The 144,179-nt window shown below is 37.0% G+C and overlaps 8 protein-coding genes and 1 long non-coding RNA gene across 13 annotated transcripts; 3 read left to right on the forward strand and 6 right to left on the reverse strand.

Moving 5' to 3' along the window:
- Positions 1-8,686: 8,686 nt before the first annotated feature.
- LOC134750711 (H/ACA ribonucleoprotein complex subunit 2-like protein) lies at positions 8,687-9,728 on the reverse strand. The gene is made up of 2 exons (XM_063685941.1): positions 9,393-9,728; positions 8,687-8,966 (listed from the first exon to the last, which is right to left on the reverse strand). The coding sequence occupies exons 1-2, from the start codon at positions 9,626-9,628 to the stop codon at positions 8,735-8,737; spliced, it is 468 nt and encodes a 155-aa protein (XP_063542011.1). The 5' UTR covers positions 9,629-9,728; the 3' UTR covers positions 8,687-8,734.
- Positions 9,729-11,470: 1,742 nt separating this feature from the next.
- LOC134750555 (ADP-ribosylation factor-like protein 3) lies at positions 11,471-16,521 on the forward strand. Its single transcript, XM_063685759.1, has 5 exons — positions 11,471-11,629; positions 11,702-11,962; positions 12,213-12,345; positions 12,835-12,938; positions 13,973-16,521. Exons 1-5 carry the CDS (start codon positions 11,624-11,626, stop codon positions 14,015-14,017), a joined length of 549 nt encoding a protein of 182 aa, XP_063541829.1. The 5' UTR covers positions 11,471-11,623; the 3' UTR covers positions 14,018-16,521.
- A 30-nt stretch (positions 16,522-16,551) lies between these two features.
- Positions 16,552-107,337, reverse strand: LOC134750516 (uncharacterized). 2 transcript variants are annotated; one of them, XM_063685704.1, is made up of 9 exons: positions 42,788-43,193; positions 32,590-32,790; positions 28,207-28,562; positions 27,453-27,640; positions 24,296-24,485; positions 22,252-22,465; positions 21,355-21,482; positions 17,025-18,875; positions 16,552-16,655 (listed from the first exon to the last, which is right to left on the reverse strand). In XM_063685704.1, exons 2-8 carry the CDS (start codon positions 32,783-32,785, stop codon positions 18,795-18,797), a joined length of 1,353 nt encoding a protein of 450 aa, XP_063541774.1. In that variant the 5' UTR covers positions 32,786-32,790; positions 42,788-43,193; the 3' UTR covers positions 16,552-16,655; positions 17,025-18,794. The 2 variants fall into 2 exon arrangements, with proteins under 2 accessions (XP_063541774.1, XP_063541776.1); XM_063685706.1 differs by lacking the exons at positions 32,590-32,790; positions 42,788-43,193 and adding an exon at positions 107,334-107,337.
- LOC134750674 (uncharacterized) lies at positions 48,664-50,161 on the forward strand. Its single transcript, XR_010128575.1, has 3 exons — positions 48,664-48,743; positions 49,596-49,649; positions 49,937-50,161. It is a non-coding gene; the product is annotated as an uncharacterized LOC134750674 (long non-coding RNA).
- On the reverse strand, positions 51,923-53,318 carry LOC134750786 (uncharacterized). The gene is made up of 3 exons (XM_063686029.1): positions 53,203-53,318; positions 52,658-52,732; positions 51,923-52,240 (listed from the first exon to the last, which is right to left on the reverse strand). The coding sequence occupies exons 1-3, from the start codon at positions 53,275-53,277 to the stop codon at positions 51,923-51,925; spliced, it is 468 nt and encodes a 155-aa protein (XP_063542099.1). The 5' UTR covers positions 53,278-53,318.
- Positions 62,740-64,894, reverse strand: LOC134750647 (uncharacterized). 3 transcript variants are annotated; one of them, XM_063685869.1, is made up of 3 exons: positions 64,446-64,894; positions 63,886-64,310; positions 62,740-62,853 (listed from the first exon to the last, which is right to left on the reverse strand). In XM_063685869.1, exons 1-3 carry the CDS (start codon positions 64,735-64,737, stop codon positions 62,752-62,754), a joined length of 819 nt encoding a protein of 272 aa, XP_063541939.1. In that variant the 5' UTR covers positions 64,738-64,894; the 3' UTR covers positions 62,740-62,751. The 3 variants fall into 3 exon arrangements, with proteins under 3 accessions (XP_063541939.1, XP_063541937.1, XP_063541938.1); XM_063685867.1 differs by having other exon boundaries at positions 63,886-64,894; XM_063685868.1 differs by having other exon boundaries at positions 62,760-62,853; positions 63,882-64,894.
- Positions 68,425-85,113, reverse strand: LOC134750787 (titin homolog). Its single transcript, XM_063686030.1, has 9 exons — positions 84,929-85,113; positions 82,949-83,098; positions 80,159-80,244; positions 79,427-79,490; positions 78,001-78,085; positions 73,970-74,059; positions 73,044-73,155; positions 70,885-71,002; positions 68,425-69,315 (listed from the first exon to the last, which is right to left on the reverse strand). Exons 1-9 carry the CDS (start codon positions 84,977-84,979, stop codon positions 68,425-68,427), a joined length of 1,647 nt encoding a protein of 548 aa, XP_063542100.1. The 5' UTR covers positions 84,980-85,113.
- LOC134750466 (uncharacterized) lies at positions 86,029-88,735 on the forward strand. 2 transcript variants are annotated; one of them, XM_063685626.1, is made up of 3 exons: positions 86,029-86,132; positions 87,809-87,863; positions 88,140-88,735. In XM_063685626.1, exons 1-3 carry the CDS (start codon positions 86,067-86,069, stop codon positions 88,613-88,615), a joined length of 597 nt encoding a protein of 198 aa, XP_063541696.1. In that variant the 5' UTR covers positions 86,029-86,066; the 3' UTR covers positions 88,616-88,735. The 2 variants fall into 2 exon arrangements, with proteins under 2 accessions (XP_063541696.1, XP_063541695.1); XM_063685625.1 differs by having other exon boundaries at positions 86,030-86,132; positions 87,809-87,859; positions 88,133-88,735.
- Positions 89,341-109,679, reverse strand: LOC134750532 (uncharacterized). The gene is made up of 8 exons (XM_063685727.1): positions 109,603-109,679; positions 106,500-106,666; positions 104,999-105,165; positions 100,985-101,128; positions 95,910-96,043; positions 91,046-91,189; positions 90,608-90,753; positions 89,341-89,518 (listed from the first exon to the last, which is right to left on the reverse strand). The coding sequence occupies exons 2-8, from the start codon at positions 106,647-106,649 to the stop codon at positions 89,354-89,356; spliced, it is 1,050 nt and encodes a 349-aa protein (XP_063541797.1). The 5' UTR covers positions 106,650-106,666; positions 109,603-109,679; the 3' UTR covers positions 89,341-89,353.
- Between the last annotated feature and the right edge of the window lie 34,500 nt (positions 109,680-144,179).

Consider the following 144,179-nt stretch of genomic DNA (forward strand, 5'->3'; position numbering starts at 1 on the left):
CCAGGCCGCACCAACTTACAAGGTTTCCCCGAAAAATTCAAATATATTCCAATTAATCCAGCTTTGATGATTCGTTTGAAGACATGTCACATTTCCCGAAAGTACCATTTAATTTGAATCTTAAATCGGAATGGTAAAGTTGAAAATCTATTGGCGCTTCCGTTTTTACCCTTTGGGTACAGAACCCTAATAAAGTAATAAACATGCGAGTCTGAACTCTGAAGTCATAAAATTGATAAAAATTTCCTCTTAAAGACCAACCGTGAGAACCACAATTTTTAAGGCATCCTGTATTATGACCCTACCTCTTATGTAATCATTGTATTATTTACTAATTAACAATTAATTATTATTTTACGATTATTATATGTTTCTAGAATGTACTGCACTTGTAGGCGTAGATTAAATAATAGAGTTAATATAGACAAGGGAATTAATATAAATTATATGAAGACCGCCATCTGGTAGATTAAGAAAGGACTAGAATGGTAAAATTTGTTTAAGTTAGCAATTGGAATCAATTTAATTTAAATATCACTGTATAAATGTATTTGCTGTCATCTGTCAATTATTTTTAGATGCTATTGTCACAAGTGTGTCGCTTAACTCCCAACTCGGGTAAATCCATTCGACCCTCTCACCCTCTATTTACCTTTTCATGATACCAAAATAGCATTTTCTGACAGATGGAGTTGGGCATCTTCATTTAAAAGTGTACTATCTACTTTTGGGTTATTTCTACTCAGAATCACGAGGACTATCCTTTTTAAAAGGAAAATAAAATATTATGTCCCCGAAAAATTTCAGTTTTTTAATGCATTTTCACCTACATTTTGTATAGACATGGACCGTTACAAAACTGTCACCCAAAATTTGTATGAAAAACTGGGGACACTTTTTTTCCTGTCTCATTCAACTTGTGATTTTGAGTCTAAATAACACAAATGTTGATGCTTTTTCGAAAAAAAGTAAATGGTACAATTTTTTCTGAAAACCCCCATTTACCCCATTTTTATGTGAATATGTGAATTAGTTTGGGATCCAGTGTTGAAATTGACAGATCAGCCTTAACTTAAAATGCCCTGTTCGTTATTAATTGATCTTTACATTATTTACTTGTAATTTAACATTTGTGTACGTTACGCTTTATTTGACTTGGTGGTAATCGCGAGTGTAAATATAAGACGATGTTTGCAAGTCGGAAATGTCTAACCATTATTAAAAACGTGATGCTAAGTTGTCCATTTTAGGAATTACCTACTCAAACATACCTTTTTAATATTGTCTTCGGTTACCGCGATAATTACTCATAATAAAACTATGAAAACTATGATATATATATATCTTTACTTGAAAATAATTGTAGTGTTTAACCGATACCCGACCCGAACCTACCGATACCTTATGAACCGATTTTGCATGTACAACCAGCCTTAAAGTTTATAGTCTATGATTGTTCATTATTTTTAGTATGTGGTAATTTTTGCACTTTGTAATTTTTCCTCAGTCACCCGTTGACCACGAACGCTGTAAAGGGTTCGAAACGTCGGGATGTATTATAAATTCAATATACGCGATATAATCCGTTTTCATAGTTTTATTTCATACCTTTTTAGTTTTTATTATACAAGGGAAAATGAAAATGTACTAAATATAACACAACTGCAATCATTCTAACCATATGTAAAACTGTGACATGATATACTTAAGTACTTCGCTGGAATCGCTGGCTCAGCGACCCGAAGTGGATCTTAGCCTCCGATACTAGATTTCGCCATTCGTTCCTATCCTGTGCGATCCGACGCCATTCAGCCGCTTAAATTGGACGTCACATAGGTCTTTCTGGGTGGGACGTTTTGGAAACTCAAAATCCCATACAAAATGACACTTAACGAAAACGTATACGTCACGTCACGCTATCGAACGAAATATACGTAATTTTTGTTTTATTTACACTCGCGCATATGTACTACCTTGTTTTTGTATAATCATTTGTACTCGTATATAACGTATTTATGCATTTGCATTTATTATGACGCAGTAAGCATAAGTATTACGTAGTCTGTGATAGGTTATATTTAACGAAGACTGTGATCGGTATGGTCAAACCACGCAAATGTTATGTAAATTTTGTGCAGTTCATGTTATAATTTATCGTCTTGCTAAACCAATCGTTTTTTTAATGTATGAAAAAAATCGAAATTAAACTATCGTGAGACATATTTCAAAATATTTTGATTACTACGGTTTCACTCACTATTATTTTTAGTCGCTTTTGGCGACATGTTTCGGACTCTTCGGTAGTCCTTCCTCAGGCACGAGTGTCCGCGGCGGCTCTACTCCGTGCACTGCCCGCGCCGTTCGCCTCGTCCGAAACATGTCGCCAAAAGCGACTAAAAATAATAGTGAGTGAAACCGTAGTGATCTAAATATTATGAAAAAAATAGTTTTTTTTTTACTTTTTGTTGGTTTTTTTTCTCGGAATCGTTAGCCTATTGATACCTACTTAAAATTACACACAATATCGTGTTCACGTGTTAGACTGGGAAAAATAAATATGGAATATTACGCAAAGCTCTGCGTAGGGGGCGCCACTAGCACAAACAGTAAACAAACCTTGATGCATCAATGTCATACTATTCGTAACAAATAATCTGTGAAAACTTGTCAAAAAACTGTTTACAGGATAAGATATTCTATGGTTTACGGTTTGTGCTAGTGCTGCACTCTGGCGGCAGAACATTGCAGTAATCCCTGTTATTCCTTTTTATTTTACAATAGGGACACGAAATGCTAACGATTATGAGAAAGAAAATACAAAGAAAAAACACTCGAGAGCACTAAAAATGGGTCACTTTAATGGTAATTAACTAATTACATACATAATGACCCGTTTCATTAACCTTTTCGACGCCGTGTCAAAAGCTGTCACTTGGACGTCATCGAAATGTCAAAACTGAAATTGAACTTTATGCACATGCACGTAGGTCTATGTTGCTCTATGGTCTTTGACGGATTAATCCGTCTTTGACGCTGGACCTGCGGTGCCGATATATCCGTCATTGGCCTCCATAAGGTTAAGCTTGAGTATAGAAAAAAATCTACGTACCTGCAGTTGTCATTCCTTGGTAAAGTTGCTTGTGTGAAACTGTGATTTTGCATTATAAATGCAGTTAATATCTTTTAGGAATTGAATGTTGTTATCATGCCAAAGGTGTATTAAGTGTCTTAAACAAAAGCTAAGCGAATATTGGGTAAATCGGTACGTCCTAAAAATATACTGTAAAACTAAAAACCCTATTTGTGAACAACCTGTATAATGTGAACTGTGCATAATGAATTGATGGGTTACACACTTTTGAAGATGTTTCGTATTTAGTTGTAAAACGCACCAGTTAGCGGGACAAGATGGCTTTCCACCAGATAAGGGTCCTTATCCTCCATAGCTCCATGTGCATAAGGACCCTTCTCTGATGGAAAGCCACAAATTATTGTAAGTAGCCATTTGTCAGTCCGGGCATTTTTTTCTGTAGTGATTCGCTGGACTTTTTTTTAGGATATGTAAATTTAACGTTATTTGTGACCAGAATCATGAGCTGATTCCATGCTCCTAGGAAAGATACACAGTCCCAAATTTTTCATACATTTTACGTACTTTCCATTTTGTAACCGCCGTACTCGGCCGTGCAAAGTGTTTGAAAAATGGTAAAGGAATGGAAAAATAAAACTTGGGACGCTTTTTTCCTGCTAGTAGGAACGAAGGAGGTCGTGATTCTGAGTAGGAAAAACATTAAATTTACCTATTTTGAAAAAAAAGTCCACTGCATCACTACAGAAAAAAATGGCCGTCCAGTACAGTCAGTCGCCTGCAAAAATATTTATGGACGTAGAAATAAAATTGTGTCAGATTATTTTTGTGCCCTTTTTGCGATAACATTCCATGAATAAGATGCGACAGTGTGGTACCTTTTACTTGAGAATGACACAAATATTTTTTTAATGGAAAATACGGTGTAGGTACAATAACAAGTTTAATTGTACGGCTTATTCTAAATAAAATCGCATCGCATTATAAAGTTTGGCCAGGGACTCTCATTTCAAACATAGAGAGATTATAAGTATAGCTTTTTTCTTCTTATTTATTGACAAATTTGGTTTGCTACACTATTATTTGGTTTGGTGCGTTGTGTTGCAAGCAAATATCCTATTTATTATCATGTTTGGCTGTAATGGAATGCACCTTCATAGGCCTTGAATAGTGCTTTTAAATCAAATTTTAGACTGTAGGGTGAAGTATTAAAGTTCAGATTGGAATAGGCTGGTAAGGTGCGTTGGGGTAAGATTGAACGGGTTTTTCATAAATAAATATTATAGGACATTTTTACACAAATTGACTAAGCCCCACGGTAAGCTCAAGAAGGCTTGTGTTGTGGGTACTCAGACAATGATATATATAATATATAAATAGTTAAATACATAGAAAACAACCATGACTCAGGAACAAAATATCTGTGCTCATCACACAAATAAATGCCCTTACCGGGATTCGAACCCAGGACCATCGGCTTCACAGGCAGGGTCACTACCCACTAGGCCAGACCGGTCGTCAAAAGACAGGGGATAAGGGGTAAGACAAAAAATCGTCCGTATGCCGAAGCTTTACGGGCGACTTTTCATCTTACCCCGCATGAAAAACCCGTTCAATCTTATCCCAACGCACCTTACAATATTTTAATATCTATAGAAATGAATTTGATTATACAGTGCATATAAAAATATGATTTTGTAAATTGAAAATGAACTCTGAGCTTGACCTTTGAACTCGATATTTTTTATGGAGTTTTCAGAAAACGGTCCATAGTGCAAGAGACAATAAAATTAATATACCTATACATGATACTTGACGTGTACGCCGTCGCCGATTGCACTAAGGGCCCTTTTCTCGGCAGCTACACATTTATTGAATCTTATATTTTATTTTAGTAATGGATAATAGTTTTCTTAGCGTCGTTTGGGTCGCTTTAAAAGGTTTAATAAATTTGAAGTACAAAGTGTCATAATCATTGTCTCGTCAACGTATTTTAATGATAAATGTTAAATAACGTGTCTGTTTGAAAGTTTTTATAGCTATTCATGTTTATTTTTAGTCATAATTTCGGTTTATGGTACCCTTAGCAGAGGCATTTACCCCAGGAAACCCTCCGTCTTAGCCACATTGACATGAATTGCAGCCCGAAAATGTATGAATTCATTCGCCATCAAGCATGCACTCTAACGCCTTGAGAATAGAGATCAGTTCTATCTGATATTTGTGAGCACCTGCGCCATATATCAGAGGGCTACCACAAACACCGATGATCGCAAATTGCGGGCATCTTTCCCTGTCACTCTAATTACGCCTTCATTGGTGTACAAGAGAAAGATGGTAGGCCCTCTAAAAGGCAACAGTAAGTTTGACATTTAAAAATGTTTACCACTTGTAACTACGGTGCTGGTACCCATACAATTCTATTGAACGTTTAAAATCTTTCAAACAGACTAGCATCTAATTAAAACGCTTCAAATTCCTATAACATCGTCACATTCGAAGACATTGAAACAGATCTGTATTTTCTTACTACATTAGGACATTAAATGTGTCTTTCTCTGGGAAAAGGACCCTTAAAACCCTTGTTAGCTTCGAAAAGTGTCCATGTGTACCTTACCATAAGGTCTAGTTTTCTAATCTGGTCGCAAGGACCCTTTTTCTGGAGAAAGATGTTAAGTATTTTAACTATGATCTCAGCATTCATTCTAAAGCAGGGTTACCTACTGTAAATGTGACATTTTCAACCAAAAGGTACCACATTGTCGCTTGTCAATAAGGTTGATTTTCAATTGAAGCTACTTATATGGAAATAGCGCCTTATTGACAACCGACAATAAGTACCCTTATGATTGAGAATGTCACAAATGTTGATAATTGCTTCAATTACTAGTATGTACTAGAGGTTTATAGGTTTCAGTAAATCCGTATCTTGCACATGTAAGAAACAACAGCAAAAAATCACGTTGTATGGGAGCCCCACTTAAATAGTTATTTTGTTTTGTTTTTAGTATTTGTTGTTAAAGCGGCAACAGAAATACATCATCTGTGAAAATTTCAACTGTCTAGCTATCACGGTTCAGGAGATTCAGCCTGGTGACAGACAGAAAACGGGACCCTATTACTAAGACTCCACTGTCCATCTGTCCGTCTGTCACCAGGCTGTATCTCATGAACCGTGATAACTAGACAGTTGAAACTTTCACAGATGATGTATTTCTGTTGCTGCTAATATAACAACAAATACTAAAAAGTACGGAACCATCGGTGGGTGAGTCCAACTCGCACTTGTCCGGTTTTTTATTGTTGTACAGTCAAGTGTAAAAATATGGGTGCACTCGTCATACTCAAAAATATGTCCCATAGTTCTTATGTTAGCAAATCGAGAACTATGGGACATATTTTTGAGTAAGTTGTATGTATATATATTTTTACTCTTGACTGTACGTACCACAATAAAAAAGGAAAATATTAACATTTAAGTCTTTATTTTTTATTATTTAGGCCAGGTAGGCCATTTCACCCTACTAACTTACATACCTAATAATAAAGTGTTGTGTTCCTGCCGGTGAGTAAGGTTGCCAGAGCTTAACGAGGGTGCGGAGTGTTAGGGTCGGCAAAGCGCATGTAGCTCCTCTGGAGTTACAGCCGTACATACATGCTTGTTTGCCACCGACGTAGTATAAAAAAAAGTCTAAGCCAAGTGAACCTCCTGTACTTCTTCTGCTGTGATCACATTTATTTTTCCAAATACAATTATCTTAGTGATTTACTGAAATCTATTACCTAAGCCAATCTAGTGGATAGTTTAGGCATTCTAGTGAACTAGACTAGGGCATAACTAAAGTAATTGTATTTTGCCAATCTTCAATGTCAAGTGACAATCTGCCATTTTTTACATACCCCTAGATTTTAATAAGTGTAATAAATGTATGTCAAATAATAATTGTTTTAATGATTTTGACTACCCACTCCTCCAGCCGTCCTGACGACTGACGGCTCGATTCGAGAAATGAATCAGATTCACCAGATATGAAACAGCAAAGACATGCGACGTCCGACGGGTAAAGGTACCTTATGGCGGTTGGCGCTTACGCTATTATTAAAGCCGCTCCAATTAATATTGGATGGCGCTTTTGCCGTGGAACGCCACTCATCTTCTCTATTTCATATCTAATCTAGTGAATCTCCAATTCATTTCCCGAATCGCGCCGTTTCAAAATTTGCCAGCTTAAATTGAACTATGTCATGTATGTAGTATGTGTAGGACGCGGGTCGTCAGGAGGATAAATATAATAAGGGTCTCCTCACAGCTATCGACGCAGAACCGGCAGAAGCCGAATTTCAATTCCCGGCCGAATTCAATTTTCGGCTTTTGAGCTATATGTTTTCCCGTGTGTGTTGTATGGTTTTCCCGAGGGGCTACAGTATGGGGTTCTTCAAAAAAGGAGTGTACAGGTTTTTAAAGGGTCGGCAACGCGCGTGTAATATCTCTGGTGTTGCAGGCGTTCATAGGCTACGGCAACTGCTTACCATCAGGCGGGCCGTATGCTTGATTGCCACCGACGTGGTATAAAAAAATAAAATAAATAAATATATGTTTACGCAATAAGAGCGAAAAAGACTTCGCACGGCTCGGCCGACGCCTTACGACGAGACATCTTTTTCGTCACAGACAGAGAACATGCCACCTCTTAAAGAAATTGCCGCACAAAGTAGATTGGCCTGTGTGGACGTAATGAGGCAATATTGCTGTTTTGTGGGAGACATCTCCACACACTGAGCGGCTTCACACAGCATATTCCTTGCAAAGTGGATTATTTAGTGTGGAGCCTAACTGCCTATTATTATTATTCAGAGCCCACTGTGTCCCACTGCTGGGCAAAGGCCTCCCCCCTCTTTTTCCACTCGTCTCTGTTTAATGCTATATCCGGCCAGCCTGTCAAGAAGGAGTCCAAGTTATCCCGCCATCGCCGACGAGGTCTGCCGGATCCCCGGTTAGACTCGTGGGGCTGCCTATAGATTTCTAAAATATAATTTCTAAAATAATATGTTAAGTACTGCTACAATTTATCCTGAATTATATTATGCATTATACAGCAGAGTAACCCCCTCAGTGATGTGAGATAAATTAATAAAGACAAAACTATACACAGAAAATGCGTACTTATGGACAGGGACTGTTACCAGTATAATTAAAAATCAAAATATCTCATAGCATTCAGAATATTTCATTGATTAACTTAATTAAGTGTAAAATATACATAAACAACCGTGATACAAAACTTTGTATAAAAAATATACCAGTATTTGGTCCCTGCTATAGAATAGGCAATATTACGAAAAACTCTGCGTAGGGGGTGCCACTAGCACCAACTGTAAACAAACGTTGATGCATCAATGTTATATCTATTTGTAACAAATGAAATCTGTGAAACCTTGTCAAAAACTGTTTAAGCCTGCATACGCATAATATATAAATAATTATAAGTTACTCTATGGTTTACGGTTTGTGCTAGTGCTGCCTCTGGTGGCAGAATATTGCAGTATTACTCCCTATTGCTGCGAGAAGTTCCAGTTTGTAGTCTAATAAAAAACAAATTGTCATTAAAACATATATTTCCTTAACCTAATCTAAACTAACACTATTTATAATGGATGTCCAAGCAGTTTTATCTCACTCCTCACTTCATCATACAAATCCTTGTATTCCTCGTGTTCCTTTACGAGGACCATGATGCAGCCTCGCATGGTGCCCATGGCGGCTCCGATGTCCTTGCGGCTCGGGGTGTAGCAGTAGGGGACGTCCTTCTCTTCACAGACGGCGGGTAGGTGGCACATGATCTCGATTGGAGATATGTCACCAGCAAAGAAGACCATGCTGTAAAGATGTACGTTTTTTGAGTTTGGAAATATTTTAATGTGGGTTCAGTAGTAATACTATGCATTACATCAAAGAATGTTGTGAATGAAATTATGTCCTTTGTGTAGACTAGATTGAAACAAAGGAATGAAAAATGAAAATTAAAAATGATTTATTGGTTTCACAACAGGTTTTAACTAGAATTAAAAACAAGAGCCTTCTTATAAGTAAATTGATACTTGTTATATGGTATTAAGGAATATGTTTCTTGAAAGATTTATGCTATGCTAAACTATCAATTCATCCGTGGGCGTTGCGTAATCAATTCAATAACGTGTCTACTCAAGTTAGGCGACAGAATCATCTTAACTTTTGTAGTTATATTTTGAGGTCTAACCATGATAACATAACCTCCAAATTACAACAACAACACTATTTACTTACCCTTTTTCACCAAGACGAAGTTGCTTTTGCACAATTTTAAGGCCGTTTCTAATATAATTCTTATGCCCGCTGGATTTTTTGATGAGCTTGTATATCTTTTTGCTCAATTTCTTCGGCGCCATAGGCTTCGCAATGACGCTACAGTGGTCAACCTTATCATCGTAACTTTGAGGTTCTGCCTTCAGACTGGTGTCCATGTCCTCTTGTTCTACCGGTTCTTGTTTTACTTTGCCCATGATCACGAAAGAAAACTTTGAAGAAGCGTTTTGAATAAAAACACGTGCTTAGTTTACCAAAGCAAACGCGCCGCGGCCAAATGCGAGCATGGGGCTGAAATGAAATGTCAAATAAAATGATAGAAACAAAGCAAAACGTCAAATGAAGATTTCGTTCAGAAAATAAATTATAACTCCATAAGGCCTCATACTCACAAGCGCTTTTTCAACGCGCGTTAAAAAAGCGTTTGAATGACACAAATGGAAACATGTGTATTTATTTACACGACGGTGGTAGCGCTTTTTATCAAGCGGTGTTGGACTTACAACTTTAAGTTTGGTCTTTAAATCGAATTTATAGTTGGTCAAGCAAACCTTGTCAGTAAATAAGAGCAAAAAAAAAAAAACTACACTCATCCCCTTCTTCTGGGTGCCAGCACCAGTGCAAGACAAAGACAATATGACTTTCTCCGTCTAGGCCCGAAATGAGACAGGCCCTTGACAAACTATAGTGTTCGTGTGTAGGGTCACTAACGGGAACGTTTTAGAAAAAGCATGAATCTAGTATAACTGGATCGGTCATGAGTGGTGGGGGAAAATGACCGAACGGGATAGTCTTATGTATCTTTCAGTAGGAGTAGCAGAGAAAGCGCTATTATTGTTTGTCCTTGTCATAGTTTCACTTTTCCACCGCTGCCACAACCGAGGTTGTGGCAAACAAATAAGTACGTGACATGTCATGTTTGTTCGTTGCTTGTTTAATTATCGTTGTTTTGTATGAAATTGTGCTTTCTCTTATGAAATATAGTGATGGATAGCGTTTTGAATGCTTGAACTTTGATAAAATACTGGTGAATTGTTCTGTAATCGGCTGTAATAGCCGCTCTGAGCAAAAATATGAGATCATAACCTTTCACACGTAAGTACGGTATTTTACACCTTCCTCTTAACGCAATATGTGAGAATAACATCGTAAAATTACGTTACACTCAAAGCAATGTAGAATCAAACGATTTCAATAAAAATATCACAATTATTTACGCAAATTAACAAAACATTATTTGTAAAATTATCCGCCCAAATTACGTAGGTAGGTAGGAGTCTGAGGTCAGCCATTTTTAACTTCGTCTTAATTTAGCTGCATAACAATCATGTTAGGGATACCAGATGAAAATATCATATATTTATGGGTAATTTTGACCTCGAAGTTTTTTCGTACTTCTAATTCCAAAAAATAAATAAACAAATGTTGTGAAGATTAAATGTGGTGTACATTAATTGGTGTGATTGCGATTTGTGATTTCTTTAAATTAAAACCCATAATACATTTTATTTACTAAACATGTTTAGTTTTGTACCACCTGCGCGAATGGAGGTATTTCATTGTTCATACGCCTAAAAAGAGCGGCCCATTGACATTTTATTTAACAATTTTTAATACCGTCAAACAAGCTAACTTTGCCTCCAGGGTAATCGCCCCAACGTGATATCAAATATTGGGGTAATTTTTACCAATATGGTATCCCCACGTTTATGACGTCATCTATGTCTATCCCTTACGGGCGCACGCGTATAGCTGGTCTATGTAATGCTAGGTCTATGAGAAAAAGGCGAATTTCCGAACTAATGTTACGTTCTACGCTTGTAGAAAATAATGGATAATGGGTATACAAATAAACATTATAATTTAATGATATTGAGAACCATATACCTATTTTACTTACTTTACTCTTTGTTGAGAACTATCATAAAGTCTAGCCGATCAACTTTTCGGTATAACTTAAGTTTTAATTGAATATATCAAGTTGCAAGTTTGTAATAGGCAAATAGTATAAAGAAACGTATTAGATTTGACAACTTTGACTTTGTTGCCATGGAAACATCGATACGCCAACAATTTTTCTGTTACACACGAAGTAGTAATTCGATTAATATGTCCGAGTCCTTAAACATTTATTAATTAAGTAACAACTGTTCGTGCAATTGTGATCGTAGCTATTCTAGCACTTATTCTCTATGATGGTAAGTTGGGCTAAATACTGATATGCCGTTTGGAAAAGTATCTGTAAACTTAAACTTCCCTTTAATTCTCAGGGTCTACTGAATATACTGAAGAAGTTGCGTTCTAATCCTGAGAAAGAGCTAAGATTGCTGCTCCTAGGGCTCGATAATGCTGGTAAAACGACGCTTCTGAAGCAGTTAGCATCTGAAGACGTGACACATGTGACTCCAACTGCTGGGTTCAACATTAAATCGGTGTTGTCCAGTGGCTTCAAGCTCAATGTGTGGGACATCGGCGGGCAGAGGAAAATTAGACCTTACTGGCGGAATTATTTTGAAAATACTGATATTTTAGTAAGTATTTTTTGGACATTGCGAATAATGTATAATGCTTAGAAAGTGGTACATTTATCACTGTAAATTCTTTAAAAATGTTGCCAACATCCTTCACAAAACCATATCCCATATTACAAATTTAGCTTACAAGATTTGACCCAAACATACATACAAACATTCCAAGTTAAATAAAAGCTTGTAATAGGCAAAAAAGGTAAAAGTTAAATTATATGAGCATGAATTTTATCTGTTCTTATAACTATTTCAGATTTACGTAGTAGACTGCTCAGACCACCGAAGATTGGAGGAGACAAGTCAGGAGCTGTCAGAGTTGCTACAAGATGACAAACTCCGGAATGTCCCATTGCTGGTCTATGCTAACAAGCAGGATTTGTCTACTGGTGAGCATAAAAACCATTATAAGCCGGCCAAGTGCGAGTTGGACTCGCGCACGAAGCGTTCTGTACCATTACGCAAAAAACGGCAAAAAAATCACGTTTCTTGTATGGGATTACCACTTAATTATTTAATTTATTCTGTTTTTAGTATTTGTTTTTATAGCGGCAACAGAAATACATCATCATCAGCTATCACGGTTCATGAGATGCCTGGTGACAGACGGACAGACATACAGATAGACAGCGGAGTCTTAGTAATAGGGTCCCGTTTAAACCTTTGGGTGGGTTGGTTGATACACGGATTGCAGAGGTCGCGGGTTCAAGTCCTGCCGAAAGCGTAATTTTTTCAATTTTTCCTTTAATGTAAAATTTGTAGTATCACTTGCAGACATAACTGCTTGATAAAAAAATAATTACAAAGTAAGGTCAGGTGTGATAAAAGCCCAGGGTGAGAGTGAATAAAGGGAGCTGACAGGCTGACTCTGATTTCAGCATTACCTGCAAGTGAGGTGGCCACCCATCTCGGTCTACACCTGATCAGGGACCGCACTTGGCAAATACAGGGATGTGTGGCTACCGACGGCACCGGAGTTAAAGTAAGTTCTACCACAGAAGTCAATTATGACTCTTATCTTCTTCCTCAGCGAGTATGCTCTCACGGTTGGGCACACACCTCTCGAAATCTCCTCCCGATTTGGTGCTTCTCTCCTCCAGAGTGGGCGTGCAATCTTTTTGATGTCAGCCTCCCATCTTGTTGGAAGTCTGTGATCTGGGCTCGAATAACCCGACAGATTTTAAAGGTGTATTCTTGATTGCGTTTAGAGACTAAAATGTTATACAAAGTTTTCTGAAATCGGTCTTATTTTAGAAATAATTATAATTCTTGTGAAAATTTGTTTCTGTAATAACTCAGTGAGAAACGCCTTTTTGGCTATGATGCCACCACTATGTGACTTGGTTTAGACATACCTACTGACAGACATTAAAGTTTTAAAGGAAATTAATCTGTAAAGAAAAAAAAAACTACTTATTCGTTGTATTTTTTTTCGCCAAGATGTAAAAGGAAATAACGTGTCGTGTGCAGAAAACACACACAATTTATTTTTGCCGAATTTGACCAAAGGTCATAACATTCTTTGCCCCTTATGACCTCAGGAATGCGTGTTTAAAATTTGTCGGGTTACTCGAGCCCACGGATTAGGTTTTGTGTTCATTGGATTGTCAAACGTTTTTTTTTCCTATCTAGCTTTTACTTCCTGCAATTTTGCACAGGGTGAATTTGCCAATGTCGGTTTTCATCCTCCCAAGAATACCGAACATTCTCCTCACGTGTGAAAGTTGTCAAACGTTATACTGGCACCACACTTCGCCTTGTTTGGCAAATATTCGTGTTGCATCTCTTTCCTTTGACATACAAAACAAAAGGGATTCAACACGAATATTTGCCAAATACAGCGAAGTGTGATGCTGGCATTAGAGCTTGTAAACCAAGCAATTAAATTAGCGATATCAAATTTGGAACAATAGTTCACATTATTGCCAAATTTTGGTTCTTGTTGTGTTTAGTTTTCTACCCTTTAGTACCTACGTTCATTTTACTACAATTTTACACACTTTTTTTTTGTTTTAGGAAGGAATGGAGTGGGTGTGCAAGAACATCCCAGTTAAAAAGTAATCAAATAACTATTATCAATACTAGCTTTATCAGTTATCTGCTTTGTAATTTTCACTAAAGATAGAAAGTTGCCACATGTTTGATCTCATATCTCAATGGCTTAATATAGATAAGATATATTTTTTTGTATTAAGTTTAGTTAAATGTGGAAACTAAGATTTCAAATGATCGAAAGGAATGAAAGAATTAGACTAATATTGAGTACTAGTATTTTTACTAAAAATATAAGTTATTTGTTTCAAAGGGCCTCGATTTCCACTCTATCAATATATATCTATCAGTATAAACTGGAATCCTAAGCGTAGACGGCACGAGAGGTGGACACATTTTGCCGCCAAAAAAAAACACTGCAAGGAAAATACAAGCAATAAAATATGACAAATGTTATCTAATAATTTAGATACGAGAAGCACTTGATTGCTAACAATTTTGAAGATCGTAATTTTTGATTATCGAAACATTACATAAGTGCCTACCTACTTAGCCAACCTATTATGATTACCACGTTGGCTGCCACCGGTGGGATCACGTTATCTTCTCTGTGTAGTCATGAGCGTCACCGGTGGGATTACGTTATCTTCTCTGTGTAGCCATGAGCGTCACCGGTGGGATCACGTTATCTTCTCTGTGTAGCCATGAGCGTCAGAGCGTCACCGGTGGGATCACGTAATCTTCTCTGTGTAGCCATGAGCGTCACCGGTGGGATCACGTTATCTTCTCTGTGTAGCCATGAGCGTCAGCGGTGGGATCACGTAATCTTCTCTGTGTAGCCATGAGCGTCACCGGTGGGATCACGTTATCTGCTCTGTGTAGCCATGAGCGTCACCGGTGGGATCACGTTATCTTCTCTGTGAAGCCATGAGCGTCACCGGTGGGATCACGTTATCTTCTCTGTGTAGCCATGAGCGTCACCGGTGGGATCACGTAATCTTCTCTGTGTAGCCATGAGCGTCACCGGTGGGATCACGTTATCTTCTCTGTGTAGCCATGAGCGTCACCGGTGGGATCACGTTATCTTCTCTGTGTAGCTATGAGTGTCACCGGTGGGATTACGTAATCTTCTCTGTGTAGATTGAGCGTCACCGGTGGGATCAAAAGCTCACTTGGGCGTGGGAGCAATACTCCCACTAACTACTTTAAGGTACTAGGTAGGTAGGTTGTACTTTAAGGTAGTAATTATGGTGAGCACTGTGAGCAGCCAACGTATTAAAAATTATCATGTCTAGTCATTTTTAAATGATATTAAATAGACAAAATAAATGAAGAAATCCGTCCAAAGTAGACATTGTTTTAATTTATTTTTTTGTGTTAATCATGATTGAAAATCAAATTATCAAATATGACCAAAATGGATAATAAATTATAATAATTATATAGTACAAAATTATGTATAAGGCTGAAACATTATCAATACATACCTGAGTTGAAATGTATAAAATGTATATATTTATAGAAATTGTTTTGCACCGATAATAGTTTGGTCATGAATCTAATAATGTTTCTTCACTATTACCACTTACCTATAGGTGTTTCAAACTTTCAACTTTGCCTGACTAAACATAGGTTGACCTTACGAAAATGCTGAAAAGTTAACGGTTTCAGTTTTAGGACTAATTACAATATGAGAAACAATTTATTTATGACATTTATGACAAAACTTTACGCGAAACAAGGGGTCCCTTTGTATAGTATTTCTGAAAACGTCAAAACTTCGTGAACATAACTTTCTTCTAAACTCATTATTTCAAAAATAGAAAATTTTGATTATGTATAATGTAGGTAAATATTTGCTGGGCAAAGTTGAGTGTTATATTCTTATCCATTGACGTATTATATCTAAGGATGGGCCTTACGGGCAAACATGGGAAATAATAATGGGTTTTAACGTGATTGGTTGATGAGTTCGCATAACGCGCGCGATTGGTCGAATACACAACACGATTGGCTCAAATGCGTGAGGCACACCGCTGAACTAGCACCATTCTTAGTGCCCATAAGGCCCGTCCTCAGATATACGTCAATGTTCTTATGGCGTTATTCATAAATACATTACAAGCCTGAATTATATATGAATCGTTTATCTTTATCTGTCATTTTGACTAATGTATTTGTAAGAAAGGGATAAAACATAATTTAAATAATTTAGGCTCGTAAAGTTTTATGAATATTTATGGGTATTAGAAACTTACTTAGTTGTTAGAATATCTTCCAATCGTCAGTTACTAGCGTCACTAGCACAATCACAGGGCCTGCCGCGAAACACGAAAATCGAAAGTTCGGTTTCTGCCTCTCTATCACTTCCATATTCGATCGATAGAGAGGCAGATAACGAAATTTCGATTTTCGCGTTTCGCGGTAGGCCACCTGTAAACAAACCGCCTTGATGCATCAATGTCATAGTGAAAATTTGTCAAAAACTGTTTAAAGCATAGTACGTATAAGTTACTCTATGGTTTAGGATGTGCACTAGTGCTGCACTCTGGCGGCAGAACATTGCCGTAATAGTCCCAATTGCGTTACTGAATAAAATAACGTTTTCAGTCAATTGTTTATTTTATTCCATTTTATTTAAACTTATTATAATGTAGGACGGGATACTGATACATATTTACACGATCACAACCGCTTATAAATGAATCTAAATATTTGAGGTCTTCTTCTTCTTCTTCTTTTAAAATTATGGCTTCAGCCCAGTGGGACTATTTCGCCAGTATCAAGGTATTGAGAGGTTTACAAACGACAAAAATTGTACGGTTGTACAAGACAGTGTACGGTGATTTGTTAGCACTTGTAAATCGATAGCTAGTCTTTACAAGAAGCACGTGGACTACCGGCCGTTGACTCCAAGATGGTGGTTAAACGCGCTTCAAAATTAATTCTCCATTCACTGCACACTACCACATTAGTTTACTGTATAATAAGCTATCGATATTACACTTTAAACATTATTAATAAGCAAAAACAAAGTAATTAATCACGATGCTAACTATCAAGATGGCGCTCGAACCGGAAGTCAATTTGAGGTCAATCAACTTTGTTTTGTACGTCGTTACTATGGTTACGTCTCTTGGACAGTTGTACTCGAACAATAGGGGCCAATTGCATCAACCACAATTAGCTGACTGGCCAACGTCATTCAACAGTGAACTATGAAACTTCCCATACAATAAGATTTCGTGAACGCTTTAACCACGCTTTAACGGCTCGGCCACGACATCGCGCGGCGGCGGCAGCGGCGAGCGGCGGCCATAGATGGGAACGAGAGGTCCGGTCGCTCTGTCTCGCTCCAACCTATGGCCGCCGCCGCGCGATGTCGTGGCCGGGCCGTTACAGTAACAGACAGTTTGGTGCGCCGACCCTTAGGCCCTATGTGAAAATTTCAACCTAATAAGCAATTTTAAAGAGAGTTAGCTGTTATTTCATAATCAAGCTGTTCCCATAATTTCGATCGAACTTCACTTGGTAAGTTCGTTTGATCTTCAAATCTAATGAACAAAAGTTTGAATTAAAAGAATACCGATCTACAAAATTTACTATTTATTTTGCGCCAATTATTAGCTATATTTTGTGGGCCACATCCTATGCTTGATCATGTTAACGTACAGTCAGCAGCAATAGTTGCTGATCGGGCGAGGTGTTCAAAATGATCTTGACGCGACTTTATTGTTAAGAGAATAAAATTGTCAAGGTAATTTTGAACACCTCGCCCGCTGTATATAAATGTATTTTTTTCTAAATGTAAATACGTATTTTCTATGAGACAACGGAATAGAATAACATCAACAAAAAGTTGATTGACCATTTAATATGATAATTACTAATTAAGATTAATAAAACAGATATGAAAATCATCATCATCTTCCTCGCGTTGTCCCGGCATTTCGCCACGGCTCATGGGGGCCTGGGGTCCGCTTCGCAACTAATCCCAGGAATTGGCGTAAGCACTAGTTTTTACGAAAGCGACTGTCATCTGACCTTCCAACCCAGAGGGTAAACTAGGCCTTATCGGGATTAGTTCGGTTTCCTCACGATGTTTTCCTTTACCGAAAAGCGACTGGTAAATATGAAATGATACAGGTAAGAAAGATATGACGATAAAAAATGAGGAAGACTTATCAGAAAATGTTGGAAATGATGTGATGAAAGAAGATTTTTATTAATTGATTGAAATTACCTTAATGTTTAGTCTTTATCCAGGCTAATGCTTTAAATAAATAATATTTGAGCAGAGATATTAAAGGAGAAAAATAGGATGTGTTTTAATGAGTAAAGTTATTTCTTAAATAGGAATCAGAAAAGAAAAATATGCGATATTTGATATTTTAGCACCAATGTCCAGCAAAAACATAATTTACTCTTAAGTACTTTAAAACTAAGTACATAAATTAAATCTATTCACATAAAAAATGCTTCCGTACCTATTAAAATTAGGATTTGTAGGTAGAATGAAAACTTTCTTTAAGTAACTTATTTATCTAACCGTATGTAAAATCTAATATAAATATTACTTTACATTGAAAAACTTAAGGAAATAAAAATATGTATAGTCAACGTATCTTCATAAATACATTTTCAAAACATAATTATTATGATTTAAATTATTAAAATAATAATAAACATTATTATTATGTACCTATAGATCTCAATCTCAATTCACTGTTCCCTGTACTAAATAAAAAAAAAACTAAAACTCGCAGGCGAATATTGCCTCTTGTCATATTCAATAAGGTTTAAATTCGATAAGCATCGTCGGCGAGTGTTGCTACATAAAATTAGTTTATAATTCACTGTGGTATACTTCTGTGGTGACCTTCAGTTCGTGTTCGTGGAATGAAGCACAGTCAGCGGGGTACTTTGCCTGCAAATAAATAAAAAAAGTAAACGTAAAAGTATCCTCGTAAGAAACGGCCATTATTGCGATTTTTAATTTAGAACTTTTTTACTTATTTAGGTACCTCGAATTCAATTTGTACAAGTACAAATACGAGGGGAACTTAGAATTCTTAAAAATAATAACCTGTAAAAAAATTGCGTAGGTACCTACTAAGTAAGTAGGGGATTTTAAAGTGGTAGGGTCATTGCGCTAGTTTCCGTCCATGCTCTAGTTATCGTCCACTTGACGGATTAGCAAATAATATATTTTATTTTTAATTTGCTACTTGCGAAATATATTTTTTATGTAGATAGATATATTGTTTAGACATTAAGGATTGCAATAAGTCCAAATTTGTGCAGCAATGTTGGTTTATATGCAAATTTCGTCATCATCATCATCATCATGTCAGCCGATAGACGTCCACTGCTGGACATAGGCCTCCCCCAAGGCTCGCCACTCCGACCGATCCTGTGCCGCTCGTGGACGAAAACTACCGCAATGACCCTATGAAACAGCCAGGTTTCGAAAGAGCCAATTTCATTATTTCTATAATGCTCTAAATGAATTAAGTAGGTAGTGCTCTAGTAGCGTTCAGGTACGTGGAGTCGCTACTCCCCAGCAGTCCGCTACAAGCTGCCCTCAGTTGATTGTTTGGTAAAACCAGTGGGCGATAGGGACGTCACATCCCTACGCCTTTTATAAGGTTTTTATTTCGTTATACAGCAGTGGCTAAAATATTAAAATATTATTATGTAAATGAGGGGTTATTGGCATTCGTTTACATTATGATCTGTACGAAAATGGGTAATCTGTCACAGAATAAATCATAAGAACTACATCCGTCTGAAATCTTGGGATATCTATGAATAATGCTTTAGGTAACGTGTACCTAAAGTTAGTTATAGATTGAATCATATTAACTGAGCTAATGCACTTACCTGTTTATTCAAAGAGTCTCAAGAATAAATGCCATTGAGTGGTAAACCACAAATTAGGATAACTATCTCGTAGTAAAAGCAGATTATAACCGCCTTGAAATGTTAGTATAGATTAACGACTCTATTTTTTTAACAATAGACTACAAAATACCCTAACTAAATAATGGCTAACATAACTAACATAACTTTATTTGCATTTTACAACCGTCGACACCCAAAACGAATGCACTGTAGAAAACCATTTGTTACAACAAGTTTTTAAACCATTTTAATCCCATTCAACAAGGAATAAGGTTAAAAATTCAATACACATGCAATGCACTTCTAACTTATTTTGTAAGTAACTAATTGGTGGCTACGAGAACAAAAGCAGATAATAGTATTGTAATAATACAATGCCATTGTTAGTACAGGTAAGTGCATTAGCTCCATCTATAAGTTGTGTTCTAATCACACTAACACGCTCGGTCTTTGTGAAAATTAAACTGGTACAAGAAACTGGTATGGAAATGTTTTAATCGCAATCCGTCCCTGTCCCTTACCTGGTTCGTGCATCGTGGCGAGCGCGGGCTAGTCCAACGCTAAAAAAACCAGTGTAAGTGCGCTCTCCGATAACGCGCCTTTGTTACGCATATCGATGACACATTTTAGACTGGTTCTGTAGCGTTCGACTTGCCGGCACTCAGTAACCGCAAAGACCACACAGCTAAGGAATATGTTTTCCCATTAGTTCATTTTAAACCTTATTGCAATCTCCATAGAGTGGTAATTGAATAACCGGTTAAAACGGCCATACCATTTTTTATGCTAGTAAGTAGCACGTGCGGTTTCATTTAACAATAGACAAAGGATAAGCCGAAAGGGGACTGTTTGAAATCTACGAACCATACCAGCAAATACCTTGAACTTTACAGTAAGTATATAAAGCTCAGAAACGTTGCTATAAAGCGGCACAGTAATTAAATTCGCTCAAAGGATTAAATTACTCTCTATTAGTTTGCTCAGCCAATCTTTGAACTCCACCACTTCCGTACCCATTGCTGGGAAACTAGAGCAATCTTGGTTTTAAATGAATTTATCTGTAATTAAGGAACGGCAGTATAAATACTTAAAACATTAGATACTTTAATTGGAAATAAACGGTGTTTTTCGCATTCAATTGACAGCGTTATTTTGTAGATTTACGAGACCTCGCAAAATACCGAGATCTTGGAGAGTCGTATAGAAGTCATAGACATGTAGTTATAGATACGCCACCGAGCGACCGGGGTAAGAGAAAGAATATTCATATAATATTTGGGCAGCATAGGATTTTTTCTCTTTTACTCTTATAAATTTCGGTATTTCGCCATCGCCTTCTACCTATGATGCCACCCGGTCGGTGATAAGGACAAAGCATGGCACTATTTTCTTTTTTCTCTTATAGGAATCGCAATTAAGACTATCTTTCTCTATCAAAGTGTCAGGCCCTTGAGAAAAGTGGATACTTATGTGTACAAGGATGAACGAATTTAGTAACTCACCTCACAGTTGACATCGCTTTGGATCGCGTTGTAAAGGTCCCAGAATCCTTTTCCATTTTGGAAGCTTAGCGCGGCCGACGCCGCCATGCTGGCTACCTTTGTGAGACCCGCCTTGAAGCCGGGTAGTCCTGAAAGATTATTAGTTCGATTAGTAACTATAGTAAATATAGGTGTAATTGCGCCCGAAAATTTTGTGAAAGTGGGAAAGACATTATCCTTGCCGAGTTTGTAAGACGAAACCAACAAAAAAGTGTGCATTTTATATCGGGTAAAAAACCAATTTTTTAGGCTTTTAAAACAAAATTCTTAGTAGCTTTCTAGCGTGGCGATCTTGGTATATCCTTATTTAGGGTGATTTTCGTTGTACATGTTTGTTTTGACCATGAAGCCACCACAAAACACATCAGATGCTCTTGGCAACGCGGTGCATCAGCCATTGCTAGTAAGCTCTGTAGACACTCAGTACAGTTACGTCTGAAAATATGTGCCAAAAACCGACCAAAAAACGAATTTATTGCCCATATATTAAGGTAGTGTATACTTTAGGCACTATCCGTACCGATATTTTCAGACGTGACGTACTAGCTCGGTGATTTCCAAGTTGTGTGTGTCTTTGATCTTGGTAATTGAGCCTTTACTAAGTGAAAGGTGATTTGATAAGTACTCTCACCTTGTTTGTCAACCACTCATCAGATGCTCCTGGCAGTGCGGCGCAGCCACTGAATGCTTGTGAGCTAAGCTCTGTAGACCCTCAATACTAGCTCAATGATCTCCAAATTCAGTGTGTCACGATGTCCGCGAGAACGTTGTGCGGCTGCCGAGACTGGCGGAGGTCGCTTGAGCCATCTTCTGGGTTTATTAAGAAAAATTCTTTGACTACAATTGTATCCAACTCACCTTGCTTGTCTTGGTCGTGGCGCTTGTTAACCAGACACATCAGATGCTCTTGGCAATGCGGTGCAGTCACTGAATGCTTGTAAGCTCTGTAGACCCTCAGCACTGGCTCAATGATCTCCAAATTGAGGGTGTCTGTCACGCGGTCGGCAAGAGCGTTGTAGTCCCCGCGGCTGGCCAGCCTGGCGGAGGTCGCTTGAGCCATCTTCAAGGTTTGCTGTGGAGGGATTTTTATATTAATAATGTTGTGCTGGAGATCTTGGGGAAAGTCACAACCTTCAGGTAAAATTGACGATATCAACAGCCGCAATCAAATAGGTACAAAATGGAAGGAGACCTACATCTATAGGATTTAATAGAGCTTAGTAGAAGACGCCTATGTCAACGCCCGTTGTATCGGCCACGCGGATATTAGAAGTGCTCCGTATCCGAAACGAGGATAAACATCATTAGGTAATAGTATCTCCATTAGATCTTGCGACAAATTATAGCCACGATTGCCAGTATTTTGACTACCGAGAATGAAATTGAGAGTTTCGTCATGTATTTCTAGTTTAATCGGAGTTTAAAGAGTTGCTGATAAAGACCGAGGGGCCCGTTTCTCAAAAGCTTGTAACTTGTAAATCTTGTAATACAAGCGGATGTCACTTTTTGGCAGCTTTTGCTAGAAAGGAACTTCCACTTGTATTACAAGTTACAAGCTTTTGAGAAACGGGCCCCAGATATAGAACTCCTCTACACAAGTATTTTATGTCTAACTGTAAATTATTGTGACCGTAAATAATTTTAACGCCTTTTCGAACTGTTTTGTGAAGTAGGTTTTTTTTTTTAAAGATTATGTGCTCGATCTACTTAGCCCAAGATTTGTCAGTAGTACTTGGATGGATTTTTAGGTCCTCATAATAATACAGAACATTTATTAGCATTTCTTTTAGTTTTATCTAGTGCCAGTCTCGTTGTCGGCTTCCTACTTGAATTGTTTTTAGAATATGCCAATTTATCATGTGACCCATATTTTTTCACCATCTGAATTTAGACTGCCTTTACAATGAGGCGGAGATGAGAGGAGACGCGAGGGAATGAATCAATAGATTTGGGTTTACGAGTAATCCAGCGGAAAAAACCAATGATATTGGTTGATTCCCGCACGGAGTTGATTCCGCATGGAAATCAGATACTGCCTAAATTTTGACTGTACCAACTTGCTATGGAACCCTAGTCCCTACTTTATTAGCAGTATGATTAAGGGCAGGCTCATGTCCGAATCCGGATAAGTCCGGGTGACACTTTTTTAGGTCGAAGGACAAGGAAAGATTGAGGATAGGATTACAAATTGATTACTAAGTAGGTTTTAGGTTTAGGTGTAACGTATAATTTCTTCATGGCAACATTACGGAAACATCTAATATATTTGTACAGGAAACTACATTTAACATTTCCAAAACGCAGGTTGCCTTTGTTTTTTGTGAATTTTTCCTGAATTTTATTCATTCAAATAAAAATATACGATTATACATTACATAATTGTAAAATATTTTATCTGGACCACAGTCCTCTAGCGTATCTGTCAACATTACTTCAAGTCCCGCCTTCAGGGGCGAGGGAGAGAAATTAGGGGTGAATTAGCCGCTTACTGACACAGACCGAATTCCACGCGGGCGGAGCCGCGGGCACAGCTAGTTATACATAAAATAGTTATTGCAAACTAAAAAGTACCTAGTTTTAGGTAAGTTCTTTAAAATAAAGATGAATGCTCAATTACTTCTAGTGCTTGTACAGAAATCTGTCTCCCTCTAAAGTTTGTACGCAATTTACAGTTTTGTGACTGGGTGTACATAGTACCAACTCAACTGACCATCAAGTTATCCACGGCGGGTTTGACGTACGACGCGACAACGGCGTCGACGTTGAGGTACCGCTTGAACACGAAGTTGAGGAGTACCGTGATGGACTTCTCCGGGGCCTTCACGTTGAAGTGGGTGCTGCGCGGCAGGCCCGGCGCGTCCAGGAAGCTGTGGATGATATACATAGTACCAACTCAACTGACCATCAAGTTATCCATGGCGGGTTTGACGTACGACGCGACATCAGTGTCAACGTTGAGGTACCGCTTGAGCACAAAGTTGAGGAGCACCGTGATGGACTTCTCCGGGGCCTTTACGTTGAAGTGGGTGCTGCGCGGCAGGCCCTGCGCGTCCAGGAAGCTGTTAATGATGTATTCCGCGGCGCCGATATACCTGGAATATCAAGACAAAATAATGTTTTTTTTCTGACCACAGTATTTGCTTCATTGTTATATAAACTATGGGGGATGCGGTAACAAAAAAAATGTTCATGTTACCAGTTGACGGTGTTTCCATCGCGATACAACCAGCTGACGATTTTTATATTAACAATAACATCTAAACTATAATCTGACTAAGTCAGCTGACTTCCACGAGGGTTCATTACACGTCGCCCTTAGAGTTAGACCAAGAAAGGTGCAGAGATTTTGACAAACCACGCAGTGCCAGTGTTATTTATACATCAATTCTAACTACTTTACAAGTTATCGCCCGGGATACGATTTCCGACGGAATTTGCGGTTGGTAAATGGTCTGTCTATTGATGAAACCTTCACTAAATTACGAGTATAATGGCGGGCTGGTGTCTAGAGCCGCGAGTTCTAATCTCGCTCGAGGCGGTGTTTTTTTTTAATTATTATAAATATCTATTTTAATAATTATAACTTAATACGTGATCATTAATTGGATGAAATTTTCATGGTACTTACATCCTATAGAACACGCGTATTTACGTGGAAATTCTGTTTTATCCCATCGTAAACATTCTAAGTGCTCATAAATTATTAAAGCTTGCAATAAAGTCCTGTTTTTGCGAAATTATTTGAAGCACGAAATAAATTCCAAACTTCTTTATTTGAAATTGCTAACGGCGGAACTTATTTTAAAATACAGCGCGGTGCGCGGTGTTGCCATGAACAAAAACTTTCAAGAGTCAACTCGAAAGTTTTATACTTTAGTAACCCAAATAGACCGAATTTTGAATTTAATATTGCGAGAAAGGTGAAGACCAATTTATGTTACTTACTTAAGTTTTAGGAATATGATAGGTATAATAATTGTATTGTTCTTCTAATTGTAAATAATTTTTGAATATGACGATGTACAATTACTACAAATAAAATATATTCTATTCTATTCTATTCTATTCTATTCTATTCTATTCTATTCTATTCTATTCTATACTACGTTTGAATGTCAAAAGCTTGACCTGTACGGCAGAGCGTATTTACCCTAGGGCCAAGGGGGCCATGGCCCGAGGTGGCAGGCTGCAAAGGGCGGCAAAACAGGTTATTTATTTTTTTATATGAGAAACATTATCATAGGAAAATAAAATAGTCGTCATAATGTGACACAAAGGTAATCCCCATTATCCTTTCTGAATATCGACATTAAACTCTTAGAGTTAGACCAAGAAAAGTCTGCAGAGATTTTGACAGCACACGCGGTGCCAGGTATAGAAAGGATGCCAATCTCTTATGGCAGAATTTTTGCAAAATAGACCGCTTTTAGCTTTAAATAATAGTTCCTAATCTCTCCGGTGGCGCTAGTTAGGCTCTGGGACATGAGTATAACATGAACCAACAAATAACCCGACCAAATTACGTAGGTTGTGTTGTTTTTGGTAGTATTTCGGTGTATGGTGGCGCCGCCTAATTACTGTTTTTTGATGGACACTTTTCATACCTAGAGATTTGGCTCCTTTATATAGTCTCCATGGTGCCAGTGTTATTTATACGTCATATTTTCAAGTTTGACGTCTACAATAACACCTGCACTGCGTGTGCTGTCTAAATCTCTGCAGACTTTTCTTGGTTTAGAATTTTACATCGATTTTAACAGAACAAAGTGAGGGAGTATCACTATAAATGCCATATTTTCATAGACGTTGGACATTAGCACACTTTATCACTGCAAATGCAATGCAGGATTAGCTTGGTCCAATTCTAGAGTGCTTCACTATACATTTCATGTACAGTCGCCATCAGATATATCGGAGCGGCCGAGGTGCTCACAATATCTGAACACGCACCTAGCGCCTGGACAATAGAGGCGTGTTCAGATATTTGTGAGCACCTCGGCCGCTCCGATATATCTGATGGCGATTGTACGAGCCGTGGGCGATTCGTTTGAAGCTGTAAGCTCCCAGGCCTAGCCAATATGCCGATTGTTTATATACAACAACGAAACGCTTTCATGTCTCTCTATTACTCCTAAAAATTAGTGCTATAGAGAGACAAATAGCGTTTCGTTGTCGTAACGCAAACGATTGGCATCTTGGCTAGGCACCCTGTAATCCCAACGAAACACGGTATGTAGTAGTTTCTATGCAAGGATTACAGTTCCGAACCTACAACCGCTAGTCGTACGTAACAGAGAAATGAATAATGTAACAGCGTGAGACACGGCTTTTCAGGTACATTTTTAGGTCAACCACTAACCACTATTTATTAATATGTATGAGTGAAGTATGTAGTAGTATATTAATTGTATATATTTTAATATTTTTATTTGTGTATTGTATATATATGTAGATAGATAGATAAAACGTTTATTTGGATGCTGCAAAACACACAATTTTAGTGTAAAGTATAAGTAGGTACATTGCAGTCAGAACAAAACTTAAGTACTAAATTAAATTAACAAAAAATGTAGTTTTCTTACGTTTTTCAGTTGTTTGAGATTGTTTCAATTTTTTTTCTTGCACCATTTTTATTAATCTGTTTAGCCCTATGGTTGACTGATAGAGAATGTCTTTAGGCATTAAGTCCGCCATTTGTAATTATTTTTGTATTTTTGCAATAAAATTTAAATAAATAAACCACTGATGTTGACTACCGCGCGTAAAACCACCTCCAGTAACTAGGTACTAAAGTATTACGAATATTACGATCCACAAGTTCAGCACGTAATTTTCGAGATCTCGAACGAGATTTAAAAGATTGACGCATGAGAATTACTTTTTGTTTTGAGTAATAGTTTTGAGCTTAGATTAATGTTATTAGCCAGGTCCACACAGAGCGACCATAAGCGCGAGGCAATTTCCTCGCGCACAAAACGGCCAGTGTAGACATGCCTCGCGCAAAACTGCAACATTCAAATAATATTCACACCTACAACGTTTTTCTATTGTTAACCAACCTCTGATAAACTTCAGGCTTCGCGATCTGCATCACCAGATCGGTCAAGTATCTCGCAGCCGCCTTTATCCAGTGCCTTCTGAAGGAGTGGTTCTCGAAGCTCTTCATCATCAGCTCGAAGCTCAGGCTGCCATCGGAGCCGGTGAAGGCTTTCAGGGCCCGCTTCAGGCCTGACTTCTCCCAGATCACCTGTAAAATTAAGCTATATTATTTACCTATTGGTCTTAAAGCCTCGATCAGGTTCCTTACGATTGGCCATGCCGTTATGGTGCGTTTGTTTTCCCCAATATAATCAAGATCAAGCGCGGGTAGTTCGCGAAACCCGCGAAGCAAGAAGATTTTGACACAATTCTTAGCCAGTCTGCCTGTGACCACGAACGTAACGTCACGTTCGAAACGTCAGACCAAAAAACGCAAGTTTACGCGGTATTCGTATAAATTTATGAATAAAAGCTTTGGCTCTGTAATCCGACGTTCACCTGAGTAAACTGCGGGATTATAGAGTGGGACACCTGAATAGCTAGTTGCCAGATTACTAAGGCGTGTAGGATTGGTGAGCGCCGGAACACCGAACGCCTAATATATATCCTTAGGCAAAAAAGTCAATACAATTTGCAAAAAACCACGTCGACATTAGATCCGTGTTCAAACATCTCGCTAAGTTGATTATGGTTACTATAAAAGTAGCATGCCGTACGGCATTCTGCTTTGGGGTAATACGTATTTTGATTAAAAAAAAAGTTTAAAAAACTTACTTTTCCCAATTCAGACTCAGTGAAAAGATCCCAATAAAGATGCAGCTTCTCCAAGAAAGGTGGCAAGAAGTCAGCATGGTCCTTATGTCCATCAGCTAACTCCTTATTTTCCGGGTTCGACAGGGTATTCAGAGTATTCATGACCACTGGAAGCAGGGACGCCACATTCTTGTTTCCCAAGAGACCGGAAGCCATGCTGAGGATACTGTCCAGGTTTAATTCAGGTTTCTCGTTGTTTTGGCGTTTCTGGCGTTGCTTGGGTTCATTGGAGTTCATCTGGGCGAACATGGAGATCATAGAGCCGATCATGGCGGGATCGATTTTGCCGTCTTGCCCGCTGAGTAAGCTTCCGATTCCTGGAAAGTAGATAAAAATGCATTTGTTTCATTTTAAAAATGCAAACACGGTATAATACATAAATCAAGTACGAGTATAGACATCAATGAAAGAAGAGTTAATAAACAAGTATATTCAGAAAGTTTAAGATTTTAATAAACTATATCACTCCGCAACCAATGTTTTGCAATTTATTTTAAATTATGTTAGGTATGTTAACTAAATTATAAGAATCTGTAAACATTACAAAATAATTTGTTTAAAAAACACCTACCTATTTAAATACGTCCTTCTTTTATTTTTTGTTAAAAAGTACATTAAATATACAGACAGTGCATACTGTAGGTGGACGTGATATTCATAATCATAACAAATCCAGATAAAATTCATAATAGTAGAGAATAGTCCTGAATCTCCTGATCCTAAAGTTTTTCGTAAATCGAAAACAGTCACTACAACTACGATTTTTAAAACACGTCCTAATCCTAATCGCGTTTACTGGTTTTCTCACAAACTTTCCTAGATGTATCGGAGCCAAGGGAGCTTTGCTTTACTGCGAAAGTTATAAGCGTGTTACTAGACTTTTATACAACTCTGTTTTATTGTTTTGTATTTTGTGTTTTGGAACACAACAGAAACGTCTTAAGTGTGTGCTTTTCTACAAGACATGTGGCCTTTTGTGTGCAACGCTGGTCTGAAGTTTATTGTAGTTGGACTTGAACTAATAGTCCCCCTTCGCATTAGCCTTAAGAAAGTTAGCGCTTTGAGGTCACTGCGAGACCTATACATAATATCAGTAGCAAATGGGTCAAAAACGTTCTGGAAAACCGGCATATTTTCAGTGGACATTACAAAAGCTAACGATTTGGATACATTTTTGTAAGCCTTTCATCATACAATATGTTAGAATTATAAAAGAAATTTACTCAAACAGAACGGCTAGGATTAAACTAGAGCGAACAGGCAATGAGTTTCCTATAAAGAAAGGTGTCCAACAGGGTGACCCCTTATCAAAAATATTTACTTCCATCCTTGAAAGCGTGTTTCTAGATATGAATTGGGAACACTTTGGGCTTAATATTAAAGGCAGAAGAATCAATTCCCTACGGTTCGCAAATCTCATACTGGTAAATAGTCCAGGTTAATGAAAATGTTTACCTTGGGCCGATAATATCACCTGAAGACCAGACAGATAAGGAACTTGAGGAAAGAATCACAACGCATGGAGAATTGGTCTTTGAAAGAAGGCAAAATAAATATGTACCAACAAGGCAGAAGTTTAAAGTTTTCAATAGTTGTATAATACCAGTTATTACTTATGATTGCCAAACTTGGGAAATTACACAAAAGCAGGCCCAAAAACTTGATATTCTTAAGTCACATTTAGACGATTCAAGAACTTGCATGAATATATTGAATGTTCGATAGGTATTAAGTAGTTAGCAATCATGCAAATTTTTATCCGTCATAATGGGGCTTTAGCGTAGTCTAAACTCAATTAACTTTAAATCTAATAGATTGTCTTTCAAAATAATTGAATTTAGAATTGTAGACTTTCAAAGTAAACACCACGCTCCGACAGATAGGAATGATGACTACGCGAACCTCTGCTTAATTGGGGATGTGCCTAAGTAAATAAAAGTTGGGATTCCGAGAAATTCCGACCATACAAAGAAGCCATATTAAACTATATAACAGTAGTTTATCTAAATGAATAAGATATGAAAGGAAAAAAAAGCGGTTGAGGGAGGCAACGGGGGACCCTCGCGCGGGCAGCTTTCTCGCGCAAAGGCTTGCTATCGCGATACAGCGCGGGAATGCTGCCTGCGTGATGGGCACTTTGCCAAGAGGTTTTTTTTTTAGGTAGGTTTAGTTTTAATCGTTTTATTTTATAAGCAGTCTTAATTTTGTTTTATACAATTAATGTAAATTTTATTTATCATCTTTTCAATAAAGCTTACTAAGATATGATAATAATATTATCACAACAGTTGATATTAAGTGAAAGTTGACTTTAAGAGAAGTGTAAGTATAGTGAAATAGATGTTTATTAAAGACCAACTTTTTTATATAAAACTGGTTGTATTTTCTGCGTACCTACACAATGCAGTCGGCAGTAATACTGCAATACTGTTGTAGTAATGCTGTTGTTTGTATTACAGGAAACGTCAATAAGGTAATTTTTTTATCGAGATATTTGTAGGGAATGCATTATCGCCGCAAATTTCAAAATTGATGTTGCTGCTTGGAATTTCAACATATGAGGCAGCAATGCAGTCGGCAGTAAGTTTGCATCGTATTCCTGCAGCAGTAATGCTGCACTATCAGGAAGGCGGAAAATCGTGCAGAATGGAGAGCCCTGGTGCACAAAATAAGGACCATGAGACTCGGACCCCTAAGTCATGAGGAATCGAGGAAGAAGAAGAATGCTGATGGTGTATTCTGAACCCGAACGGTACCTTTATCCACTTTGAAGTCAAAGTACTGATTTCAATATTCCTGTGTCCTGAGAAAATACGTCCGCAATGAAGATGCAAAGCCAACATCAAATTTTCTCTGTGTTCGTAGTGTTTCAGCTAGCCGTTGCAGATTTGGTTTATATTTCGAATTTACATTAGGAAGTTGCTCTACAGGCGTCGAGAAAGCGACTTTATACTTTTCGATGTAGTTGTGTTGTAGTAGATAGTAATATATAAATATGTAGTAAATAAGTAAAGTCGACTCGGGTAAGTGGGGTAACGTTAAGTTTGGCTGTTGGTTTGCAGCTTATTGAAGCTAATAATGCATGAATTTTTTGAGAGATGGCAATAGATTCTACTTCACGTGAAATTCAAATGTTTCTAATAAACCTTATAGCTATTGTACCCCAGAAACTTCCAAATTTCAAAAGTAAATGTCGCGCGCGCACGCTGCGCACCGCGAGTGAAAACGTTCCATACAAAAAGCGCGCTCGTTTGGGCGTCATCTCTCACACTGCCATTCGTTAGCTGCATTAATCTTGAAACACGTTTAACCATTATGTAGTCAACACCCGGCAATCCATCTTGGATATTTAATGACCAGCTATCACTTGACTAAGAGCAACAAGCAACCAACGTCATGCTCTACGTGTAAGCACACTTTTTACATTGGCGAAATCATCATAAATTGGATGGAAGCCATTTTTTTTCAAGAACTACGAGTAAGATGCTACGCTACGAATGAGCTCCCATGCCGAGGTTTTCCCGAGGGTCTAAAGTATGACGTTCTTCAAAAAACCGGCCAAGTGCGAGTCGGACTCGCGTTCCAAGGGTTCCGTACATTACACAATTTAAACAATGTATTTTTTATGTGAAATGTAAGTGAAATGTCTTTAAAAACCCGTAGGGGTCGGATCAAAAACTAAGTAATTAAGTCCGACTCACGCTTGACTACACATTTCTAATAGGTTTTCCTGTGAAATAGATGTTTATTAAAGACCAACTTTTTAAAGAACTATTTTGTATATTTTTTTAAAAATTTTAGAACCAGTAGTTTCGGAGATAAAGGTGGTAATTTTTTGTATATTTTCTTGAATAACTTTTAAACTGTTTATCCTAAAATTATTAAAAAAAAAATATTTGAGTTTTGCACAATGGGCTCTTTCGTTTGATATGTAACACGATATAGTTTGAAAAACTTTATTTTTTAATTTTCTCATTTACCCCCCAAAAGTGGTCCCCATGTTTAAATTTTATTTGTTTACGTTACATGTCCATCTTTGGGTCACAAACTTACATATGTATACCAAATTTCAACTTAATTGGTCCAGTAGTTTCGGAGAAAATAGGCTGTGACAGACGGACAGACAGACAGACGCAAGAGTGATCATATAAGGGTTCCGTTTTTTTCCTTTGAGGTACGGAACCCTAAAAAGGAGCAAACAATTTTTTATAGATTCGGCAACGCGCATCCAACGCCCCTGGTGTTACAGGCGTCCATAGGCTACAATGTCTGCTTACCATCAAGCGGACCGTATGCTTGTTTGCCATCGACATGGTATACAAAAAATTACTGACAAGAATATACCTGACAGAACATCTCCGGCATTCCCTCCATCTTGCCCCTGCATCAGCGAGCCCACGATGCTTCCGAGCGCCCCCATGCCATCACCCCCATCCCCCATATTCTGGATGAAGGAGGAAGCCAGGTCCAAGAACGGGTTCTCTTCTTCTGTCCTGATGAATGGCAGCAGGCTGCAGAGGAGGAGGAGGGAGAGCTTCATTTTGTCTAAAAACAACAGGAGTTTATTAAATATCTTAGATGGATTGTTGAGAATTGTACCTAAAGTTTTTAACTCTACTACGACGGTCGGCAATTCGGCAGCGCGCATTAAACACCCCTAGAGTGGCGGACGTCTATAGGCTACAGTGACGGCTTACCATCCGGCTGGCCGTATGTTTGTTTGCCAGTGACTTAGTATAAAAATGATATCCAAAATGTAGGTTAGGTATTAGACCTTTTTGGATTTATTTGTTAACAAAGTAATTTATACAATTTGGCGGACGTCTATAGGCTACAGTGAAGGCTTACCATCCGGCTGGCCGTATGTTTGTTTGCCAGTGACTTAGTATAAAAATGATATCCAAAATGTAGGTTAGGTATTAGACCTTTTTGGATTTATTTGTTAACAAAGTAATTTATACAATTTGGCGGACGTCTATAGGCTACAGTGAAGGCTTACCATCCGGCTGGCCGTATGTTTGTTTGCCAGTGACTTAGTATAAAAAATGATATCCAAAATGTAGGTTAGGTATTAGACCTTTTTGGATTTATTTGTTAACAAAGTAATTTATACAATTTGGCGGACGTCTATAGGCTACAGTGAAGGCTTACCATCCGGCTGGCTGCTGGCCGTATGTTTGATTGCCAGTGACGTAGTATAAAAAAACTATATATCCAAAATGTAGGTATAGGTATTAGACCTTTTTGGATTTATTTCTTAACAAAGTAATTGATACAATTTACTCAGTATTTCCTTCGAATAACAACATTTTCCTTTCCTATCCAACTACCTATGTATTTCTTTTTAGGGTTCCGTACCCAAACGGTAAAAACAGGACCCCAATGTCCGTCTGTCTGGCACCAGGCTGTATCTCATGAATATGTATAGCTAGACAGTTGAAAATTTCACAAATAATGTATTTTTGTGGCCGCTATAACAATGAATACTAAAAACAGAATAAAATAAATATTTAAGTGGGGCTCCCATACAACAAACGTAATTTTTTTTGCCGTTTTTTGCGTAATGGTACGGAACCCTTCGTGCGCGAGTCCCATTCGCACTTGGCTGGTTTTTCAAACTTATCACAAACAATGCTCACGTATCCGTCTAGATATTCAGAAAAACACGTCAAAGTAAGAACTAAGCTGAAAAACTCGGCATGTAACATGAATAAAAGATCGGATATGGTCCGTCACACTGAAATTCTAGAGATTTCATTAAAAGGAAATCTGCTTTCATTGCATGTGACGCTGTTTAGTAATTTTAGGGTTACGTAACTCAAAAGGCGCCATTCATTTATTACGTAAGACGATTTTTGGCGGCTATTGACCCCCTCCCTAACCTATGTAAGAAAAAATAAGAAAAGGCTCGACCCCCTTCCCCCTATATTGGCTATATTATGAAAGAATCTACAGGAAAAAAATAATACACGTTTGGTTAGTTTTAATGTTTATTAAAAAAAAAAATTTTTTTCTTAATTCTTATTAATTTTAAAGTATTTTCGTCTTACGTAATAAATGAATGGCGCAAAAGACCAAAACGGATCACTCGTATATTACATAATATATGCATGTCTGTCCCTTTGTCACAACCTAATTGCTCCGAAACTACTGAATCAATTAAGTTGAAATTTGGTTCACATACCACACATATAATAACAATAAAAAAAAATATTTTATTAGATTTTAGCAATAAAATACGAGTCACTGCAAAAAAAACAGTGACTCAGCTAAGTAAGAAAAAACAAGACATTCTTTTCACAATGCGTACCCAAAATATAAACAAAAACTTTAAACTATATCCGACGAAGGAAGACAAAAGGAATCTTATCTTTTATTGCGACTTTAAAACAACCATTTAATGAAATGTATAAAAAAAAATAACAAGTATGAATAAGAGTACAAAATACATTACGTTCTTGAGTCATCTTGAGAATGTAGAATTTTAGGGTTCCGTACCCAAAGGGTAAAAAGGGGACCCTATTACTAAGACTTCGCTGTCCGTCTGTGTCCGTCTGTCTGTCACCAGGCTGTATCTCATGAACCGTGATAGCTAGACAGTCGAAATTTTCACAGATGATGTATTTCTGTTGCCGCTATAACAACAAATACTAAAAAGAACCCTCGGTGCGCAAGTCCGACTCGCACTTGGCCGGTTTTTTTTATCTAGCCAGCTCAATCAATCAATCAATAAAAACATTAAGCAATTCAGGGATCAGGGATAAGGGGTAACGTAGGTATAGACGGTCAAAAAACTTTGTCAGTAGAAAAAAGGCGCGAAATTCAAATTTTCTATGGGACGATCAGCCTTCGCGCCATTTTTTTTAAAATTTGACGCTTTTTCTACGGACGGAAATGGCTTGACAGTCTATTATAGTTGGGTACCGCGTTGGGTTGGGTGTGGTTGGGTTGGGTAGATTGCGTGGCTCATACTTTCAAAATATCTAACAATTTGACGTTTTAAAAAGAGTACCTGAATGACTTATTAGTAAGTATGTACGAGTATATATTAGTTAATTGTTCTAAAAATGTAATGTTTCTTTTTATGTATAGTTTAAGATCTCATTCCCAGTCCTTAGTCAACGCTATGTACTCCATAATGGTCGTACTGTATCAGGTGAAGCACTTTGACACAATTTTAATGCAACATATGTAATACATACGATGTGGCTGTACTTAATAAATAAAATAAATAAATAAGTACCTAGGTACAATACCGCCTTTGATACTAACAAAGCATGTGACTTCCCATGCTTTCTACTTCTGCCGTCACGGTCACGGTGGGTGGCCAAATCGAGCACTGTCAACTGACCTTCATTCTAACAGTATGGATCAAAGTAAGTTTTCTATAAAATAGGGTCAGGTAGGGTAAGATACGGGCAAAAATAAGACGAAGTTTTTAACACCCAAAAACTTATTATATTTCATTCCTATTCCATTTAAAAGAAGCCTTGTGTAAAGTAGGCTTCTTTTTAAATGGAATAATAGGCAATAGGCATGAAATAGAATGAGTTTTTGAGTGTTTAAAACTTCGTTTTATTTTTACCCTTGTCATATGTATTTACCTCACCTGACCCTAATTGCGGATTGATTTTTTTGGAAGCTCCTCAGTTGAGATTGAGACATTGTTAAAATATCGTTGGACAGCTAACCTAAGTTAGTTCCAAATAATAGTTAATAATTTCGACACTTTTAATAGAATGCATGTGAACATTTAATGGTTTTTATATGGCAGTCATAATAAATATTACTATTTATGTACTTTTTTTAGTTTTTATCATAGAGTAACTTATACTAGAGCGGTACTGTCATAGTAAATTTTGTAACCACAGTAAATTCATGTTATTTTACTGATATGCGTTAAAATTGTTACATAACAAACGAAACCGTCAACGCCATCTATACGACAGTAGGCCAAAGCTAGTAGCGCCCTCTGAACGAGAATCAAATTTTCTTGATTTTCGAGGCACGTTTTTTCCTGAGACTGTATCCATCTATTACGGAGTTATATCTATCTTTGGTTTTTATGAAAATGTAAGTATTTTTACATTTTTTATTGTTGCCAACAATGCTAAAATTGAAACTTTCGGGTTTCACCCGAGCGGCTTGTATAATGTACTCGTAGCTTAAACACACTAAACAGTGTAGGTATCAGACATATATGTACTAACTTTTTTACTCATCATAACTTAATTTTCTCTCAACCATCGCTGCTATATTAAATAATACAAAAACAGCACAGCACGCAAATTGCAAAAAATCTACGCAAGATTCCTCAAGTCATCAAATCACAACGCTGTCAATCCAATCTAAAATCAACCGTAAATTATTAACGGAAAGGTTTAAATTGGCGTGTCGTGTCGTGAGTAAACGCCTTGACGTAAAGGTAGCGGTACCGGCGTGTGACGTCACGGGGTCGATGACCTTGCACCTGATCTTGGTCATAGTAGACAGGTTTGGTGCAGTCGGAAATATATATTATGATCATTTAATTTGATAAGAAGAAGAGATAAGAAAGCCGGTACAAGTTCATATTGTTGCTAGTGTAAATAATGAAATTGTACAGTTTCTAAATACAGGTGTTTCTTTAATAACCTGTAATATTTTCCGATGTAAATATATAGGTCATCATGATTTCAGGGTTGGTCCCATAGTAAAAGTTGCTCAGTTTGACCGAAATACTCGTATTTACATCGTAAAATATTGCAGTAACCTGTAAAAAACATTCTGTATTTATAAATAATTATTTTGAACCGGTTAAGAAGCTTTTATTTCAAATGAAATAAAAGTAAGGGCTTTAAAATATGTATAATTCTGCATAGGTACACAATAACCCGACTGAAATTAGGACAAAACGATTACTTTAACCAAAGATAGATATAACTCCGTAATAGATGGATACAATCTAAGGAAAAAACTTGCCTCGAAAATCAAGAAAATTTGATTCTCGTTCAGAGGGCGCTACTAGCTTTGGCCTACTGTCGTATAGATGGCGTTGACGGTTTCGTTTGTTATTTAACAATTTTAACGCATATCAGTGAAAGAACATGGGTCAAAATACTCAAAATCATAAAAATAATTAATGCAAATAAAAAAAATCATTTATCCATATTTAAATACATTTTATCGTACTTTTATAAATCTTCATTTTTAGTTTTAAAGTGTGTCGACAGATGGCAGTGAAATTACTGTGTTTACAAAATTTACTATGACAGTACCGCTCTAGTATAAGTTACTCTATGCTTTAACTAAACAACACTGCCATAAAATAGGTACTTACTACGAGGTAATCGATGTTGAGAATTGAGACTTGTGCCTAGTATGCCTAGATTGGCTAGCACGAGTACCGTAAAATGGGGTGAGTAGGGACAAAACTGACATTCAAACCTCGATAACATTTTATTTTTACTTATGCAAACTGAATGGTGTATATTATAAGTGTTCCGGATGTTTGTATTTGAGTTTTTATTTTATTTTGGGTAGTTCCATTTCATAACTTTGACGATAAACAGGAAATCCCACCTCACCCCGTAGTCTTTCGTAATTGGGGTGAGATGGGTTTTCATACAAAGGTGATTTTGGAAGATTGTTGAATCGATTTTTTTTATTATGAGTATTACTATAGCTCGATTTTAAATTGGAATACATTATTTTTGTAGCAGTAGCCTTAAAATCCCATCTCACTCCCCTTTCATACCTTCTCCCCATTCGTAACCCAACTCTCCCCGCGAACCCTACTCACCCCATTTTACGGTACCTACTGTCGTGACTCTGTGTAGTGCCAATCTTACATACCAGCACGCACCTAGGAGTTTCGTTTTGTATGCAAATCAAGTTATGATTATTATATTAAAGCAAGTGCTCGAATTACGACCCCCTTCTTCCTTGCCACAGCAGTATCGCCGGTACCTATTAGTTTGTTCTTTTTAATAATATAGGAGGCTAAGAAGCAGACAAATCACCTGATGGTAAGCGATTACCGTCGCCCATAGACACCCGCAACACCAGAGGGGCCTAGTGGTATATACATATAGTATGAATTATCTCAAATGATTTTTTCGGGCTCGGGCCCTAATCTGTTAAACAAAAGCCTTTGTTTCTTTTAAGAGCGGTCTTCGCACGTACCAAAGCAGCCATGTCGTTTAAAAATCAACTATCGTCATAGCATTAAGGTTCAAATTTATGTGACAGTTAATTCAGAGAACAATCAGGGTGGTATTTTCTTTGAGATAACAAAACGTTTTATCTCCGAATGGGCTGATTCATTAATTTGAACCTTATTAATATAATGGTAAATTTGCTTTTTGAACGGGCTTGTTCCCGTTATTTATGTCGGGGCTATTAGCAGTAAGCAGTGTAACCACTGCATAAAGAAAACAATACCTTTTGTTTAACAGATTAGGACCCGAGCCCGAAAAAATCATCTGAGATAATTCATCTTAACTGTGCTTAGTGATGTACTCCCTTTTTGGCGAAATTTATTTCGCCGAATTTCACTTGGCAACCAACTTTAATAACAAAACTTCCGTGAGACACAGACATTAAATATATTAATAACTGGTCACTGACGTGTTTTAAGTCGAAAACGCTCGACATGTTTCAGTCCGTACCGAGGAGCGTCACGTGAGTGACCCGTTATAAATATATTATAATGGCAACCAACTTTTCGCCAAAGTTTCATTTGACAAACCAATCGTTGGCATAACCTTACTTCGCAACCATTTCATTTCCCAACCCCATAGTGTTTCGCCACAGGGCGGATACGCTATACCTACATCAAAAATCGCTTGTTGTTTCTATGTGTTAACGGCACGTCTGTACACGCGTCATGCGTCATTGTGTGAGTAAGTTGCTTAAAAACAGTATTGAGCGGTCGACAAATCTTTTGTCGCGAGGCGAGGTAATTCAAATCGGGGCGGGGCGGTGCGTGGCCATTCTGTATGATAATACTATTACTTATTGATTCTGTGGTTTCGCTAAAGTGTCTAAATTTGAATTTTTCGTTCTTCCTGTCTGTTATTAATCAAGTAATGATGATAATTATTGTTTAAGAAAATATTATTATTGAGGCTTGAGCCAAGGTTAAAATCAAAATCAGATAGTCGGTTACAGTAGTTTGCGTACAAATATTAAAATACCTATTTATGACAAAGAATGTCCTTGCCTGCTTATTTGATTCTGTCTATTGTCTCAGCTAAGTAAACGATTCGACTTATGAAATATGGAAACCTTAATTATTTGATACAACTGTGCAAACATAGTATATTTAACATACGTACTTATGTACTTACTAGGGATGGACCGAATATGGACTTTGCCGAATACGAATATTCGGTTCAATTTATACCGAACCGAATATTCGGTGGGGCTAAAACTGCCTAAAAATATGAAAACAAGTTCATATAGGTCCTCGGTCTGCACTTATCTTTATTGATCCTTCCTCTTCCGACCGAGCGGGAAATTTTATGAAAAGAAACTGAACCGTCTCATGCTGAGGGCCTACCGTGAACACCGAAGTTCGCAAATTGCGGGCATCTTTCTCATCATCATCATCATCATGTCAGCCGATAGACGTCCACTGCTGGACATAGGCCTCCCCCAAGGCTCGCCACTCCGACCGATCCTGTGCAGCTCGCATCCACCGAATTCCCGCGACCTTTCTCTCATCTTCTCTGTCATCCTCCTGTCACCCTAATTACGCCATAATTGGAGTAAAAGGGAAAGATGCCCGCAATTTGTGAATTTCGGTCTACGTTGTAGGCTCTCTGGTCGCGAAGTGCACCCGCGCCTGCTAGCGGACACCCTTAAAAAAAGTTTGTTAATTCGGTAAATATTCGGCAGCACGAACCGAACTATTCGGCCGAATACGAACATGGAAAAATATGCCGAATATCGAATAATTACCGAATATTCGGCCCATCTCTAGTATGTACATTGTTGCCAATTCCATACATAAGGTTAATAATTAATTACAAGGATATCCGGTAGATCTACTTAGGTAGAAGAGTTGATAATGTTGATATGAAATGAAATGAAACTCCGAGGGGCCCTCGAGCTCTGAGGGCCTACTTCGAATAGTTATCGAAACGAAATTTTGTTATTGCAGTGAGCGATACGTCAGAAACAAAATTTCAATTTTCGATGTCCTAGTACTCAGGATAAAGACGATATTCAAAACACGAAGGCCAAATAGTCATGTTGCTCTATTAATAGTATGTTGCTCTATTAATTTTGTATTAAGTAGAAATGTCTGCAAACGATAGGTACCACAATGTTTAATATTATTAACGCGATTTAGTTAAACAAAGTAAGAGTCGGACTCGCGCACGAAGAGTTCCGTACCATTACTACCATTACGCAAGAAACGGCAAAAAAATCACGTTTGTTGTATGGGAGCCCCACTTGTTCTAATCAAAGAGAAGTTCTAATAGAATCGACCTGTCTTAGCTGTCATTTTAGGACAGTTTGCGTATCTGCCGCATGGCGCTAGTTATAATCTCAGGCGTAATGTACGGCCAAGTTGAGTTTGGCCCGATATAACAGCTGTACGTAATACTACCATTTATTGTAATATGTATTTTTAACTTATTTCTGTCTTTGTCTTTTGTATGTTATATATTAATTTTGTTGTTTTTCTTGTTACCTGTCGTGATTGTTTCACCGGATGGTCTCACCGGAAGATCAGCGCTGGAAGTCGCCAGCAACATGCTGAGGTGAGACCATTTCGTGGCACTTTTTCTTTTTTATGTTTCTCTGTTTTATATAATTTTCTATTTTTGTGTGCGAATAAATTATTTCTATTATATTCTGAATGTTTATTTTATTCTGTTTTAAGTATTTGTTGTTAGGTATAGCGACAGAAATACATCATCTGTGAAAATTTCAACTGTCACGATTCACGAGATACAGCCTGGTGACATCAGATAGACAGAAGGATAGAGGAGCCTTAGTAATAGGGTCCCGTTTTTACCCTTTGGGTACGGAAACGTTTTTACTTAGGTAGAAGTTTTGATAATGTTGATATGAAATGAAATGAAACTCCGAGGGGCCCTCGAGCTCTGAGGGCCTATTCTTCGAATAGTTATCGAAACGAAATTTTGTTTTTGCAGCGAGCGATGTCAGAAACAAAATTTAAATTTTCGATGTCCTAGTACTCAGGATAAAGACGATATTCAAAACACGAAGGCACGAAGGGTACGGAACCCTAAAAACTGATTGTCGCCGGAGAGAGTAAGTTATTCCACTTTTCCTATAATAATAAGTGATATATTGCTTGTTATATATGTAGATGTCCCCCGCCGCGTCTGTGTGTATGTTCGCGATAAACTCAAAAACTACTAAACGGATTTTTATGCGGTTTTCACCTATTATTAGTGATTCTTGAGGAAGGTTTGTGTATAATTTATTAAGGTTTAATATAACCTGTGCGAAGCCGGTGGATCGCTAGTAAAAGTATAAACGCATCTGCCAATGGGGTTGGCCGGTCGAAGTGTTTAGCAGATGGCGCCAGCATAGCTTGCCCTGTCAATCCCTAGAATTGTGTCAAATTTTTGTTTTTTTAATGCCCTGGATGCCAGCCCTTTAAGCCAAATCTCATAGAAAAAGGGGCAAGCTATGACGGCGCCATATCTGCAAACCTTTGACAGTTGCCAACCCCATTACAAACTGAGATATCTACTTAACCTTAAACATGAAGTTGTCACGATTGCTATTGCCATATGGCAATTTTTTGACATGCGCATACGAAAGGTTAACTTCGTGCCGACCAATGTACAGTCAGCTGCATAGAGAGGTGACCCCCCCCCTGCATAGTTTGTAGGTAGGTAATGGTAGGTAAGTAACTCACTCAGATCATAGAAGGTACGTACTTCTTATATCTGTGGTAACTAACCATAAGGTTGATAACGTTAATTTATCTAGGTACCTACCTAATGATTAATAAAAACTGTACCATATTTTGGACCTCGAAATTTTATATTCCTTGTATTCTTCTAAGTACATCTAAATATCTGACCATTTAATGCTTAAATATTCTTGTGAACGAAACAGCTTTAAACAAATAATTGATAACTAAACAACCATTTATAAATTGAATATACAAATGCAACGTAAACGATAGGTCATCAAATTTTATGGCGTGTGAAAATGATAGGTATGTTGGAAATAAATGATATGATACCATAAAATGTTTCAAGTTCCATAAACTATCAAGCTTCAAATCAAGCTACCCTCTAAGTAACATTATGAAAAAATACGAGGTAGTAAATTGTAATTAATAGTTTAGCAAGGGCCGCCTTATTGTCACTGGAGCATATACACTAGACAAAAATAATCATACTCTTTTTCTTAGGCTAGGATTAAGTATGACCCCAAAAAAAACGGATGAATACGTAGACATTGTTTTTTCTACTGCCACTGACAAATTGGTTTGCCAGACTATACTTAATTAAACTGGAAAAAAAAATTCTAACATAAAAAAGACCCTCAAAACAAAATAACTCACCTTCAAATTAGCTTTGTTTTTAAAATTATCTTATCTTGAAGTAGCTCGTGCAGCTAACACAACACCAATGCTAAAACTATTGATGATTATTAGGAACGTACTATCTTAAAAGAATTATCACAATTCACGATAAAAACGTCACTAAAACGGCATGACTCAACGAACACCGGTAGAAATTGCAACACGTACTCACTGCTTACTCGTCAAAAACAGTGTTGCTATAATAAAATAGCACACAAAACACTGGCCGGTTATAATAAACTGAAATAGTATAGGAGCGATAAATTCGTAATTTGAATTTTTCGAATGCGTAGCAACGTCGGCACCGGCCGGTCTCCCTTTTTGGTCTAAGGCCGCTATAGTTGTCTCAGTCTCACTTGTGACACGCTCGTTTTCTAACCAATGATATTCTAAACGCTTACAAAATCAAATAGAAATCAAACCAGTACACGCACGGTTTCATATTACTTATAGTTATTATAGATCTCGAGATCAAAGCCGGACGCGTAAGCATGCGCGCGAGCGCTTACGAATACACAGTTGAAAATCCTCTTGCAAGAAAATAAAAAGTACCGTTGGATCTCCCGTCTTTGTCTTACGCCACTGCATGACTCTGTACAGTTATGTGTGACAGAGAAAGCAGTATCATTATCGCTTAGGTGTAAATTCTGACAGTCAATGACCGAAGGCTTCGAAGGATCAAAATATGTATGTTCTGTTATGATTTACCTACCTACAAAGTCCTTTGACCTTATAGTGGGATAATTTGAAACACCTGACTAAGCGCCACTTGCACCATCCCACTAACCCGGGGTTAACCGGTTAAAACACTGGGTTACTGGTTTAACCGCTTAACCCCGGGTTAGTGGGATGGTGCATTAGTGGTAGTGGGTGAGATCCGTTTTTTTTTTAAATGAATTCCGCAAGTACGTTTACGGAGTTTGTATTTTTTATTATTTTTGGAAAATTTACCGTATTTTTTATTCCATTATTTATTTATTCCATGCTTATTCCTTTGGAATTCTCAATCATTTTAACGTCTTTCGTATAACTTTAAATTTAGCATTTTTTTACTAAAAGGGCAGTGTATTTCCTAATTACCAGTGTTGCATGTAGGTTTCTAAAAACTCATTAGGTTTTCTGAAATGTTTTTACTTAAGAGTCCTCGGCAAGCTCGGCCGAATTTCACCTTCCCATACAAACGGAGTTCCGTTCTTACAACTACGTGTTGGATTGTAATCAATTGTAATGAAACTGCACATACAATGATATGAGGTATATCTAAGTCTGTAATTAGTTTATATAGCTCCAGTTTACAAAATAACCGAAATAGAGCAAAAACAAGTTTTGCATGTAAAACTTAAATACGCCGTATTTTTTTTCTAACAATGGTATCTGAAGCTACGTAAACTAATTACAGACATAGATATACCTTATCCTATTGTATTTGTACGTATATTATATGTACGAATTTGCGGAACTGGCGGTTGAGACGTTAGGACCGTGGTCGTCAGACACCAAAACCCTAATAAATGAAATTTCCCGGAAACTTGTTGGGGTGTCTGGCGACCGCCGAGCAGGGTCATATTTTGCCCAAAGGTTTAGTTTAGCCATACAGCGGAGAAATGCGGCCAGTGTCCTGGGGACTATGCCCCAGGGGATATTAGGTTTCGTCGAAAATTGATAATATATATTATATATTGTAAATATATATTATCGTAATTTACACAGAAATTCTTTATTCAGAAGATGGAAGTTAATGGTAGGTATACAGGGTGACCTTAGCCATTGGACAAACCCTGAAATCCCACGTAGGAGTACTTCTCAGGGATGCTCTAACGTTAATATTTTTTAATTAGAACAAAAGATAAAAGAAAAAAATTTTCAAACAAAAAATAATTCTAATGATCAACAATAAAAAGAAACATACTGTATTAATCATTGGTGTTTTTGACAACTTGTTCTTCTTCTTCTTCTTCTTTTAAAATTATGGCTTCAGCCCAGTGGGACTATTTCGCCAGTATCAAGGTATTGAGAGGTTTACAAACGACAAAAATTGTACGGTTGTACAAGACAGTGTACGGTGATTTGTTAGCTCTTGTAAATCGATAGCTAGACTTTACAAGAAGCACGTGGACTACCGGCCGTTGACTCCAAGATGGTGGTTAAACGCGCTTCAAAATTAATTCTCCATTCACTGCACACTACCACATTAGTTTACTGTATAATAAGCTATCGATATTACACTTTAAACAATATTAATAAGCAAAAAACAAAGTAATTAATCACGATGCTAACTATCAAGATGGCGCTCGAACCGGAAGTCCCCTGACAACTTGTTCGAAAATGTGCGGCAATGATGACATTTGTCAAAAGTCAGAATCTTATTAACGTCATAATAAAAATGATAATCAATAAGGACTAAGAAGGTTTCATACTATTTATTACCTCAGGAGCTATTAACACATACGGGCTGCTCCAAAATAAAAATCGTAATTTGTTAATTTCTTCGTAACCGCTACACCGGTTGTTATAATACTTTGTATACTGGTTCTAAATACCCTAATGCATATGTACATTTCGGCTTTGTCCAATGGCTAAGGACATCCTGTATACAAACATAAAAAAAATACTTAGGTAATTAATTGATGTAATAAAATTAGCAGTTTAAATCGATTTTATACATAAAATATACTTTTTTAATTTATAAATAGGGGAATGTAGATTACATATTCATTAAATAAATGCCTTCAAGTAATTTATACGCCTGAGACAGAATTAATAGCAACGAATGTTTTAAAGTAGGTTCATTTCTCATTTCAAGGTACCTACACGTATTATTAAAATGCTTTTCATTTCTCAAGCTCTAAAAGAAGGTCATTGTTGTTCTAAAAAGTGTGCAGAAAATGGTACGTTTCTGCACTAGAGTATTTTACTTTCCAAGTACGATTTTTATCATTTTATTAAGATAAACAATAAAAATTTGGCTTTAAATGGATTTGTTATAAGATGAGGTACGTGAGCCACCTAAGGGCGCACCAGAAAATGGATCAGCTACACTCTAATAACGCGAATTAAAATTTCCTACTCCAGAGCACACAGTCGCTGTGGCCGAAATTGGTCAGGAGTATCATCATCATCATAGCTGCTAGTGCAGTGAAACATGGATTTAAATTGTATTGATTTTACGAGGAAAGGAATTTTTTTAACAGTCTCTTTGTGTGTGTAGAAATATTTACATGTATGTGATGTTTTGTGATAAACGTGAAGTTTTTTTAATGATATAATGGTGCTGCCACATTGGCTGTTATATAATGTTATATAACATCGTGTGATAGGGACAAAATAATAAATTTATAGAGGAGAACATCCGGACATACGGAATAATTTTTGCCCAATCAATCAATCAATCACCAACGCAAGGAAAATACTAACTGTAAAATATCAAAGAATATCAAAACAAATCCATTCAAAATTAATTTTATTAAATATTTATCATTCAAAATCATCATATGAATGCCAATTCTACCAGCCCACATAAGGAAACTACTCGAAATTTGCATTTGATAACTTTGCCTCACATGTGGATAAAAAGCAACTTTCTCATCAGTTTTTGAACAATCAAGAGGGCCTTTACCAGCTGGTGTGATGAAAAATATTTTTTTATAATTTCGTACTAGTCACAGGATCTGGTTTTGTAGGTACGTCTCTAGTACTTTAGAACATAATAAGAAAGTTAGGCACTACTAAAATGGCAGCCCAGCGAAGTGTAAGCTTGCAATATTAAATTTACGGAATAGTTTCCTGGAACCGTTTCTGCATACCTTATGAAACCCGCTTTACAGCTTCCGTTGTGAATTTAAATTGTTTTAAACTGGATTTATGGAAAAGTTTAGCACCTAAACATTTAATAGCACACTCGAAGTCTAAGTTATTAGAATTTCAGTGACAGTATATGAAACTCTTAGTCACAGAATAAGTAATAGTATTATCATACAAAACGGCCACGCACCGCCCCGCCCCGATTCGAATTACCTCGCCCTAATGTAGCGGACCCAATACCATGATACCTGTTGTAGTAAATTAAAATTACGATAAAAAAATATATTTTTATAGGTGGGTGACTAAATAAAGACGTACGCATTACTTTCTTAGCTATCAATCTAGCGAGCGTTACAGAATCGTGATTATAACACCCAAAGCGATCTTCTCGGCGACCATCAATTCATCTGACTGTCATCACTGCCAGTGGGCTCGGAGCAGATTAATCATACAAATTGACAGGGCGATATTCTTAAATATTGCGAACATCTTGTTTAGTTCCCGATTGAGATTGAAACCCGGCCATGTTATTAAACTCAAGTCTAAAAATCTCGAGAGAGGAGGCATATAGGGATTATTTGGTCTACCTGGTCCCCGGACGGGTGGGCTCGCGACGTGCCCCGAGCCAGCAGTACAGTCGCCATCAGATATATCGGAGCGGCCGAGGTGTTCAAAAATATCTGAACACGCTCTAACGCCTTGACAATAGAGGCATGTTCTGATCAATATTTGTGAGCACCTTGGGCGCTTTGATATATCTGATGGCAACTGAACGCTGGATAGAGCCCCACGCCGCACACGACAGCTTTGCTACCGGTCGCCTTCTTTCTTCGTTATTATATTAATATTTAAGGTTAGTCTGACTCGAATAACACCATTATTAATTAATATACTCGTATGATATTACTCAAATTAATATCTCAGAATAACACCCAGCATCATCGGCGTCTGAAAAATGGTCTCATTAAAAATAAAAAAGTACTTACTTGGCTGGCGCAATGACCCAAAATGAGTCGGCCTCCAACACAAGAGCACGCCACCACAGATCATATAATACGCCACTATGCTCGGTCCAGTGGGGCTACCGCGAAAACCGAAATTTGCAAATTGCGGGGATCTTTCTCTTTTACTCCAATGAAGGTGTAAATAGAGTGACAGAAAAAAATTCCCGCAATTTGCGAATTTCGATTTTCGCGGTTATAGCCCTGAGTCCAGAGCGGTATTACGCCAGCTTTCGCCGACGCCGAGCCCACGGAGATCTTCATCCACTCTATCTGCCCAACGATATTTAGAATGACCAACAAGACGGCGTCCAGTCGGTCGACCCAAGTAGGCCCTTTTGGCTGCCCGATCTTCACCCATCCTTTCGAGGTGGCCAAGCCAGGAGAGACTATGCGCTTTGGTCTCACCTGTACCCTGTACCTATATTCGGCTCGGCTATTAATAGATGTTCTATTTCGGCATTCTTTCGGATCCTCCAACTGCCATCGTCTCAAAGATAATGTATTACTCCTTAATGGGTCGTGGGACGGGTCGATTATATTTCTTTAAAATGGTTTTGCATTTCCTAGCAGTTCCGCTTAGTTGAAATTATTTTATGAATTAGTAACGTAAATATTTTTGCACCTCCAAACTTAATTTGTCGCTATAGAGGCAGGCTGTCGAAACAGTCACTTTTTTTTTAAATCTTGATTTATACGAGAATCAATACTAGAGAAGAGAATTGTTCAATATAAACGGATATAAAAAATATGTTAAAAATCCATGAAATTGCCTAAATTATGCAAATATAAAAATTTAAACTGTTTGTGACATCAATAACCAGTTTAGCCCTTGTCTATCTACATTTCAAATATCAAAACTTGACACTCACCGGTGACAATGATAAATAAATTAAACGGGCATGTCACTCGCCGAAATTGAAACAAGTTGAATTTGCCTTCTAAACATTAACAAGTACCTATGTAAGGTTATTTAACTCGATGTTTACAAAACATGACTAAACTTGATTTTATGACGGTTTTCCTGTACCGTTCGGAACTGCAAAGGAGACGTGTAAATGCACATTTTAACGGCGTTTAAAACGATTTTAGCGCTTGATTTATACATTCTGTGTAATAATGAAGATTATCAAGTAAGTAAAGTATCAGTGTGGGGCCACAGGATAATATCTAATGTTATTAAGGTTTTTTCTTTTAAATAAATATTCTTATTCTTATCCTTATAGTACATGTTACAAGCAGATAAGAACATGTATTGTCTGTCATGTATGTATTGTCCTAGTTCATATATTGAAATTGTTTAAATGCGGGTCACTCACGTATTTTTTGTCATTAATTGCGCGCCTGCAGCGTCTAGACAAGCCAGTGCTGTCTGTAGGTGCCTAGGTGGAGTAGGTGGTATGTATGGTGGTGTTGTGTTTTAAATATCTTCGAAATTTCACGAAACATATCTAGGAAACTATAAAGCACCTGCAAAAATGTATTTACTTAAGTCAAAAAAAAAAAAAAAACATGTTGAAACAATGTGAGATTAGAATAAACCCAAGTTAAAACATTTTTATCTTATAACTAACTTATATCTCTAACTTATACTAGTAGGTACCTAAACAGTTTGTATACTTAGATAAGTAATGACTTTAATTATAACAGTAAGTATGTAAAGAAAGGAAGCCAACAAACTGTTATACAGTTTGGCGGAGGTTGTATCAATTTGAAAAATGTATGCTGTTTTCATTAATAAATGCTTTTTTTAAAGTAATAATCAACTTTAAGTACGTGAGTGACCCGTTTTTAAATAATATATAAAATTGTAATGTGTTTGAGTGTCATGGGAGTTTTATAGTTAAAATTGTTTAGTTGGCACCGTCAATTTCACAGCAAATAAGCGACAAACATCAATAAAATTATTGAAATTAAGGCTCAAACCACACCCTTTTTATAGGATGCCAATAATTCTTTATAAAGAGGTTTTTAGCTTTTTCCAGGTACAAGCAAAACAAAGGATTAGCGGAGAGTCATTTGGAGGTATTTATGAAAATGTATGACTGCTGTTTATGTATTTTTTTATCGAAGTCATTTTAAAGGATCTATGATATGTCATTTATGATATTTTTTATTAAATATAAATAAAACGATATTGCTTTTGCTCTAAAAGTTACTTAAACATATTTTTCTTAAAAGAATTAGAAGATATTTCATCTTTCAGTTTTAGTTATAATTTAGTGTGATACATGTAACATAAATAGTTTTCAGAATAAGTAAATAGTTTTGACATAAATCTCACGGTTATAATAATAAGTTAATAATTAGTTAATTATTGTTTCAGGAACTAGACGCACAAACGAACGATAAAGTTGTTTCTCTGGAATATGACACAAGAGGGGTTAGGCCATCGGAATTTGAAAGACTAGATAATTTGGAAATAACGAACGAAAATGTTGTTTCGTTGGACTATGACACAATAATGAATAGTCTGTTGGAATCTAGAAAATATAATGTCGTACAAACGGAAGAAAAAGATGTAGAAACAAAAAGAAAAAAGAAAAAGTATGACCCAAAAGTTCCTAGACAGATGGAATATAAAAGCAGAAATAATATTGTTGAAACGAACGACAAAGTGGTTTCGTTGGAGTATGACACAAAATTGAATGGGCTGGTAGAATCTAAAAGACCAGACAATAGAGCCATAACAAACGACCATGAAACAAGAGTAAACAGTCAAGAGGAATCAAAAAGAAGAGACAATGTCGTAGAAACAAACGAAAACGTTGTTTCATTAGAGTATGACAAAATAGTGTCTAAGCCAGTGGAATTTAGAAGCAGAGATAATATCGTTAAAACAAACGATATAGTTGTTTCGTCGGAGTTTGACACAAGTTCGAATGAGCTGACAGAATCAAGAAGAGATAATATCGTAGAAACGAATGAGAATAGAGATACGAAAGTGCCCGCAACGGTGAAATTTAGAAGAGGCAAAATACAACAACACGACAAATCAAGGAATATCGAGAAAAGAAAACTAAATAAAAACATGATTAAGGCTACGGAATGGGTGAAAAGGAGGAAATTATTTGATATTGTTGTACATATTAAAGCATAGAAAATGTTAAACTATTTATTCAAATACCTATTCGTACCTTTGATCAATATAATCATCAACATAACCCGGTTTTTCGTGGGCAAACGTAATGCTACTAATTAGTACGTGCTAGTGATTAATTAAATACCGACTCAAGTAGTAGTAGTAGTAGTAGTAAAACTTTTTATTGTACAAAAAGAAACATAAAACAAGAGAAAAACGCATCATTTGTACAAAAGGCGAACTTATCCCTTTCAGGGATCTCTTCCAGTTAACCTTTACCAACCCTAACCGACTCAAGTGTTATCTATATCTATTTCAAGCGATTCTAAATCATTCTGGATACTTAAAACATTATTAATTAAAAGCGTTAGCTCATTAATTAACTATTTGCTAACCTTTATCCTTCCTTTTTTTCAGTTATTCTTATGTCAACTGAATTTACAACTATAAAAATATCTGACATTTGAAATTGACTCGTCATTCTGTCAAAAATTAAAAATACATCGAATATCAATATTTCATTTTATTGCAAAGGAGTATATGATATTTAAAAATTAGATAACGGTACGTCTTGCATCGTAATTTTATCAATATCGACTAATAGTAAATTTCCTCGCATTTTTTAAACGTTAGACCTGCACTGCACCCATCAAACCGGGTATGATCATCAACCTCGCTATTGGCACACAGACTTCGACTAAAATTTGTTTTCTCTAATCTATATTATCCAATTTCGATATGTAAGATAAGACAAACTGTTTGACACTATTATTGGAATAAAATATTTTGGTATGAATTAAGATGTAAGGTGCTAACTGGGACAATGTCGACACTAGGACATTCACCTTACGTCTCTTCTCGTCTTCTAAAGCTGCTCAGGGTCCACTATCCTAGTCTAGTCCATAACCTACTTTATACTATGGAACCTAAATAAGAATCTAGGACTTTAGGGTTCGATATATTTAATAATAATCAATGAAATAAAACTATGAAAACGGATTATATCGCGTATATTGAATTTATAATACATACCGACGTTTCGAACTCTTTACAGCGTTCGTGGTCAACGGGTGACCCGTTTTATTTCATGAGTAACTATCGCGGTAACCGAAGACAATATTAATAATCAATGAATATAAATTCATACAAAATCACTGCTTTTTGAATACATTTAATGTTACTAAAATTAATAATAATTTATCTTCTTTTTTTAAATTTCAAATCATTCATTCAACTAGTTTGTTTATAATCCGTATCAAAAACACGTTGTTGTTTCTGTCTATTTTTCTTCACTTTACGTATCCTTTTCGTTTTTCTTCCTTTCTTTCCTTTTTTTCCTTTATTTCCATTAATTCCTTCAGGTGGTCTCGTACGTAGTGGTTTCCGCTCGTGAACATATTTCTCGAGTTTCAGCTTCAGGTTTCTGATGACCTTTTTCAATGATTTGGGTTGTTTCTTTGCCTGAGGGTAACGTCGCCCGAGTTCTTTCATGAGGTGATTGATTACTGATTCAGTCACTGTCGTATCCATTTCCGCGTGACGGGCAAACTGAAAAGAAAAAAATAACACTTTAGTTTAGGTGCCATTCAAGTGTATAATGCAGCTGCATTGCTGTTGCGTTATTGTCGCCACTATATCTGTCAATTTAATTGAGAAATGTGAGGTCACTACATTCTCGTGTCGCATTGTGCCCGGCTGAACTATCTCGAGAAAAGTAGATGTCGTTGATAAAAAATGACGATCTCAACGTTCGGGATTTCCCACTGTCACCCAATTTCTCAAGGATTTTGAAAAAAAGCATTGATATTTCCCATAATGATGGCCTCTCGGTCATAAGTCATAACAATGTCGCTAGACCTGAAATAATGTAGTCGTAATGTGCCGCCGTGAATAGAAAAATCTTTTGACTTGAACTCAGGCGCCAATTGCAGAGGGTTTGGCCCTTAGAAATAAATATTTGCTTACTCTGTCATGCTCCAAAGCCGCGCCATTTTTTTGTAATTTAGACTCGACCGTCAATAGCACATTCAATGAATCCTCCTGAAATAAAAATTTCAATTTATTGATTTGGTTAGCTAGTAGCACAGATTGTTCGGATTAATCCCTGCCGCTTCATTTTGCCTTCGCTCTACACTACAAAATTTCCATCTTCACCACTTCGGTTGGCAGTCCTCAACTGTAATATGTGCCATTTTCAACCAAAAGGGTACTTATGGTCGCTTGTCAGTAAAACGCTATTTCCATATAGCTTCAATTAGAAATCAACCTTATCGACAAGCGACAATGTGGTACCTTTTGATTGAAAACGTTACATATATTTAATATTTACCTATTACACAGTTCGCTTTCAGTAATATTTGTTAGATCAGTCTAATTGTTCTACAATATTCTAAATATATAAACATACGTAGGTATCTCTTTTTGTTATTTGTTGGTAAGTAGATACTTTTGATACGTAATTAATTGTCCGCTAAAAACTAAGTTGTGTCATGCTGTATATATGTACTTACTTTATTTCTTGACAAATTCTCACCAGAAGTACCGATGAAACAAATTAACAAGACAGTAGCTAGAAAATATCCCATTTCCAGCTGAGGACAATTTAAGAAGAATCAGGCCGTTACTTAGAAGATATTGCCTGCAAAAAATGCATAAAATATTGACTTTTGACATACTCACAGTTTTAACATAATAATCCAAAAAATATATATAAAATTATGCATTATAGGTAAGGTAAGGTAGGGTACTAACATAGTTTATTTTCCAAGCAAGACAAAAAGTATGAGGATTCCATACAAGTGATAGTCTTAACCCTTAAATGCATAATGATGTATATATGCATCGTAAAAAATATATGTTTTTTTAAATACTATGATTTTTTTCTTTATTTTTCCCTCAATCTATACAACATGACACATCTATTTCAATTTATTAAAAAGTTATACAAAAAATCATGCATTTAAGGGTTAACCCGGTGCTAGTCTTACCCTAGCTTACCTTACCGACTTATTTAGTGTAAAGCCTGACCAAGTAATATATGATCATTGTCAAGAGGACGCTGTTATTCTCAATAGGGTGACACGTCTGTAGTATAGTATGAAAAAAATAGTTCCAGTGAAGTTCCGCAACATGGCGCGTGGTTATATATTCCTGGTCAGTCTTTAAGGGGCCCACTGACTACTGACCTGTCAGTTAGAACAAAAATTTGACAGTTTCGAACAACTGACAGGCCGATATCGTCCGGCGAACTGATAGTCAGTGGGCCCCTTTAGTAGTCCGACCCTTGGCCCTTTCTAAATAACCCATTTATGACTTAATAGTTAAAAAAATTGGAAACTTGACTACAAATTTTTGCATATAAAGCCTAACCAGTAATATATGATCATTGTCAAGAGGGCGCTGTTATTCTCATGTGTAGGGTGACAGTTCAGTATAGTATGAAAAAATTAGTTCCAGTGAAATTCCGCAACATGGCGCGTGATCATATATTCCTGGTCAGGCTTTATCTTGTATGTAAATAAATAAAATAAACATACTTACCTCAGTTTATTTTACAGTACGTATTTATTCCGTGATTCCATGTAAATTGGACTGAACGCTGCTAACATCGAGTTCTATTGTTCACTGGCACTGTTACAAATAAATGTTTTGAAACAACGCTTACCGTTATTTTACAGGTTTTGTTTGCGTGATAGCGAATGCCAAAACATTAGTGGCTGAGTACTTACATTTGCATATTTAATTGTGATAAAAATATAATCCATAATATGGATGTGCTTTATTAATAAAAAAAATAAAAAAAATAGTTTATTTACCAAAAAATTATACATTGTTTTATTAACCTATGATCTCCACACTAGGCTAGGCCTGTCTTGTGGAGTCAGTTGAGACAATTCCAATTTTTAATTAACATCTTCCTACGCTGAAGTTTAATATGTAAATATTAATAAAATTTTAATCTATGCATAATAATAATAAATTTTATTTATTTCAAGTAACATGACTCATAAAATTTGTTAGTTTACAATATTAATTCTTATCCCTAATGTTAGTACATAATTAATAAGTTACCTACCTAAATACAATTAATATATTTAAATCGGTCATTCACGTTGGTTAGACATTAATCCATTATTCGATACTAATCCCGTCAAAAACATGTCAAGCAATTTTGTGCTTAAAAACATGAGTCCGGCCGGAGTTAAGTGTATTTTACTGATGTGCCTTTGAAAGGTTTTCAAAATTACGAAATTTCCACATCGATAAATTTCGGAAACTTCTTATATATAATTTTGTATTGAGCTCAAAATTTTCCGTTTCCAAAATGAAGGTTTCCTTAGACTTATATTGACCGGGATATAGACCGTGATTACCTTTTGTATTATTTATGCATGTAACTGCGTCGAAATATCGGGAGCTCATAAATAATACAAATGGTAATCACGGTCTATATTCCGGTCAATATAAGTCTAGTGAAACTAACCGTGAATCATTCAAAACTCTGAAGGTTTCCTTATTTCCTATAAAATTTCCATGATATTTCCGAGAACTTTGATCTTTTTGGAGACTTTCCGCAACTTCTGTATATATTACTTGCTTGTGGATATTTCTTTTCTTCTAAAAGCTTCTGGCAGGAGTTTGACAGGAGGAACCACTTTCGTGTTCGGGCGGCACAGCGCGCGGATTTTCGGAGCAGTTTACGAGTTTTACAAATTACCGATTGAGATTTCTGCAAAAGTTGCTTCACAATATTTTGCGGGACGACAGAGCTCGAGTAGTCATCAATATAGTTATGGTATTTGAATAAATTTCATATATTTCTCACAATCTCTCTGCTTAGCCTTAAGGTTGACTGGTAGAGAATGCCTTATGGCATTAAGTCCGCCTTTTGTACTGTAAGGTTTTTTCTTTTGTGCAATAAAGATTAAATAAATAAATAGATAGGATTTATGGATAGGCATTTATGGATTCCGGTGCTTTGCCTCACATAAAGATTCTAACAATTTCCTATCGATCAGCTATCTGATGTATATAGGTATATAGTCTTATTGTAAATTCATAATCTGATTTCGATGTGTGTGTGCTTGTCCATAGATAATTTATGGAAAGAGGTGCGTCCGGAATTAATCAATTTATTTTCATTATCTGAATTCATAACGCTTGTCAGAATCATTTATTTTGTTTATTTTAAGGATAATTAGCAATGTTAGGTACATAGACTAATTTTATACATTAAAGTAGGTATGCATAGCCAACGACATTATCCACGAATTATTTTGTTCAAAATCCCGTACAAAAATAGACATAACGCAAACGCAACGTACGTCACGCTATCGAATGAAAATACTAGGGGTTCAGGATTCGTACTTTCAAGTGTCAAAGTTTGGTTTTATTACACGGTTAGTTTCACAGGACTGCGGACTGCAGGGTGCGGTGTTAGAGTCGGCAACGCGCATGTAACACCTCTAGAGTTGCAGGCGTCCATAGGCTACGGAGACTGCTTACCACCAAGCAGGACGTATACTTGTTTGCCATCGAAAAAAATGTATAGGTGTCGGCAAACTTCTTGAACAAGTGACCTTGCCTGTAAGTTCGTTTTCCTGTAAGTATCATTATTTGCGCGACAGAGGTGATTTTTTTAAAATTTACAGTACAAAGTTACAATATTGTTTATTACACTGTCGCGCAAATAATTATAGGATTATACGAACTTACACGCATGGTCACTTGTTCAAGAAGTTTCCCGGCACCTATATAATATAGTTTTTATAAACTGAAATAGATAACATACACTAAAGAAAAAGTGATCAAGTTTTCCCGCCTCGCCATCCGGTGGACTTGGTCACTTTTTTTTTCTTACTTTAAATAAATAAATAAAATAAAATAAAAAGCCGTTATTAATTCTCTACAAAAAAAATTAAAATATGTTTATAAAAGTAAAAAAAAAGTTATATTTCTATTGTGTAGAGACCCCTCTACGGGTGAAGGCCTCCTCCAGATGGACGGACGGAAAGGGTTCCGTATGTTGTGTATCTGTGGTTCAGCAATATATGCTATCTGTGGTCCTAAAGACATGTCACGCAAGTTCTGAATAAAGAGTTACTATTAATTACAATATAAATTGTATTATTAAAATAAAACATGGCGCAGTCTGTAAAAAAGTAGAAAATATATTGTAAGACACGTGCAGAAATTTTTAGAAGTTGTTAAAGATGGAGCATTCCATCAAGCTGCCACCAAACTTTGATTTGCGAGCTGCAAATGCGGCAACAGAATGGCGGCTATGGCGTCTCTGTTTTGAAGACTACTTGGTGGGTTCGGGGCAAGATAATGCCGCGGATAAGGTAAAATTGGCCCTCTTGAGAAATATGTTAGGAATGGAAGCTGCCAGAATAGTCACAACGTCGCTACAACTTTCCGAGAGTGAAAAAGATAATTACGATTCAGTAATGGCCGCAATCACAAAATATGTCAGCCCGCGTGTAAATGAAGTGTTTGAACGATTCAAATTTAACAATAGAAAACAACAAGAAGGAGAAAGCTTCGATAGTTTCTTTACGGAATGTAAACAATTAATTTTAACATGTAACTATAAACAAAACAAGGATTCAATAGAAGATCAATTGTTGAGGGACAAAATTGTACAAGGAGTATTAGACAAAACAGTACAAGAATCCTTACTGAAACTAGATAGCCTTACACTTGAAAAGGCAGCCAACTATTGTCGCACTTCAGAAATGAGTAAACGACAGGTGCAGGAGATGAACCCAACAATAGAAATTGATGTGGTCAAAAAATCTAAATCCCATCAGGCACAGAAGAAATACTTATTTCAATGTAGGAGATGTCAAACTCAACATGGGCTGCGAGAATGTCCTGCCTATGGAAAAAAATGCACCAGATGTGGAAAATTGAATCACTTGGCAGTCAGCTGTAAAGTCAAGAAAATTAATTTAACTCGAGAAGATTCAGAAGAGTCTGATGATGACACTTTATTTTGTGGTGCAGTTAGTAGTAAAGGGAAAAAGAAATGGATGGACTTTATTAACATCGAAGGAAAGAGCATATATTGTAAAATTGATACCGGCGCAGAAGTAAGTGTAATGCCAACAAAAATCTTCAAGGAACTTCATTCTAGTGCGGCGCTCAGACCAACAAAGACCTTAGAAGCATTTGATGGCACAAAAGTCAAAGCCATTGGAAAGGTCCGTCTCCATTGCAAGTACAAGGAGCGAGAGTGTTATGAGGACTTCAGAGTTGTAGATTGCAAGTTAATGTTATTAGGAGAGTCAGGTTGTGAAGCTTTAAAACTAGTGAAGCGAATTTACAGTGTTGATGAAGCTGAAGATGGGACTCTAAAAGAGGACTTCATAAAAAAAAATATAGATGTTTTCCAAGGTCATGGTAAGTTTCCAAAAAAATGTGCAATACCTACTGTTGATCATGAACAGATCTGTCATCCAGCACCAATAATTCCTTATACATTGCATGAACCTTTAAAAATAGAGTTGAACAGATTATTGGAAAGGGGTGCTATAGCTAAAGTAGATGATATAGATAGTCTTGCTTGTATTAATATACTTGTTATAGTAGAAAAACCAAATAAGAAAATAAGATTGTGCTTAGATCCTTCAGACCTCAATAAAAGTATTGTTAGGAAGCCAAAAACCCTACTGACAGTGGAAGAAATAGCTGCTCAGTTGCAAGGTAAAAAAGTGTTCAGTGTATTTGATTTGTCAGAAGCATTCCATTGTATACCTTTGACAGATGAGTCATCATGGAAATGTTGTTTTTCAACACCTTTTGGAGTTTTTAGGTACTTAGTTCTTCCATATGGCTTATCTAATTCACCTGATCTTTTCCAGGACCAAATTGAAGGCTACTTTGGAGATATACCAAACGTTATAACTTGGTTTGACGATATTTTAGTAATGGGCGAGACAGAGGAAATTCATAATGAAGCTGTGAGTAAAGTTTTGGCCAAGGCCAGGGAGATTAGAGCAGTCTTCAATAAAGATAAATTACAATATAAAAAGTCTGAGGTCAAGTATGTAGGCCAAATATTTAATGGAACGGGTATGAGTGTGGATAAAGCGAGAGTTGAGTCACTAATTAAATTAAAACAACCAACAAATAAAGATCAATTACAACAAATAATTGGTTCTTTCAACTATGTTAGACGCTATGTTCCTGAAATGGCTGAATTATTAGCACCATTAAGTAAATTACTTAGAAAAGACATTGAATTTCAGTGGTTACCATTGCATGCCAGAGTTTTTAAAGAACTAAAAAATAAAATTTCTCAAGCTCCTGCTTTATGTCCATTCAACCCACAAAAACAGATAATTCTGCAATGTGACGCTTCTCAAAATGGGGTAGGTGGCTGTATGTTTCAACAAGGAGAAAATAATGTCTTAAACCTTGTAGCATGTGTTTCAAGAACTATGAATGATTGTGAGTTGAATTACAGCCAGACTGAAAAAGAATTATTGTCAATATATTTCACAAATCAAAAGTTCCATAAATATATTTATGGATCAAATGTTGTAGTTCAAACTGACCATAAGCCTCTACTTGCAATAATGTCTAAACCGATTAGTAAAGTAGGATCACCACGTTTAAGGAGACTTTGTCTGAAGCTCTTAAACTATAGTTTAGAACTAAAATATGTGCCAGGTAAAGAAATACATTTTGCTGATATGTTGTCAAGAAACAGTTTAAAAATAACAGATAATGATCCTCAGATGTTGGAAATGGTACATTCGGTATCTGTTCACTTACCTATGAGTGACGAAAGAAAGGCTCAATTTAAACTTGAAACAAGTCGCGACTTGACACTTAAAGAAATATATAAGTACTACTATGACGGATGGCCAGATGAGAAAAAACTGTCAAAAAAATGCCTTCCATATTTTAAACTCAGAGATAAAATTTATGTTGAATCGGGCCTCATCTTTCTTGAGAATAAAATTATTGTACCGGAGTTTAATACAGTATGTACTTAAATGTGTACATGAAGGTCACAGTGGTATTAGCAAGTCTATTCAGAAAGCCAGGCAGCTTTTCTATTGGCCAAATCAAGCATTGGATATCAAAGAGTTTATTGAGAAGTGCCGAACTTGTGAAAAGTTCAGTTCATCTAACTCACATGAGCCATTATTATCACATAAAATTCCAAAATATAGGTATCACAAAGTAGGCACAGACATTTTAGAGTTTGCAGGTAAATCATACTTAGTCATTGTTGATTATTTTTCTCATTGGCTAGAAGTTAGGCCTCTTACTAATAAAACCTCGAAATCTGTAATTGATGCCATGCAAGAAGTGTTTACAAGATTTGGATATCCAGTAGAAATCATTGCGGATAACAATCCATTTAAATCTCAGGAATGTATTAACTATTATAAGTCTAAAGATATTAATATAATAACCAGTAGTCCGCATTATCCTAGAAGCAATGGAATGGCAGAGAAAGCTGTGAATATTGCAAAGAACTTACTAAAAAAAGCTTCAGAGGATAGAGCGGACTACCGAGACTTCATTATGAGTTATAATAACACTCCTTTGTCTGGACTTAAATACTCTCCGTCCCAAATATTAAACAGTAGATGTATCAGAACTAATGTACCTACTAATGGACAAGCCTTGGAACCAAAAGTAGTTAAAGAAATTTATAAGTTGTTAAAGTTAAGGCAATCAATTACTAAAAGTATTCATGACAGACATGTTAAGAAAAAAGAAACTGTATTTAAAAAGGGAGACCATATTGTGTACAAAACAAAAAATGATGAGTACTGGAAAAAAGGAATTATACTTGGTAAGTGTAAAGAACCAAGATCATATTGGATCACTAAAGACGGTTCGTCCAAACCTTTTAGACGAAGTACTCATCATCTTAAAAAGTCTTTCACCAATGTTACAGCTCTAAGCAGAAACTCCAGCGATGTGTCACCTTTTATTGATGAAAGTGCTATGAATGTTGAAATAATTAATAATGATGGTGTTCATAGAGATAATAAAACTGATACTGAGGTTGTAGAAAAAAATTGTAACAATAATATGAATAGTGATTTGTTAAACAACTTTAATGATAATAATGTAAGAGATAATGAACCTGTATCAAAATATTACCAGACTAGAAGCGGTCGTGAGGTAAGACCTAGGCAGCTGCTAGACTGGTAGGGAAGGTGTTGTGTATCTGTGGTTCAGCAATATATGCTATCTGTGGTCCTAAAGACATGTCACGCAAGTTCTGAATAAAGAGTTACTATTAATTACAATATAAATTGTATTATTAAAATAAAACACCGTACATTACTTTTTCTTACTTTAGTGTACGTTAATTATCTATTTCAGGTTATAATTTACATAATAAATACTTTAAATAATTATTTGAGTTGTTAAATCACATAATTAATTTTTAACAAGCAGAAACGTCTGCGAACGATGCTATTAAGGTTAGAATAAATTTAAAAGTGGAAATATTACTGCCTTGGGTGAGACTTGAACTCACGGGCTCTTGGGTGAATCCAATTCTCACCCAAGGCTACAATTTATCCACTTAAATTTGTTAAGTCACCTTTCTATTTCCCTTGTGTTTCATGAAAACTTGAAATTTCTAGAGCCATTTTCAGTGAAACTACGGCAGTTAAAGTTTTCAACAAGTTTTGCCATTTCAGCAACTTTCCGCAAATCATATTGAATAACTTTTAAAATGCAATAACAACTTAACTTAGGGGACATTAGTTTTGTAATTTGATGAAAACTTTGCACTTTCTCTGGTGATGAGGCTACTAGTCCCCCCCCAACACATATACATACTTTATAGGTTGAGGTTTTAGTTACACGCACAGTAGGTATATTCAATTCTTATATTTAATAATATTAATTGCTTGTAAACATATTTCAAAATTAGATGACATATTCGTAGGTATTTTAAATAGTAGTCAAAACAACTAGATATAGGTTTACTAGACAAAAGTAACTACGTATGTAAACTAACCTAATCCAATAATTTGTACAAAATGTTCATACAATATAAAAATAGAAAATCCCCGTGACTCGTAACGGGTCACTCATGGAATGCTGTTGATAAATCTTGTCGTGGATCGAAATATGTCAAGCGAAAGGATCCAAATTTCGTGAGTGACGTGTTTTTATAAGATATATTAATGCCAAATAAAAATACTTAATACTGAAATTAAGTATTCGCACCATTGACTATAAATTATATCATTTAGGGCCCATTTCTTAGTCCAAAATGTTTACAGTCTCCGGACGTCATTGGGGCATTAAATCGTTAACATTGGTTGGTCTGCTGTACGAAACGGGGTTGTTTTAAAAAAAAACGAACAAGTGCGAGTCGTATTCGCCCACCGAGAGTTCCGTACTTTTTAGTATTTGTTGTTATAGCGGCAACAGAAATACATCATTTGTGATTGTCTAGCTATCACGGTTCATGAGATATAGCCTGGTGACAGACAGACGGACAGACAGACAGACTGACAGACGGACAGACGGACAGTGGACTCTTAGTAATAGGGTCCCTTTGGGTACGGAACCCTAAAAATGATGGGCGTTTTTCCGAGCCTTGCTTATCACCGGATTTCTTGCTCACTGTAGTAACCCTCTGGCATCAACGGAAAGCTCACAAGGGTGCTCCTTCAATTAGTAAAGACCCGACTGAGCATGGTAACCAGTGTCGTAACAGGTCATGGACTATTTAACAAACATCTTTTTATAACAGGTGTTACAGATAGTCCCCTATGCAGAGGATGCATAGAGACAGAAGAAACAGCCTCTCACGTGGTGCTGGAGTGCAGCGGAGTGGCCCCATACAGAGACAAAACATCTCGGATCCCCGAGAGACCTCCCCGAGGTCCTACTCAACATCAAAGGTTTGATAGGATTCCTCGAGGAGCTGGGCTGGCAGGACTAGCCATGTCACGCAAAATAGGCGCCAGTCGTCGAGTTGCGGAAAATCGCCCGAACTACAATACAATACAACCCTCACATCACACTATCTTTCTCGTTTTTATTTTACAAATAATGGTTAATTGTTATCCATGCTGGAGGTTCGCTCGATCAGGAACGAAGTAGCGTGGCATATGATACTTCATCTCGCCGCCATCGTTTTGGAGGTGGCGCTGAAACTTGCTGGGCTGTGCAAAAAAAAACAATTGTATTAGGTATAACCATCTAGGTTTTTACCGCACTTTATATAAATGCTTTAAAATAGGTCCTCCATACATATAAGAACTCATGTCCAATATTATGATCATCAAAACTTCTAATGAAAAAATCGTGTAGGTATATTTGTAGTTCTATAAAAAGTCCTTCTAAATCTAGTACTCGTACTTTAATCATGTGGGGCCGTAGTACATTTTTAACTCGTGCCAAATTTCCCAAGGGAGGTAAACTAGGGCATACTTTGTTCAGAAGCGACATGTGATTTGTGAAGCCTCGGTGCTTTCTTACGTAGGTGAACACTCGCGAACGCGAAGCGAAGCGGCGCGGCGGGCCCAAGGCTTTCCCGTTCGCAACGAGATCGCCCACGTCACAGCCCAGTCATCGCCCAGGACACTTCTATATAATAGGTATCAAGGGATTGATTCACCCCGCTCAGCGCCGCGCCGCTTCGCGTTCGCGTGTTGTTCTCCTACGTAGTACGCTGCGTAATTCTAATTAAATTTCACTGTTTGCGCTTCAAGGTTAGGTACTACATAAGTTGTAGATTTCATTCCTAGATAGATACACCCATAAATTACTGACGTAGAAAAGTAGGTACACTGGATGCGCTATTATTGGGCCATTTTATTTAAAGTTACACACTTTTTTTGGGAAACATGGTTTTTCGATCCTACTGGAGAATACAAGTGCCCCAAAATTTCCATACATTTTTCGTCTCTTCAATTCTGTCACCGTCATACAGTTAAAAATGAAAATCTTGGGACCCTTTCTTACTCCCATTAGGATCATAGTTACATTGTGTGAAAGGTTGTCTGCCGTACGTCCGTCAAGGACGCAGCTATAAGTGAGAGCGAGAAAGAGATATGTTAACGGACCAGGATCGTGGTCCGGTACGCCCGTCTGTTACAGCGCAGAGACCAGATCGTCGGCCCACCTTGTTAGACCCTTCCCGCATTGCGTCTTTCACTACTTCAGCATGCTTCTATTGCATATACTATACTTACTATTTTCTCAAGATGCAAAGGCCGCCTGTGCTCCTGTCTGTGTTTAGTGTAGGTGCCTGGGTCCACTCTGTATCCAGTGAGGGTTTCTGTGTCTAGTTTTTGCCTAGTGTTAGTGTCTTCATCCAATCTGTCTAAGTAATAATGTGTTATTTCATTCGCATCATAAATAAGCTGTCTGTTATGTCCGCGGCCATGTTCATCAGACTTTTCGTCATTTTGAAATCCAGTATAATCTTCGACAACATATCGTGGATCAAAATTGCCGTTACCTTGGGTCCTTTCAGAATATAACTGATAATCATAATTGTTTGTGTCGTCTGCTTGGATATTTAAGGGGTTTTGTTCTCTTTTTGGCACAGTGTTTCGTTGACTTTCCATGGTTCTCGGTTCATAGTCAGTATTTAAATGATCTTCGATAGCATAATCTGTCAGGTCTATTTTTTTTCTTTTAGAACCGAGTATTTGTTTATTTAAAACAGGTAAATTATTAAACTTGCTCCTGATATATTCTTTAGCCTTCAAATCATATAAATCATTCGACGAAAGTTGAAGATCATTACCAAAATTACTAATTGCTTTTCTATAACCTTGTGCATTATCCTGTAAGTTTCTTGTACTTGGATTACGATAATTTTGAGTATACGGTTGTATGCCATTGATATTATTCACTCTCATACGATGGTCTGATCTATCTGTCATATCAGCTGTGGAATCCATAGCTTTGTCATCGTGCAAGTTCAACAAATATTCCGATACTAGCTGATCTAAATCAGAAAAATCTCTTCTGTCTTTTATTTCTATGTTCGTTCTTTTTGTATTAGTGCCAAAATTATTTAATCTCTTGCGATTCATGTTAGTCGTATAATGTGGGTAATTTTTAGATAGTACGAAAGTATCTTCGTCTATTGGTCCCCCGTTAGAAAATCTGGTTCCTGGTTCAAGAACTACATAGTCTTTAAAGTATCGGTCCCTAACATTTTGAATACGATCCTTGATTTTTAGTCTGAAACAGAAATCTGTTTATGAAAAAGAACGGAAAAAGTAATGAATTATTCTGATTTGTGACTGATTTGGCCTATTTTATAAGGTTTGTTTTTTGAAAATATTTGAAAAACTACCTTAACTGTTGTTTCCTATTTTCTAGATCTTTAGACAATTGCACCATCTGAAAATTATAAATTTGATAATTAAATATACTTTAAAATTGCGCTACCATGTTTCGTAGTTTCTAATTGCATCCTTTGATTTAATTTCAAATCCATATAAAGGTGGTGTATAAAAGTTACTGAAATCATAGTTGATCTTTGATTAATTACTGAAAAATGTAGATGTTTTAAAAAGCCAATTCAACTGCAGCAGCAGCTCAGGCGAAAAATCCTGAGTAAAAATCTCAGAAATCGAGGTTTCGTTCATTTTGGGAACGGAATGAGAAAGGAATTATCTGTGTCTGACCGTTTTGATTTTAGCGTTTATTGTTGCCGATTTTGTATGCTAGGCGTCTGTTTACGGCACATTCATTTGGCCGTTTTAGCGCTGTTTGAAGTAACCTAGTTCTTATAAAACAAGAATATCAAAAAAGCAAAACATACAGACACAGATACTGGTAACATTGAACTCATATTAAAAAAAAGCATCTGGGGCCAAAATCCAGAGAGGAAAATGTCGAGAACGTTTGTATGGAAAAATGACCACATGTATGTATCCTCTTAATATATTATATGTAATTCACACAAACCTGAGCCTCATTCAATCTGAAACAATCGAATGAAATAACAATAAAATTGTAAATATTTTTTCATCACACCAGCTCATAATGTTTAGTATTTTAAACTTGTCTCTTGTTGATTGTATGTCTAGATTGTCTAGGTTTAATTAATAATTTCACAGTTTCAGTTTTAACTGCTATGCTGTGTTAAAATATGAATATAAAAAAAGGCTCACCTGTTCGGGTCCGCATTCTCGACGGTGATGATAGGCATTATCACGACTCGAGGAGAGCAAGTAGGGTCACCAGGATCACATGTATCTGCATAATGTTTTATAAACTTGTATTTGGGGCATTTTCTATGAAAAGGGACCTTATTGTCGATGGCGCTTACGCCGCACAGCGTCGCACGACATTGTATTTATATCGGAGCATCGTTAATAATGGCGTAAGCGCCATCGACAATAAGGTCCCTTATTATAGAAAAAACCACATTTAAACTATAGGATTTGGGTCAAAAATAGTTATAATAAACTTCCGAATTCATGAAATTGATGATTCACTGAATTGTCTGTTAATAAATTTAAAAAAAATATGTAAAACGTAAGCTTATCTCTAAAGCCTATTATAGCACACAAGACTACATGAATGATGAAACACCGTGGGATTAAGTGTGATTGAAAATAATTAATTATGTTAATAATGATGAAATTGATAATTCAATGAATACCTATATACCTATAATTCGTAGTTTTTGACATTTCGATTTTAATTCTAGAAAGTTTCTAGACTATATAGTATTTTTTTATACAATTTTGGTGTTTGACGAATGTTTTGTGAAATTCTTATTATTAAGCTTGACATATCTATAATAATTCAATGTTTTTAAGAACAATAATAACCGTAATTTAGATTAAGGTAATATTTGTAAAACTTGACAATTTAAAAGTGCTTGTTCCTAGGCCTATTTGAATAAAGAATATTTTGACTTTGACTTTGATTCTAAAATAACTACTATGGACAATAAAAAGCCGGCCAAGTGCGAGTCAGACTCGCGCACCGAGGGTTCCGTACTTTTTTGTATTTGTTGTTATAGCGGCAACTGAAATACATCATCTGTGAAAATTTCAACTGTCTAGCTATCACGGTTCATGAGATACAGCCTGGTGACACACAGACAGACGGACAGACGGACATACGGACAGACGGACAGACGGGCAGACGGACAGACGGACAGACGGAAAGACGGACCGACGGACCGACGGACAGACGGACAGACGGACAGACGGACAGACGGACAGACGGACAGCGGAGTCTTAGTAATAGGGTCCCGTTTTTACCCTTTGGGTACGGAACCCTAAAAACAGCTTATCTCCATACCGAATCACACAGGTAAATAGAAGAGTATACCTTTGTACAGATTAAGGATCACGCTATAACGATTGAGGTCCAGGCCGAGGCCTGATACTTCGTTTTCTATGATGAATGATCAGTGATCACGTTATGCTATCTGTTGCGAACGCAACCTTTATTTGTATAATGCAGTAGCTAAACGCTGCCGTCGGGCTCGCTTACTATGCGGGGCTTTTTTTAAAGCACCAATAGGAGCGCTCCACAGAACTTGTATCGCGGCCAATTAGAGGCACCTAAATTAAGACTACCTTTTTACTATTCAAAATTAGCTTAATGGCTTAATCACTCTTGCATCAGCCTCCATACCATTACCACCCTTCTACACCTTTAACCGTTTTCGTCAACTGTACCTTGTTGTAACGTAACCAGCACCTATTAATTATAAGTTTACTTCAAATCGAAGTCTTTTTATTTGTCGTCGAGACCTGCACGGCGGCTACACTTTCTATAGAATATGAAATGTCGGACGCCTCGGCCCGGATCCGGTCCGTTCTAGTGTGTCCTCTTTAAGGCTTATAGGAAAACTTCGCTTTCTAGCCCTTAAATTTTGCTAATGATCTAATTGCTGTATATAATCCATTTATCGTGTTGGTCACGTAATTATCAGTCACAAGTCACAAGCACATATAGGTTCGATGTTATATATTTATACCACCTTATCCACGATCTCTTAAAACTAAATACGACACAAATTAACTTTTATCATATTTCAATTGGAACGGAGCTGTTGAAATATGAATGGTTTGTTTCCTATACTATTGGTTCAAATTCTTCTACCATTTTTTGTTGTATGGTAAGCTTTTTAAATTCGGGTAGGTATATATATATAGATTATCCTACGCCCTTTCCATGCTAAAAACTATGTGTGTCAAATTGCAAAACATCCGTGAGACACAGACATATTAAATATATTAATAACGGGTCACTCACGTATGTTAAGTTGAAAAACGCTCGACATGTTTCACTCCGTACCGAGGAGTTCATCAGGAGTTTGCGTTGACGGTGACGGACCGGCGCAGACTGCGGGACGCAGCCCTCCGCGCCCGATGACTCGGCGCGGGCGCCGGTCACACACGTCACGGGTCACGGGAGTGAAACATGTCCAGCGTTTTTCGACTTAAAATACGTGAGTGACCCGTTATTAATATATTTAATGTGTCAAATTGCATTGAAATCGAAGTAGCCGTTTTTACGTGATAAAGGGACAAACATCCAAATACCCTAAATCCTAACATATAAACATTTACATACATTTCCATATAATATCAGTAAGATTATAAGCGGTGACGTGTGTTCAAAAAACCATCGTGTTCTGTATTATAATCGCCTTTGTGTTTATGCTTTGACATTTCTATGTTCTTCCGGTTATGTCTGTTACCTTCGTCTGTGCCGTTATCTTGGTCACCCTCGTTTTTTATTTGTTAGTCATCTTTACCTTCCTTTTGTTGATCATCCTTGTCTTTATTTTGTTGGTCATCCTTGTCTTTACTTTGTTGGTCATCCTTGTCTTTATTTTGTTGGTCATCCTTGTTTTTACTTTGTTGATCATCCTTGTCTTTATTTTGTTGGTCATCCTTGTCTTTACTTTGTTGGTCATCCATGTCTTTATTTTGTTGGTCATCCTTGTCTTTATTTTGTTGGTCATCCTTGTCTTTATTTTGTTGATTATCCTTGTCTTTATTTTGTTGGCCATCCTTGTCTTTACTTTGTTGGTCATCCTTGTCTTTATTTTGTTGGTCATCCTTGTCTTTACTTTGTTGATCATCCTTGTCTTTATTTTGTTGGTCATCCTTGTCTTTACTTTGTTGGTCATCCTTGTCTTTATTTTGTTGGTCATCCTTGTCTTTATTTTGTTGGTCATCCTTGTCTTTATTTTGTTGGTTATCCTTGTCTTTATTTTGTTGGTCATCCTTGTCTTTACTTTGTTGGTCATCCTTTTCTTTATTTTGTTGGTCATCCTTGTCTTTATTTTGTTGGTCATCCTTGTCTTTATTTTGTTGGTCATCCTTGTCTTTATTTTGTTGGCCATCCTTGTCTTTACTTTGTTGGTCATCCTTTTCTTTATTTTGTTGGTCATCCTTGTCTTTATTTTGTTGGTCATCCTTGTCTTTATTTTGTTGGTCATCTTTGTCTTTATTTTGTTGGTCATCTTTGTTGTCTGGTCTTTTTCCTGGTACACAGAGACAGTCTTCTTCAATGAACCCGTCGGGACAGCCACATGTTGTCCAACCCTTCCCGTCAGACCACTTGGTCTCGTAAACCTTCTCGCCCGCCGTTGGCCGATTAGAGAAGTTACAAACAATTTCTACTGCCTGCAACACAAAAAACGAATTTTGGAATTGAAATTCTATTGAAATTTTGTCAATTTTGGTTCAAAATAATGTTTACGTCAGCTATAGTTGGTTGGCCCACCGTAAACGTTGATTAACGTTGTAAATGTTGTAATGTACAGCTACATATTCTAAGCTACTTAAGATTTCGGCCGTGATATTGCGCTTATTAGGATTTATCCACATATTGCGTTACATCAATAGGAGGAGGGGGTGGGGGAGAGTGGGGGGAAGGGGGGGGCGTCATGCCAAGTGTGACAATACCCACGTATTAAAGGTCTAAAAAAATCTGAATGTTGTCTGATGTAATTTATGGATGACCCATTAAAAATAAAACTGTATTGGTCGAATAACAATTAATAATATTTATATTTATTAAAAATATTTAAAACGGGTCACTCAGATCATTCTATGTCAAATTATGTTCTACTTAAACTAAGTGAGCGACTGTTATATAATATTTATTTTAAATATGAGGCCCAAGGGTGTTTTAAAACTTTATAAAATAAAATACCTAACAGTTCAACAGCTAAATAGTCTAAATACCAAGTAACTTATACAGGAATAAATTGGATACCCGGAGGTATGTCCTTAAACTACGTCTAAAATGGACCCGGTTATGTACTTAAGTTACGGCCAAAAGAGAGGTATGGGCACTGTGAATGTCATCTCGCTTTGTGTGGTAGGGCACAGCACAGCGGAGTTTGATTGGGAAAGTACCTCCACCTTACAGACAACCGCAGCCAAATAACACTAGACCCTAACTACTCATAGTGTTGTGTTCCTGCCGGTGAGGTTGCCAGAGCTTAACGAGGATGCGGAGTGTTTTAGGGTAGGCAACGCGCATGTACCTAACTCCTTTGGAGTTGCAGGCTACGCGCAGGCTATATTAATACAGCCCGGCAGCTTGATACGGTGGCGTCGTTGATCGGGTCGCCACTTTCCCGAAGGAAGGTTGAGGGAGACAATGGCTGAGATACGCGTCATACTCGTGAACGGGTGCTGTTTGTGGAGACCGGTCTGTTTTAGTTTACACGGGCTTCATGTTACGTCCTATGTAACTTTACTTTTGAGTGGCATTAACGTGAGACACTTCATTCGGTTCTTGTCTGTCTGATTTAATTTCTTGTCTTATAATTACTTATATAACAATTCAAGTCTTGGAGACCCTTTACACCTCTAAGGATAATTTGATGATCGTTTATTTATTTATTATACATATTTTATCTCTGACACCTAGAGACTTTTACATCTCTAAACAATTTTAGTAATTGTCTGTTGTTTGTATATTTTTTATTAGTTTTTTTTGTGTAATTCGACATTTAGACTGGATACATCTCTGTCAAAGTATCTAATATTTTATTGATTCCATATTTGTAATAGTTTTTTGTAAATTTTGGTTATTTTGGTTTTGTATTGTAAAAATTGACATGTAAAAGTGCCCCTGTGGCCTATTTGCTGAATAAATGTTTGATGTTTGATGCGGAGACTGCTTAACATCAGGCGGGCCGTATGCTTGTTTGCCACTAACGTAGTATAAAAAAAACTTACATGGAAAATGACTGGTTCATTGTCTGAGGTCCTATAGTAATCGTGAAAAGTAGACATTCCGCAACCAACGTTTGTGGTAGTCCCGTGGACTGCCGTCAGATATTCGTTCATGAAGTCGCTAGAAAATAATGAAAATAACAATTTAATTCATACTATCCATACTAATAAAAATGCGAAAGTCTGTCTGTCTGTCTGTGTGTTATCTCTTCACGCTTAAACCGCTGAACCGATTTAGTTGAAATTTGGTACAGGGGTAGTTTGAGTCCTGGGGAAGGACATAGGATAGATTTTATGTCGCAAGTCATGCCTAAAGAGGGTGAAAAGGGGGGTGAAAATGAGAAAATTAATGAATTGCTTGGTAATTGGTGTAAGCAATTAAGCATATTATTCGAAATTATGGCCATTAGATCTTATCCAGGCACTGTACTTACTCTAACTGCTCGTACTAATTCCATGCAGACGAAGTCGCGGGCAAAAACTAGTTTACTCTAAGCTGAAATAGATGTCATACATAAAAAAAGGTCACTAAGCCTTTCAGTAGACGAGGCCGGAATCGAACCATCGTATGTATTTAGCTTACGCGGCTAACTCCCTGGCTGGATCTCTAGACCACCCGACCCGACTGGTCCCGAATTTTAGAGTATATGCAATTTTTAGGGTTCCGTACCTCAAAAGTAAAAAAACGGAACCCTTATAGGATCACACGTGCGTCTGTCTGTCTGTCCGTCTGTCACAGCCTATTTTCTCCGAAACTACTGGACCAATTGAGTTGAAATTTGGTATACATATGTAAGTTTGTGACCCAAAGACGGATATGTAACGTAAACATATTAATTTTAAACACGAGGGCCACTTTTGGGGGGTAAATGAGAAAAAAAAAAAAAACAAATCAAAATATTTAATAAAATAATTTGATTTGTTCCCAAACTTGTTAAAAAATAAAGTTTTTCAAACTATATCGTGTTACATATCAAATGAAAGAGCTCATTGTGAGAATCTCAAATATATATTTATTATAATTTTAAATAAAATAAATAAATAAATAAAATAAAATATGTTTTATTGCTTATACCAGAAGAAAAATATAAAAACATTGCACAAGAGCCAAACCAAAAAAAAAAACACAATACACTTAAATTCCACAAATTTAGGATAAATAGTTTAAAAGCTATTCAAGAAAATAGGCAAAAAATCGATTCTAAGTATCCCCAGCCAATTTTTTTTTTCGAATATCTTCCATGTACAGACTTTCGACCCTCTTCCGCTTTATATGTATAGATAGAAGATAGATGACTTGCAAGATTTTATTATACACAGTGTTTTTATTGAATTCCGTTAACTTCGGGGCAAAGATAGATATAACTCTGTAATAGATGGATACAGTCTAAGGAAAAAACGTGCCTCGAAAATCACGAAAATTTGATTCTCGTTCAGAGGGCGTTACTAGTTTTGGCCTACAGTCGTATAGATGGCGTTGACGGTTTCGTTTGTTATTTAACAATTTTAACGCATATCAGTGAAAGAATATGGGTCAAAATCATAAAAATAATTAATGCAAATAAAAAAAGTTATTTATCTATATTTAAATACATTCTATCGTATTTTTATAAATCTTCATTTTTAGTTTTAAAGTGTGTCGACAGATGGCAGTGAATTTACTGGGGTTACAAAATTTACTATGACAGTACCGCTCTAGTATAAGTTACTCTATGCTTCGGGGTAAGTCCGTTTAAGAAAACTAAATGGCATAGTTAATAAATAAATAAACCTTTTTTTATTTTGTAAAAAGTAATTAAATGTTGCATATAGCGTTGTTGACAAGGGCGTTACATTTAACTCAACCAAACAATTGAAAACTGTGACATATCAATGACATTTCGAACATCGATCGTCCGAGATAGTACTTAAGTTTAGTAGTAAATGTATGAACTCGTACTAAACACTAATCAATATGTAAACAGGCCCTCAGGCAAGTGTACACGCTCGTAGGGGCCTTATAAAAAAAAAATGATTATCTTTGAAACGGAGTTAATTAGAATACTGATGAGAAAGTTACTTGATTTAAGCTCAGGAATGCACCCTTGAAAATAACGAGAAAAAAAAACACGGTGTATAGTTTTATAAGTGAAGTTAATATAAGGGTGTTAAAATTACAATACCCGCTTGGATACTTTTCTATTTGCTGTTTATTCACGTATTTGCTGGTTCTGTGGATATATCCCGCAAAACGTTCGATGACATGGGTCCTTTTTTCTGGCGTTAGGTTTTTGGCTGGCAAATAATAAAAAAATGTAATTATTAAACAAATGAAACTTAATGCTAAGGACGAAAAAACAATAAGACCAACAACGTCTATATTACAAAATCGCGTTCCTGTAATAATCAGGGTAGCTTAAAACTTATTATAAACTAGCTTTTTCCCGCGACTTCGTCTGCGTGGGTAGCTTATTTTTTATCCAATCTGCTTTTTATCGATTCCCCATACAAACTTCCACTCCCCCTTTTCACCACCTTAAAGGATGTCTTCTGGGATAAAAACTACCCTATGTCCTTTCCCTGGACTCAAACTATACCAAATTTCAACTAAATCGGTTCAGCGATTTAAGCGTTAAGAGGTAACAGACAGACAGACAGACACATTTTCGCATTCATAATATTATTACTAGCTTATGCCCGCGACTTCGTCTGCGTGGAATCAGTAACAGCAGCTAGAGTAAGTTTAGCGCCTGGATAAAGTGTAATAGCAATCATTGCATTTGAGCATAAGCTTAATTGTTTAACATCAATTATCAGGCAATTAATTAAATCTCAATTTCAACCCCCCTTTTCACTCTCGTTAGGGATGATTTCCGACATCAAAACTATTCTATGTCCTTTCCCGGGACTCAAACTATCTCTATGCCAAATTTCAACTAAATCGGTTCAGCGGTTTAAGCGTCAAGAGGTAACAGGCAGACTTTCACATTTATAATATTAGTATGGATATATAGTATGGATAGTTTTGTTATTATGTACGGTGTGAGCACTCTCTTTCCTATTAATGATGTGCAAAAATCGTGAAAGATTAAAACACTGTTTCACTTACATTTATCGTCAAAGTGCTCGCGTTTTATACTCCAGTCGTTGTAGTTGAATCGTACAGGGTACATAGCCTGGCCTGCTCTAGGGAACTTTTCTGCAATACAATAATAGGGTACCGTAAAATGGGGTGAGTAGGTTTCGCGGGGAGAGTTGGGATATGAATGGGGACAGAAGATTTGAAAGGGGGGTGAGATGGGTTTTTAGGGCTACTGCTACAAAATAATGTATTCCAATTTAAAATGGAGCTATAGTTAATACTCATAATAAAAAAAACGTTGCAACAATCCTCCAAAATCACCTTTGTATGAAAACCCATCTCATCCCAATGACGAGGGACTACGGGGTGAGGTGGTTTTTCCTGTTTATCGTCAAAGTTATGAAAAACTATCCAAAATAAAATAAAAACTAAAATACAAACGTCCGCAACACTATACACCATTCAGCTTGCATATGTAAAAATAAAATGTTATCGTGGTTTGAATGTCAGTTTTGCTCCTACTCACCCCATTTTATGCTACCAATTTTTAATGAAATGGTATCAGTCGATCAGGTTTGTTTTGAGGATCAAATGTCTGTATGGCCTGTATGGGACGGGTGCGAAATGCGAATCTCCTCGCTCCGGGCAAACTCGACTCCGTTCGGCTCAGCATTGCTCCGAGCAATGAGGGCTATCGCGCTCAATTTCGCCGCTAGCGGCGCTAGTGTAGATGGAGGTCTAAACGTGCCAACTAAACTATATGCAAAATTAAACAGGTTGAAAAGACGGCAAATTTAGAAGTTAAAATACCTTTGTCTATATTACAACGTATAGATTTTATAAAAATAAGCATAGAAGAATTTGGAGATCTGTTTTTTTGAACCACCATCAACAGTGGCGCCAACTGGTGAGCAGAAAAACGCTAGCCCTCATTATAAGGGTTGGCACAACTTGACGTCCCTTTGCGTGCACGACCGCAGATAAGATAATTACTTTTTTGACAACCCTAAATAGCCGGAAGGGATAGTGCCATATATTAGAAAGGGATAGCATGATTCGACCCTGAACCGCTGTCAAACTTCGGTTTTGTAGGAAGCTTCCTTTCTGTACGGTTAGTGTTAAGGGGCCTACTGACAATCAGTCCGCCGGACGATATCGGCCTCTCAGTTGTTCGGAACTGTAAAATTTTTGTTCTAACTGACAGGCCAATATCGTCCGGCGGACTGATAGTCAGTGAGCCCCTTTATTTATTCTGTGGTATGGGACCAATGAGTTGGGTTTGACCATTATTTGTGACAAATAATGGTCAAACTTTGGCACCCGCATTTTACTGATGAAACTATGGATGGTATAGAAAGGATGCACATCTCTTATGGCAGAATTGTTGCAAAAGTGACCGCTTTCAGCTTTAAATAATAGTTCCTAATCTCTCCGGTGGCGCTAGTTAGGCTCTGGGACATGAGTATAACATGAACCATATAAGGCAACAAATAACCCGACCAAATTACGTAGGTTGTTTTTGGTAGTATTTCGATGTATGGTGGCGCCGCCTAATTACTGTTTTTTGATGGACACTTTTCATACATAGAGATTTGGCTCCTTTATGTAGTCTCCATGGATGAAACGCTTCATACGAAATGACATTACATCGTGACGTCAGCATGTAACGTCGCGCTATCGCTTATAAGAGTTAGAAGCTGTGGAAAACAAGGAAATTGCATTATGTCGGTGAAATAATGCATTTATGTATATTGTTGCCGTACAATTATTTTTTTAATAAAATGTAAGGAATCGAATGGTACCATTATATTTTCCCAATTGGAAATAAAAAAAATTTTTTTAAAACTATCGTCTTGTATTTAATTATTGAACCTTATATTTTTTTAAGTTTCCAATTTATTGTGATAAATTACTCATTTTCTATCTATTCCACTAGATTTAGTTATAAAATTCAACATGTGGAAAATACCCTATTACGTATTACCCGTACAAGTAACCACGCATTTCTGAGGCCAAAAGAAGGAAAAAATTAAATGAGTTTAGGTCAATTTCGCAAAAAGAATAGTATTCTTTTTTGGTTTGAATGTATTTGTACATACAAAACCGGCCAAGTGCTAGTCGGACTCGCCCACCGAGGGTTCCGTACTTTTTAGTATTTGTTGTTACAGCGGCAACAGAAATACATTATCTGTGAAAATTTCAACTGTCTAGCTAATCTAGTTATCACGGTTCATGAGATACAGCCTGGTGACAGACATACTGACAGACGGACAGACGGACAGCGGATTCTTAGTAATAGGGTCCCGTTTTTACCCTTTGGGTACGGAACTCTAAAAAGTAAATGTTATTGGTAAAACTATAACTGAAAATGATATTTTTTTCGTAAAACCTGGTTTTTGCAGTGTTAGCTGTGTCTTTTTGGGGTACACTACATAATTCCGAAAAATGTTATGCCGAATTTCTGAATACCGAATGTTATTATTCCGATTTTTAAATGCTCGTCCTATCAAAATTCCGACTGTCGTAATTACGAATGATGAAAATCACGAAGATTTATATTTCCGAAAAGCCGAAAAGTCGAAGTTTGTAAATTCCGAACCACATAATTCCGATTATAACAATTCCGATGGTGCCAACACCGAATTTAACAATTACGATTTTTGAAATCACGAATTCCGAATTGCCATTATTCCGAATCTTTTAATTCCGAATTGACGTTATTCCTTCTACTTCTCTATAAACAATTCTTTTCAGTGGGGGTTGCCGTTCTAACCTAACCTAACCCACTTTTCTGGCGACAGTTCGTTTTCTTGAGGGTCGCAGTTCTAACCTAACCTAACCCACTTCTGACAACAGCTCGTTTTCCTGGGGGTCGCAATTCAAAACTTTTTTTTTTTCAAGGAGGGAAAAATGCATTCCGCATACCATCCGGGTGCGGGGGGGTATCCCGAGTGGTTATGTGGGACTCCCGTCTAGGCTAATGAGGCCCACGGTGTACCCACTAAAAAACCCCCCATAAGCCGCCTCGCCGCCCTATTGGTGGGGTTACGGGAACGCTAACGTACTCATCCGCGACCCCACCGGCGGCAGTCGCCCATGAGCGGCTCCTCCGCGAATGCCCGAAGGCCCTTCACGCTAGGCGCGCCAGATGGTACGACGCGCCTTCCTCCTCGGCTTCCGTTCTGCATTGTAGCGGACCCCCCCGAGCCCGCCACAAGGAAGCCACGGGCGCCAGAAATTTCTCCGGCGCCCGGCGACAGATCAGGTCTATGGTTCTGCCGCAAAACCACAACTCGGCTGCAGAGGACAGGGAGAACGGCACATCGTAACACCGTCACTCCTCTTCCTCTGCAGCCCCACCAACGCCGCTACAGCGGAACGGCCCCGCCAAGTTCGCAGGGGATAGGGAGAGTGGCGCATCGAAATACCATCACTCCTCTTCCCCTCGCAGTTCAAACCTAACCTAACCCACTTCTGGCAACAGTTCGTTTTCTTGGAGGTCAAATCTCCGAATCCGAATTTATTTATGCCGAATTTTTATGCCAAAAATATTTTATGCCGAATTTAACGTGATGCGGCACGACAGGCGCCCGTAATAATTACTAAAACGTGAGTCTTCATTTGAATATCACGAATTTCATTTTTCCGACCTTACAAAAGACCGAATTTCTGAATACCGAATTACTCGAACGGAACGTGTCTTCATTTGAATATCACGAATTTCATATTTCCGACCTTACAAAAGACCGAATTTCTGAATTCCGAATTATTTTATTTCCGATCGGACAATGGTTTTTCGGAATTTAAGAATTCGGATAAACATTTTTTCGGAAAAGTGTTAAATCGGAACTTTAAGCTTTCGGTAAAATGACAATTTTAAGCTTTCGGTAAAATTTTAAATTTTCGGAAATATTCATGATTTTCTTCCATCGTGTCTTATAAAAATCGGGATTATGAAAATCGTGCTTATGAAATTCGGAAAAACATATTTCGGAATTATTGGGTGTTCCCATCTTTTTGATATCTGTCAAAGTGTCAATAAGGATATAGTGGATTACCTGAAGCTCTACATAGGTCATGGCGGTCTGGATCACATTGGTTCGCCCACGCCTGGGCAAATTCGGCTAAGGAATCATCCCAGAACTGTTAAATAATATAAATATTACAGGACAATATTACTTATTATTAATTTTAAATTTTTATCAATGTTATTTTATATTTTTCATTTTTATTTTATAATTTTGTAATGTGATAAAATATGGGTTTTCAAGACCTGAAATAAATTATTTTTATTTTTTATTTTTATTTTATTTTGTTACACAAATTGGCTAAGCCCCACAGTAATCTCAATAAGGCTTGTGTTGTGGGTACTTAGTCAACGATATACTCGTATATAATATACAATTACTTAAATACATAGAAATCACCCATGACTCAGGAACAAATATCATGACACATAAATGCCTTTGCTGGGATTAGAACCCAGTGGCAGCATGGTTCCATTTTTATCGCCTGTCACTATGCCTGTTTCTTTCGCACTTACATACTTGTTAGAACGTGACAGGCATGGTGACAGGTGATAAAAATGCTACCGTGCTACGGCCGCAGGATCATCGGGTTCATAGGCAAATTTTAAGACATGTTTCACGCCATAACTAGACGGACAAGTATATATTTATACGTCGTGTCGAGCAATCTTAGACTCAAAAATACATGAGACCCATTTTATATTTACATATACATCCATATAATCACGCCTATTTCCCGGAGGGGTAGGCAGAGACCACGGATTTCCACTTGCTACGATCCTGACATACCTCTTTCGCTATTATTCTGAAACCGTTAACTTTTCAGGATTTTCCTCGGGTTATCCTATAGATAGGTTAGGTTAGGTTTGTTTTATGGCAATCCTGAAAAGTTACGCGTTTCTGAGAAAAACCAAATTATGACTAATGATAATATAACAATCATTACATTATGACTTTCAATAATTATGTCAAACAATAGAGACCCGTGTCAAATGTATAAATAGAAAATGAGAAAAACAAAATAACAAAAATCAGCGATACATGCGGTAACTTCATTAAAGGATTTCGTACCACCACGTTTCGGATTCTGACTACACCATCGTAGCACGGTCGCTTTTTTATCACCTGTCACCATGCCTGTCACGCTCTAAAAAGTATGCAAGTGCGAAAGTGATGATAGGCATAGTGACAGGCGATAAAAATGTATGTGTTCTACTCAAATGTTGAAAATCCGGACAGTAATATCGATTTTCACATTAGCGTCAGCAGTAATGTCACGCTGCAATGCTGCAGCAGAATCCGAACAGTGATGTCGTCCTTAAACTAAAAGGCGGCTAAAGTTTATTACTCTGGAAGACTTTAACCGCCTTTTTGTTGAGGATGGCAGTGGCGCTGCCGAATAGTAAGTTAACCTAGTCATGACACTTGTCGAGTTAAATAAAATAAAAACACTTACCAGCTTTCTCATGCCGTACGCCTTTGGAAGGTCTCCTATACCTTGAGCCAAATTTCGCCTTAACCTAAACGAACGTAAAATTACAATGAATCGTATTCTCGCTAATAGAGCCCAAGCAATATCTTATATGAATACCGGCGCTTACTTTTCTATGACATGACAGGTGATCACGTGATGCTTTCCATAGAAAACGAAGCGCCGGAAGCTCCGGCCCGGACACGGCCCGGTCTAACGTGAGTCATCCTTAATGCCGCGGTAATCCGTGGCGCTGGTTTTCAGTGAGGACCTGACTTAAAACTATGAGTTGGTACACATACGCCAACGACACAAAAAAAAAACAGACAAAAAGTAAGTAACTACCACAAAAATCTATACATACTAAACAACAAAAGAGAAAAAATTAAAAAACAATAATGAAATATAAAATACACAATGAACTATATATAAAAAACTTAGAATGAAAACTTATAAAAATTTACAAAAAAATAAAATAAAATAAAAACTGTAACCTAAAAATATGTCGTAATTATTCATTAAGATTATTGAATAAAGGATGACTCACGTTAGTCCGGGCCGTGTCCGGGCCGGAGCTTCCGGCGCTTACTTTTATATGACATGACAGGTGATCACGTGATGCTTTCCATAGAAAACGAAGCGCCGGAAGCTCCGGCCCGGACACGGCCCGGTCTAACGTGAGTCATCCTTAAATAGGTACTTAGCATAGATACTTACTCATTAAGGAGATCTAATAGGTCTGTTTTTTCATCTGCAGTAAGCGGAAGCATTTTGCCACCGCTACATCTAGGGCCCATCATTTTCTAAAAAAATACAATCATATTAAAATAAAGATCATATCGAAATAGATGAAGGGTGTCAATGTGTTTACCACAGTTACCTACCTTAATGTAATTTTTGTAGTTTTTTGTTTAATGTTTGTGTTTTGGTTAATGTTTGTGTTTTGTTTAATGTTTGTGTTTTGTTTAATGTTTGTATTATGTACTTATGAGTCACATCAGATACTCGAAATAAATGAATTTTATTATTTATTAAATAAAAAACCGAGTGCGAGTCGGACTCGCCCACCGAGGGTTCCGTACTTTTTAGAATTTGTGGTCGGTCTAGCTATCACAGTTCATGAGATACAGTCTGGTGACAGACAGACGAACAGACAGCCAGACAGGCATACGTACAGGCAGACAGACAGATGGACAAACAGACGGGCAGACAGACGGACAGACAGACGGACAGACGGACAGTGGAGTCTTAGAATTAGGGTCCCGTTTTTACCCTTTTGGTAGGAAACCCTAAAAAGATATAAAAATTAAACTAATTTTATTGTCGTTACTATCACTCAAAAACTTAAGTAAACGCCACGATGAATTTCGTACATTGACCCGCTATTGTCTATCTCTATCGCACGCGTATTAATTATGTAGCTGTCTCGTTCGCACAGCGGCATTGACCGCTACCATGGGCGGGACAACAATACAATTTAGGTACTCGAATTTAATCTGTTGTGAGACATACTAACATTAAATAATTATACGGTTTAGATTTAGACTCACTTATTTTAGTCACTCGCGCGACATAATATAATTTACTATGCGACATGCGACAGTGCGATTCGAACTTTAGAGTACGTCAAATATTTTTTTATTTTTTATTAGGTCTAGAAACGATATGGATTAGATATGTCAGATGACTCAAATGAATGCAGTTTTGTTTCTTTTTAAAAATAAAAGAATGTTTAGTGGAAGTAAAATGTGCTAACTTAACGTTTTAAGGCACTTTCCCTCCGGGGCCCACATAAAACCGTTTTTGTTCCAAATTTAATGAGGATTAATTTCTGTCCTTGACACTTTTTTGATATCTATTATAGTTTTCGTAAGAATGTCAAAAAACCACCAACAGGGACACATTTTAAGGTGGGGGTTGGGAGGGGGGGGGTGTAGCGTCAGGTGGAGGGCGGGGGAGAGTGGTGAATTTTAAAAAGTACACCTAGATGTATCATGCCACACAGGTTTGATTATAATTTGTTTCATTTTCCCATACATTGCTTACATAGAATTCTCCAATTCCACAAAAAAATCTATTTAATCATAGAATCAGCGGTATCAGCATGGTTGCATTTTTATCACCTGTCACTATGCCTGTCACTTTCGCACTTACATACTTGTTAGAACGTGACAGGCATGGTGACAGGCGATAAAAATACTACCGGGTCACAAAATTTCACAAAAATCGGTTAAGAATTGCGACCGCCTTCGCTAACGCTACGGTCAATAGGTATACAGTGTGGAAACCCAATAAGGCACAATGTTTGAAAGCTAGTTGTTATTGTTCAATTCGAGTTTTAGTATTCGATCTGTTTCCGATATTGCTGATGTCAATTTCAAAATTGTCATTTTTGGTTGAAATGTCACTTTTGACACTGACAGTTTAGTATCATATTGGAAACAGATTGAATAACTAAAGCTCGGGCTTCCGGTTTCGAGTGCCATCTTGATAGTTAGCCTCGTGATTAATTCCTTTGTTTTTTGTTCATTAATATTATTTAAAGTGTAATATCGATAGTTTATTATACAGTAAACTAATGTGGTAGTGTGCAGTGAACGGAGAATTATCTTGAAGCGCGTTTAACCACCATTTTGGAGTCAACGGCCGGTAGCCCACGTGCTTCTTGTAAAGTCGTTATCGCTTTACAAGAGCTAATAAAATCACACGTCTTGTACTAACCGTATAATTTTAGTAGTATTTCGAGCTCCTAAGACCTTGATACTGGCGAAATGGTCCCACTGGACTGGATCCATTATTTAAAAAAATGATCGAATGAGCTAAAGCTCGAATTGGCCTGTTAGTCTACATATAGTTAACTGTAATAGTCTGACTAAAGCTCAAACATGTCCACACGGGTATTGTTATTAAATTCACCTTAAACCCAGAGATGATAGATAATGAAATTAGTTTGACCTATGTCAATTTACGTGGTTTTGTGCCCTTGGGACTTTCGTAAAACTTTTTCTTGGGACCTTTCTGTACACGCGTATTGAATCCCGATAGCCGAAGGATCACCCTATTAAATATTGTTGTACAAGTTGTGATACAGAAACCTGTCAGTTTTTGGAGGTTTCTGGTGACAAGAGGGCTGGCCAATACCAGGATTTAGGGCATATTTTTTATATATAAGTAAGTTTTTAGTTTAAGTGTTTTTATAATGTTTTGTTTAGTTGAATTTCGTTGTACCAATAAAATTACAACGTGTCGAATACTAGGTAGCATCGTGAGAACGAGAGATACAGACAGACAGAAAGAGAGCGAGATAGAATAGAACAGTCTTTAATGACAATACCTTATCTCCGTACATTCATATGACATGTGTACCAGGCAGGCAGTATCCAAATCTGGAGCGTTCTTCCTGGCCTCTTGGTTCGTTTCGTCGAATACTAGGGAGCATCGTGAGAAAGAGAGAGACAGACAGACAGAAAGAGAGCGAGAGAGAACAGAAGTCTTTAATGACAATACCTTATCTCCGTACATACACATGACATGTGTACCGGGCAGGCAGTCTCCGACGCGGGAGCAGTATTTGTTTTTCATCGCCTCTTGGTTGGCTTCGTCGAATACTAGGGAGCATCGTGTGAAGCCCAGCAAATGAAATGTGAAGTGGAGTACCTGGATATTAATTATAAGTTTTTTGTCAAAAATTTAATTTTGGATACAAGCTTTTATCGCTCACTGTACTTTCTTTCCACAAGCAAAAACCCCAAATACAAATTTAATTAGGTTGCATTGTTTTATCATAGAGTACCCCAATGGCCATCACCTGCTGTCTCTATCATCAGATCAGCTTGATGGTACCATAATATTGCATTGTCATGCAAATTTTCACTATTATTAGAAACCGGAAAGCGGGTAAAATTTAACTTGCAAGATTCACACACAGACAACGGGACAGGTGAAACTAAAAATAAAAGCTTGCAGTAAAGTCGTTTTCAATAATGTTTCTAATAGCTTTACATAAAAAGATGGAACTAAATGGAATCAATTAGTGTGCTAGACTAAAAACTGAATTTTTTTTTCACCTCAGCAGTTCGATCAAGTCTACTTTCGTCGTTTCGTGAGAAAAGTGCAACCAGCACCAGTAGTGAGTACATAATTTTCACCTCAGCAGCTCGAACAAGCCTACTTTCGTCACTGCTTGGAGTGAGGAAAGTGCGACTTTCCTCACTCCAGGGAGTGAAACAAAGTAGCTTTTTAATTTAGTGAAGGCGATGAACTGCCACTTCATACTTTTATTACAATTTTTTCTCTGTATTATTCTATCTAATTCGAATTACATTTTAAACTTTAATATGTTCTCACTACTGAGGTGAAAAATTATGTGTGCAACACGAGAGCAAAGTTATTTTACATCTCGTGTTTTGAGTCCCTCGCTACGCTCAAGATTCTAACAGAGTCACTCGCTAAGAAAAACTAACTTTCCTCTCTTGTTGCACAAATAACTATAACATAACATTTCTAGTTTTTCAATTTTATTAATACCTATAAGTTCAGGGTCCACAGAAAATCAGCAGCGGTCACTACGTGCCTAGAAAACATGTCGAGTGGCACCTTTTTTGATACAAGAAATATGTACCTATCACATGGGGCCTTTTTTATTATTTAAGTTTAAAGATTGAGTGGTCGTTCCAAATAAAGTAATTTGTCATATTACAGTCGAAGGCAAAAATATCGATCCAGACAAATGGCTCAAAAATATGTGAACACGACTTTATTGTCTAAGGTGTAAGAGCGTACACATATTTTTGAAACTTTGGGAATGTATATGTATTGATGCCCTTGACTGTACTTACTTATTATTTGTAAAAAATATTAGAAAGTGGCAATAGTTGTTTGTGCAACAAGACAAGAGAGGAAAGTTGGTTTTTCTTGCGAGTGTTTATTTTGAGTCCCGAGAAAGTGAAAGATTAGTTAGAATCTTCAGCGTAGCGAGGGACTCGAAAACACGAGATGTAAAATAACTTTGCTCTCGTGTTGCACGTTGCACACATAATTTTTAACCTCAGTAGTGAGAACATATTAAAGGTTAAAATGTATTTCGAATTACACAGAATAATACAGAGAAAAAAAATTGTAATAAAAGTATTAAGTGGCAGTTCATGGCCTTCACTAAATTAAAAAGCTACTTTGTTTCACTCCCTGGAGTGGGGAAAGTCGCACTTTCTTCACTCCCTGGAGTGAGGAAAGTAGCACTTTCTTCACTCTCTGAGGAAAGTCGCACTTTCCTCACTCCACTTCTTGTTCGAGCTGCTGAGGTGAAAGTTATGTACATAGCTTTGGCGCATTGCTGTGTTCACTATTGGTGCTGACTGATCAGTGTATTGTCAGGAACGATCACTGATCAGTAATCTCGTAGGCGGTTTTATAATTAATTAATTTTATTTGTTTTAAATTTAAAATATCTTAAGTATCCTACATCTAGGTATAAAATATTGGACTCACCAGAAAAAGCATGCTTAAGTAGCTTCCCAAACTGTGATGGCCATAACGCATATCGTCACACAATGTTGTTTGCTATCATTCTACAATAAATAACATTTTGTTTTTAAACAAGAATCTTCACGTTATTTTCATTTCCGTAGCTATCCGTCGGTCCCCTAGATCTCAAAATAACAGTATTTACTAGAACATGGTGAAAGAGTTTCTAAAAAAACTATTTCCGTTTAAGCGATGCACGCTTTCGCTTTTGTTTTCAAAAAGTAGTGTTGCGATGAAGGAAAAATGTTTTATTTTTTAGGGTTCCGTACCCAAAGGGTAGAAACGGGACCCTATTACTAAGACTCCGCTGTCCGTCTGTATCTCATGAACCGTGATAGCTAGATAGTTGAAATTTTCACTGAGGATGTATTTCTGTTGCCGCTACAACAACAACGCCTGGGCGTGGGCGAGTCCGACTAGCACTTATACTTATGCGATTAAATACATTTTTAACACTGAGTTTGCATTATTATGTTTTTTTTTCTTATTTAACTTGTAATGTTTGTTAAATTATCTAGGTTCAAACTTTTAAATACGCATGGAATATAGCTAACAAGAGAGATTCTTAATTTAAAGCTTATTTTTGGTTGAAATCAGACCTCGGACACTGAGGGACTTGGTTACTTTCTTTTTAGTACTTATTTATTTAACATAATTATATATTTGACATCGCAATCTTTATTCATGATAATAACATCCGTAAGTTTAACATAATTTAGGTATTACCTAATAAGGTACTAAGGTACCTATGAAAAAACAAAACAAAAAATAATATTTACCTTAAATGTCTGCAAATTTCTAAAATATGTTGAGTATTTTTGAAATAATTTATTATTTATTAAATAAACAATCTATATTTTAGAAATTTGCAGACATTATTTTAACCGATGTTCAACTGTAGATTTAAAATAAAAATACGCATCTTACCTCTTTCCATCGATATCGATGCCTAAAAATTATTCCCCACTAAATCTCCCTCTATAAAACCTGCAAAGCAACAAAGCTGAACAATGGTGTTGATGTTGTATAAAGCAAAACCAAGCGTAGTTAATAAAAAGGCATGTTGCCGCAAGGCTGCATCAATGTACGTTAGTGTGTTAACATGTACTACCCGTTGTTTGGGATCACATTGATTTGTTACGTTTCTGCGGATCTTAATCGTGTGCAGGTATGATTTGGAATGTTCTGAAACCTATAAATAAATTTTGATAAACTTATTTAACCTTAAGAGTCTCCGGCAAGCTCGGCAGAATTGCACCTTTCCATACAAACGCAGTTCCGCTCTCATGTTAAAACTACGTGTTGGATTGTAATGAAACGTTGCTCATACAAATGACATGAGGTATATCTAGGTCTGAAATTAATTTACATAGCTCCAGTTTATAAAACAAACGAAATAGAGCAAAAACAAGTTTTGTATGAAAAACTTAAAATCTGCTGTATTCTTTTTTAACCATGGTATCTGAAGCTACATAAACTAATTACAGACATAGATATACCTTATCCTATTGTAAGTACTAAGTTTCAGAGCAATCTAGCTAGTCGTTTTAGAATGAGAGCGGAACTACGTTTGTATGGAGAACCGAGCTTGCCGGAGACAGGTACAAATTTTTTATTTCGAGCTTTACAAGGCACTTTATTTACTTTTCTGTGAAAAATTGCACGTTGATAACGTTCACTAATACCTAATAAACGACATAATTATTTACACTAACCCGGGTTAACCGGTTATACCTGAGGTTACCATGGTTACTAGTACAATTTGATACTGAACGGTTTAACCGCTTAACCCCGGGTTAAGTGGGATGGTGTCAGTGGCCCTTAGGTACATAATATTGTATTTATCTGTAACGGTATACAAGCTGATTCATGAGACGTGACGTGACACACTAAGTAATAAAATTGTGAATGGATCGTACCCTCGTAATCAAGTGAACACTTTTGTCACAAATGCGCAACATGTACAACAAGGTACCAGAAATAAATAATTTATGAAGAAGTGGAAAAATATGAAGCAAATAGAAACAATATCAAATTAAATAGCAGTCAGATAACCACAGCTTCTTCCCTCCCCTTGAGCAGTAGCGTAACTAGGGGGGGGGGAGAGGGGGCAAGTGCCCCGGGCGCCATCCAAGGGGGGGCGCCAAAATGGGCAAAAGGCAGCAGCAGGAAAACTTTTGTAAGTCGTCAGGGGCGCAAATTTGGTGACTGCCCCGGGCCCGTATCCTCTAGTTACGCCCCTGCCCTTGAGCGCGCAGACGATTGTGCTTGTTTGAGCGAAATAGGCCCTTACCATTGTTCTTAAGTGAAAATCAGTGTATAATTATTTTATTTCGCATAATTCATCAGGAAAAACTTTCAAAACTTGTGGTTGTGGTATAAATATGTAAATTTATTTCACGAAGTTTGAATAAAAATGCACTCTAAATTAAAACGTTCTCTGAAACTTACTAAAATATGCATTTCGGACCCAGAACGTGCTTATTTTACATATTGTTCAACTTAAGCGTTGCCTCGTTAAACCAAAATAGTTTACATATACTTTCAGATATCATATTATGGATTAGGAAACCATATTACTAGTAATTTGTCCAGGCAGAACGGTGCATGCAATATAGTGACAAGAATCTCTACATAATATATAATAACATGTAATTTTAAGCTTCTATTAAAATGTAAAGTGTTTTGACTGCAAAGAAAAATATCCTGTGGTCGAGGATAGTACTTAGAGTAAGGTATTCACTAAGTAACTATTTTCTGGTGTACCTCCTCAGCACTCGACTCGGTACGAAAAATATAGATAGGTACGTACCTATACTCATAAAAATGTTTTTTTTTTTTCAGATTCCTCCAAAAATTTTACAGAATGCTCTCGCAAAGTCAAAAAAAGGCATGGTAAGTATAAACTTGTAGTATTCTAGTTTATAAAAACTAAAATAGAAATACAAAATAGGTAGTAATCCTATGGCAGTAATTATTTAGGTACATTTCAGATGTAGGTATGCCATAACAGTCTTTAAAAAATAATGATTTAACAAGGGATATTTTTCTTGCTACCCAAATATTGTACCCAAATTGTACCCACTGTATGCATGATTAAGTATTTATTGTTAATACATATTGGTTAAACAGGAAACACCATTGATACTTTTTATATTTTATTTGCAGTTACCAGATAAAGAGAGTGATACATATTTCGACAAACCAGATAACAAAATGCTTATACCCGTGACCCCAGAAGAGATAAAGGCAACGAAAAAGCTGTTCAAGAAGCATCCGAAATCTGCGATACAGAAGATCATAGCAAGGAATAAAAAATATAAGAAGACGATGTCCAATCGTCTTACCACAAAAGCAACACTTCCACCAGCTAGTGATGAGGTAGAGGAATTCGATGAAAGAGACGATGATCCCACCACCCAAGCGGCACTCAAGTTCGGCAAGAAAGTCAGAAAATGGAACAGCAAGATACCCAAATACCGCAGCCAGATCCAAAAAATGCCGAACAGGATATCACCGAAAGCCAAAAGAATGAAAAGACACACAGACAGAGACAACACGATCATATTTCAAGATTTCGACGAGTTCGAATTTCTAGACAATAAAAAAGATTATGATGTCGTTAAGACTCATTTCAAAAAATATTGGTGAAAAATTTTTGAATGTAAAATAAGTGAGCAAAGTAAGTTAAAGTACGAGTGTGAATTAAAAGATATGAATTTGTTTTTAAAGTTTATTTACACAACAATAAATATTTTATAACTAAAACTACGTTTAAGAATATAAAAGGGTCATTCTCTGAGAACATGTCTGCGGTTGCATCTAATTGCCACGTCTTTTCATACACTTACATATTTAGACACATTTTTTGTGAATGACATATTTTTTGAGAATGATCCAAAAATGGTCATAACTTAATAGTACATAGCACTTAACATTTTAGCTGATGGATATCAGCGTGTTTAAGAATATTTTTTTGAAAATCGTATATTATGAAACAAGTGAGCTAAGTGGGTGATTTTACGAGTATTCTCAAAATCTTATACTCTCAATCTTCAATCTCAATCAAGCAATGTCTTCTATTGTTGTCTTCCCATGTAATTAATAAATTAACTCAATTGTTTCATATTGTACCACGAATGTATTTAAAACACACAAATGAAAATGTATGTAGGTATTTTCTATATAACTAGAAAAATAAATTTAATTGTAGGTACCTGTTTTCTTTAGTCTTGACTTGTGATAGTTAATGTTACTCTTTTTTTTAATATTTTGGTGATTGTAAAGGAATAATGACATTGCGATGGTATTCATACCGGAAAGTCTGAAAAGGACCTTAGTCATTTATGCGGTTGCGGTGCTCAATCCCTTGTGTGTAAGTTATCAGTCTTATGCTTGCTCAGCCTTGATGTCCTCTCCCCCCTTCTTGTTCCTGTACTCCCAGCCGTTGTAGGCGAGGCTCTGCGCGTTGGACTCATGGTCTCTGAACGCGACACCACCGGATCCATAGCCGCCTCCGGATCCGTAGCCGCCTCCGCCGTATTTGTGGCCGGTCTGAAATGAAGTCAAATATTACAAGGAGATTTGGTTTCACCGTAGTCTAACAAGAAAAATAAAAATTTGAGGCCGCCACTGAGCGTAAGCAGGAAAAACTAAGCCAAGATTATTATCCTCCAGAAATCGTTAATTGCGAAACGTTTCATTTCATTCCAGAGATTGCTAAACCATTTGCAAAACAACTTCCCTATTAAAAATAAATCTTCTGTTTTATTATGCTGATTTACAATCATTTGCCTCCCTAGGGAGACTTTCGAAAAGATAATCTCTTCATATTTATATAAAAAGAGAAATATTTTATTTACGAAATGGTTTTCTTTTAAGAAGGCTTTAAAAGCTGCAGATTTAATTATCCAGCTGAGAAAATATTTATGCAGTATTTATTTAGTAGGAAGAAATGTTTTTTCTATCCTTACTTTTCAATCTTTAAGTTGTCTAAATAATCACGATAATGTTGCCAATTGACGCCTGCAACTCCAGAGCTGTGGCAAACTCAGCTTTCTACAATTACTAATGAAAAACTAATAGGAATTAAACATTCATGTTAAAACAAGTGGCAACATAAGTACCAGTAATGACAAATGGGACCTAAAGGTGGCGCCTAAAACTGGCAAACGTTTTAAATATGTTTCCGGAAAGGCTCGCTACCTGCACGTGCATTATGTACGCACTGTTCTCTACAAGTTGTTCGCGAGCGATCAGCGAGTGACGTACTCGTAGCTATAGCGTTTACGAAAATATCCAATGCCAACATGTGGAGATTCTGCAATGAGACCCCACTCGACCAGCAGATCAAGCGCCGGAAATGGAGTTGGATTGGGCACACACTCCGAAGGGATTCTGACCACATACCGACGCAAGCCCTAGACTGGAATCCCCAAGGAAAGAGAAAACGTTGTCGTGAAAGCAGACATGGCGACGGACTATTATTACAGAGGCGAAGCCTATGGGGAAGACTTGGAGCGAACTCAAGCACGAAGCTCAAGACCGAACTACGTAGATGGCGGCGCATTGTGAGCGCCCTCTGCTCTATCTAGAGAACATAGGACATTAAGGAAAAGTAAGTCAAGAATTTGCAGAACTTACTGGGTACTCATAGTGGTCGTAGCTGCCTTCCCTGTATGGTCCCTGTCCCAGGCCTATACCAGCAGGGGAATATTGAGGTCCGGTGTAATGGCCGCTGGAGAAAGGAGAGCTGTTGGGCTTGCAGAACTTGAAGTAGCCGATCACGCCTGGAAATCGTCAGAATGTCTCTTAATTTTTGAAAAGCTTTGTCTTCGTGCATATTAGCGTTTATATTAGCCGCTATTTTTCTTAAGCGTCAGGTTGAATCTTCAGAATGGCGGAGTTATTACAGACCATTCTAAAATCCTTTTGAATCGCATTTAAAAAAAACTAAAGTCCTTGACTTGACTAAAGTCTTTCAATCATAGAACCTCGTACATCTCAGTATTCTTAAAAATTTAAATAGCTTCAGTTTCTCACCATCACATTATGAGGTGTTCTATCTCAAAAAAGAATTACCTGGAATGATCAAGGCCATGAACCCAAGGAACTTCTTGAAGCTGGCGAGACCCAGGATGAGTGGCAGGAACAGCAGCAGTTTCAGCTTGAACAGCTTGAGGATCAGCAGCATGGGGATGATGAGCTTCTTCAACTTATGGCGACCTGGTAATAGTTAGAGATCTTAGATCCCGTTTTCTAAGGGGACCTTGCATTTTTGAGACAAAGCAAACCGCTTGGAACAGGTGTTCCTGGGGGTGATCTGAGCTGATTTAGCCCGGTTGCCACGAGGTTCCCCCCAGCAGGTGGGCAGGGGAGGGGGGGGAAAAGTGCCTCCGGCGCGCCCCACTCTTAAGCTTTATATCTGCATACATCTAGCAAATATATCAAGTTTGGTGTCTTTTTCGTATAATTCGAGGATGTAGAATTCATTTCTGTGACTTAATTTTCACTCACCCATACAAAAAATACGAGAAATTCAAAATTCAAAAATTTTCTTTACACTTTTTTTTTCGAAAATCCTCTACAATTTTAAAACTATGGCGATTTGTTCTAGAAAAAAAATACCTGTGAATAGCCCAGTTATCCTTCTATATAAAATAGTAAACTTGTCAAACATTTTTCTTTTATAACTCTGTTAAAAAAATGTTTTGTGTCGCGCGGCGTACCCGTGTTGTAAGAGCGGTATGCAGCTTTTAGGATTTTTAAGTATGTTTAGATGATTTCTGATAAGTTGTTATTCTTCTGGTTGTAGATTACATTAATAAATTACTTCTGGATGTGATATATAGTTGGTCAAGCAAATCATGTCAGCAGAAAAAGGCGCGAAATTCAAATTTTATATGGGACGATATCCCTTCGCGCCTACATTTTATAAATTTGCCAGTAGTTATTATAAATGTGATAAAATTAACATAGTTAGATGTTTGACAAAAATGCGGGTTAAAATTAGATATCTATTGTTCGCAATTGTCACTACATGCACATAGGTCCGTACATTTTAGTTTTTTTAACGCAGTTGCACCTCCTTGCTCATTTGTTTTGCAGCGGCAACGAATAATCTCCAAACAAGTAGCAGCCGCCGCAGGTCGGCTTGTCCATATGGGCTCCCATTAACCATTTTGTTTGGACCAGCCCCAGTCAGCAGGGCATGGTAGCTGTTGCTAAGAGGATATAATCTGTCCCCAAACCTCCTCCCCAAACTCCTCCTTGGTAAACTGCACGGAGAATATGTTTACGTAGGGCATCTTCTGTTTAAGGCAGATTCTCTAACTCACGGTTTCTTAAATTTTTTGCTGTCACGGACCATTTTCACAATTTAAACAATTCCACGGACCCCGGTTAAAATATATTTTAGAAAAATAATAAAAACCCTTATTTATATTTTAAAATTTACTTTTATTATAGGTTTCATTACACTTAGGTCTCGTCAAGTTTATTACAACATTTCCTAATAAGTATGTTTACAGTAGATATTTGACTTACTGCGGACCCCTGATAAACATGCTACGAACCCCTAAGGGGTCCGTGGACCCCACTTTAAGAAACCCTGCTCTAACTGGAGATTTCTTATTGTATAAAGTACTCTTTGGCACTCATTTACACTCGTACCTCGTACTTGTACTATACCTGATCTGAAATCAGTAACAAAATGCATAGTGTTAAAATACTGTCGAGGAATCAATTCATACCTCGTAATTCAAATCTGTCCAGACTTAAAAATGTAAGACTCTTACTTGTGATACAAGACCATAACAAATTTTTCCAATATTGGCAAATTTGGCAACGCCTGCTCAGTATTGCCTTGTTTGTCGTATTTAAATCCCTCTGTTACAGCAGGATATGCCCTCCAAGCTTGAAATACGCTTTTTTTCACCTTTCCACACAAAAAAGAAATAGTGTCGCAACCTGAAAAGGCGTGGAAGAATGCCAAGACTACTGTATTTTCTGGTCCTGTGAAATAAATTATATATCTATGCGTTACAAATAAAATCATATATTTAAAGAAAGTTTGCAGCACTTGACCAACTGCCCAGATGACCTGTCTCGTACTGCGGTGACATATTTATTTTATTTACAATTAATGGAGGAACTACAAAAGTTACCTAATGAAGATGCAATAGCATGGCACGAGAGGAACTGGTCATTCTTTCCTGTGCCAATATGTACCCATAACTCCTGGAGCTCCGGCAACTGCGAGAACAACAACATCAGTATCCACTGTGCGTAGCATAATTTTTGTGTGACCTGTGGCTACAGCATCAGCCACATAATGGACCATCATGCGCGTGTCTGCTTCCTGTACGAGGGCAACTGGTCACGTGCTGCAAACTTCCTTTAAATATATGATTTTATTTGTAACGCATAGATGTATAATTTATTTTACAGGACCAGAAAGGACAGAAGTCTTGCCATTCTTCCACGCCTTTTCAGGTTGCGACACTATTTCTTTTTTGTGTGGAAAGGGGACAAAAAGCGTATTTCAAGCTTGGAGCGCATATCCTGCTGTAACGAAGGGATTTAAATTTGGCAAACAAGGCAATATTGAGCAGGCGTTGCCAATATTGGAAAAATTTGTTATTGTCTTATATGACAAGTAACTCAAGTAAGTCTTACAATATTAAGTCTGAACAAATTTGAATTACGCGAGGTGTCAACCCTAGACTTATTTTAACACTATGCATTTTGTTACTGATTTCAGATCAGGTACAAGTACGAGTGTAAATGAGTGCCGAAGAAATCTCCAGTTAGAGAATCTGCCTCCAACGGAAGATGCGCTAAGTAAACATTATTCTCCGTGCAGTATACCAAGGAGGCTATGTTTGGGGACATATTATAGCCCCTCAGCAACAGGTTATTGGGAGCCCATATGGACAAGCCTACCTGCGGCGGCTGTTGCTTGTTTAGAGCTTATTCGATGCCGCTGCAAAACAAAATGCACAGGGAGGTGCAACTGCGTTAAAAAAAACTAAAATGCACTGACATATTTATGTGCATGTAGTGGCAATTGCGAACAATATATATCTTATTTCAACCCACATTTTTTGTCAAACATCTAACTATGTTCATTTTATCACATCCATACTAATATTTTAAATGCGAAGGTGTGTCTTTCTGTCTGTCTGTTACCTCTTCACGCTTTAACCGCTGAACCGATTTACTTGAAATTGGGTGTAGAGATAGTTTGAGTCTCGGGGAAGGACATAGGATAGTTTTTATCTCAGAACTCACCCCTTAAGGGGGTGAAAAGGGGGGTGGAAGTTTATATGGGGAATCAATAAAAAGGAGATTGGATAAAAGTCGCGGGCAAGAACTAGTATTATATATGCGAAAGTGTGTCTGTCTGTCTATCTGTTACCTCTTCAGGCTTAAACCGCTAGACCGATTTAGTTGAAATTTGATATAGAGATAGTTTGAGTCCCGGGGTGGTTTTTATATCAGAAATTATCCTTTAAGAGGGTGAAAAGGGAGGTGGATGTTTGTATGGGAAATCGATAAAAAGCATATTGGATAAAAAATAAGCTACCCAAATTACTAACTCCACGCAGACGAAGTCGCGGGCAAAAGCTAGTTAATAGTAAAGTTTTCCCAGTCTTTATTTATATATTTGTATATATATCACGTCCAGAAGTAATTTATTAATGTAATCTACGAACAGAAGAATAACAACTCATCAGGAATCATCTAAACATACTTAAAAATCCTAAAAGCTGCATACCGCTCTTACAACGCGGGTACGCCGCGCGACACAAAACATTTTTTTAACAGAGTAATAAAAGAAAAATGTTTGACAAGTTTACTATTTTATATAGAAGGATAACTGGGCTATTCACATGTATTTTTTTTTCTAGAGCAAATCGCCATAGTTTTAATTTTGTAGAGGATTTTCGAAAAACAAAGTGTAAAGAAATTTTTTGAATTTTGAATTTCTCGTATTTTTTGTATGGGTGAGTGAAAATTTAGTCACAGAAATGAATTCTTCATCCTCGAATTATACGAAAAAGACACCAAACTTGATATATTTGCTAGATGTATGCAGATATAAAGCTTAGAGTGAGGCGCGCCGGAGCCACTTTTCCCCCCCCTCCCCTGCCCACCTGCTGGGGGGGACCTCGTGGCAACCGGGCTAAATCAGCTCAGATCACCCCCAGAAACAACTGTTCCAAACGGTTTGCTTTGTCTCAAAAATGCAAGGTGGTGGACCTAAGATCTGCCACTATAACAAGAAATTCTTAAATGTGACAATCTCGGACAAATGAACACACACACGATGACGACCTTAGTGCGGCAGACTAATCAAGACGTAATGACAACAATAACGAGATGAAATGGAGCTGATTGGTACAGTTATAGAATGTTTAGTCTTGCCAAGTATGAATAGGCCTAATCTAATAGCATCGATCCAATGTAATTGGATTTGAGCGAAACAATAAAGCGATATATTAAATATATTTTTTATTTATTTAATTCATAATGGAACAATTGAAGTTCCAAGCTTTCAAATCGAACAACTTGAAATTGGTTTTGGTTAGGTAGTTTTCAAATTAGGCTTATGGCAAAATGCTTATAGAAACATAATGGTAGAATTTGAATACCATATATTGTAGATACGCAGAAAATTTCGACATCATCATCATCATAACTTAAGAACTCTGCTCTTGTTGGTGGAGTAATCGCCAATCCTCTTTCATTGGACATTCGCTTGATTTCCCCTTACGATATGACACATTCTTTTTCACTCGGCTGAACTATGTAATTCTAGGCTTTGCTCTGTTTCTCGTCTTCTCGATCCTGCCTTCCAATGTTTAAGAAAAAGCTGTCTTACTGTATCAGGTTTCCTTGAATCTTGCTTCTCCTAGATAAAAGTTATAGATTGACTACTCACGGAAAGGCGGTGCCTTCTTATCCTCAATAACGTCCACTTCATCTGCAATCTCGTCCAGGAACCGCGGTGCGATGACACCGTTAGACGTGACGTCATCATCGAGGTTCATTTCCAGGGCAGTAGACCTCAAGAATCTGTGAACATAGAAAAATGATTAGATAATTATAAATCCTCCCCACAACGTATAAAAGAAATTGCTTCTAAGCGCCATCCAACTAAGATAAGATTACATTTATTGATAAAATTGTACAAATTTTACACGTCAATTCAGCCATACTATAATATACAATGTGAACCATATAATTAACCCGGGGTTATGCGGTTAAACCGTTTACCCAATGTCAAATTGTAACTCCAAGTTTAACCGGTTAACCCTGGGTTATTGGAATGGTGCAAGTGGGCCTTAGAGAAATATAATCAGTCAAAAATCTACTTGAGCCATGCCTAAACCTTTTAGATTATGATTGATGGTCGATTTTTATTTATTTTCTGCTCTAGCACTCCAATCTGTCAATTAAATGAGTGACATTGATATCTTCATCCACTTCATTTATTTTGAGTGATGGCACTCAAATTTATTTATTTTATTTTTACCTAGGAACAGTAACAAATTACAAACTAATAGTATAAGATTCATTCGTATATATTTATTATACTTAGTATACTATAACTATCACAGGCTTGTTACTTAACAACAACAACTGTTCTCAACACTCGTAAATTACTACTAAGATGAACAAATAAAGATAAAGGTAATAAATTACGACTGTCGTTTCAAGAGGGCTTATTTATCTTATAATATATTTATCTCTATGAAATCCATTCAAAAATAAACCCAAATTTATCCTACTTAAAGGGTTTATTTTTGTATGGATTTCATTGAGAAATAAGCCTTTTTTAAAAGACACTCAAATTAAAACACACACACACTGATGACTACACACAGCAGCTTTGAAAACTTGAAGACATTGAGAAAACACACACTCGGAGCAAAAATTATTATACAGATGACACATATTATGAATAATTGGAGAATTTGCAGAAACGTAATTGCTACTAAGAGGGCAGGGATGTATTTATCTGTAGGTTCTACTTTATTGTGTTCCTTTAAAGGTATGAAAGTCCTTAATAAATTACAAACTAGAAGTAATTAATTTACTTATAATAAGAAAAATGTAGGAAAAATTCATGGGAAGAAGAGGGAGAGGGAGACCTAGATAAAAATCAATAAATAAATATTATAGGACATTCTTACACAGATTGACTAAGTCCCACGGTAAGCCCAAGGAGGCTTGTGTTATGGGTACTCAGACAATGATATATATATAAATACTTAAATACATAGAAAACACCCATGACTCAGGAACAAATATCTGTGCTCATCACACAAAAAAATGCCCTTACCGGGATTCGAACCCAGGACCATCGGCTTCACAGGCAGGGTCACTATCCACTAGGCCAGACCGGTCGTCAATAGATATAAATGGATAGATAACATTAAGGACTGGACACTTACAAAAGACGCAGCCACCCTCAAGAGATCAGCAAAGACCAGAAAGCTGAATGCCAATGCTAACCGACAAACAACTACAACCTACACACTACAAACAACACTAAAAACACACAAATTATTACCATATAACCCTAACTACAAAAATAATAGACGTATTATCTATGTAGCTAAGACTTCACGTACAAGATCGCACTTTGCAAGGTCGCAATTTAACGCAAAGTCTGCCTATTTATATAATATAAAATAAATAAAGAAACAGGCATTTTTTTTGCTTACCGGGCGGCTCCATCACCTAAATCATGGCAATTTGTGTTTAAAACAAATAAAGATTTTTGTATTTTGTATTTTTGTATTGTATTTGACCGCCGACGCCCATTAGATGGGCATGGCACCAAAAGAAAAAGAAGAAGAAAAATCTACCAAAAGTAGCTGCCTATCTTATGCTGTTTAATTAGGAAGCAGTTGCCAGTTGCAAAGTTAAAATTAAGTTGAATCAAGAAAAAAACCAGACAGGTGCGACCTGGACTCCACAAAGGGTTCCGTACAAATTTAAATTTTTTTTTTTACAAATTTAGAGTTTTCAGATTTTTCCCTATCCTTGTAGTGTAATACGATATCACTTGCCAAATTTCATAGTTCTAGATCAACGGGAAGTACCCATGTTGATTCCCTTGAGAGTGTCGAAATATGTTTTTTGCGTCATAAACGGTCGTATCTTTTTTTTACTTTAACCAAAGAGGATATAATAGGATAGAGCGGTACTGTCATAGTAAATTTTGTAGCCACAGTAAATTCACTGCCATCTATCGACACACGATTAAAACTAAAAAAGAAGATGTATAAAAATACCATAAAATTTATTTATATATGGATAAATGTTTTTATTTTATTTGCAATAATTATTTTTATATGATTTTGACACATGTTCTTTCACTGATGAAACTGTCAACACCCTCTATACGAGAGTAGGTCAAAGGTAGTGGCGCCATCTGTTCGAGAATCAAATTTTCTTGATTCTCGAGGCACGTTTTTTCCTTAGACTGTATCCATCTATCACGGAGTTATATCTTTGCATTAACTTAGAAATTTTATATTTTCACAGCTTACAGGGACTGTAGACCTGAGTGTATTGTATTAATTTTAACTCGATACCTCCACGCGTTCTCGAGATAAAGGTTCTTGCCAGACTGACAGACGGACGGACGACAAAGTGATCCTATAAGGGTTCCAGTTTTTCCTTTTGAATTACGGAACCCTAAAAACAGCAAAAAAAGGAAAACTCGAAGTTAATCCTTAAGGAAAAATAAATAAGAAACCTATAGGTACCTGTCTGAAATCTGTTTGAAAAGGGTTACTCATTAATCATTTTAGGGGATTTCACAGGAAATAAGTTTAGTGATTAATTTGAATATATCAATCCTAAACAAGTTATAATCTCTGTTCGGACCCAGGTGGTGTAAAAGAGTAAACGACAGGTAGGTAGTGCGTACCTGCCAAGCTGGGCTGTTTCATACGGGCCAAACACGATCTTGAATTAATGACATAACTTTTAAGTAATGTCATGATTAATTATCGAATTTAAACTATCGTGAGACATATTAACTTAACTAACTTAGCGGTTTCACTCACGTATTTTCTCGACCGCTACTCACTCAGGCACTGTTAGTGCTTGAAAATGGAGACCGGGCTTAACACGGTAGCATTTTTAACGCCTGTCACCATGCCTGTGCCTGTCACGTTCTAACAAGTAGGTAAGTGCGAAAGTGACAGGCATAGTGACAGCCGGCCGGGCCGGAGCTTCCGTCGCTTCGTCTTCTATGAAAAGCACCACGTGATCACTGCCCAGCCGTCATAGAAAATGACGTGTCGGACCCGGCCCGGGCCCGGGCCCGGCCCGGTCTAGCGTGAGTCATCCTTAAGGATATATTAATACCTACCCCAAATAATTATATTTGTTCCTGAATCATTAGATATTTTCTATGTATGTATTTGAGTAAAATATTGTCGTCTAAATAGGTAATCCCTAGCTCGAGTTTCATTGACATTATAAGATTTTCAAGTCGATATGTCTGGCTTGTATTTTTTTAATTATCCAGTGATTTTTAAACGAAAAATGTGCGCGTTGCTAATTCAAATTGAATTGAATTTTTATCTTTGGCTTTTTATTTTAAAACAAAAAACGTTATTCTGAACATTGACCATTATATTGAATTTTAAATGGTAGCTCAAATGTGCCTATCTACTTATATTAAATCACTTGTTGGCAATATCAAAGAGAACCGGAAATTGAAATAAACGAACATGAGCTTAATATCTTCATGTAGGGTTGCCACTTTTATAAAAAAAAAATTATAATGGATCACGTAAAGTTGAAAGATCTGAAAAATTAGGCTCATTTTGTATTTGGCGCACTTTTTATTACAGTTGATGATGATGTCTTGATTTATTTACTGTTTTTAATAGACTAACTTCAAATGTTATTGTTGGTTATTGCTAGATTATTGTTGATATTGTTGAATTATTACTTTTATATATACACGTTGACGTAAGCAAAGATGATCCGCCCTAGTTTACACGGCTTGGGAATCCAAACCTATTAATGATGGTCGCTTAATTCCAAAAGCGTTAACATTCATATTTAGTACTAGTATTAAGTTAGTTAGAGAGGCCTAAGATGTAATATAATAATCTGCGATTAAACGGTGTTTTAAATATTTATTATTTTTTAATCCAAAAACCATCTTGTCTAATTTATTTTAAGCCATCATTACTGTAAAACAATTATTCTAAGAGCAGCTACTCTATGAAGTAAACTGTCAAAACGTCAATATTTTAAATAGCACCCCCATCACTTCTCTGTTGGCACAGCCCTGAAAATCCGGATATCCGATTAGCATCTAAATTAAATGTTCGCGGCTCCTGCCAAGTGATGCTGGTGCCGTCAGAGCGTCACAGGTGTACTGAACCAGTAACAAATTCAGTATATTTCTTAATATATTAAACATATTAACAACGGGTCACTCACGTATTTTAAGTCGAAAAACGCTCGACATGTTACGTACGTACGTATGTATGTATGTACGTACGTGTGTATGTGTTAAATACGTGAGTGACCCGTTATTAATATGTTTAGTATGTCTGTCTCACGGTTTTTTTTTTATTAAAATATTTCTTAATATGTTGCAAAAAAGGTATAAATATCTCAAATTTATGCACAAAAAGTGAAGAAAAGAGCTTTCTTCCTATTGAGTTTAAGTTTCTCTACATTGTCTCATTCTTTATTATAATAATTATTATAAGATTCTTTTTTACGCGGTGTAAAATTTTAGTACATTAAGTAGAGTTTGACTTATTGAGACTGAAAATTACACAGATATACTAATTCTTGAGTATTTCGGGATATTTGTAAACATTAGATTTTACCCATTTATTTACGTACCCATAATGATGAATGTCTGTACTTAATAAATTAATAAAAAAAACTTTATATTTAATTATTAAACAAGAAACCAGAATTTATTTATATAAATTTTTTATTAAATAAATATTAATTACGACTTACCTTTCAATCTTCCTCATCCCAAACTTGACTAAGGCATCCCAGTCAGAGTCCTCACTGCGCGGCTGGGAGCTCAGCTGTGGAGGCTCCCTGGCCAGGGCTCTGGCTTGGGACTCTATCTTCACCAGAACAGCGTTTTCTGATAGCCTGTGAAATTTTTTACTAGTAAGAACCAACCAAATTATTTTATTAAATAATTATGTAGTATTATGGGTGCTAGGCGACGATATACATACTTATATAGATAAATACATACTTATACATAGAAAACACCCATGACTCAGGAACAAATATCTGTGTTCATCACACAAATAAATGCACTACCTGGGGTTCGAACCCAGGACCATCGCATCAGCTTCACAGGCAGGGTCACTACCCACTAGGCCAGATCGGTCGACGGTTTATAAACCAAAATATTTTATTAATTATTTTCATTTTCTTAAATATTTTTATATTTATATTTTTAAGTTGACCGGTCTAGTTAAGTGGTCAGGACTTAGATACGTAACCTGAAGACGTTGGTTGGATTTCGGCCTCGCCGGCCACCGCTGCCGTGTCAGACGTATCTCTGCTATCTCAAAAAACATAGTTTTGAGTAAATCGACTTTAAAGTTTTTGGTGAGCGTGAAAACTAATAAACTCATATATTTCGTGAGTTTATTGAGTTAAGTCATTTTTAATATGTGTTTTGTGTTTCAATAGACGTGAAGAATAATATTTATTTACTTTTTTTTTGTAAAAGTACATAGTTTTTGAAATAAACGCATAAACATAGTTTGGCGTAACCACTGTTTCATACATTTGGTGGTTGCGCGTAACTATGTTAACTTAAAGTTAGACGAGTTCGTTGTATGAGCGCTCATACTATTTCGCGTGGCCACGGCTCGCGGGCTTATTGCGGTTTTCGTTTATCTAAAGTTAGAAGACTACATTGTATCAACTTCTAGTAAAACGTGTAACCAGGGCATGGGGAATATTGAGGTGGTCACGCGTAGTTCTTTTATCTTAAGTTGTAAGAGTTCGTTGTATTAGTGCTCCTAGTAAAACGCGTAACCAGACTACACAAGATAATCCATTTTATATTGTGCTAACTCACATTACATACAAGGAGCCCGATTTCCATCAGTCCTTACATCATTGGTTATAAAGTAGATCAATCGTATGGTGGAAAGAGCCTTATGTTTAATAGCGTTTGCATGTATTGCATGTATGTATGTATGTATGTATGTATGTATATACGTATGTATGTATGTATGTATGTGTGTGTGTGTGTGTGTGTGTGTGTGTGTGTGTGTGTGTGTGTGTGTTTGTTTGTAAGTACTTTATTTAATATTTAATCCCAGTAAGTGTAAAAGGCGGAATTAACGGCAGAAGGTCAGTTACTCCAAAATTTTTAACCGCCTTAAAAAAAAGGTTCTCAGTTTGACCCGTATGTTTGTCCGAGATTATCTCGCGTTTGGCTGAACCGAGTTTGATGCGGTATTCAGAAAAATGTTTGTTACATCTTGGAGAAGGTTTTAGTATACATAGATCTGAGCTGATGCTGAACCCTGGCTGTACCTAGTGGAACTCAGGTTTGGTGCAACATAGGCACACGCTGTTTTGGTCATCCAACACGTCTTAATGAGTAGTTGGGGGAGCAGTACCCAAGATAAAGCTGATGCTGAACCCTGGCTGTACCTAGTGGAACTCAGGTTTGGTGCAACGTAGACAAACGCTGTTTTGGTCATCCGACACGCCTTGATGAGCACTTGGGAGAGCAGTACCCAAGATAGAGCTGATGATGAACCCCGGCTGTACCTAGTGGAACTCAGGTTTTGGTTCAGGTTTGGTGTAAATTTATTGTGGGTATTAGAAGATATATAGTAAAAATATTAAGGTCAGTTACTCCAAAAAAATTATTCAGAATCAGAATCATTAACTATACGTTTCTATGTATTTCAAAATAAGACACTCCAGCGATCCAAATATATGTTTAAACTAATATTTTGCGTCTACTGACACTGTTTGAAACTTTTTCTTGCTTTTAGTAATAAAAATGAAAAGAAGATTAAAAAAATATGTTTTAAAAAATTATGTTCATAACTTTACTTACTTTTTATGCATTTATTAGTAATCTTCTACAGAAGAAAGAAACTACTACAGAAGTATGTAACAAGATAGTACTCGTGCATTACTTATATTATATTGTCAGTTATTTCAATTAATTTTGTGTTTGTCATTTTTTATTTTTTATTTACGTTAAGATTTTTGTAAGTAGGTACCTGTCGGGGCTTCTAACCTCCGTGGCGACCTGACATAGACCGACTGACTGACTGGCTGACTGACATACATATTTGGAATATTGGAACATTTGGAACGACCGACATTTAGATTCAAAATTAGACATGACAATCACAAGACCAGTTGACGACTAGTTCATGACAGACAGCGGATGACGATAAACAGTTCAGTACCTATGTAGGTTATCTTAAGATTTAAAAAAAACGAAATAGTTTAGTTTTTCACAGGGTTTTCAGCAATGATTACAAAGTGAGATTAGCTAAGATAATTAGTCGCACAACCTTTGTTTTCTACCACATTTCTATCACTACACATTCATATCAAGGCTCTACTTCGTAAAAAAACTCATTTCAAAGACTAATTTATCATATTTTGAACAAACAACATAAAAAAACACCGGAACGCTAACTTAACCGGGTCAATATTACGTACGTAATGAAATGTAAATGTGACGGTTTCAATCAAAAGGTACCACATTGTCGCTTACCATAAGGACGAAAATTGCTTGTATCTTTATACGAAAAACCTGTCAGAATGTCCTTATGAAAAGCGACAATGTGGTACCTTTTGCTTGAAAACGACACAAATAAACAAATACACGTGGCAATGAGCGACGAGCCGCTCCCTCCGCGCCCCGCCCCCCGCCTCACCGCGAGCCGCCTATCGCCGTACTACCTGCGTGTGGTTACGCGAAACTATGATAACTCGAGATAGTAGATATCCAGTTTGCCGTAAAAAAACTGCGAAGAGTTATGCATAATTATTCTAACTTGAGTTAGAAGAGATACGCATAACTCAATGTCCAAAAATTCGAAAACGTCTATCTTAAAACATGAAATATCTCAATAACTAAAGACATTTTTTGAAATTTTGTTTAAGTATTATATAAAGCATAGTGTCTAGTTTCATCAAGCACTGGTTAGGCGTATCTCTGCTATCTAAAGATAGCAGAGATACGTCTGACACGGCAGACCGGGAGGGCTTGGTCACTTTTTCTTTAGTATATGACATCTATTTCAGTTAATAGTTGTCTTTAGTCTAACGTAAATAAATAAAAGGTACCTGACATTTTGGATTCGGTTTACATCAAAAAGTTTTTCTGAATTTACACACAAATATCACTTGACATTTACCAGCCACTACATAATATTTGATCAAAAAAAGCTAGGTAGATACTATAAGGTTTAGTTTCTAATATATCTTTAAGAAAAAAGTGACAAAATGGCTTCAACAAAATTGTTTCTACAGCCTTAATGAATATTTCGATTTTGATTATAATGCAAATTAATTATTGAATGAATATTTCTATTATTATATGTGATTCAAAATTTGACATTCTACTAATTGAATTATATAATGTTACTTTATTTTACAATACTAGTCTTTCTGGAATTCTGATAATTGACATATGTGTAATAATATCATCTCCTTAGGTACTTAAAAATATTTGTCATTTAGCTAAGTGTAGTCTAAGCCTTCTTTGCATGCTTTGTTAAGCAGAATGTATTGGACATCTTTATATTGTAAGAACTTGTTTTGCGTACTACATTCTTGCAAATGAATAAATGATTTAATGATTTAATTTATAGTTTGGAAAGTTAGATAAATGTCGCTTTAATAAAAATCGATGCTTACTCGAATTCTTACCTAGTACACAAACAAGGTTGTCAAAAGCTGACTTCAGATTCCATGAAGATGCTACCGGAAAAATAAGAAGAGGACTTATGGACTTACTGGTAAGCTGGCTTGTCGAAGAAATCATCGAAGGAGCGCAGGGCTTGTGCCTTAAAGCAGTCACCAAGGTCCCCGTTGACACACTGCTGCGTCGCCTGCTGGATGTACGGGTCCTGGTCTTCGCCAAAGCCTAGCCAGTCCAGGAACCCTCGGCCTTGGGCTTCAGGCTGGAAATGGTTTTGTTAGGTTATTATTTTTATTAGGTGTATAAAGCAGAAGGGTGAATCAACTTTTAGAACACTTAATTTCGTGTCCCTTGACTCCCTAGCATAGATCTATGCACTAGATAAAGCACTTCAAGATGGGCTCGTATTATTTGAGGGCCTCCACTATTACGTGTCGGCCCTCAAACTCACTCGTCCATCTTTGAGCGGTTTTCCGGCCTCTCCTACAATGTTATGTATTATTAAACTATAATTAAATAATTATGGATCTAATAATGCCTGTGTAAACAAAAAAGTAAAAAAAATCAACATGGTTTTTGAAAAATCGATTTTTCTTTGCTAGTGAGCAAAACACGAAATCAGAGTTCTAAAAGTTGATTCGCCCAGAAACGTCTGCGAACGATAATATTAATTTAACCACTTTTAATTTGTTTTAAAGCTTAATAGCATCGTTCGCAGATGTTTCTGCTAATTACAAAATTAATTTAGCATGGGATAGCGAATATTTCCAATTTGACTTGGAACTCTGGTACCGCAAAATGGGGTGAGTGGTGGTTCCTGGGGAGAGTTGGGTTATAAATGGGGAGAGAAGGTTTGAAAGGGGGGTGAGATGAGAATTAGGGCTACTGCTACAAAAAAAAACCAATTTAAAATGGCGCTATAGTAGGTAATACTCATAATTAAAAAAAATCGATCCAACAATCTTCCAAAATCACCTTTGTATGAAAACCCATCTCACCCCAATTACGAGGGACTACGGGGAAAGGTCGTTTTTCCTGTTTATCGTCAAAGTTATGAAATGGAACTACCCAAAATAAAATAAAAACTAAAATACAAACGTCCGGAACACTTATTATATACACCATTCAGTTTGCATATGTAATAATAAAATGTTATCGAGGTTTGAATGTCAGTTTTGCTCCTACTCACCCCAGTTTACGGTAGCCGTTTAAGAGGTGTAACACTCTTACGGTAGATGTCTCTAGGGTCTCCCTGAGGCTCATATATGGTGAAAATATTCGCTGTATTGGATAAGGTCTTGGTAGCTCATATGGGAGAGCACTGGGTCCAGTGGTCGTGGGTTCACGTCCCACCCGAGACAGTGAATTGTTCAACTTTTAATTTGTTTCTAAGCTGAATATTGTCCTGCTTGTTTGAAATTAAAAAACAATGATCCACTCGCAAACCCTTGTACATATATTTCATAAATAGTATTTCGTGCATTATTATTTGGATTTAGATATAAACATCAGATTGATAGAGAAGATTCTGATCTATTAATTTTTAACTAGATTTTCTAAATTAGTATCCAAAATAAAATTTTATGAAATTCTTACCGATCTCCCTTGACCTCCATTAAAGTGCAATGACCTCCCCTCCTCCCTTTCTTCCTTGGGTGGCTGGTCAGGCAGCCTAAACCCCCCATCGGCTTGCGATCGCAACGCAAGAGTGGCTAACACCACCACCGTCCACCAGCTTCCAGGCATTTTAGGAAACTGTTGATCTGGAAGTTAAAAAAGTAGGTTTATATTTCGAAATAGGGATACTAATAACCGATAATGAGGCTTTCGCGAGTTCAGCTATACAATCGGTATTGGAAATGGATACATCACTATAGCGCGGCAAGGACTTGACAGATGAGCATCGCCGTAATGGCGTCGCCTAGTGGAGTTCCCCAAGTTATGTCTGCTTTTATTGTATTAAATCCTTTATTTGATGATGATTGGTGTATTACTTTAACAATACTTTATCTTTTAATCTTTTTGCGTCATAAATAACATAAAATCTTGATTTAGTTTTCGTTTGTAATAAAATATCATGAAGAAAGTAAATTATAAGCTATTAAATCAAACCTCAAAAAAAAAAATTGGGTTTCATTTTACAAGTTTTCGTTATGTCGAATCGGGCTCCGTATCTTAAAAAAAAAACATCGAATTTTCAGAAGAGGCGCCAATCTCTACGATGCTTTTTTTTTATTTGTAAGTAATGTACTAATTTTAGAGTAAAGCAATCGAAATATAATTATCGGTGGTAGAGGTTGGAATAAAAAAACCTATAAAATTTTCTCGGAAAATAGAAAGGTTTTCTTGAAGAAGCTTGCTTTTGTATAAAATATCCTTTTTAGGGTTCCGTACCCAAACGGGACACTGCCAGTTTGTCTAGACTGGCACTGGATAGAACCAAGTTCCGTAAGATGGTCGCCGACATCCGCTGAGGATATGGCACAACAAGAAGAAGAAGACCCAAAGGGTAAAAACGGGACCCTATTACTAAGACTGCTGTCCGTCTGTCTGTCTGTCACCAGGCTGTATCTCATGAACCGTGATAGCTAGACAGTTGAAATTTTCACTGATGATGTATTTCTGTTGCCGCTATAACAATAAATACTAAAAAGTACGGAACCCTCGGTGCGCGAGTCCGACTCGTACTTGGCCGGTTCTTATTAATCTCAATAAAAATAATATTTGATTTGATTTAATTTCATAAAGGAAGATCTTTGAATGTTACAAATATATCCACATTTTTACCATGTCATGATTCCCTAAATTAGGAACATTTATGACTAGCAAATAATACCACCCAAATGTGTGCATGTGACATTTGACCCGCTCCTCATTTACGGACGATGATATTCCCTGTTACATGTCAACACAAGATATCGTTAGGACGGCCTTGGCAAATATTAGGTCTAAATAAATTTATTCGCCTAGAAATAGGTGTATTTGCTGTCGTGTACAAAATTGGACCAAGTAGTCTCACCTTCAGGGGCATTCAACAAAAATGTGAGTAACGTGACGCAATTTTTTTAACACTTCTTATAAAGCTAAGAAGCCAATTATTTGGCATGATAACGTTTGATAATTTAGCATTCAAGGGTACATAATACAGATTTCTGTAGTTTATTAAGGTACTAGCTTTTGCCCGCGACTTCGTCTGCGTGGAGTTAGTAATTTGGGTAGCTTTCTTTTATCCAATCTGCTTTTTGTCGATTCCCCATGCAAACTGTCACCCCCCTATTCACCCCTTAAAGGATGACTTCTGGGATAAAAACTACCCTATGTCCTTCCCCGGGACTCAAACTATCTCTATACTGACTCAGTCCTGGGCCCTATTACTGAGGTGTGCGTAGTAATATAGGATATAGATATAAGTTGTCGATGTACGTTTGGTTTAGTTACAAATTAGTTACAAATTTGTGTGGTGAAAAGGTGAAAAGTGGAGGAGATATTTGATGGTGACTTCATCTGTGACTATTATAGTGACGGATAAAGTGGTCAAATAATTATAACGGGATACATCCTAATTTGTAAGCTAACAAAGATGTGTTACTAAATAGGTACATATTTTAATAAAAAATACGAGCAAAAATTTAAAAAATATATATATCACCCCCACGGGCCTTATTAGGTACGCTTATATTTCTTCATTTTATTACCTATTACAAAATATAGGTTCTGCTTTTTAGGGTTCCGTACCCAAAGGGTAAAAACGGGACCCTATTACTAAGACTCCGCTGTCCGTCTGTCCGTCTGTCCGTCCGTCTGTCCGTCTGTCCGTCCGTCTGTCCGTCTGTCCGTCTGTCCGTCTGTCCGTCTGTCCGTCTGTCCGTCTGTCCGTCTGTCCGTCTGTCACCAGGCTGTATAGCATGAACCGTGATAGCTAGACACTTGAAATTTTCGCAGATGATGTATTTCTGTTGCCGCTATAACAACAAATACTAAAAACAGAATAATATAAATATTTAAATGGGGCTCCCATACAACAAACGTGATTTTTTTGCTGTTTGTTCCGTAATGGTACGGAACCCTTCGTGCGCGAGTCCGACTCGCACTTGGCCAGTTTTTTTAACTTTCTATGACTCCATGCTTTTCGAAAAGGGAAATTATTAAATTATTTAATCGCAGTTTTCTGAAAGTAAGATTTTTATGAGCTAAATATGGATATACAACATCATTGCAATTGTAAATATATAGCTGAGTACCTACCTACTTAATATTGATATCGTATGTACACGAAAGTGGTTAATTTCGTTAAAGCGGAAACAGAATACGACAATGTTTCTTGCATGATACCTATACATACATATAGGTAAGCAAATTGAATCACAAACTAACATTCTAACCCCTTATTTTATATAACTACAAGTTTACAAGCCTCAATTGGTTACTTTATGTTTTATCCCTTTCTTACAATTACATAAGTGAAAATGACAGATTAGGACAAAAAAGTAATACCTAGCTAATCTAATTGACGCTTAACGCCATAGGTAACTGTTCGAAGTTGTTTATTTTTTTCTTTTTAATTTGGTTATACGTGTATTGCAGTTCAGTATTTAACTAGAATTTTAATGGCAAATTGTAAGGCGTTTTTATATGCCTGCAAATTATATAAATATTAATATCAAAAGTTTAATTCTAGTTTGTATACAGATACACTTACATCATGATAAATCCTTTAACAAATCACATCCTTTGATAATCTGATAACGAAACTTGCTTTTCACTGCAAAACTTTCACGTGTCTAATTTAGTGTCTAAAATTTTAGACACACAAACACTTTGAAATTCAACTTTAAACATTTGTCGCCAAAGTCCAAAATCGCTCACGTAATGATTTCGAGAATCCACGGAACACGTTTAAAGTTATCTTCGTTTGCGTACAAAATGAACTTCTAAAACTCAGCCATTCTACAGCTAAATGTACAATGCAATCAATTATAAAACGTATCTTACATGTAAAGAGAGTTAGAAATTGCGTGTCACTTATGTCGAGCAGCCGGATAAATTGAATAAGACTTATTTAAATGGAACTAGTGTAGGAACATGGTCTTCTTTACTAAGGAGGTTGCTGTCACGGCTTGTATGGCCAATGAGGGAACCGCTACACATAGCTAACGGGAAAATTTGAACATCGAAAGTAGAGCGAGACTGCAATATACAAAGCTGCAAGCAAAATGAACTGTATTTCAAGACCAATACAGTTCAAATTAAATTGTACGCTTCGGTTTTCGAATGCGCCGGAGCCTATGCTTTGACGTTACTGGAGTCACGTATTACAGTGAACCTGCAGTTTCTTTGACAAGTGAATCGAGACTTTATTTCTAGTGTAATACAGTTAGATTTATGGTGAAGATGACGGGAGTGAATGACTTAAGCCTACCGTAGACAAGGAGAGCAAAAAAATGGCGCGAAACCATTCAACCGGTTAACATTATCATGAATAGATACGAGAATAATTGAAGTGCATTTATTTTCGTAAGTCATGAGGAAGACTTTTTTGTCATCTCGTGTTACATTTTCGTTATTATACTTATTATAGTATTTTAAATAAAATTAATCTCCAAGTTGATTCTTAACAATACCTAGCTATAAAAATATATATAAGTACATTCCAAGTCTCAAAAATATGTGTACGTACCTTAGACAATAAAGTCGTGTTCACACATTTTTGAGCCATTTGTATGGATCAATTTTGCTTTCGACTGTACATTACTGTTCCAACAAGTACACATCAGGCATCAATTGTCAAGTTGGTGAAACAGGCGCCAATCTTTATTATGATACCTAGGAACTTTATATAAAATCTGCACGAAATTTTCTTCTTATATAATATTTTCACTTCAAAAACGAATAAAATAACATAATCACGTTCAATTCTTATGGCTTCATAATCCACAGAGGAATTCGATACTGCCAAGCTTTCATACCGCGAAATTCGACCCTATTCTTTAGAGCATAAAGTATATTTTAATACTGACTTGGAAGTAAATTGTTGGGCCTTTAATTTTGTTGAGCAAAAATGAATCATTTGGCCCCATTTTGAGCATCATTGTCCAAGCGTGATTTGAATCCTTAATTATTGAGAAAATAAGGCGATCTTTGAAATTATGGATATGGTACCTATTATTTAGGTCAAATAGTTAAACTTAATTATAAGTATAATTTAGTTACTACACCGCGAAACGTAATATTGTACGGCACTCAGCGAACTAGACTAGAGCTCAAAAATAAAAAAAATGATGGAATGGGGTTAAACCGCGAGCGAGGCGCAAATTTCGTCAGTCATCGCCTCCCGGGCGAAAACTCGTATAGCGGTTAACGGCTATGTATGATGAACCCTCGTGAACGTCAGCTGCCGCTCCGTTGGTGGGTTGAGGAATGGCAGCCACCGAAACGCGTAACACGGTCTTTCCACCGCGATACAACCGGCTGACGATTTGTTTTATTAACAATAGCATCTGACAAAGTATCAAACGGGAGGCGATGACGCCGATGACTGAAAAGATTTTTTTTACATGTTCATGTGACCAGCTGACGGTCTTTCCACAGCGATACAATCGGCTGATGATTTTGTTTATTCACAATAGCATCTAAACTATCATCTACAATTAACTGACGTAAAATATGTAACGTACTTACATAAATTACTCAATGCGCTTCAGCATTAAGCAGACATAATCCATACTAATATCCATACTATCCATACTATCCATACGAATATTATAAATGGGAAAGTCTGTCTGTCTGTCTTTCTGTCTGTGTGTTCCCTCTTCACGCTTAAACCGCTGAACCGATTTAGATGAAATTTGGCATAGAGATAGGTTGAGTCCCTGAGAAGGACATAGGATAGTTTTTATCCCGAAAATCATCCCTTAAGAAAGTAAAAAGCGGGGTGGAATTGAGATAATTAACGAAGTGCCTGCTAATTTGTGTGCATAATATGCTCAAATTTAGATTGCTATGAAAAATTTTCCAGGCGCTATTCTTACTCTAGCTGCGGTTACTAAGTCCACGCAGATGAAGTCGCGGGCAAAAGCTAGTAATATTATAAATGCGAAAGTCTGTCTGTCTGTCTTTCTGTCTGTGTGTTCCCTCTTCACGCTTAAACTGCTGAATTGATTTAGATGAAATTTGGCATAGAAATAGGTTCAGTCCATGAGAAAGACATAGGATAGTTTTTATCCCGAAAATCATCCCTTAAGAAAGTAAAAAGTGGGGTGGAATTGAAATAATTAATGAAGTGCCTGCTAATTTGTGTGCGTAATATTTCCAGGCGCTATACTTACTAAGTTCACACAGACATAGTCGCGGGCAAAAGCTAGTATTATATACTTTCAAGCAAGTAACACATTATATACCTAATCATTTATTTATGTTAATATTTACCTACCATGTATATATAAATGTACAAATTCATCCTTTAAGTTGTTATTATGCGTCAATGCACTTTGTTACATAATGAGCTTTTGTGACATAACGAAATTAACAATACCACATCCGTTATGTAACGTTCATATGTTCGTGGTCTTGACCTAAAATAATACAAACCAAGTCAGGATACTTTCTCCTAACTGGTACTTTTAGCTGTTTTAACTGTTATACAATTGAAACATACTAATAATTAGGTCAAGCTTGTAAAACAAAATGCAATAATTGCTGATTTGTAACATTTTAAACAAAGACAATTATTTTATGGTAAGAAAAAAGTCTGGAAAAATATTGGTATTAGTATATTTTATGCGATAAATTGCTAATATTTATTGATGTTCACTAAGCATTATTCTTTATCAAAAAGAAAAACGAAAGACGAAGAGAGTGTGACGAAAGTAGGAAAATTTCTATTTATGAACATGAAAAAAACCGGAAAAGTGCGAGACGGACTCGCCCACCAAGGGTTCCGTATTTTTTTGTATTTGTTGTTATAGCGGCAACAGAAATACATTATCTGTGAAATTTTCAACTGTCTAGCTATCACGGTTCATGAGATACAGACTGGTGACAGACGGACAGACATACGGACAGTGGAGTCTTGGTAATAAGGTCCCGTTTTTACCCTTTAGCTACAGAACCCTAAAGACCACTAGTCGTGCTATTTTTATGTTTATGGTAGGTAAACATAGTAGAGTGCAATTTTAATAACAAAACTTCCGTGAGACATAGACATATTAAATATATTAATAACGGGTCACTCACGTGTTTTAAGTCGAAAACGCTCGACATGTTTCACTCCGTACCGAGTAGCGTCATCAGGAGCTTGCGTCGACGGTGACGGACCGGCGCAGACTGCGGGCCGCAGCCCTCCGTGAAACATGTCGAGCGTTTTCGACTTAAAACACGTGAGTGACCCGTTATTAATATATTTAATAGTAGAATGCATCTTAAAATTGAAATAAAATACTTTTTATAAACTTGTTTATGTAAATATTATGCACTAATAAACATGTTGACACATAATTTAACACAAACCAAGTAAGTTCACAAAACACATCTCACAAATTATGTCACTTTCACACACTTACCTAAAACCAGAAAATGTAGTCCACGTTCGATGCACTGTAGTAAGCAAGCCGGAGTAAGCACTGAGCAGCCTAGCCTCAAACAACCTTATATAATAACAACATAACAATTGCACAAACCTCTTGGATCCGTATTGTATTAACCCAACCCTGACAACATGAACAAGCGAGAACCAACTCTATAACAATACGCAAAAAGTAGAATTTAAATTGCCGAAATTTACCCTGAACTAAAACCTGCTGTGCGGTTTTGGTCAATGTTATGTAATAAGTGATTTTATGCTTTGTTTAGCTGTAATAAAGTCAGTTTTCGAATGTTGTGGAGTGATATCGTAGGACCTTCGAGTTTGAATGAAGTTAGCGCAACGCAGTTTGGGATATCCCAGCGAACAACTTGCGTGTTCGATGATATGGTATGGAGGCGGCTTTTTTCAAATTGTTTTATTTATACACAATTAGTTAAAGCTTTGCAAAATTTATTCGGTTCAGGTTTAGGAACAACTAGCGACCCGCCCCGGCTACGCACGGGTAGTTCAAGTAATTTACACAAAACCTTTACAAATTATACATATAAAGTAAACCTTCCTCTTGAATCAGTGGCGAGCAGTCGTGTTGGAGGCCAAGACACACTTTGGGTCGCTGCGCCGGAGGTCAGGAGTAAGTAAGTTCCTCTTGAATCACTCTCTATTTAAAAAACCGCATCAAGATCCGTTGCGTAGTTTTAAAGATCTAAGCATACATAGGGACAGACGGACAGACAGCGGATAGCGACTTTGTTTTATACTATTTCGTGATAAAACAAATCAATTGACACTTCATTTTACCAGCATCAGCTGTATTTGTTTCGAACTTTCGACGCTAGAGGATAATACAGATATGTATACAAACATGCGAACGCATTTGGATGTGTTGTCGTCGGGTTAAAAATTAGAAATCCAATCGCATTTTTAGTTATTTTAGTTGTTCGTCATTACAATCGTCGACCACACTATTTTTAATTTAACTGACTATTCGTTAACCTTACTTCAAAAACAATGCACCAAACAATTAATTACTTATCGACCAATGGCCAATGAAGAGTTACATAATAGGTACATACTGTATGTACATTGTACAAACAGTATGTACAACTCCCAACAGCTTTTACAAATGTAGTTAATACCGTTAAATACAAATTACATAGATTAGATTAGATTAGATGATTTATTTCATGAAAGACAATTTACATAATAAGTTTGCATTTAATGTCAAAAATATAAGAATTTCTATCATGATCGTCAAAATAAAAATAAAAATGACAATAATAACAATACTAATGAAAATAAAATTATAGCTCCAATAAGGATTTTCAACACAATTACAATAAGAGTAAGTAGATAAATACTTACAAATCCAAAATATAAGTAAATTTACTATGTCAAAACTTACACTAAAACAATAAAAACACAACACACAACAACAACAACAGTAGAAACAATAAATAAAAAGTCAATTTATTCCAAATGGGAACAGTGGTTACACTGTCATATTAATGGAGTAGGTATAAAATAATACAAATAATATCTCCCAATAAGAATCGTCAACACACAATAATATAAAAAATCCTCCAATAAGGATCGTCTTTATGATAAAGAATACAATGTCAATATAGAAAACAATAATAATTAAACAATTTCTGAATCAAAATGTCATTTCCATGAACTCATTTACTGAGTACAGAGGGTTTTCCAACAAAAGATTTCTCAATTTACGCCTGAATATTTCGTCGCATTGCTCGTTTCTTATCTCGGCAGGTAGGTGCTCGAAATAAGTAGGTCCGATGATTCGTGGGTTCTTTTTTGAAAGCACCAAGCGACGAGGAACTGTTCTAAGACGACCTGTGTTACGCAGTTGTTTTCCCGGACAATTTACACGAGAAAATTGAGCAATATTGTTTCTCACGTATATTATTAAGTCAAACAGGTGTTGTGAGTAGTGAGTCATAATGCGTTCCGAAATAAAAAGTTCTTTACATGGGTGCCTATGTTTTACTCCAGCAAGTGTACGAATTGCTCTCTTTTGAACCATTAGGACTCTTCTGGCATCAGTGGAGTTACCCCAAATGAGCGTGCCGTACGACATAATGGAATGGAAGTGAGCAAAGTACACCTGTTTTAGAGCTTCCTTCGAGATAAGTGGCTTCATCTTTCGCAACGCAAAGACTGCACTACCCAACCTGTCACAGACACTGTCAACATGGTGCTTCCAGTTAAGGTTACAGTCGACTATAAACCCAAGGAACCTACTCTCATTGCACACTGGCATCGGACTGCTGGCCATGCATGGTGGCAGTGGAATCTCCCGACCATAGGTATTGTATATAATAATGTATGACATCTATGACAATGTATGAACAATACGAGTAAAGAATATGAATATATTAAACAAAAGTAGTCTCCCTTGATGCAAGCTCAAATGGTCCAATGATCCGGATTTACAATAATCCATGTACAGTACAATTATTGTTTTAGGGCTTTAGTGTATACAGAGCTTGTGGGTGACCAATAATTTTGTTCTGCGCATTTGCATCTAAATTTAATTAATAATCACGTTTATTAATTCACCCATATTCTAATAGGTATTAGGTTTTATTTTATGACCGAATGCTTGTTTTGGGTAATACAAATAATGTTTATTGACGATGTGAAATTTAATTATGACAGGCAAACATTGTGTTGTATGTTGCTCAACATTACCTACATCGGAGATTTTATTTTGTTCCATATGTGGTTTTAGAACCTAGTATGTCTAAAAAAACATAAATTTACGTAGCCATGAAAGTCTAAAAAACATGTAGGTAGGTACCTACATAGCATAGCATGATTCCTACATTGTAATTCCCAAAATAATTTGCTTTCGTTTATCACAGTGGCATTCCACGAGATTGTCCCCAACGAAATGCTTTTGCCTTGTAGTTGTATGACAGCGAATTCAATCAAATCCGTAAAGCTCGAGAATATACTGCCAATTTGTTAGCAAAGTCATGAAATATTACTAGACCCAATATCATTTTCTCAGCCTTTTCAGAACTATTAGAAGAACGGCGTTTCGTAAGAGATATTCTCGTGGAATGCACACATAATAGGGTATTTGACTGTATTTAAAATAAATTATTTTCCACCATGCATGAAATAAAGCACCAGAAGAATAATCGAGAAACGTAGACAGCAGTTATTTTTAGATACAATATCTATTTTAATACTCGTATAAAACAATAAAGAGTAGGTAATTTGATTGTGACGTCACATGCTAGTGTTTCATATAAATTCCATAGAAGCTAAATCGTTTTGACAATACGAAAAAAGAAACTGATTTGACTAGTAGTCAAATACCCTATTGTTTTTAATAATTATGTAATAGCAAGTCAGTAACACATTGGTAACCTAATTTTAACGAGATTCAATCAACCTAAAAGTCAATTTATAGATTTCTTTTATTTTAAAACTCGTCTATATCTAATCTTAACCGCGGGTTAATAATGTTAAAAATATGGCTATTCAACATTTTGATCTCAATCAAAAAATATGCAGAAAATATTTTTTCAGTAGTATAAATTATGTCCTAAAACAGACATTAACACCTTTCTAGACAATATTTAACATAAGGACTACAAAAAAATCATCGCAGGCTATTTTGCTCAGATTGCAATATTTTTTCCGTCTTCGAAGAATGTCCCTTATACGTTTTTTCCTCATAAGAAGTGGACTCCACACTCGCCGCCGTTCCCCAACTTTCGTAATTCATTCTCAGATCTGATCGGCGAGGTCCTTCGTGTGTCGAAAGGGTTAGATCCGTCACTGAATCACACGCTGCATGTACTGTTTTAACTGATTATTGCTAGCCCTTAATGTCTTTGCAATAACTTTCAAAATTGTCGGTTATAGTATGAATTATCGCAGATGATTTTTTCGGGCTCGGGCCCTAATCTGTTAAACAAAAGGTATTGTTTTCTGTAGCCGCCGTGCAGGTCTCGACGACAAATAAAAATACTTCGATTTGAAGTAAACTTATAATTAATAGGTGCTGGTTACTTTACAAGGTACAGTTGACGTAAACGGTTAAAAGTGTAGAAGTGGTGGTAATAGTATGGAGGCTGATGCGAGAGTGATTTAGCTAATTTTGAATGGTAAAAAGGTAGTCTAAATTTAGGTGCCTCTAATTGGCCGCGATACAGGTTATGTGCAGCGCTCCTATTGGTGCATTTAAATAAGCCTCCGCATAGTAAGCGAGCCTGACGGCTGCGTTTTGCTACTGCCTTATACAAATAAAAGGTTGCGTTCGCAACATTTTCTTTATGCAGTGGTTACACTGCTTACTGCTAACCCCGACATAAGCAACGGGAACAAGTCCGTTTAAAAAGCAAATTTACCATTAATATGGTTCAAATTAGCATCTAATTCGGAGATAACACGTTTTGTTATCTCCAAAGAAAAACCCACCCTGATTGTTTTCTGAATGAGCTGTCACATAAATTTGAACCTTATTACTATCGCGATAGTTGCTTTTTAAACGACATGGCTGCTTTGTACGTGCTGAAGACCGCTCTTAAAAGAAACAAAGGCTTTTGTTTAACAGATTAGGGCCCGAACCCGAAAAAAATCATCTCAGAAAATTCATACTATAACAGTGATGATGATATTATGATACAGTTGCCGTCAGATATATGGGAGCGGCCAAGGTGCTCACAAATATCTGAACACGCCTCTATTGCCAAGGCGTTAGAGTGCATGTACAGATATTTTTGAGCACCTCGGCCGCTCCGATATATCTGATGGCGACAACCTAATGGTGCAGGTGAAATTAGCTGAATTGACGTCAGTAGGTACTCGTAACGTCTTTGACCTCTTTGCACATACATAAAGACGATTAAACTTCTCAAAATGTATTTATGTATAACTTTAGATATAGACATAGAGCTTGAAACTTAACACTATTTAGGCACTATTTGAGTATTAGATGTATTCGGCAGATGTAGTATGTAGTCTTTACAAAATTATTCAATGTCATATAAGGTCACTGAGGATCCGGGCCAAAGTTGACCGTTTCGGCAACCCGGAGTTCATTGATCTTGATCATCATCATGGCTCATGCTTTGCAAAACAAAGCTGACCGATAAACACAGAAAAGCATAAAGCATTATGTAATTTACTAGTCTAATGAACTTAAAAGCGGAAGAGAAAATGATACCTTATTTTAATTAGGATAAAGTTTCATTTAGAGTGGCAGAATGAGGACTTTCTAGTAGTAAAGAAGGGGGATAACTTTGAAACCGGATATTGACGAAAATAGTGCGAATGTAAAGATTTGATACTTACAGGTCAATCCAAACGTATAATACTGATATCAGAATGGCATGTAAATTATGCATCATGCGTGCATTTTGGTCGTACCTGTACATGTATTAGCATGACACTATAACTACATAACATTATTCAAATATAGGGAGCGTGTATGAACTAGGGGGCAGCAGGCCGTCAGATTTTTGGCGCGAGGCCTAAATGTGAAGTTTATGCTTCCGATGTAGCCCACAAGATGGCAGAACCTACTATGCACATACATACGAGAACGGTAGATAGCAGCACTTGCTTTGACAATGTATATGTTTATGTTTCCGGTTCAAGCCGCAAGATGGCCAACGGGCACGGTCCCTATAATAGGTCAGTTTCCAAATGTTGAATTTTATAACTAAATAATAGTAAATTCGATTCCTTACATAAACGCAATATTTCAGCGACAAAATCGCAATTTCCTTGTATTCCACGGCTTCTAAGCAATAGCGACGTTACATGCTGACGTCACGATGTAATGCCAATTTGTTAGAACTTTAGACGCGTTTCGTCAGTAAAGTGCGGGTGCCAGACTTTGACCATCATTTGTGACTTTTGCATTGCTTTAAGACAATGGGTCCCATACAGACATTTGATCCTCAAAACAAACCTGATCGACTGCTACCATTAATAAAAAATTGTGGAATACCCTATCCTGATGTCAGTGTACGTTCGAATTGGCCTGTTAGTTTGATGTTTTGATTAGACTTCGTTTAATTTAAGTATCCGCAGACTAATTCATTGACCTTTCGTACATACATATATCATAGAGTAACTTATACTAGAGCGGTACTGTCATAGTAAATTTTGTAACCACAGTAAATTCACTGCCATCTATCGACACACTTTAAAACTAAAAATGTGAATTTATAAAAATACGATAAAATGTATTTAAATATGGATAAATGTTTTTTTTTAATTTGCATTAATTATTTTTATGATTTTGACCCATGTTTTTTCACTGATATGCGTTAAAATTGTTAAATAACAAACGAAACCGTCAACGCCATCTATACGACAGTAGGCCAAAGCTAGTAGCGCCCTCTGATCGAGCATCAAATTTTCTTGATTTTCGAGGCACGTTTTTTTCTTAGACTGTATCCATCTATTACGGAGTTATATCTATCTTTGCGTATATGAACAGACAGCGGATTTTGTCACGAATATTTTGCCATAGAACTGATTGCTAAAATAGCTATTAAACCAACGTACTTACCTACATGAATAAATAAAATAAATATAAAATGTTATTTCCACCCGTTCCACCCTGTCACCGGCCCAGAAAATGAAGTTAAATATTTTGCCTTCATTTGTATGTTTGGGACAATTTTAGCTAAAAAAATATGACTGAAGTAATTCTATAAGATTAATGTTTTTGCCAATTTCATCTAGGGTTACTAAACAGTCAATAAGTAGGTATAGTTATTTACTTATTAATATTATTATTCAATTCTCGCGATAATTTCAGCCGGATAACATTAACTTTGTTGCATATAGTTAACAAGTTTTGATTTTAGACAATCGGTAAAAGCTACTTCAAAAGGAAGATAACTTACAAAGTGTCAAAACCAAGTATCTTGAATATGTAACATTTAGACGCGGAACAGATTAGTCACAATTGTCACAAAGCGGTTCGTCAGCTAGTTTCATTTAAATGTCCATAAATGTTTTAACAAGAGATAAATGTGACATTTTGTGACGTATGTATAATAATATGGTTCCGATTTCCGCACTTCATACCTACATTTCTTACTTGCTTTTTGCAAGTATATACATTTTCACCTCAGCAGCTCGAACAAGCCTACTTTCGTCACTCCCTGGAGTGAGGAAAGTGCGACTTTCCTCACTCCAGGGAGTGAAACAATGTAGCTTTTTAATTTAGTGATGAACTTCATACTACGGTACGGTGCGGTGCGGTGAGGTGCGGTGCGGTGCGGTGCGGTACGGTGCGGTACGGTGCGGTACGGTCCGGTCCGGTACGGTCCGGTACGGTCCGGTACGGTCCGGTCCGGTCTCGTCTCGTATCGTATCGTATCGTACATATTATAATACTTTTTTTTCTGTTTATTCTGTGTAATTCGAAATACAATGACAATGCAATATTGAATAAATGACTAAATGACTACATTTTAACCTTTAATATGTTCTCACTACTGAGGTGAAAAATTATGTGTGCAACACGAGAGCAAAGTTATTTTACATCTCGTGTTTTTGAGTCTTCGCTTCGCTCGTGATTCAATTATAGAATCTTTCGCTTTCTCGGGACTCAAAATAAACACTCGCAAGAAAAACCAACTTTCCTCTCTTGTTGCACAAATAACTATTGCCATTTGCGTTTAGCGCCAAATGTATGAACTAGGTACTAATAAACACTAATCAATGTAGAGACATGCCACACCTACCCCGCAGTCATACTTACTTATTATGTACTTATTCGCAATTTTCGAACCCCAAATCTGCTAGTCAAATGTGGTATTTTCTATAAAAAGGGACCTTATTGTCGATGGCGTTTTCGTCATTATAAACGATGCTCCGATATAAATACAATGCCGCGCGACGCTGTGCGGCGTAAGCGCCATCGACAATAAGGTCCCTTTTTATGAAATACCACAAATAGTGATAATTTTAAATCATAATAGTGGTACAAACGTTACCGTACAATACGTTAGTAAACTGTGATATAAAAATAATGGAAACTTGAGAAAAATACTCCATCTATTTAAGAATTGTTGTACCAAAAAACTTATGCTTTGCGCACTTATCTACTGGGAAACCTCACTTTTCAGAATATAATATATATTAAAATCAAAACAAAAATATGCAATGGGTTTGACAATGACGACAGTATACGATTGCGTAATTTTACCGGTTAACCCCGGGTTAGTGGGCTGGTGCAAGTGGCGTTTATTGGGTTAACATGAACACTAAACGACTATCTAATATCAGTTATTTTGCATTTGCAAATACATATCCTTTTTCAAATATCTACAGGACGACTGTAGAGCTTAAATATGTGGTCAGCCGTAAAAGACGCCTTAGATTGATAAAATATATTTCTTTAAATAACATGTCATGATATTTCATGCTAACTGAAAAGACAAATATTGTACCGGAAATGTGAGTCCCCAAAATCTCGAAAGTACCGGGATTTTCATGTCGAAATCCCGGTTCTTTGCTTGGCTCTAAATCCCGGGAGCGAACCCTAGTTTGTACCTAAAACGTTTACAGGGTTAAGAGGGGGCGTAAACCCAGTACATTAGAAAGAAGCAACCATGTTTTTTGTTTCTTTCTAATGTACTGGGTTTGGTCCAAAAACGCACGTTTCGGTCTTAGAGAGGTAGAAGCTCTTTTTTTCTATTCTCCCCAGGGACCGGCCCGCTATCCCTTATCGGGGTTTTATAAGGGTATTGCATAAGGCTTAACTCACCATACCCTTTGCCAGACGAAACCCTTTGTTTTGGTTTTAAAAACCCTTATATAAAGCTACCACATTTGAGTAATCGGTAGCCCAAATACCCTTACAAAACCCTTATCATCCGCTCACCAACACCTTGCATATTGCTTATAAGGGTTAGCCTTATAAAGGGCTTCCCTTTTAGCATATAAGCGTGCTAATTTAAGTCGTCTACCTTGTTCATAAAGCACACATTACTTCGAATCCGAGCGATCGTCAGCGGCGACAGCGGCGTTCTTTGACTAGGCACGTATTTTCTTTCCTTTTCATACACTACCGTAGATATATACTAATCCTGTCTCTTTCACGCAGAGGGAAACCTTTATAAAAAGCGCTTAAAGATAAGGGTAACCCTTATTAAGAGCTAGCCTTATTTTTGGTTAGCTTTTCGGTAAGGGTTAGTCAAAGGTAAGGGTATGAATAGGCTTGCAGTTCAAAAGGGAAAGTCTTTCAATGTGTTAGCCGTGTTTAAGTGTCACCCATTGAAAGGGTTTTATCGCGGAAAGGGATTTCTCCCTTGCAATTATAGTCTAATTTCATATTAATATTTCATTATATTTTTATTTATTTCATTTTCCCTTGCATATATTTATTTCATTATCCCATGATTATAATATGTAAAAATTCAATATAATATAAACTATAATTTTACATTAGCCCTCTCTTAATCGACAATCCATACCTTATTGCAATACAGGTTAGTTCGTATCATAGCGATTAGTGAAGTTGAAACTACGTATGTAGTTTATAAACAACATTCGGTAAAAACAAAAGTGAGTCGGAAGTGTTTAATAGTGTTTTCGTCAGCGCACAGTGAGCATTGCTGGAGTGTTTAAAAGTGTGTTAAAATTGTTTAGTGACGCTATGAGGTTAACCCATGACGCTTAAAGGTGACATTTGGAACTGCAATACTGTTGCGATGTCGTTTTTTTGTACCACATCGGTGGCAAACAATAGACCTAGGCCTTCATTTGATATGGTCACTTCAACTTTTAAAAAGTTTGAACTCGACAAATAATGGAATTTGTATGCAACATTGCAGTCCTGAAATTGAGACTGCAATATTTTTAACTTTTTAATTTTTTGACTGACCATAAGCTACACTTCGCGACCTATTTTTTAACCAGCAACGTCCACGTTGCCGTCCATTTTTGAGAAAAGGTTATATTCAGTTTTTTAATACAGTTGCTCAAAAAGTGCTACTTTACGTAACTGTTTAGCGTGCGGAAAGTTGGTTTTCGCGAACTAGTGCTTTTTACTTTTCCAATTTTTTAACATTTCCAAAGGTAACATTCGATATTGTTTTTATTCCTTACTTGTTGTTTTATTTTATTTTCTCGCAACTGTATTAAAAAACGTCGCTCGATACACGTGCTTTCCGCACTAGCATCAAAATGTACTATTTTGATATGATGCAACATATTCATGTTATAGCTAGATGAAGCTGGGAAGAACAAGGGTTTTCCCCATACGATTTCTGTCAGTACTATTACGTACTGTTATATTGAACTTCAACAAGTTAATACATGAATATGGTGAGTCTTATCAAACATATGTATATAACCTTTTTTGTGTAAAATTTGTTACGGATTATTTCTTACCCGGACACTTTTTCCTACCTCTAATACTTTTCTCAAAATTAAAAAGAAACCGTCAACCGGGACATTTCATGCTAAAAGGGGGGATTGCGTCAGGAGGAGGTACGGGGACGCTAGTGTGCGTAAAGCACCATACCCAAAGGTACTACATTCATTTCATGTTGGTTATAATTTGTTTGTCTTCCCCATACATAAGAACATAACTTGACCGAATGAACAGTGTTGCCAACTTGGCATAATTGGTGCCAGATATGGCATAATTTCACACTCTCTTGAATCGAAAATTTCCATTTAGCATCTGGCATCTTTTTTAGCATAATTTAGTGAATTAAGTGATAATGTCCCTAATCCAAGTTTGAAACCTACTTGGCAGTGATAGACAATCCATGGCACAACCGTCAAAGGAAACTTTATACATACGAGGAATTATAATAAGCCGTAACAGACTACCGCACCGCACCGCGACCTTTTTTTCATACGCGTTACCAATTAAATTGTCAATTAGATTGTGCGAAAAATACCCAATAATCTTTTTGTGTTATCTATGGTATAGTCAATGTCAATGTCATGTCATATGTCATCATGAAGTTATTAAAATCTAAATCCGTGTATGTCATAATGGCCGGTTTTTAGTTACCTATAATATTTTAGCATCTTTTTTAGCACATTTCAAAATTATTTAGCATATTTCTGGCATAATTTAGACATAAGTCTGGCATTTTTTTAAATTCCGTGTTGGCAACACTGCGAATGAAATCTAACTGCGCCAACACGAATCAGTCAAAAATACCGAAAACAGTGTTTGACTCAAGAATTTTCTATCCACAAAAAATCTTTTTAGAAAATTGTGGGTCTGTGTGTCATTTCTATCGAATATTTATTTCTATATCAGGAATTTAAAAAAGCAATTGTGTCTTTTATGCCAAGATTTAATTATGTATGTACCTATTTATTTGTAAATATTGTGGCTTTTTAATACTGAGAACAATAAAATGAAAATGGATACAGAAAGAGTTGGTAAACGAATCTGCTGGATTACTGGAAACATTATGTTTTTGACGGTAAGTTACACTAAGTACTTGACACTTTAATTTTATAGTTAGATGACATTAAGGTGGCAAGTTCAGGAAACAGTTTTTGAAAAATCGTAGGTAGTTACCGCTTTTTTTAGATCAGATTACGGTTGCCAAATATTTATCCCCTAGTTTTAAAGGGTTGGAGGGTAAATGTACTAAGTTTTAGATTTTTTTGTTGTTACTGTACTAATAAGTATTAGTGCTTACGTACAACATTTCAGCTTTCTAGGAGTTCTGGAAGTAAGAACTCTAAGAATTTAGATGACCATCAGTGAATCAGTGACGAAGGGACTTTTAGATATCAACAAAATCTAAAGTATAATAGCTATACAGTTGAAACTTTATGTTTTAAATAAATAGTCCGCTATTGACATCATACCTATACCGAGAATTTTGTTTATCTTGTATAATCCAAATCCAAGTTAAGAGAGTTCATAAAAAACGACGAACGAAGGACTTCGAGAAAAGGTAGGTAGCCCTTGGCCCCAGATTTGTGTAACTACCCGACGAAAAGCCTATGAAAAAATTGGGGTAGTTATCACAAATTCAAAACACCCACCGCATGTAGAACAACCACACACCAACCCATATAAAAATTTCAATTTTAATTTAATATGCAGTGACGTAGTGTGAACTGATCTAGTCGTGGGCGAAACCACATCTGCGAGGCCCTTTTAATGAGGCCCCCTAAGTGCGAGGCCGTGGGCGAGGGCCCTGTGGCGTCCCCACTAGCTGCCACTGTCGACGTCATCTAACAGATGGCGTTAGGGAGCTAGAACGCAATTAGCTAGAAACCTACATCGCGCTTACGAAGTTTCAAATGTCACTTACTATATATACTCCTTCTGACTAACTCTCAGTGGACTTCGGTCCCCAGGCATAACACCCGCCTGGAGAGAGTACTCTCTAGTGGCCCTCTCTCTACACCTACCACATTGGTGACCTTCCGACATTGGACAGCTATGAAGACCTCAAGATCCTGATGACGCCGCCTCGCAGCAAAAACAGTTTCCTCTCTGTGTGCCACCTTGCATGCCTCTGTACAGTTCTGTACATATGTATTATATCCTGTAAATAAAATATTCATGCCTGGCACTCAACCTCTCTCACTCTCTCTCTCTCCGTTCGCCGCTCTGGCTCTGAGCAACTGCGCTCGTCACACTGGCTCTGAGCAGCTCCGCTCGCCTGTGACTCTGAGCATCTTCGCTCGCCACACTGGCTCGAGCACACACCTGGTTTCGCTGCATGCTTCATACGTCGTCGCTGACCCCTCCGCTCAAAGGGGGGCTGATGTGGCGTCCCCACTAGCTGCCACTGTCGACGTCATCTAACAGATGGCGTTAGGGAGCTAGAACGCAATTAGCTAGAAACCTATTTCGCGCTTACGAAGTTTCAAATGTCACTTACTATATATACTCCTTCTGACTAACTCTCAGTGGACTTCGGTCCCCAGGCATAACACCCGCCTGGAGAGAGTACTCTCTAGTGGCCCTCTCTCTACACCTACCACAGCCCCATTCGCCCACGCCTAGCTACGCCACTGTTAATACAATGTATAACTCGTATTGACATATCATGATATCATTCCAGATCTTCTGCGTTACAATGTTGGTACTACCGAGCACTGGTCAGTCCAATAGTTATGATGCTCATATTCACGATTACTCAGTTGACAACGAAATGTTCGAAAAATGTACGCAAAAAAACTTTACTGAGTATTGCAACCAAATAGGGAATTGCCCCGTCGGTACGCACGTCATGTGCATGTACTTCAAAACGGTAAGCAGATAATAAAATTGATTGTAAGTATATAAATAATATGTATCAATATATCGTTGACGGTAAGATTCTTTTTTCAAACATGCGTGGAAATATAGGGAGCGTGCATGAACCATAGGTGGCAGCAGGAGCCGTCAGATCTGAGCGCGAGGCGTAAATGTGAAGTTTATGCTTCCGATGTAGCCCACGAGATGGCAGAACCTACTATGAAAACGAAAACGTACGAGAACGGTAGATGGGAGCACTTGCTTTGGCAATGATGACAAGATGGCAGACCCTTCAACGAGCACTACCTAATGTCCCTATTGTAGGCTGCGAAGCGTGCCGGCCATTACATAGACATAGTATATATAAGTAGTTATAGACATGAAACCGAACGACCAGGGGTAAGAGAAAGACATATTCATGTATGGCAACATAATCCTTTTTCTCTTTCACTTGTAAATTTCGGTATTTCGCCATCGCCTCCTTGCTATAATGCCATAACCCGACCATGAAAAAATGCCCGGTCGGTGATAAAGACAAAGCATGGCGCTATTTTCTCTTTCCTCTTATAGGAATCGCAATAAGACTATCTTTCTCTATCAAAGATTGTCAGGCCCTTGGCGCCGGCTAATGAATGCTTGAGGTGCGGGGGTAGAGGGGTAATGAAGATGAAACACAAGCGTACTTTATAATGGTCCGTTTACTACTGGCTTATACATTTTACCCCCTTATTCATACTAATAATCGTTTGTCCCTTTCCGACGTATTGGTATGATGGAAAGGGACAAATGATTATTAGCGGCTTGTCAACTTTAGTAGACGTTTATGAATAAGGGGTTTTTTTCTGTCTCCTCTCTTTACCGCTACATACTCACTATGTTAGTGGTGTAGTTATAGCATAGCTATGCTATACATGCACGTATACATTAAAAAAAAAAAATCTTTATTTATCAATTAAAACAACACAACAACAGGCACATTGTAGTGAACCCCGCACTAGGCATGGCCTGTATCGCAGGGTTCAAGGTCATTACAGTTATGCCTAGACCGGCAACTGAACTTGAAGGACAATATTGGTTTTTGATTGTATTTCCACGCATTTTTTGAGAAAAACAATACTACATGCACATAAATATGTACTTCTAATACTTCGGCGGGGATAGTATTTGCCAGTTTAGTGTTAATAAAATGGCCTCACTACCACTTGACCCTCAGATATGCAAGTCGCAGCCATCTTTATAAATTAGCCAGCAAATTAGACGCCTAGCCCGTTTATTAAACGCCGGCATCTAATTTGATGCCTAAAGCTATAGTTAAAAATTAAAGAAATAAAATAAAGTAAGAATATTTTAATAACAAAACTTCCGTGAGACACACATATTAAATATATTAATAACGGGTCACTACGTAAATATATTAATAACGGGTTTATTAGAAAACAAATATAAATATTAAAAATACAAATGTTTATTATTTATTATAGTTTTTTTATTGTTGTTAATGTTGTGTAATAATCGTGTCATCTGTTTCAGGGGATGATAATGGGTCCTCAATGTGAACAAGGAAACATGTTAAGAATGGATCAAAGCCTAAAACATACTATAATACAAGAAATAAAAAAGTAAGTTTCAATAACAAATAAAAAATAAACCGGCCAAGTGCGAGTCGGACTCGCGCACCGAGGGTTCCGTACTTTTTAGTATTTGTTGTTAAACTTAAAGCGGCAACAGAAATACATCATCTGTGAAAATTTCAACTGTCTATATAGCTATCACGGTTCATGAGATACAGCCTGGTGACAGACTGCCAGACGGACAGACGGACAGCGGAGTAATAGGGGCCCGTTTTTACCATTTCGGTACGGAACCCAAAAAAAGGCCAAACCCTCTCTCCGCTGATGTCTTCCGATAAGGAGGATAGCTATTAAAATATCGGAAAAATCACATGAAATGGTTTCTCATGTGTGCGGATTTACAAAATTATTTTTTTTATAATCCAATATAGCGGAGGTCATCTACTTTTTCGTTCAATCACAATGGGTATCGTTTGGGGCCCTATTGATTTTCCGAGAAAAAATACGCCGATTTTTGTTTCGCCGACAACGATTCGCCGACGGGTTCTTTGGCCAAATAACGATTGGCAGAATCTCATTACGCATAATAGTCGTTGGCAAGAGTATTCAATAAGCAGAGCATTGATACGCATAAATATTTACTACTCGTAAAATAATCATTTAGAAACTGTCACATGCAATTACCCGAGAAAACATTGGTCAAAACACAATTGGTCGAATGTTCATTTGGCATTAATATTGATTAGCAGGACTTCTCTCAGCGATTACTCCGACACCCATGGTCCGATTTGAGTACTTAATTTCTTTTTTTTGTTTGAAACTACCTCCGAGGTGTTCCCATAATTGATTCTGCGAGGTTCTGATCTGATGATAGAATCCATAAAAAATTGAGGGAACTCAATTTTTAAAGGCACGTGTATGGTGATTTCGATGTTTTCTAAAGTAACTCAAGCATTTCCTCCCGAAAATCACCAATTTGATGCAGTGCAACTGTAGCCTTACCACGAGTTTGAGACTACATATTCGCTAACGTCTTCGTAACTTACTTTTTGTACATATACTTAACTCATATACATACTTAAAAAAGATAATATTTTATTTCATCCGTTTTGAAGTCGGTTTTCTTTTTTTTTGTAAAAAAAATATTTCGAAAATAACGATGTGTAAAATGTGAAACGTTATTCGACTAAACATTGCTTAAACGAAAAGATTAGTCTGCTAAATGAAAATCTTCCAATAATAGTTCTGCTAATTTACACAGAAGCGAACTGAACTGTATGTGAACATCTACAAATAAATCACTCTGCGATTCGATGTTCGGCGAATCGTTGTCTGCGAATCGATAATCTGCAAAAAAAATCTCGGAGAATCATTAGGTACCTGTATCGTTTTCTATGTTGTAGGCGGCTTGGGCACCATTAATTTATTACGTGACGTAAGACGATTTTTGCCAGTTTTTGTCCCCTTCCCACTTCCCACCCCTATGTAAGGAAAAATAAAAATAGGCCGATGAATGGCGCCTTGTAGGACACATGTGAAGTGCACTACAGTGGTTCAGGTAGGCCCCATCTAACCTGTCAGGATAGGAATAGAATGCGCTCCCGCCATATGTATTTCCTGAGAAATATGACCTCAGTCTGTTTAAAGCAAGAGTGAATAGGCTATTACTGAACCGGTGAACTCCAGCTTAGGCCCTGTCTTCACTTTCCATCAGGTGTGACTAGGCCCAATCGCCGATCAGTATATAATAAAAAAAATACTTAAAATCAGTTACTGAAATGCCTCTTACATTCCAGCATGAGAGATGAGGTTTCTGCTGGAAAAGGTCTGGGAAAAGATGGTGTTGTACTTCCTAGGGCATACCACTTAAAGAAGAGATTGGTAAGACATACACTTTTTTATCATACTTGGTGGTAAGCTCAAAAAGACTTGTGTTGTGGATACTAGCGACGATATACTTACGACGGGGTACTTTGATAAATCTTAGGGTTTAACACCATTTTTGGACGATCCAAATATACGTAAAAATTTGAATTTAAAATATAAAATTCGTTTCTTTTTCTTTTCACAACCTGCCAAATATTGCCGAAAAAAAAAACCGGCGTTACTGAAACCACAACAGCACAACACTTTTATCTTCATAATTATGGCAATCGCACCTTGGACACCTGTTTTTAACTTCTTACGTATTAAACAAACTTCTATATTTTATTTGTAATTATGTATTTTGTATACATACAAAAATGGCAAGGATCATGTAAAAAATATTAGTCTGAATCTAAATATTCATTGTCTTTTATGATGGTTATGGCCCCAGTTACGTTGGTTCGTGTTCATAGCCCTGAGGTCTGGTAATGTTGATCACTTTTGTTTCATATGAGGTCTCTCTAGCGGCCCCCTATTTAGCTTTTAACGGCCTCCTTGCTTAGTTGTTCAAATCCTGGTAAGGGCATTTATTTGCTTCTGGCCTGAGGGCTGCCACACCGAATACGGCGCTATATGTATCGCACCTGCATGTTTCCGCCACGGCAGGAGATGTGGTGGAATATGTAGATGAAATATGTAGGTGGAAGAAGATCCGTTACGAGCTGAATGTATTCCAGCTGCGATCGCGCCATTACATGCACTTCAGCCCGTTCGTGGTGCGCGGCCGCAGCTGGAAACCATCGCGAGCGCGGAAGGGTGTGATATTTCGGCGGTTTCGTGGGAGCCGAATACTGCACCGGAACAGCTGACGCAACAGAAAAATGCGTCACCAAAATGATTTTTTGATTTTAAGAACAAACTATAACAAACCCATGGCCTCTTGGCCAGGTGCCCATCTCGCAGGCAGCATTCCCGCGCTGTATTGCGATAATTGTTCCTGCGTTGATGTTTACTATGTAACTATATGTATTATGTATGTTTATATGATATAGGTATATCCTCGTCTAGTACCCATAACACAAGCCTCTGAGCTTACCATGGGACTAGGTTGATCTGTGTAGAATTGTCCTATAATATTCATTCATTTACCTACGTCTATTTCAATTTGTGATTGTTGTTTCAGTAGCAGTGGGACTACGAGTTAGCATTTTTTGCACAGGTTTGGGCGAACCAGTGCCAACATGCTCTTGATTTCTGCAGATCTACTAGTGAGTACCATAAAACTATCCAACAATCCAAAATCACAAACTACGAGTGGATAGATGAAGTTCTACAGAAAAATATTTTCATAAGTAGAAGAACAAAACGACTAACAGTGGCAGTGGGACTACGAATTAGGATTATTTGCACAGTTTTCTCGATTTCTGCAGAGCCAAGCGGTCCCTTCATTAACTTTCGGTGGTTTGTCCCTGATAATGATTAAGTAGTAGCATAGAGTAACTTATACTAGAGCGGTACTGTCATAGTAAATTTTGTAACCCCAGTAAATTCACTGCCATCTGTCGACACACTTTAAAACTAAAAATAAATATTTATAAAAATACGATAAAATGTATTTAAATATGAATAAATAATTTTTTTTATTTGAATTAATTATTTTTATGATTTTGACCCATGTTCTTTCACTGATATGCGTTACAATTATAAATAACAAACGAAACCGTCAACGCCCTCTATACGAGTGTAGGCCAAAACTAGTGGCGCCCTCTGATCGAGAATCAAATTTTCGTGAATTTCGAGGCACGTTTTTTCCTTAGACTGTATCCATCTATTACGGAGTTATATCTATCTTTGGTAGTAGTAGTAGTAGTAAGTATTTATTTGCAAAGAATAAGTAGGTACAGTCGCCATCAGATATATCGGAGCGGTCAACGTGCTCACAAATATCTGAACACGCCTCTATTGTCAAGGCGCTAGGTGCGTGTTCAGATATTTTTGAGCACCTCGGCCGCTCCGATATATCTGATGGCGACTGTACAATAGTGTCTTAGGTGGTAAGTAAGTGACAATTGGTTACTTATTCTGCTATTCTGCTGTTATTCTGTTGTTTGTTGTGTGTTAATATTATTATTCTACTTAAGATTTATCTATTTTTATTTACAGAGAGATTTGAAAACCCGGAACAGTTTGTTGGGATTGATACATTCACAAATCCAGATTGGAGCTCTACTTCGAGATTACTTCGAGATGAAAGATTAAGACGTGAGAAATAAAAACCCCGTTGTCCATTTTGCAGTTCATTGAAAATTAGGGTTGGCAAAAATACGGACCCTAACGCGTACTACGTAGGCGAAAAACACGCGAACGCGAAGCGAAGCGATGTGGAGTGGGGTGAATCAATCCTTTGATACCTGTAGAAGTGTCCTACGTGGGCGATTTCGTTGCGAAACGAACGCTAACGCCGTGGGCCCGCCGCGCCGCTTCGCTTCGCTTCGCGTTCGCGAGTTGTTCGCTTACGTAAGACGCTTCGTTAAGGAGGATGGGCAGGGCGGATATCTATGTATGGACATTGGTCCATGAACCAATAAGCATAAGCGACATATCATCCATCTCCATTTTTTGTATGGTGAGACTTGTCAAATCCCTGTTTAAAAAAATTGTGACATAAAACATAAGAAAACGAATAAATAATCTTGGCACACGATCGTCGACAAAACCTACATGATCTTCGTCTGCGACACAGGAACTTAATATCAAAAAATAACTATAGTCACATTTTAACTCATACAACTTTTTGCGGAGATAACTTTTTTCACACAAAATTTTGGGACCTCCTGCTACAGTAAAAGTTTTACAACTTATTCTAAGTTACTTGCTAACCTATCTGGTGACATACCGCTTGCCCTTATTGGTCAAATGGACCAATTAGCCCAACCTCCTTTGCCTTAATAACTAGCTATCATAAATTTAAATCCACTGTAGGTATGATGGGATTAAGAAGAAATACCAGCTGAGCCCCTCCTGAGATTTGAATTTCGGTAAATACCTCCGTCCGCCGTCGCCCTGATTTGGGGCATTTTCTATGAAAAGGGACCTTATTGTCGATGGCGCTTACGCCGCACAGCGCCGCGTGGCATTGTATTTATATCGGAGCATCGTTTATAATGGCGTAAGCGCCATTGACAATAAGCTCCCTTTTTATAGAAAATACCACATTTAGTGCTATAAGGATATACTGCAGCTTAGGCGAAAAATCCTGCGTAAAATAAAAATATCAAAAATCGATGTTTCGTTCTCGACATTTTCCTCCTCCAAAACTTAACCAATCGTAACAAAATTTTGGAAACAGAGTGAGAAAGAAATTATCTGTGTCTGACCGTTTTGATTTTTACGTTTTTAATGTAGCCACTTTTGTATGCCAGGCGTCTGTATATACGGCGCATTTATTTGGCAGTTTTTAGGGCTTTTTAAAGTGACCTAGTTCTTACAAAAGCAAAGCGTATGGTAATATTTGAACTCGTATAAAAAAAATCATCTAGAGACAAAATCCATATAGGAAAATGTCGACAATGTTTGTATGGAAAAATTACCAGTTAGATTTTCTCCAGGAGTTGGAATCGATTTTTGGTCAACCTTCTAGTTGGAGGACTTAGGTCTTTCGCCTTCCACTTTTTCGGCAGTCACTTTTTCTAAGCTTTTATCTCCTCAATATTACTTGTGCTCCCAGTGGAATATTACTGTATGAATATTCCTAAGAACACTGCGCGCGCCGCGTAATTAATCTCACTATCAGTAATTTTATCTACAAATAAGTGCTGGAGTAGAAAAAAAAAACTGTATAACCTACTTTTAAAGCCTGACCAGGAATATATGATCACGCGCCATATTATGGAATTTCATTGGGACTAAATTTTTCATACTAAACTGAACTATCACCATATACATGAGAATAACAGCGCCCTCTAGACAATGATCATATATTTCTGTTCGAGCTGTACTAATTATAGTACTAATTTAGTACTAGTATTAGTAGTATTTAGTAGTAGTATTTAGTATTTTTGGTTTGTAGCAGTAATTGTAGTACGTATTAACGTAAGTTGATGAAGGAATTCAGCATTAAAGCAAACGTTACGTAAGCGACTCATAATTACTACACGTCGGTTATTGGTCGATTATCTTGTTTTTATTTTTTCAGAAATGCAGACGAAATGTTTGACGTTACCAAAATTGAAAGAAGCCATTCAATCAATAATGAGTTTATTAAAAGAAGGGGGTAGGTTAAGTACCACAGGAGATATGATTGTGAATTATGCGGGAGGGTAGGTGTCTATTCTATAACGAAGAAAGGTCTAACGCAGCGTACTACGTAGGCGAACAACACGCGAACGCGAAGGGAAGCGATGCGGCGCGGAGTGAATCAATCCTTTGATACCTAAAGAAGTGTCTTACGTGGGCGATCTCGTTGCGAACGCGAACGCCGTGGGCCTGCCGCGCCGCACCGCGCCAATTGTTCGCTTACGTAAGACGCTGCGTAAGGGCGTCTGCGCAGTGCTAGCTGGCGCGGCTGCACGGAGCGGCGCGGACGCGTGTGGCGGATTTTAGGCCTAAAATACACTTGTAAATAAGTTTTTCAACACACTTGCTCAAAACGACGTTTTTATTCCACCGATTTTTGGCTCATAATCATATTAAACATGCGTGCTCTTTCAGTGTATTATTCCACTCGTGCTTTTTGATTATATTATCCGACTGAGTTAAGAAGCTAACTGATTGCTAATAATATGTATGGAAAGGGAGCCTTCTTTAATTGGTCGGACTGGCGGGCACGGGCGCGCCCGACCGCCTGCGCGGTGCGCGGCCCGGCCGGCCCCCCCCGCCGCGCCGCCCGCGGCCGGGGCGAGCGAGGGCCGGCCGGCAGTACGAGTATGACAGATGAAACACACAATACTAACTGTTTTAACTATTAAAATTTGATTAATATGAACGTTTCTTTTTTTTCTCGCAAGTGTGTTGAAAAACGTCGTATGAAACGCGTGTGCATTGGTCATTCATTACACACATCGGCTTTCTTATTGCGCGCTCGCTTACAGCTCGCGCGCACAATATCGCCTCGTGTGTACTGACCAACTTAGCACACTTGTATCATAATGTACTATTACTTACGTAAGTAGGGACAAAGCTATTTGTTAGAATAAGATAATGATATTAATCTTTTATTCTGTAGTATAAATAAAATAAAATAAAATAATCATTTATTGCAGATCATAACAATCCATAGATTTTGTTAGATTGTCTTAAGCTAAGTACCTAATAACTAGTGTTAGTATTTACTAAGTTAACCTACAACTAAAAAATAACTAAACACCATACTGGTCAACATACAGGTCGCCCAGTTAAAACCACCAGGTGCCTCCATATTCGACAGTCGTATCTATCGAATAATACTTTCAGAAAGCTGTTGGGATTGCTTCTTGCTCGTTGCATTAAGGAGGCTGAGCGCTTACGCAAGATAGCATAGAAACCGTCTGTGCGCGCCTCTGCAAACATCGTCTAGGCGCTGCAGAACCTTGACAGCCCTATCAGCATTCTGAAAAGTACGAGTATAACTGTATAGCTATGTCCCTACTTACGTAAGTAAAACTTACAAGTGTATCTTAGACCAGGATTACGCTTGTAAGTTTTACTTACGTAAGTAGGGACACAGCTATACTACAGAATGAGATGAATATCGTTATCTCATTCTAGCAAATAGCTTTGTCCCTACTTAAGTAAGTAAAACTTACAAGTGTAATCCTGGCCTTACAATAACACCCGCGTGCGTGCGCCCGCTCTGTGCACCCGCGCCAGCTAGCGTCTGCCCAAGGACAGCTTTTTTACAGTTCTGTTACTATTTTGACTTAGCGGCCGAAAATGAGACTCAACCTCTCAATACATAATGTAATGTAACTTACATTCTTTGAAGTGGATTTAATGTAACAATTTGTTACGGCTTTGAACTGGTTTTGATACAACCTTGATGATCACCTTGGTGATTGGGGAGCCTCCTTTACATGACTTTTGTTCGCATGCACCAATCACCGTGATCGATCTTCAAGCATCAAAATAAGATCAAAACTATAACATATTGTTAAATCTGAATCGACATATATATATTTTAATAACAAAACTGGATTTGGTAATTTATAAAGGACATCTTGCAAACATGCCCACTATATTTTTTCTAGAGAGATATTTATTCCTGAGTCATGGGTGTTCTCTATGTATTTTAAGTATTTATATATTATATATATCGTTGTCTGAGTACCAATAACACAAGCCTCCTTGGGCTTACCGTGGGACTTAGTCAATCTGTGTAAGAATGTCCTATAATATTTATTTATTTATCTTCTTTTAGGAGAAATACCTATTTGAATATGCTGTACCATAAAATCACGCACATAGGCTGCGGAATGACTTATTATTATGGATACCAACGGTTAGAAGAACCGAACCCGCGAAAACACGATGTATTTGTAAGTTATATTTACTAATTCATAAAACTTTACGGGCCTGATTTAGTTAAATAATGTTTTATCCTGTGTTTCAGGTCCTACAACTGGTCTGCAATCTGTCACATAGGCCTATTGTCGGCCAGATGATCTACAATACAAATAATCCGGAGGATCCGGAGGAACCGGAGGACCCGGGGGAACCGGCGACTCCGTCACCAACAGACCCTACACCAAGATACTCCACAACAACAGTCAAAAATAACCAAACCTCAACCACTAAATCTGGAAGTAAGTAAACTAAATAAGTACTGTGGGTTAATTTTATAAAAAATTCCCTCTATGGTTAAACAAGTTTGGGAACAAATCAAATTATTTTATTAAATATTTTGATTTGCGTTTTTCTAAGTAGTCACACTACTATATATAAATTAAAAACTGTAATAGATGTCATATATTAAACAAAAAGTGACGAAGCCCTCCAGTGGGCCGAAGGCCTCTTCAAAATCATTCTTACTGGAGAAATGTTATTATGCAGTATCAGAGTTTATGAACGATGGTAATTGAAATGTAGCCACAACAATTTAAATAACAAATTGTAGATTTATATTTAAGATTTAGTTAATATTGTAAAATACAGTTGCTAAAATAATATGTAATTTGCTATGTCCTAATCAGGGTCCATGAGATACTGTATATAAAGTAATAAAGTAAAGGTACTAACACCTCTCGACACCCCTGAGCCGCTCACACCGGTGTTGCCCTTGAGCCATCCTAGATGTCGCTTTTTGTGTGGGCCCATCTTGTGAGGGCGAGTCACCGTCTGCCGGAAATAAAATTGCATACCGTTTTATTAGGCAGGCGTCCGTTTTTTTTATCCCATAGCTCAGTACTTAGTCTATCGCTTTCACCCAATAACCTAGTTCATTTTAGATTCCATCAACTCATTATAAAACAGTCCTTCGCCGCGTCTGTCTGTATGTGTGTGTCATACAGACAGTAGTTCGCGATAAACTCAAACGGGTCTTCATGCGGTTTTCACGTACCAATAGAGCGATTCTTGAGGAAGGTTTAGGTATATAATTTATTAAGGTTTACCCGCGCGAAGCCGGGGCGGGTCGCTAGTGTTCTATATTATAGTCTGAACAATTTATTTTTACCCGACTACGGCAAAGCAAAAGGAGGGTTATAATTTTGACCAGTATGTATGTATCTGTTCTGTTCCCTCATAACTTCAAAAGTACGCATTATAATTTAATAGCTTTAGACCTTTTGTGTTTGTGAACAAATGCTTAAGGCAAATCCTTCGCATCTTTTGGCCTAACTGGATCGCAAACGCTCACTTATGGATAATAACCGGACAAACATCCGTACACAAGGAGATACAGACGCGGAAATGGCATTGGATTGGGCATATCCTCAGGAAACCTGACACCCACCTATCCAAAGTGGCCCTGACCTGGAAGATGCCCGGCAAGCAGAAACGTGGTCGCCCTAAATCTACTTGGCGTCGTTCTGTGGAGCAAGAGCTGGGTGTATTGGGGATGGGGTGGGAGGAGGTTACTTAAGCTGCCCAAGACCGAAGTCAATGGAAGGACAAGATTCGAGCCCTACACCCCAGCAGAGGGTAACAGGAAATGAAGAAGAAGAAGAGACCTTAGGACCTAGGGTCTATAATACAACATTTTAAAAACCCCGATTCCAATGGTTGAGCAGAGGGCTGAACTAGATATTAAGTATTTTTTATTTTTGATGTTCATTTTCAATGCCATTCGAGAGTTGTGAGTAGTGCGAAATCTGTATTTTCTTACACTGTTTAGGGGAAGGCGGGGTAATTACAAACACCTAAGAGAGTTTTGAAATAAATCAAAAGTTAGTATTTGTAGGTTAACTTTAATAGCTTCTTCGAAAAGGTAAATTATTGTACTTTAAAGTCTTTAAACTAGTACCGTCAACAATATTAATTTCTCTTTATTTAATCAACTTTTATAACAAAACCAAAACCTCTAGTTTATGTTTACCCGACACCGGTCGGGCAATCACGAACACCTAATGGGGCCATTACGATCGTTCTCAATTGACCCAGACTAGCCTAATAATTTGATCATGTACGACGGATTAGTCAAGATTAGACTTACATTTTTATAAACGTACATATTGCCCGAAAAAATCGCGTTAGCCAACTGAAGACTGCCCGCCTGTATGTACACTCTTAAGGGTTCATTTTAAACACCATTACAGAGGGTTTATAGCTTTAAATATCTTGGGCATTATCTAACCGACGACCTTAAGGATCATTTAGATATCGAAAGAGAACGCAGGGCGCTGGCGGTGAGGAGTAATATGTTGGCCCGCAGGTTTGCTCGTTGCTCGGATCAAGTTAAGATCACGCTTTTTAAAGCGTTCTGTCAGAGCTTCTATACGAGCAGCCTGTGGTTCAACTGCACTCAGAAGGCGCTCAGTGCCCTGAGGGTTCAATATAATAACGGCTTTCGGGCGTTGTTGAAGCTGCCCCGCTTCTGCAGTGCTTCTAAAATGTTTGCGGAGGCACGCACAGATGGGTTTCACGCCATAGTGCGTAAAAGAACTGCCTCGCTAGTTAGTAGGATGCGGAGCAGCTCTAACGGCATCCTAAAAATGTTTGTAGAAAAGCCTGACTCTCCCATGCACAAACATCTTAACAATTTAATGGTCATGGGTAGCTGATTTTGTCAAATTTAAGTTTATATTTTTAATTTAATTATTTTAATTTAATGTACTTGTTATTAATTTTTTACAAACATTAACAATAGATTTTAAGTAATTATGTACTCTAACCAATGGATCATAGAAATCTGAATAAAGAAATTATATTATTATTATTAAACAAATGAAGAATTACTTTTTTTAATGGAGAAATTCATTTAATTTTAATTTTATAGCTAAATATTCTTTACACACGTTAAAGAGCCGATTTTTATGCTATAGGTATGGGGCAACGCGGAACATTCGTAATCGACCCACTCAGATCGTTCCCTAATACCCACCACGGTAATGATGAAACAGAAAAAATATATAATTTTAGTTTATGTTTGGCCCAGCCGCATGTAATTCTCGTAATTGAATCCTCAACTACTAATTATTTACGCAAATAAATGTCGTGTTAGAACTATTATTACTTTATAAGTTACACTGTGTTTATTTTATGGGAAAATTGCAACAAAATATTTGAATTCATTTTATCATGAATCCTGTGTGCTAGTCGCTTGGATCTAGTGATGACGTGATTTCTAAGATGGCGAGGAGTGAAATCATGTATCTTTCTAATCTAGTAAAACAGCTGCGTTCGCGATTACCCAGCGATCGTGATTACCCGGCCTTCCCCTACACTGCCTTTAGTAAATACACCTTTTTCAGTAATTACTGGAATACGAAATCTGGTGCCTGGTGGCCGAGGCCCTGGCGTCTTGATAATGCCTATTATAACCGTAGAAGATGCTCCGCCGGCTCTCATCCAACAACGGTAAGAATAATCGAATTTAAACTATCGTGAGACATACTAACTTAGCTAACTTAGCGGTTTCACTCACGTATTTTTAGTCACTCGCGCGTTTCGGAGAGCCTTTCGGAGAGAGAGAAAATGAAGACCTTGGCTCTCCGAAACATTTCGCGCGACTGACTAAAAATACGTCAGTGAAACCGATAAGTTACCTAAAACGGTAAGAATACGCTAATTTTACATTTTAACACATGTATTTTTTTTACTCATTCGCGCGATAAGTTTCGGAGAGCCATTCCATTTTCAAGCACTAAAGCGCGCGGTTGTTTCATGCGATAACCGCAGCATTAATAGCGATGCGTTGTTTTACGCGGTAAACGGTAAGCGCTTTGTCATTTTTCCTACATTCCGTTGATCGCATGCGTTCAACGCTGCCGCGCATGAGCAGCGGTCATGCATGATGCCTGCGCGACGACAACGGTTGGGATGGTCTTGCACTTTCTGGCTCCTCCACACGATGGACCAGTTGATAGTGGATAGATGGATAGTGGTGTCGGATAGGTTATGGCGCGGCGGGATGGGCCATAAGCCATCTGACACCACTACCCTCTCTACACGCTGGCCCATCTTAGTGGGCCACTATCATATGATGGTCCCTTATGTAGAAGAGCCATTCGAGGTAGGCGGGCACAGCGGCGGTATTCTGGGTCATCCAACACTTGCGACGATAATCAAAATGGACTCACTATATCCACTTCACTGTCAGAACACGTACTGGTATTCTGCCCTAGGATCACAATCTAACATTATGTATTGGGATAAGTCTTGTTCCAGTCTGGCCCTGTAAGTATTTGTACAAAGTTTGTACACTACAAACTAGAGATGGAACTCGAGACCTTCAGTTTGAAAGACGCACTTAGTTACCCAGCCAGTTACCAATAAGTACTTGTGGTAAAATACAACATTAGCTCAACGGCAATGTCGGCAATGCAGCAGTAAGACTGTTACCACACCGATCGATCGGTCTATTGGTCAGGTGTGGTAACACCCTAATGCTGGCGAAGTCTAAATCCGAACGTGCCTTAATAGAGAGTGGCATATAATGTTGGAGTTTAGTTTTATCTGCTATTAAGTACTTACCTATTGATGTATTTTTGACTGTAAATGTTGACCGCATATTGACCATTATCGAGATAGTTAAATATTAACCATTATTGAGACGATGGCTTCGAGAAAAATTTACCCTCCCATAGAAAATGGACCAGCCAAAATGTACGAAACAACCAAATTTTTTTTCGCGATTTCGGGGTTGGTCCCATAGTAAAAGTTACTCAGTATAATTCCAAAACCTCCTTGGCAACGGGAATGCACTTATTTTTTAGCCACCGTGTATATTGATCTGTTTATTTTCGCTTTTTCAGAAATTTCTCTCGAGGAAGGAGCTCAGTAGTCTCTCAATCTAATAATAATAACCAACAAACTAACGTAAGTTAATGAATATTTTCTTTCGATTAAAAATAAATCAAGCACATGCTTACTACAAATGGTAGAACGTGTTAGTTGGGATTGGGAACTTCAACTAGTGAAATTACTAAACAATTAGATGATAAGTTCATTCAAAACATTTTTATTTGTGTATATATATGTAGTTTTGTCAGGTTTTTCAGTTGTTTGCGAAAGTTCTACTCTAATCAATATCTTCTTACTTTGATCCTTGCTACATTTTTATATATCTTTGTTTAGCCCGATGGTTGACTGGTAGATAATGCCATTTGGTATTAAGGCCGCCGTTTGCATTTTATTTTTGTATTTGTGCATAAAAAAACCTCTAACTGATAATACCACAAATCTTCCTGTCAATAAACACTTGATCAAATTCATGAAAAATAGTTTAAAAAAATCCTACCCTTAAATCATATATCCTTAAAGCTCTTGGTCATTGTTTACCTCTATCTTAATTAATTTTAGCTTGTTATACCTATTTATCACAAAATGTTGGGAATTAAACTATTATTTTGTTAATCTTGTGCATTTCAGATAGCACCGTATTCAAGAAAAACCAGTATTTTCGCAAGAGCACCTATATTTACCCTTTCTCAAAACCGCGATAGCACAAGTAATTCCAACCTCGAGGACAAAGTTTCATTAAAAAAACAATTAAAATCACTTCTTGACCAAGTACCAAGAAGAGAAATTCCACGATTAAGAGAATTACTAAAACAAATGGTAAAGAAACATAAATCCGAAGAAAATCATACACCTAGACTCGGGCCGGTAGAAATAGATGCGGTAGCTTTTAATACGCGAGAACTCGTTCCAGAACAGTTAAGTCGTGTTCCACCTAATATTGTCAAGGGTGAAGCTGATGAAGAACTATTACGACCTACGAATGCTCATGGTTCACGCTTAATTGGTGGTGATATTGCTAAATTTCCGAGTAATACAGATATTGTTACTATTCAGGACGCTAACGTAGCCTTTGATACAGAATCCGAATTTGAAGTTCCAATAATTCGAAAACAAAAGCCAATAGTGCATGACAAAGAGAAAGAAAAACTTAAAAACAGTAACAATGATAAAATGTTAGTCATGGGCTACAGTACAGCACATAAGCAAGGAAGTAATAATTTGGCCAATAATGATCTTGCGATTATTGATCATATCCAAGCCAAACCAAGCAAAGACAAGCCAAATTTTGGAAATGACGCTGAAAGAGAACAAACCATTTATGCTACAGGAAATAAAATGAATGACCATACACAAATTGCGTCTGCTAACACAAACATAAAGAGAAGATTGTACTTAGAAAATGAAGTCAGTAAATTAAAAAGGAAACTGCACAATTTACGTCAATATATACGTAAAAATGATGTCGACGTGAGTATTATGTTTACGAGTTCATTACTATTTTATAGCCGACACAAAATAATACTTATTTAGTTTTAATTAATTTAAATTAACGAATCTTTTTACCGTGAAACTATCAAACATTTGCTTTTTTTAAGTATAAAATAGCCTTTTACATATTATTAACAGGTAGTATTACTGCAATGTTCTGTCGCCAGAGTGCAGCACTAGCACAAACCGGTACACCATGCCGTAACTATGTCGTAAACAGTTTTTGACAAGTTTTCAGGTTTTCACAGATTACTTGTTACAAATAAATATGACATTGATGCTTCAATGCGGTTTGTTTATTTTTTGTGCTAGTGGCGCCCCCTTAGCAGAGTTTTGCGTTATATTCACTATTGATCTCTCTTCTAACTGTATGTTTGCACCGCTTGATCGAAACTGACAGAAACGGTACAAATGCTTTAAGGTGCAATGGGTTCAGCCAGTACGGTTTTTACCGTGAAGCTATCAAACATTTGCTTTTTTGGAGGATAAGAATAGCCTCATATTTATTTAATTATTTAAAAACTTTACAATTACTTTAATATTTTTAAACAGACCCATTTTGCTTTTGATGAGGAATATTTACCTACTCTCCGGAACAGAGCTGTATGTGGCAAAACATTAGTAGATATTATATTTATTGTCGACAGGAAAACGCCCGTATCCGTCCCGTGGTGACGTCGCAGAGCGGTCAACGAAGTACCAAGTTTGATGAGAGCAAAAATTTCTACATGCCGGATAGAGCACATCCTCTGCGTGAATATTAATTAAAAATATTCATCTTTTTATTAAAATTATTGCAAAGGATTTTCCGTACCCATATGCATGTGCGGCCTGAATTCTAAAAGATTTACACGCAGTCATTTTTTTTTATGTGATATTCAGCAAACGAGCAGACGAGCCGCCTGATGGGAAGAGTTTTGTCATGGAAAGAAATCGGTGTATTTTTAGAGATTTTTTAATGTTCACATCTGTTATTAAAAAACCCGTTATAAAGTAAATAATTTTGTAACAAGCAATGATTTGACATTGACATTGACATTGTAACAAGCAGTAACGTGTGCAAACGATGCTATTAAGCTTAGAATAAATTTAAAAGTGGAAAAATGTCTTGATTGAGACTTGAACTCACGACCACTGCTAGATATATTCTTCTTTCTCCG

Source organism: Cydia strobilella, chromosome 20 (genome assembly GCF_947568885.1).
Source record: "Cydia strobilella chromosome 20, ilCydStro3.1, whole genome shotgun sequence".
NCBI classification, from domain to species: domain Eukaryota; kingdom Metazoa; phylum Arthropoda; class Insecta; order Lepidoptera; family Tortricidae; genus Cydia; species Cydia strobilella.

Bases quoted from the DNA above. Each gene is read 5' to 3' on its own strand.
- LOC134750555 (XM_063685759.1), top strand. The intron at 12,346-12,834 runs GTGAGCATAAAA...CTCTGATTTCAG, and splicing joins CAAGCAGGATTTGTCTACTG to CATTACCTGCAAGTGAGGTG. The intron at 12,939-13,972 runs GTAAGTTCTACC...TTTTTGTTTTAG, and splicing joins CCGACGGCACCGGAGTTAAA to GAAGGAATGGAGTGGGTGTG.
- LOC134750787 (XM_063686030.1), bottom strand. From the start codon at position 84,979: ATGCGTTATGGCCATCACAGTTTGGGAAGCTACTTAAGCATGCTTTTT. The intron at 80,245-82,948 runs GTATTGTCATTA...GTATTTTTTTAG, and splicing joins TGTGTATGTACGGAGATAAG to AAAATGATGGGCCCTAGATG. The intron at 71,003-73,043 runs GTATTGTAATTT...ATTATTTTCTAG, and splicing joins ATAGAAAAGTATCCAAGCGG to CGACTTCATGAACGAATATC.
- LOC134750532 (XM_063685727.1), bottom strand. From the start codon at position 106,649: ATGCCTGGAAGCTGGTGGACGGTGGTGGTGTTAGCCACTCTTGCGTTG. The intron at 105,166-106,499 runs GTAAGAATTTCA...AACCATTTCCAG, and splicing joins ATGGAGGTCAAGGGAGATCG to CCTGAAGCCCAAGGCCGAGG. The intron at 90,754-91,045 runs GTAATTCTTTTT...GACGATTTCCAG, and splicing joins CATGGCCTTGATCATTCCAG to GCGTGATCGGCTACTTCAAG.
- LOC134750786 (XM_063686029.1), bottom strand. From the start codon at position 53,277: ATGGGATATTTTCTAGCTACTGTCTTGTTAATTTGTTTCATCGGTACT. The intron at 52,733-53,202 runs GTAAGTACATAT...TTTTTATTTCAG, and splicing joins AGAATTTGTCAAGAAATAAA to GAGGATTCATTGAATGTGCT. The intron at 52,241-52,657 runs GTAAGCAAATAT...TTTTCTTTTCAG, and splicing joins CGGCTTTGGAGCATGACAGA to TTTGCCCGTCACGCGGAAAT.
- LOC134750516 (XM_063685704.1), bottom strand. From the start codon at position 32,785: ATGAAGCTCTCCCTCCTCCTCCTCTGCAGCCTGCTGCCATTCATCAGG. The intron at 28,563-32,589 runs GTATATTCTTGT...TCTACTTTCCAG, and splicing joins TGCCGGAGATGTTCTGTCAG to GAATCGGAAGCTTACTCAGC. The intron at 24,486-27,452 runs GTTGGTTAACAA...TTGATATTCCAG, and splicing joins AAGCCTGAAGTTTATCAGAG to GTATATCGGCGCCGCGGAAT.
- LOC134750711 (XM_063685941.1), bottom strand. From the start codon at position 9,628: ATGGGCAAAGTAAAACAAGAACCGGTAGAACAAGAGGACATGGACACC. The intron at 8,967-9,392 runs GTAAGTAAATAG...ACATCTTTACAG, and splicing joins CTTCGTCTTGGTGAAAAAGG to CATGGTCTTCTTTGCTGGTG.
- LOC134750647 (XM_063685867.1), bottom strand. From the start codon at position 64,737: ATGAATCGCAAGAGATTAAATAATTTTGGCACTAATACAAAAAGAACG. The intron at 62,854-63,885 runs GTAAGTATAGTA...TTTTTTGCACAG, and splicing joins CTTTGCATCTTGAGAAAATA to CCCAGCAAGTTTCAGCGCCA.
- LOC134750466 (XM_063685625.1), top strand. From the start codon at position 86,067: ATGTACTACCCGTTGTTTGGGATCACATTGATTTGTTACGTTTCTGCG. The intron at 86,133-87,808 runs GTATGATTTGGA...TTTTTTTTTCAG, and splicing joins CGGATCTTAATCGTGTGCAG to ATTCCTCCAAAAATTTTACA. The intron at 87,860-88,132 runs GTAAGTATAAAC...TTTTATTTGCAG, and splicing joins CAAAGTCAAAAAAAGGCATG to TTACCAGATAAAGAGAGTGA.